Source organism: Hakea prostrata, chromosome 2 (assembly GCF_041222555.1).
Source record: "Hakea prostrata isolate BN-2017 chromosome 2, UWA_Hpros_2, whole genome shotgun sequence".
NCBI lineage: Eukaryota > Viridiplantae > Streptophyta > Magnoliopsida > Proteales > Proteaceae > Hakea > Hakea prostrata.
Window position 1 is genome coordinate 50,302,964 of NC_142601.1, and position 144,179 is coordinate 50,447,142.

Genomic DNA, 144,179 nt, shown 5'->3' on the forward strand with positions numbered 1-144,179 from the left:
ATACCAAACTTATTTTTCATTCCATTATTTATTGTCGACAAATGTCCTCAAACCATTTTTCATTCTTGACCAATAATGAATTCTTATGCTTATTTCTTTTAAATAGTCATAATAGAGAATGAGAATTGAGACAAAAAAAGAGCCTTAGAAGACTTGACGAAGTCCTTTATAAAGAAATAAAAAATTAAAACAAAAACTAAATTAAACTATTCTTTAGTCCCTAGATTATTCTTAAAATAAAATTACGTTTACCCAAAAAAAGAAAGAACAAATGGTGACCAAGCAACAATGTAGGTTTCATTTTCTTGGAAAATTAATACATAAAAAAGTGTGTATTGTAACTACATGGAAAGGCTTTGGAAGGTTTGTTCTTAGACAAGTTGGGATTTCTAAGATATGGTCTGAATTTTGGTTTTGAGTCAGACTATCCGTCCCAAACTGGACCAATTTGCTTCTCTTTCCTCATGTGATTGATTTTTTTCCCTTCATTTTCCCCTTTAATTTCATTTTCTGACAATATTTCATAATAATATACGTGGGCAAGGGAGAGATTTAGTGTTTGGAACATCTTTGTACAGTTCTCTACATCCCTGACAAAATGGATAAGGTGGCACCATTCACTTATTATAATATCAAATTTTAATTTTCACCAATGTTGTTTGGTGCTCTCATCTTAATCATCAACATATCTTTATGTATAAAGGAAGTCTTTCAATGCACAACTTTTTTCCATCAAATTTTTGGGTCTTCCTTAAAAAATTGGATGCTCACATTCACGAAAGTATAAGGACAAAGTCCGGATCAATGTCCCCGTTGGAGGAACATTGTACTCTATAGATAGAATAATAGAAATGGGGGGGGGGGGGTGTTGGAAAATTTTAACTCCTTGATTGCTACAAATAGAAAGCTTGCATGGTTCCATTGGTGTGTGACTAAGACAAAAAGAATTCGAAATTGGCAAGGAAGATGAGTAAAAATGGATCTCTTCATCCACCATTTAAATTACAAAGCACTTTATCAAAAAATTGTTTCTAAAATAAATTTGCATATAAATAATACTAAACCTATTTTTCATTTTTTTTTCTTTTTAGAACTACAACCTATTTCTTATTTTTTATATAGTTTTATTTAGTTAGAATTTTTTATTTTATTTTAATTTTTTATTTTGGGGTTTTCTAATTTGAACAGAGTGAGAATGCAAAATCATAACCAGGTGAAAACACAATTCCTCTCTTCCAATTGAAGATCTCAACCACTCAGCATTCAATCTTGGCGATTCACATTCCTTTCTTAATTGAAGATTACAGTGATTTCAACACGCAATGTTGGCAGTCAATATTTCCATTCTATGCACCTTCTATCTTGGGTGGCAATTTATCTTTCTATATTAAGAACATCTTATTGTGTGCAAGAATCATATATTGTATTTCTTTGTATACTCTGATATTTCCATATCATAATAGATGCTCCTTCTACTATAAATATGTAATGCACTCAACTGAATGGACTACTTCTGATTGATCTTGTTCTAATTTTCTTCTTTGTTTCTAATATATTATCTTTATTTTATAATAATTATTTATTTATTGTCTAATTTAATGCTAGTAATTTTAGGAAGTTCCTACTACTAATGAAGTGCTTTTTTATTCTTTTTTTGAATCCAAAATGATAAAAATACACGTGTAAATTATTTCATATGATTTTTTAATGAGGACAATATTATCTTTGGCCTTCTTAATTATAAAAGGGCAAAATAGACATTAAACATTCAACATTAACGGTCGCTTAACTTAACACTATTAGAACTAAGGGAGATAGCCAACGCAGATCTGATCTAGTGGTTGAAATCAACACCTCTTAGTGAAGAGGTCGTGGGTTCGAATCTCGCTGAGGCATATTAATATCCCCATCCCCTGGCTTAATAAAGCCCCTTTGTACCAAAAAAAAAAAAAAAAAAAGAACTAAGGGAGACAATATGATTTCATAAAGAATAGGGTGATTTTAGTAATAAAAAAATAATACAATGGGTCAACAATAACTATCTCAAATATAAATCATAACAAATCTAGCCTAAGCCGGCCATTTACCTATGAGGTTAAAGACTTTGTTAGCATGGTCAATAAAATAAACTCCGTCACGTCTAACAGCGATTATGCAGTCTGCACAATCGTAATTTTTTTTTGAAGAATAAACGTCGCATGAATATCTACGAAGACACCCTTCCTTTCATACCAGAAGTCACAATAGAAAAGAGTGGTCAACCAAAAGTCATCATTGAAGGTCCAGTGATATTCTTGATTGAAGTCCAATGCCTTCACTCCTAGATCATTATCCTTCGATGCACAATCGAAATGTAATTTCTTTCCTGGACCTAACTGGTTTTGTATTCTCATGATCACTATTCCTTTCTTACCAGAAACCGCACGCGATGAATACTCCATTGTCACAGCCATAATGATTAAAATGGGGATGAAACTAGTAAATGTAAAACCACCCATTTTTTGTTTTCTTCTATTTGTGTTGTTTCTGAGGCTTCTTTCTCTTTTCACCGAATATAATAGTTTTGATCTTTCGATCTCTTGGAAATTAATTTAAAGGAAATGATAAGCTTGTTTCGTTCCGAATGGTATGCTCATATATTTCTCGACCACCCATTCTAGAGGTAGAGAATCGAATACATGCTGTATTTGTTTTGCCTGTTTCCATTCTATGGTTAAAAAATTTATAGTTTCTTTAAATCATGAGCTTTGCATGCTTCGTGATAATGTTACTATTTCTATCCATGGAATTAAAACAGAAGAAAATAGTTTTTCTTCAACAACAACTGTGCAGTCCTGGCAACCAAAATAGTTTAAATATTTATTAAAACAGAAGAAAAAAGTTTTTGTCGATATAGAAATTAATCCGAAATTGAAAGAACATATATGAATCAAAAGCTACTACTAGCTTCTTCTGATTGTGATTTCTATCAATGAAATTGGCGCCATTAACTCCAACAACAACTGTGTAGTCTTGGCAACCAAAATCTCTTAGTGAGGAACAAGCGTCTGCATGAGTGGCTATATAGACACCCTTACTCCTTTGATACTATAAATCACAATAAAAAAGAGTAGTCAACCAAAAATTGTCACTGAAGCTCTAGTGATATTTTTTATTGAACTCTAATGTCCTCTCTCATTAGATCGTCGTCATTTGATTGGCATTGCAAGTGCAATTTCTTTCCAATATCTAATTGGTATCGCACTATTAAACAATGACACTACTTGACACCACAGGTAAGGAGTGCTCCATCATCTAGCAAGAAAGACTAGAATGGCAATGAAACCACTAGAGTAAAACCATAAATTATTCTAATCTTCTATTTGCATTATCCCCCTTCTTTTTCTTTTTTTCTTTTTTTTTTTGGGGGGGGGGGCGGGGGAGGGGAGGCATAATAAGGACCGTCTAATTCAAAATATGAAGGAAGTGCCCTATTTCAACCATTAGTTTATGTTAAAACATCTGGACATGGTTGAATAAAAAATGGGGAGAGAGAAATGAGGTTCACATTGGGTTTGTTGTCTACCTAATTGTGAAGTAACTTTTCATTCAAAACTTTGTCCCTTAAAAAGATTTGAATACCTTGTTTCTAATAACGAATTCTTTCTAAGTTCAAAATAGGAGAATTTGGTCTAACGAAAGATATGTTAAAAGAATGAACAGACAAATTTTCCCTTAAAAATTATCAATATACCTAATTTCTAACAATTAATGGGAAGTTTTCATCGGTAGGAAACTGGGCAATTAAGCCTAATGAAAGAATTTGCCACAACAGTACGTACTTCTATATATATACACATTTTCAAGATAAAATATTCTATCTTTTTTTCATGTACATGACAATGCATATGTTGTAAAACATTCAGTTTCATAATATATGTTCTGAAAATACTCATTTTCTTTCAATTTCTTTTTTTCCATTATAATTATAAGCCTAAACAGATTTATGGAGGGTGTACATCTCTTTAAACCACTTAAGTGACTATTCTACACTACTGAAGTGACTACCTCTTCACCACCGAAGTAGCTACACTATCGAAGCGATTTCATTCTTTGGGCACAAAGCCATGTACACCTCATATATATGCTACTATCATTAGCTTAAACCCAATTTTTTTCATTTTAATTTTGGCTACAACACCTAACTGGACTTATAAAGATAGTGGTCATCAACACTACATCTTTTATTCAATTCCAATCTTACATTTATTAAAATTTTCATTTAATCGTTAAAAATGTAAAAATAATGAATAATCCATAATTGAAGAAATCCATCAGATTATTGAATCATAACAAAAATTGTAAAACATTTGCATATATGCATATAAATCATGCATTGAGTAATCATATGCTCAATTAGTTGATTTTAAAAAACATTAAGAGAGTCATGCTATTTAAAATCCAATAACAAAGCACATAGTATGGATTGGATTATAATACTCACAAATAAGAAGATAACATATAGTTGTACATAACATGGATTGAGTATATTCACCAACACATCGGTCTAGTCCTATCTTTTAAATTGAATGCTCTCCTTCATTGAATTACCGTTCTAATACTCTCTTCCTCCTTTCTCAAACAAACTCCCCTCTTCTATCTTTAATTTTCTTTCTCTCTCCTATCTCTTTATGCTCATCTTTCTCTTTACAAATTTTTATCCATGCAACTCTTACTCTATGATCTATATAACTCTTTTTTAAATATAAAGAACTAAACTCTCTTGTTATGTTAAATGAAATAGGAGAAATAAGATTCAATTATCTAATACCCCTTATGATCCAAACACTAGTCTCCATGAAGTTCAGTATTAGATGGCAGTTTTCGAGTCCCTTTCTATCCATGTTATACAGGATGGCCTAGAAGATGCAGACCAAAAATGCTTTAGGAGACACATATTTCTCTAACTTATTTAATTGTTTTATTTCCACTCTCGTTACTACAGTGTCAGTAGCATAAAGGAACATGCCTGGGTGCTGATTTTTTGCATAATTGACGGAAGTCAATTTCCTTGTGCTAACAAAGAAAAGACTTCATTTAGGCTTTTTTTTGTATCAATTCTCATTCTCTATTATGAGATTTTTTTTCATTATTTTAAATTGTTTGGTATCTATTATCATTTTTATTTTTATTTAAAGTAATAGAAAAACCTCCAAAATCCACAATGGATTTTTTGTTCATTATGGATTATGGGTGAGAATTCATTCTCCTCATTTATGCGGGGGTATACTTGTAATTTTAAAATTAAAATGGGGAACAATAGGAAATACAAACTATTTTATAAAAACCCTTTCAAACTCTCTCAAACCCTAACGCAAGTCTCCATTCCTGCAAAAATTCTTCTCATCTTTGAACGGCAGCTTCTCAAACCTCCCTGTCTCAAGGCTTCTGACCCTACTCGCTAATGCTACTTCTCTCCCTTATTCATCTGATAAGGGACTCGAAATGATGGATAAGGAAGAAAAGTTGATTCCAGTGCCAGTGATCGAAGGAGCATTGATAGTGCAATTAGGAGATCAGATGGAGGTGTTGAGCAATGGAAGGTACAAGAGTGTTGTGCACTAGGTTCGAGCGAATGGAAGCTCAACGAGGCTTTCTTTGGCTAATCTTCATAGCTTAGCTATACAGAACGCGGTTAAACCTGCAACAGAGCTCGTGGATGAAGAACACCCAATGGCTTACAAGGGTTTTAGCTTTCAGGAATTCCTTGATTTTGTCTCTGTAAATGATATTTCCAAGGGGAGGTTTATTTGAGAAACTTAAGTTGAAGAACAAGCCAAGCCCAAGTCATGAATGAATGTAAATGATACAATCACCATACGACTGGGTGGGCAGACCATGGCGGCAAATGAAGCATTTGGTCATTTGAGGAGATCAGCCAGAAAGACAAGGACTCCCTCCTACCCTCAAGATCAAGGAGGAAAGGAATAATTGTAAAGGTTAGGATTGTGGTGGTCGTGAGTGTTAGCATCTATAACTCCGATCGGAAATTAGGTAGCAATGTACAGAATGACTTGTAAAGGACAGTGAGTTTTTTGAGTTTTTTTTTTTTTTTTTTTTTTTTTTGTATAAAGGACAGTGAGTTAGGATTTGTTGGAGGTGTGGGTGTTAACATCTGTAATTCCCAATTGGGGATAAATAGCAATGGAACGAGCTTAACAGGACATGAATGAAGTATTTTCTCCCTTCTCATCTTCATTCTAGGAGGAGCCATCCTCGAAAATAGCAAGAGATCCCTTCCCCGCAACTCGGTTGCTAACACTAAAACCTTATTTCTTTTTTCTTGCAAACTGCATCGAAATTGTCAAAAAAAAAAAAAAAAAAAAAAAAAAAGGAACCGAAGGGTGTCTTACTCGTGATCATCATTCCCTTCTTGCTCCAACCACATATGTTCTGACTTACAGCGTTATTGTCAAACTTTTTGTTGTAAATATGTTTAAAACTTATTAAAGTTATTTTATATAAATATTTGTTTAAATCGTGTCTTTTATCCATGGTTTTATTTAGTCCCACATCGGGTTGAGATGATTTGATTATATGGTTGATATATAGTAAGGTCCCATGTATTATTAATTTGTGCGACACGAATTGAGCCTGAATCTTGTTGTGACCCTACTATGGTTATATAGATATATATTAATATTAATAAATCTATATGACTTGGGCGTTGGTCGTGGTCGTGGGCTTTGGTCTGGAAGGCACATTTTGTCATGGGCCCTATTCTGGAAAGCCCACTTCTGGGTGAATACGTGGAGATGCCATTTGAGTGGCACTCTCCTGTAGGGAGGTCGCTGCAGGTACCTTCCTGAAGAGAAATGAGCTGAAAGGTACCCTCACAGCCTTACCCTTTCACCCACAGCCTTTGGGGCTCTATATAAACTCATTTTCGTGCTCATTCTTGACACACATAATTCCTCCTCCTCTTTCTCTCTTTCTCTCCCTGTTAAGCAGTGAACAGAACCTAATTATACCTTGAGTAAACCTTTTTGGGGTGCAACCTTAAAGGTTTGGGTTGATTGATCTTGGGGTGAAGACACTTTTAGAACCCGTATTGCACAAATCGGGGTGTCTAAATACCTTAAAGAAAGTACTTCATGTACATTAGCTCTAAAGGAGTATTGTGATTACAACAACAGTTCTAGTGTGCGTGCAGATTCTTCAATCGTTTACAACACTTTTTTGTGTCAATCGGGAAGAATGAAACAAGCCCATTCCGTGCTCGATCAAATGCCTCAAAGGGGTTGTATCCCAAGTGATGAAGAAATAGAGGTCATTTGGAGTGCTAAAAACACGCTTTCCTATTTTAAAGACAATGCCATCATATAAGTTCAAAACTCAAGTTTTGATTGTTATTGCTTATGCTACTTTACATAAATTTATTAGAAAACAAGTGGCTTCACACTAATTATTTGAGAAAGCTGAGAAGAGAGAGCTTGATGGTGAATTTGAAAGCAATGATAGCAATGATGATGAGGTTTTAGACATTGCCGATGTGGTAGGCCGCACAAAATAATTACGATAGGGAGCATATCAAAAGAAAATTGCAAAACAAATCATGGAATTTTATTAAGAAAAATGATGAATGTATGAATACTTATTTTCTTTATTAGTGTTTGATGTAGTTTTAATTTTAGTAGACATTACATTGATATTGTAGCAAACATGATTGTTTTCTTGTAAAACTTATAGTTTATATAAATATTGTAGAGCTAATATCTTGTTTGATGCATTTTTTGGTAATTAATTAATTGTTGATATTTAGATTAATAGGATTTTTTTGTATTAATTTTTATTATTATTTTCTACCAATTTTTTATTTTGACATACCAAACTTATTTTTCATTCCATAATTTATTGTCGACAAATGTCACCAAACCATTTTTCATTCTTGACCAATAATGAATTCTTATACTTATTTTTTTTTAAATAGTCATAATAGAGAATGAGAATTGAGAGAAAAAAGAGCCTTAGAAGACTTGACGAAGTCCTTTATAAAGAAATAAAAAAAAAAAAAAAAAAACTAAATTAAACTATTCTTTAGTCCCTAGATTATTCTTAAAATAAAATTATGCTTACCCAAAAAAGAAAGAACAAATGGTGACCAAGCAACAATGTAGGTTTCATTTTTCTTGGAATGAAAATTAATACATAAAAAAAATGTGTATTGTAACTACATGGAAAGGCTTTGGAAGCGTTTGTTCTTAGACAAGTTGGGATTTCTAAGATATGGTCTGAATTTTGGTTTTGAGTCAGACTATCAATCCCAAACTGGACCAATTTGCTCCTGGACCAATTTGCTCCTCTTTCCATGTGATTGATTTTTTTTCTTCTTTTTCCCCTTTAATTTCATTTTCAGACGATATTTCATAACAATATACGTGGGCAAGGGAGAGATTTAGTGCTTGGAACATCTTTGTACAGTTCTCTACATCCCTGACAAAATGGATAAGGTGCTACCATTCACTTATTTTAATATCAAATTTTAATTTTCACCAATGTTGTTTGGTGCTCTCAACTTAATCAACATATCTTTATGTATAAAGGGAGTCTTTTCAATGCACAACTTTTTTCCATCAAAATTTTGGGTCTTCTTTAAAAAATTGGATACTCACATTCACGAAGTTATATGGACAAAGTCTGGATCATGTCCCCGTTGGAGGAACACTAGACTCTATAGTTAGAATCATAGAAATGGAGGGGGGGGGGTTGGAAAATCTTAACTCCTTGATTCCTACAAATAGAAAGCTTGCATGGTTCCATTGGTGTGTGACTAAAACAAAAAGAATTCGAAATTGGCAAGGAAGATGAGTAAATAAAAGATCTCTTCATCCACCATTTAAACTACAAAGCACTTTATCAAAAAATTGTTTCTAAAATAAATTTGCGTATAAATAATACTAAACCTATTTTTCATTTTTGTTAGAACTACAACCTATTTCTTATTTTTATATAGTTTTATTTAGTTAGAATTTATTTATTTATTTTTAATTTTAATTTTTTTTGGGTTTTGTAATTAGCACAGAGTGAGAATGCAAAATCATAACCAGCCTGGTGAAAACACAATTCGCCTCTTCACTGACTTGCAAATTCTTCCACCGAAAAGAAGGCCGGTGAAGCTGAGACGTCGACTCAGGTTTAACGACGCTGACGCAGCAGCACTCATCAGAGGCCCAAGAATTTGAGAGTTACTCATTCTTCTTTTCTCCTCCTTCGTCAAAACAAATCGCAGGTGATTTCAGAATCTTTTGTGGATCCGTGATTTTATCCTCTCCTTTTCATTACCTTTTGTATTCGATTGAAGGAGGGATCTAATCCTGTAGGGCTTTGATTTTTGTCGGTTATTTGTTATTTCTTTGTTTCTTCTCTCTTGTGATTCTGGTGGTGATGCTCTGCAATTTTGATTTATTTTGTTGGTAGCTTTTGGGGAAACAAGATTTTGTGGAATTTGTAATCTTTGCTTTGATGAGAGAAGTTGGGAAGCGGCAGGAATAGAATAACGAGAAGGAAGGTGAGGTAGTAAAGGATGGGATCGAAGACGGGAGGTCCTTCGGTTCCGCCTGTCGTTCGTAGAGATCCTTATGAGGTGTTGAGCGTATCGAGGGATTCTTCTGATCAGGAGATCAAGACGGCATATAGAAAGCTTGCTCTCAAGTGAGTTCACTTCACCCTCGTCGACCTTTCAGAATCAAACCTAAAGCGTTTTGATGTACAGAGCTTTTGCGCTTGTGCTATTATTATTTAAAACTATTCAAAATGACCGTGAGGTCCTATAATAAAATTCTATTAATTTTAGCTGTTTTTTTTTTTTTGAAATTATTTGTTGATGCTGCAAATGTCCATGAGTCTGGGTTCCTATCCAAGGCATTTTCTTTAGTTCTAACCAATTGCTGGTGTTATGAAACATTGTCTGATTTAGATGAATTGCGGCTTAGTTGCAAGCCCGGTTCTGGTATGGTCAGATGGAACCAGTGACATACATATTGCCCAAACATTGGTTTCTACAGTGTTTCCTTCAAATGATGGAAATTTTTTTAAGCTTTATGATCTATAAATGAACAATTTCTGGTTATTTACCAGCTGACACTAATCACGTGTCCCTTAGTCATATAGTGAAAGTCGAAAAGTTTGGGACAATGTCCCAAGACAGCTTTTGTATGACCCATCTAGAGTTATAGACATATATACATATAGTGCAACGGACTGTTGCATTAATTGTGTATTTCATGTCGGTATACCCATTTTCTTTAAGTTCAAACAAGTTCCTTTTTTTGGGTGAATAAGTTCCTACGAGTTGTTTTACATTGAGAATTACATATGTGTGAAAAATGTCCTACCCAGCATCTTATGTATGAGTATGTATGTAATTGTTATTTTCCCCTTTAATTCCTGGGCAGATATCATCCTGACAAAAATGTCAGTAATCCTGAGGCTTCAGAACTTTTCAAAGAGGTTGCATATTCCTACAGTATACTGTCGGATCCAGAAAAGAGAAGGCAATATGACACTGCTGGATTTGAGGTGGATATCTTTCCTTTTCCTATCCTTGTTTATTTAATTCCCCCCCCCCCCCCCCCAACAAACAAAAAAAAAAGAGACCCTGAATACTGCTTTCTACTATGAAGCTTAGTGTGGAATAAAAAAAGGGATGCTATTTTGGCTGGGAGAGGTTAGTATGTGAAAAGATCGACGTAGCTATGTGCCTAACAACTTTTACTTCCCCCACCTCCAAGTCTGCTAGTCCCTTTAGGTGAGTAAGTTCTAGAACAAGGTGATCAATAAGGAAGCTGGCGTCCTAGTGTTTATGGAACAGTGACAAGATATTAAATATGAGCTGGTTGTGTCCACTGAACACTAGTTAATGAGTACCCTTTTAGGAAATCTTTGATGTAGTTACTAATCCTTACCAAGTGGGGGGTTTTGTTTACTTCAGATAAAGTTGTCAATATCTTTTGAATGGACTTATGACAAGACAACGATTAAGAAAACCATGTTGAAACAACAACTTACTGAAGGGATAAGTTATTCGTCATTTCTCATTTCCCAAGTGCATCAAATATCAGATATGTTTGGAAAAGATCAAAATATGACTAGTTCCTGTTTTGCATTTTACCTGGACCCCTAGCTGTGACCTGATAGGAGCAGTTGACAATTGAATCCCATTTTTCCCATTCTTTTCATATCCGTAACAGTGCAAAAAGAAGGCCCAGGCTCCAAGTTGTTCAGGAATTGTGGTGTTGAGTTTCTCGACCCTTTGCCTTAGGATTAGTCAGTTCTATTTCTCGATGGGGGCAGGGAAGGGGTATAACTCAGCAGTTGAGTGTCACCTTGACATGGTGGAAGTCATCAGTTCGAGCCTGATTATCCTAAACCCAATGTAAGTTTTTCTTTGTATGATTTCCTCATATATTGTGTTGTTGTCAACTGAAAATGTGTTAGAACTATGTCAGAACTCAGAACTATCATCCTTGACATGGCAGTTTGAGGAAATTGAGGAACCATATGCCTGTAGAATGAGTATAGCTAAATTAGAAGTAACTTGGGGTTATTAGATGATGTGAGTAAATTATGGACGGAAATAAATGGAAAAGACGTTCAAAAGAATCCAGGGAAATGCTTGGTAGTGGTTGTAATGTATTACTCTATTTGAATGATCAAAACAGTAGTCAATCAAGATCTTTTAATTGGGAATAAATTTCAAGTTTGACAGACTAAGTGTGACACAGAATTTAGATGTGACAGAAGACTGAAAACTAAACCGATATCACAGGGAAAATAACATAACAGGGGCAGAATAGCTCTACAAAGTAGGTTAGAACTATGAACCAGATTTGAGTTAGGCTGAAGTGTAGATTACCATTATGAAATGAGAAACATACCTTGAAACCTGATAACAAGTAGATGGCAGATTTGAATTATAACAAAAGAGAAAATGATCAGACTTATTAATAATGAAGAAAGTTAGGGAACATATGATAGGGATGAGAAAGCAATAAGGACAAGAAAATACCGCTGAGGCTTCACACTGCAAGGTGGATTGATTAGATCGAAAAGCAACCTACCTTGATCAAACACAAGGTTCTTGGGGGGGGGGGAAGAGTGACTTTAAAAGCAACTTTAATTTCAATTGATGAGTGAGTGATCCACCCTCTTACATATATCCCTTTATGTAGCCATTTTAAAGACATGAATATTATTATATTAAATGTGCCATCCAGCCAGTACCACCTATCAACCACTGCCTAACTCTTGACAAAGGGAAGTTCCTTTTAACAATGAAATCCTTATTTTCAAACTAAAGCCCCTTTTGTTGACTTTGATGAATTTCTTAAAGATTAGACTTGGGCTTAGGTCTAGCCCATGAAGATCATAACATATGGGCTAACTTAAGCCCACTGAAAAAGTCTTAGCTAATGAAAACCATGGGCTGATTTGAGTTACACCCTTGTGACCCATTGGCTTCTTGTTTCTAACATGTCTTCATCCTTGCATCAAGTTGGAAAGAAAAGGAAGACTATTGAAGTGATTGGTTTCATCAGACCAGTGGGAACTTTAGTGAGGATAGTGATGTGGTAAAAATCACACACTTTAAATGAAAGCAAAAACTTGTAGTGGTAAATGGTAATGACAACTTGTACTTAAAGACATAGCTTTGACTGAAGATAGTGTCCTAGATGGATCCTGCAAGATCAGGATTCATAATTATGAGACTGTCAGGAAAACTAGTTTCCTCTTGTAAAGCAATGATAGGAAAGCTCCTATGGTAGTCTACAATATTTGGAACTTGGCATTCTTTTCACTCATCTCCTTCCAAGACTGTGATGCCTTATTGCTTGTTCGGATTCTGGTTGAGAGTTTTGTATGAGAAAATGAAACCTCTTTACCAAGGGACCTTAGAGAAGTGGGAAGCTGAGGTCAAAGAGAATTTAGTGCCTCTAGAGATAGTAACTTCGAGCTACATGATGCACTTGTTCCAAGGGCATGCCTTGGTTGAGCTGTAAAGATTGCTTTATTTTGGCCAAGTGGTCATATCAAGTGGTCATTGGGTGTGTGGATGTTAGGTTTTAATGGAATTCTTAGGCAGAAGCTAGGATTGAATGAAGGTAATGAAGTATGGAGGCTTTGGGTAGATTTTGGATGAATCCCAATGGTGAAATAGGCATGGAGGTGAATTCTTGTGAAGAGGATTTACAAAAATGAATATAGAAAGGGGGAAAAAAGAGTGGATGGCTTAGATTAGATTCCCTTATTACGAGCTTCCCAAGCTTTACTCGTGGGACAGATCCTTGGAGTAGGCTGATTCTGCAGTCAAAGAACTGGACTAGGATTTTAAACATCTAACATCCACACTCTTCCTGAACTTTGAACTATTAGGGAGCAGCCCTTGAACTTTATACATGAAGCACAATCAGTTTTCTGGAGTTTAAATACCAGAGAACATTCTCTTACGGAGAAGGAAGGCAGCAACCAAGTTTGCTCAATGCAAAGTTTGATTCTTCGAACTCTTATATCTATTTCTCCATTATAGTACTTGTAAATCTAATTAAAACAGAAGTATAACTCTTACTAAATTAGAAAAACTCTCGCTGATTTAAACAATGCTAGGTATCCCTAACCATCTTCTAATCGACCCAACTAACCCAAGACATAATTTAACCAACTCTAATTAAATCATGTGGTTTTTAAGTGGTCAATATGACCTGTAAGACAAAATTAAATTAATTAGATACCCATTTTCGTACTCAACTCATCTACCCATGTGTTAGGTCCAATGAGTTGGCCAATTTCAATGCACACAGAATGGACCAAAGGTCCATGACTATGTAACCCATCTAGAAGCTATTCCCTAATAAGAAGCTCAATTTGGTGCTAGATCTGCACAACTCTTCCATCTTGGAAATAGTTTGTCCTCCAATGTGATAATGATGTGAGGGGAGTAACATCTGCAGCCGCCTTGACCACTCCCAAATGGTACTTTGGCAATGTGGGGATGCTGGGAATGAATTCTTCAACCCTGGGAGCTTTCTCTGTAAAGAACCATGGGTGCATGATGAATTCTGTGTCCAGTCTCAAAGCAGTAGCTATGTCTATGGGGTCTTCCTCAATTATGATGTCAGCTGTTGTTGTTTTCATCATGCGTTCATGAACCTCTGTAGTATAATCGTCAGCTTTGGTATCCTTCTCATTGACTTAAGTTGCTGGTGATGCTTCATTTCTCTCAGACTTAAATTTTGCAAGCTTGTAGTGGAGCTGTGGAGTACTTGTATTATGCCTTTCTTGCTAGGCTTTGTGGGTGATTTATCCTCCTAGTAGTATTTCCCTGGTTGGAGCTTCAAGAGCTACCTCTTTTTCTTCATCACATTTACCACAATCCCTTCAACTTTCTTCTCCATTAGTCTATCTAAAAGAGTTCAAATTCTGTTTCATTTTTAACAAAACTCTCCATGCTATCATCCATCTTCCTGTTGTCTTGAGCCTCTTGACTGCCATTGCCGTTTATAGGTGGAATTTGGGTCTAGAAAGTTAACTGATATTGATCTCCACTAATATGCTACCCCCGGATGGGAGGTATTCTTCCTCTGTTAGTGGCAAGTTGAGTGGATCCTGTGGTTTGAAATCACTGGTGTTTGATTCCCAATAATCCTCAGCCTGTGATTTGTATCTTAGTGATGGGGGCTTGATGGTGTCTTTAGCTTTGAAGGACCGTTGCCTGTACTGTTGTTGAAAAGGATTCAATTGATGCTGTCATTGGGGGTCAAAATACCCACCCATGAAAAAAAAGAAAAAACTTCTGCAGAAAACTTCTTTCACCTCTGTGAAGGTAATAGGAGCATTACGTTCATGCCCTTTTTGTAGTGCACCACTGTTCACTGGCAAAACTGGTTAGTTGGGCGTGTGTTAGTTTCATCTTTGTGTGATTGGACAAATCATACCAATGAAAATAGCCATCTAAATCATATAACTGTTAATAGAATACAAGGGATTATTGGTGTCATTATATTCCTTTAACTTGTACACCTCCGAGGTTGACAATGGAGGTTGACAATGTTCCCTTCCTCCTTTGTACCTACAATGATGAACTTGAGAATGTACTTGACATCTGTTATGTTCTGTAATTAGGTCATCCCTTTACTGATAGATCTGGGACAAGAGAAAACATTTGTCCCAAGACCTGCTCTGAACCAAGCAAAAGCGCATAGTTTGTTAAGATTCTATTTCTTTGAAGTACACTACTAGTGGAAACCGATCAGTAATAGCTGATAGATTGGTTAATTGTAGTGCGCTAGTGCACTTTCCCTCCTCCTCTCACTTTGGAAAAATTTAGCAGTATTTTTTTAAGATGACCTAGTCGGTCAACAAAAGTACAAGTCAATCAGTATATGAAGAAAACTGTATAATGGAGCCCCTGTAGAGTGTGTTTTGCTTATCTGCGCTGTTGTTCCCATGCTTAGTTGCAAAATCTCGTCTAACTTTCGTGTGTTGCTAGATGTTGCTTTCAGTTTTGTTGGTGTTCAGTGGACCAATCCAGCCTTTAGACTGCTTGTTATGATGTTAGTTTGCTGACTCGTTGAATCAAGAGGCGTCTGATCAACTAGGAGCCAGTTAACTAAGGTCTCTACAAAACCAGCCAATTCAAGCAGGGCCAAGATTGGGTGTGGGGCCTTCCTGAGGGTTCGTGTCATGTAAAGTTCTCATGAGGGAGAATATATGCTGAAGGTTACCACTAGAATCAGGTTGTTAAATTGGAGTTATGGAGGACTTCTAGTAGGAATGGTACTAAAGCCTGGTAAGATCCCTCATATCGAATATGAAATTCAATATCGAACAGAGAAATTAACAAGATGATTTGGTTTTAATGGTGCCAGTTGCCTCCTACACCGAATAGTGCCCTCAGCCAGAGGCTGCCCTACAGTTGCATCAAATGCCCAATGCCCTCTTCTCACAACTTCTCCCCTATTTATGACCTCCGGTCTCTCTCTCCCCTCCACATGGCCTACTTCCAGGGTCCTAACATTTTTGCCTCCTTTACTTTCACCTTGTCCTCAAGGTGAGGGAAGGTTTGAAACCTGATTTTCACATGCTTGCCACATAACCAAGCCATTTCTGCCCCGCTTGGGAAGACCAAATCCCTGACCCATTTCCCAAGATGCAATGGGAGACCTACGTGTAATGCACTCGAATCAGGTTTCCATATATCAAATGCTGAAACAACCCTTTCCAACAATTCATCAGTCTACATAACCACTTGCGCCAGAGACGAATGAATCACAGCTTTGACAAAAGCATAAGACATCCTGTCAGAAGGTGTTGGAACTTGGAAGCAGTAGGAAGGTGCAGAACAGTCCTCTGGCCTCCGACCTTTGCATAGACAAATCTCTTTTGGGGAGTCGAGAAAAGGTCTGAATAGTTCCAGTCTAGAGAGAATCACGATGTAGGAGGTTTCAGTCCCTTTCTTCTCAATCGTAGTCAAGGGACCAACAGGAACATCCAAGAGAACATTAGGGAAAATGCTCTACTACCTGTACCCCTTCGTGAAATCATGCCCCACATCTGATATGCCTTGCTCTTCCCCGCCTCCCGCAAACAAATTTCCCCCTCCAACCCACTAGGATCGATGCATTTCCTGCATATCTTACCCTTACCGATAAGTGATAACACAATGCCCTGAAGGACTTGAAGTATATGCCTAGCCAACGCCATTGAACCCTCCGGGGTCATTCTCAATAGCGAGATGCAGCACCACCACTGTCAGAGTCGAACCCACCACTGATTGCCCCACTCTTGGTCCATGCTGGACCTGGTTCGCAATCCAGGTAGGTGGTCTTTTCATCGTGCCAAGGCCTTCTTGAGTTCTGAAGGTTGTCAATTGAGCCGCTGCTGCTTTTCTCCCTGGGTCAAGCTATTTCCTGAGTTGGACCTTGGTCCATTTGAATTAGTTGGGCCTTGGTAAATTAAATGCTGGGCTGGTCCTTGAGTGAACGAAATGGGCTGGACCCATTTTATTCCCTTAGGATAACTAACGGCCCAACTATTAAATTGTCCAGATTGGGCCGAGTCATTCATTTGCCCACTGTAGTCGGCCCAAGTGACCCAACTGTTGCCCTATGCCCTTCGTGAGGACCCAGCCACCAAAGGCCCACTTGAGCCCTTCTTCCCCAGCTCTAGCAGCTGTTGCAAGCTTCCCAAATCTCCCTCTATCTTATGCAGTTGTGCAAACTTGCATCCACTGAGGTTCTTGAAGTCGCCTCTGCGAGTGTTCTCCGGTGAGATGAAGCCCATGGACTCCCTCATCTTCTCAATTCGATGAAGGCGGTAGTGTTTTCATCAATCTCTCCTCTGGCATTTCTGGTGCCGGCAAATAGACCTTGATGTCCTTCCTACGTCATAGGGAAGCCCTGATTTTTTCTCTGAACTTCTGATTCTTTTCTGATCTTCCTCCATGCGCTGGATTATGGATTCAATTTTGAATCGCATTGCAGATACTTGACTCTGCAAATTCTGCACTCATGGTTCCAGATCTTCAACCTTGGATTCTGTATGACCACTAGCCATCCTTGGATCATGTGCTCTGCTACCAGTTGATAAGATCCCTCAAATCGAATATGAAATTCAATATAAAGCAGAGAAATTAACAAGATGATTTGGTTTTAATGGTGCCAGTCACCCCCTACACCATATTTTTAAACCACAGCAGTAGCCCTCTCTCTTTCTCTCTTCTCCACATGGCCTAATTCCAGGGTCCTAACATTGTTGGCAAGACACTACTTTACTGTAGGAGGGTTGTAGGGAACGAAACCCACCCCAAACATGTGGGGGACAGGATCAAAGAATAGGGAGATTTGGCAGCAGCTACTTGCTGTTAGGAATATTCAGAAGGTATGGCTGAGGTGGAAAGCAGTTAGTTAGGCTCTGTTTGGGGGTATATTAGGCGAAAGGGAATAGAGATGGGGAGGAATTGAGCTGGTGTTGTTTGGCAAGTTTTCTTGCGGAGAGGGGAAGATCCTTGGTTAGGGATAGTTCAAGCGTGCATTCAAGTTAGGGAGGTCATGTAATCCAGCATGAGTTCAGTTTAATGGTCGTAATGCAGCTGAATTCATTCAATGAATGAAACTAGAAGGGATTCATTTACATTCTTCAGGAGCTCTGTTTGGCCTATGAATTGCAGGGTGTGTGTGAGTCGTGGCAGTTATTGCAGGTGGAGATTGCAGCAAGATTGCAGGGGGTTGCTTTAATCATTGAAGGGTTAACCAGGGTCTTATCAAAGCATAAAATAGTAATTTCAGGAATTTTGGTTGGATGGTAGCCAGATTTGAATGGTTTTCTTAGGAGGATATGGGGTTGATACAGTCCAAAGGGGATGAAGATCCAGTGTTTGGATTGGCTGGGGCAGAATTCTCTGTAAAAATTGAAAACACCTTGTGTACATTCTTCTAGAAGATAGTTGCAGGTTTTAAAGCCCAGCTTTTTTGGGCTTGAAAGTTGAATAAAATTGGGTATATGAATGTTGGGTTTTAATGGAACTTGCGCAGCAGCTAGGATCAAATGAAGGGGATGAAATATGGAGGCTTTGGGTAGAGCTTGGATGAACTTCAATGTGAAATAGGCTTGTGCGTGAATTTGAATTCCTATTAAAGAAGATATGCAATAAAAAAAAATAAAAATAGAAAGGGGTAAAGAAGATAAGGTGGGTCAGAATAGATCCCCTTATCTAGTACAAGCCTCGCGAGCTTTAGTAGTATGGGACAACCTTGTAGTAGACTGATTCCAAATAAAGGAACTAGGATTTTAAAGACCTAGTACCCGCACTCCTGGACTTTGAACCACCAGGGAAAATCACTTGGAGTTCAAATACAAGGAAAAACAGTTTTCTGGAGTTTAAACACCAAGTGGAAACCAGTTTTCCGGACTTTTAAATCCAGAGAACACTTCCCCACAGAAAAGCAGTGCAACAACATAGTTTGCTCAATGCATAATTCGATTCTTCAAGCCTTATTTCTATTTATCCACTATGGGTAATAAATATGGCGAATAAGCTTAAAATGCGGAAGTCCTAGTTCTATCAGGACTTTAAAATCTAATTAAGATAGAAGTATAACTCTAACTGACTTGACTGACTGAAGACCATCTTTTAACTCATTTGAACAGTACCGGGTATCTTAAGCTAACTTCTATCTGACCCAACTAATTCAAAACAGAATTTAGCTGATTCTAATTAAGTCATATGACTTTTTAGAGGTCACATGACCTCTAAGACAAAATTAAACTAATTAAATATTCATCTTCATACTTAACTCATCCACTGTAACTGAGGTCAATTAAGTTGCTTGATTACAATGTAAACCAAAAGGACCAAAGGCCCATAACATAACCCATCACTAGGCTATTTCCTAAGAAAAGAAGATCAATTTGGTGCTGGACCTGCATCAACAGGTTAATTTCAGCATAATGGATTTCCATCAACACCTCCTAGGCTTCCTAAGTTTGCTCATAGGCCACCATACAGGATTAGTGTCCAATATAATTGCATCAATTCTCTTTTGTGGAGGCTCTTATGACTTTTCCTTTAGAATATGCTTTCAAGGGTATTTCCCTCTCATCCAAAATAATTGTTCACTTTGATGGGTGTCGAATCCACCAAAGATAATCCTTCTCTCAACTGAATTTGTATTAGTAGTGAGTAGGGTCGAATCCACAGAGATTGGTGAAGATTTATTCCTTGATAAAAATTGGGGGGTTTTGAATCAATAAACTAAATAAAAATAAACGAATGCAGTAGTTAACAAGAAAATCAGAATAATAACAACTTTCAATCAAGATTTAATTTCAGTATTGATTCTCTCAATTGATCATTGACTTGAAAATAAAAACTTTAATTTCGGGTAGATTGGTTATGGTCATTGAGGATCAGTCCTCTAACAACCAATCTTTCCCTACTTTATCGATAATCTTCGGATCGGTCCTTTGAGTTATTCCGTAATTAATAAACATAACCTTCGGATCTGTCCTTTGAGTTTTGTCTATTAATCGCATAAAAAATTAAAAGACCCAATACCTAGTCAATAAACCCGGAAAAGCCTTGTTTATTTAAACTAGGATATACATTCTCATAGCAAACTCTCCAGGGCATTGATTACCCATTCGAGGATGCTATTTGTCACTTATATAAGAATAATAAATGATTATTCTAATTGACTAAGTATTGTATTAATCATAAAACAACAGACCTATTGTCTAAGGATTAATAAAATAACATAATAAACATGGAAAACGCATAAATATCTGAGAATTAAAGAAAACTAATAATCCGAAGCCTCACAATTGGTGAAAATCAAACTTCCATTAATCTTGATCGAAAGATGGAATTAGCTAGACATGGAAAAGAAAAATAAAGAAATGAAAATAGAAAACATTGTGCTGTTCTTCCTCAGAACTGCGGCTTCCTCTTGTTGTAGCTTGTGATGTCCAATCTCTGAAAATGCGTTCCTTCTTATAGAGTATTCCTGCCAATTCTGCATTCTTTCCAATTTTTTCATTTCCATTGCAATTCTTCCCAATTAAGTTGTTTCCTTTCTTTCTCCTTGCCCATTTGATTGTTTCCATCTTCCTCTTTGCCAATCTAATGGTTTCTAATTTAGTCACTTTCCAATTCAGCTTCTTCCGTAGATGTCTGATCGCAAGAGAGAACGAAATATTTGCTTGTTGAATTAAAGACATTTCACGAAAATCCTTCTGATTTGGACAAAATCAAATCTCTAGCTTTGGACATAATCAAATCCTCCAACTTAATTTGGGCATGATTCTTTGATTTGATTTAAAAATGTGCCAATGTGGTGGTTCTAACCATTCTTTTTATGGATTTGATATCCAAATGCTATAATCTGTCCATATCCAAATAAAACAACCAATTAGTCTCATTAAAATACAAAGGATTTGATATAATATTAATGCAATTAAGTGACCTATCACACTTCTGGCAGATTAGAAACCATCTTTGCCCCTCCTTTGAAAGGCCCACCTGAGACACATAACTACCCTTCTGGTTTCTTTGCTGGATGTAAATGGATTTCCCTTGAAGCCAAGTGCTTTTGGTTTCCAAGCCTTTTCTCCTTCGTGCAATTCCTAATCCAGATATTCCAATTTGGTTTTCCTTTTCTGAGACTGTAATGGTCATCCCTTCAAGTTGGGCTTTTGATTTCCTAGCGTTTTCTCCTTAATGAAATTTCTGTTCCAGATAATCAGTGCTCTTACCTTGGTTTCCGGCCTACACATGATACAACAAAAATCTCTGTTGGTTTTATTTGAGGAATTTTTTATAAATCTCTGCTTTCCTGATATTTAACATCTTCAATGTCAAACGTGTTGGTTTCCAGAGATAATCTCGTCTCCTGGGGCATTTCTTCTGTTTCCCACTTTTTCTTAGCAGTCTAGCCCCTCATCTAAATCCACAATTGAGGCCCTTGTAAAGAAGCTGCTGGACATGTTGTGCATGGTGTTGATGGTCATCGCTTAGTCTGAACCAATTCGTCCTAGTTCATATGTGTTATCTATTATGTTTTTTTGAGGGAAGCCATCTTTGTAAGTTTATTTTGAGGTGTTCAAAAAGCTTCTAATGTTTTTTATGTCTGATTTATCTAGGCTCTTGAAGCTGATGGCATGGATATGGAGATTGATCTATCTAACCTGGGAACTGTCAATACGATGTTTGCAGCACTATTTAGGTGACTTTCAGTTCAACAATGAAAAAATATCTTCTCTGCCTTGTTTTTTACTTGTCGGGGTTGGTACTCATGCCCTTATCTGTGTGTATGTGATTTTTAGCAAGCTGGGTGTCCCAATCAAGACTACGATTTCTGCTAATGTTCTAGAAGAGGCTTTAAGTGGCACAGTCACTGTTAGACCACTTCCAATAGGAACATCTGTGAGCGGAAAGGTGCTTGTTTTATTTACTTGAACAAGATCCACCTTCATTGAGTGTTCTTCTCTTGATTATTTGCTTTTCAGTGCAGGTTGAAAAACAGTGTGCCCACTTCTTTGGTGTAACAATCAATGATGAACAAGCTCAGGCAGGGATAGTAGTTAGAGTAACATCAGCTGCTCAAAGTAAATTTAAGGTATCATTTATGGTTGAATCTCCTTGTCGTTGTGATCTGCATTCTCATGGTTGTAATGACCTTTTCTTTCTCAACAAACTTATATTTGAACTACATTATTGCTGCAGCTACTGTATTTTGAACATGACGCCAATGGCGGTTATGGGTTGGCTTTACAGGTATCATACTATGAGTCAATTTTTCTTGAATTCCTTGCTAATGCCACTCCCCATTGATCATATATTACTAGTTTGTACCATGCGATGTTTTTGATAAATTTTCACTTGGGGACCAAGAAGTTGTTTTATTTGTTGATACAATGCTTTGGTTTGTAAAGGATATTTTCGTTTGTTAATGTCTATTTGGCTGATGGATATAAGGAAATATGAGTTCTTAAAATTTGCTTGACAGAAATTGTTTGAATGGTCTTGTTTTAGACTTCTTCAACTACTCTGTTAAGCATTAATGTCTTATCAATGACACATGATTTGTTCTTTGGACAGGCCCAAACAGCCAAACCCATTTGGGAGAACCCATGTTGCATGAACTTTGTCCAATTGTTTCTTGGTAGTTGATTCTAGTGTGATTTCTTTTTGGCTTGTTTATGTATTTAGGATTTTACTCCCTAATTATTTCCTCCTATCAGTCTCTCTATAGCAGAACAGAATACTCGTAGTCCCTTTTTGTTGGATTTATCTTGTAATCTTATTTTAGTAGGTAAATTCAGGTTTTTATTTAAGCTCTTAGTTGTCATGGCGCTAAGTGAATCAAAGTGTCAGAGGAGATTAAAATTCAAGGTGAAATAAGTCGCGCAAACAATCCAAGGATGCCCAGGTCAACTAAAGTGCATAGATGCCTAGGCGCCAAACAACAACAGAGTTTTAGTTTATGGATCCAAGTTAGTTTCATGTTTAATTTCAGTTTTAGATTACATTTTGAGTCGTTTAGGACCTGTTTGACAACAGTCCTGATTCCTGAAGGGTGAGATAAATGATTTAACATCAATTGATTGAGGGCCAGCAATCAGATATAGGGGAGAACCAGCTTTATGTTGGGTTAGATTAGGGTATTTTTGGTTAGCGCCTGTGCCTGTGGGTGTGTTCTTCACTAACTTACGTAGGAAGCCCAATTGATCTCATGTGGGGTGGTTAGGCTTTGGTTTCAAGGCAAATAGGTGGGTTCAAGGAATTTTAAAGGCATGGGGAGGGATGGGTAACATGGGGTAAATCCTTGAGATGGGTTTGGGGGCCTTTAGGGCTCACTGTTTGGGCTGAAACTTGGATTGAATCTAGGTAGGAATACCAATGAGATGCTCACCAGATGGTTAAATTCTGAAATATGAAAAATCTTGACTTTGAATCTTGGAAAGAGGTTTTCAAGTCAAGAACTTCACAATTAGGAGATGGCTTGTCAGAATCTGCTATACCTTGAATTTAAGGTTAATGACAATGTGGGGATTATGTGGCTGTAGTTTGGTGTGATTATGATGGTTGGTTATGGAATTCAAAATAGCCCTTACCCAGCTTAAATCAGTTGATTGGCCCAAACAAAAAACTGTACCTAGTATGGGTCAACTCAAGCACCCTGTTACGCTGATGGGCAGTGAGCCTAGGGTTTGTCTTGTACCTTGGCCTTCTTGGTGTAGGTTGTAGGACCTACATCAATTGATTAGTTGATTAAGTATTTTGATTTAGGACAAAAGGAGAGAATGTAGATAGAAGAGTGAAAAAAGCAACAGAGGAATTCTTTCCATTCCTGTATTTGATATCTAAATTGATGCTAAAATAGTAATTTAGGTTGAAGGGTAAAATAATAATTACCTACATCGTTTGTAATAGTCAGCCCTTGTTTGGGCATTGCATAATGAGAAAAGCACATATGCCATGCAGCTGATAGCAGAGTGGTGTTAATGGTAGGGGTTTTGATGCAGCCTTGACTAGGGGCAATCCGAGCAAGGTAGCAGTACACGAGGATTCTCTTAGAACTATCACTTTCACCCCAAATTCCAGCCATCAATCCACCACCATACCTGTTGCTTTCGATCCTAAATTCAGGCCAAATGGGCCTGACATTCTCTAGATGTGACCATTCTTGTTTTTATCACCCATTTTTCTCTCCAAAATTAAGATTCCTAATGTCTCCACTTTCCACCGTCCAAACCCATTGAACTTGGTGAGAAGATTCTAATGAATCTAATCAATCAGAGCTAGGCTCAAATCCAAGTTTCTCCCCATTTTAAGAACTTTTTATCACATATTTCAAGAACATCTCCTATCCCACCATGCATCCCATAACGTTAAGTCTCTGCATCACGTTAATACCATTCTAACACCAACTACCCAACTAGGGAATTCAGAGGCCACTTTTTCAAACCCAACTGGGGAACCCATTCAGAAAGCCATCCCATAGACCATACCTGAATTAGTTACTTGGGCCTGGAAATTAGTCTAGCCTTAGAGATCTTGGAAGGCTGAGCCTTATTCATGTAAGGCTGTATGAGTTGGCCTTTCCTTTTTGGTGTAGATTTCTGTTTTTGTCTCTTTTTCATAAGGTTGTAATAGAGACTGGTATTTGAAGACGAATTTGAATAATGAAATTGTTTCACAAGCTGTTGCTGCCTTCCTCCTTCACAGTGAGAGCTCAGTTTAGTGTGTCATCTAACTTTGGTGGGATTGGTGTGTATATCCAGTCTACTCCTTGTAGGTGTGAAGCCCGAAGGTTTGAATCAGAGCTCTCCTCCAACTAGTTTTAAGATCTTTTAGGTTTCCTAGTTCAAGGTTTTATTCAAGTTCTTTGAAAGTCGCCTTTAATTTCTTGATCAAATTTTGATTTTTATTCAAATTCAAGTAAGCTGATGCTTTGAAAAACCGTGACTTTTCTTTGTTTTTAGGTCATATTGAGGGTGTTTTCCACAAGAACTCTTCTCAGCCAAATCTAAGTGTAATCTGCAGAAATTTTGATTTTATATTCACCCAACCCTTGGGGAGGCTCAACCTAAATTCCACTCTCACCCACCAGCCGATTTTCTGAAATTGCTCCCCATTTCTGCTAAGAAGCCTTTCAACTAACTGAATATATATATTTTGATAACTTCCAACATATGTTCTACCCTGCAGCAACTTGATGTAACCCCGACATTGACCCTAGCCTTTGCCCTCAAGTAGACACCACACCCAGTTTTTTGACCTTGATCTTGGCTGGTTCTCATAAAATCCTGGTTTTTGGCCCTCAGTCGATACCTTTGAATCTATGGCTACATCATTTGGTGCCATGAAATTATGACTGTTATGGTGGTGGTTGTTGAATGCAACACCTTCTCTTTCCAATATTAATATTATTGGTTATTGCCCATCAATCATTGGTCTGCCTATTTGAGCCAATATTAACTGCATCGCAACCTTGTTCTGGTACAGTAGGATATTTAGAATTCATTTTGTGGGAAATATATGATGTAATTGTGGGTTCCATATTAGTTTTCTTGGGTGTCTTCTTTTTGAAATGGAAAAAAAAAAAAAAGACAATATATTAAGGTGCCGAGTGGAGAGAGAAAAAAATCAGTGTCTTTCTTTTGCTTTTATAGGCAATTTATCCAATACATTTGCCCATTGGTTGAGAATGAAGTTGAGTTTCGAAGAAGCCTGCATATTTGGTGAGCCCCTCTCCTCCCCCCCTCTGTCTTTCTCTCTCTCTCTCTCTCTCTCTCTCTCTCTCTCTCTCTCTCTCTCTCTATATATATATATCATCTCACTCTTCTTCTGTTCTTTTCCTTTCACCTGCAAGACCCCTCTTCTGCCCAGTTTGATTCCAGACTCCACGTGTGATTCTTCTTGCTCCCACCTTTATTCCCTCTTCTTGATGCTGTTTATTTTTGTTAGGATGAAGACCAGAAAATAACAAACAGAAATGCAAAAAGACCAAGGCAACACAGATTTTATGCAGTCACAACGCCAACATGATGTGCGAAGTCCACACGAGAAGAAGAATGAATGGAGTTCTTTCATAAATATCCAAAAGTTGCGTTACAAACGTTCACCTGAAACCCTAAGACGAGACCCTCCAAATCTCACAATGACTTTAAGAGTATAGTTAGGTATATAAATAATATTTCAAATGGTTAAATGGGTCAAGCCATTGCATCAGATTATACCCTATCCTGGGGGCCATGCACCCTTCCTCTCTGCTTCCATCACGAATCTCAGAAGATGGGTCATTCGGGTTACCACCATAATATGTTGAAGCCAGTCAATCTTTGAATCGGGTAAAATAATTTGAGGTGTGCACAACAATTTCTCTTCTGCCTATCCTCTTATTCTTTTCTACTGGCTGTACCCTGTTTCTGGTGACAACAGCATTGAGTTAATCTCTTTTCTTGCATTCCATTTCTTCCTGCTGCTCGGGGTGTTGGTATTTCTCCTGGAGACTACTCCCTAGAAACTGAAACCTATCCACAATTTAGAGAATCGCAATAAAAGGGGGACAGAAATTTCACACAACCATAAGGGTTTACATGGTTTGCCAGGTGTCTAATGTCCACAGAGAGAGGTGTGTAGGTTTTACATACAATGAAGAAAGCATAATATAGGGAAATCGAACAAAAAAAACCAATCATTGCATCTGTGGGGAGTAATATGGTGCTGGTTTAAGGTTTAATAGGAAGAAAGGTCTACCATTGCTTGGTTTAGTATGAATGGGGTCTTATGAAGATGGAAGATGTGGCCTTAGTGGTATAGAAGAATAACTTTGTCTTACTTGCATTATAGTTGAGACATCTTTCCTGAGCTTAATTTGATCATGGACCCATAACAAATGATGCAGATTGACTAATAGGAAGTTGGGCTGCTTGTTCAACACCCAAATTGTTGGCGGAAGAGAGTTCAATTCAATTTCAAACGCAAAATAGCTCTTTCTTTTCTTCATTCCATCTTGATGTGAACACAAAGACCCCTTGGCTGAAACCCAAGTGGGGCCCCCAGGATGGCTCTAATAAACCTCCATGAGTGGCCGAACCCATTATGAGTGGTATTTTGGGAATTTTAGCCCTTATTTACCTCTCAAATTAACTTAGGGCCTGTTTGGTTACATGAATCAAATCTCTGGATTCATGAATGCGAGATTTATACCCGTTTGGTTGTGAAAATCCCTGGATTTGTGAAATCCAGAGATTCATCTTTTTAGGCTAAAAGTGAATTTGTTGATTTATGGGTAATGGGGGTATTTCACCCCTACTATAAAAGCACTAAACATTTGCGCATTCACAAAATTCACATCAACCAAACAGTTTTTCATAATGAAATTTCCACAAATTCAGGTTAACCAAACAGGTTAATTTTATGAATTATGACTCCATAGTTTTAAAATCTCTGGATATTTGAAATCTCCAGACCTGTGTAACCAAACAGGCCCTTTGGAATTTTTCAGAATTTCGTTGAGTCAGGTTTGGATTTGGTTGGAGTATTTCATTGTGAGTTAAAGTTGTTTTTGAAAGAGTCTTAAGTTAGTTGTGATAAGATAACGTTCCTTATCTTGTATGTTAGGAGTTCTGGATAAGAGTCTAGTCCAATGTGCAATGGGACCCTATCAGTAAGGAGATCCCAGTTGGGGTCAGAGTCTGTTATTGTAGGCTGAAAATTAGCCTCTTCATGCATTATTATTTTCAGATTTGATGAATTAAAGAAATTGTTTGTGAATTGTCTTTGAGAGAGTTCTTAATTTGATTTCCAGCATTTAAGAAGCTTACATTCAAGTTCTGAAGATTAATCATCTAGTCCAGCAAGCTTTCTTCAAGTTTCCAGCAAACCAATTAAGTCACAGCCCATTCCCCACCTCCCTCCCCTCCGTGCAAGACCATCCTCTACCTCCCCTGCCTTGTGCAACCTTCCCCAAGCCCCCTGCCCTGCTGCTGCCTCAATTCAGCAGTATCCCCTAGGTACTGCGACTCCCTTACCCTTCCCCTAATCCCCACAACCTCCCCAGCCCCTTCCCTTACTTACCCTAGCACTCACAAGCTTCCCTCCCCCTCCTCCTTCCCTGCAGCTACCCTAGAATTCCCCAACCTGCAAATCCCAAACCCCAGCCCCAGTAAACCCCCTTTCCCTTCCCTTTTGGTTGCCCCTAGTACTAGTTTGGAGTCCTAACCTTAGTTTCCCCAAATTAACCCAATTTCTGGATTTTAAAAGTTCTTGCACTTCCATCTTCTTCAAGAGGATTTGCAGAATTTTTTTAATTTTCAGAAAAAAACCCTAAGAACCTCAGTTTCAAACCTGATTCACTGAATCAGTGTCTGAATTACAGAACAGCAGTATCATCAATCTGAACAGCAGAAACAGCAAAGGATAACCTACTCCTACGGTCCTACCTCCAGCCAAAGTCTCTAACCTTAAACCTGAACATGCAAATACCCTGAACCCTTTTCATGCTGTGAATGAACTTGAGAGTGAGAAGTTACCCTCTGAAATCCTAGAATTTTCATCTTTATTTGCTGGAATTTCCTGGGCAACCATAAATTTTGGGATTTTACCTCATTACCCTTAACCTAGATCCGTGGTTACATCACATCTGATATAGGAGTTTACAACCAGAATTATAATCAATCTATACATCCTGAACTAATAATTCTACTACGGGCACAAAAAATGTATCCTATGGTTGAATTGGGTCCCACGTATTGATTGAAAGCAATCAAATAAGATAACCTACTAGTAAATAGTGATTAAAATGGTACTTTTATATTCAGCGGTAAAACCTCATATACAAGCCTTATAAAAGGCTCATTACATCAATGTGCCCAAAAATTAATTCCCATCCAAAACTTATAAATTTCTGACCTCAATTCAAATTGGATCGCTGTAGAGAGTATACTGATATTGTTTTGATATTACTTTCAGAATTATATTGCCTTCTGGAAACTGAAAAATCTAGCTACTTCTGGTTGTTGCATTGTCATCAATTTTCTCATTTGCTGGAGAGGATGTTGTCGAATAATTGTTTGTTTAATCACAATTTTTTTGAGCACATGCTTAACATTCCAACTTCATGTGCATCTATTGCATTGGATGTTATCAGAATGTTCTAATACATTTTTATCAGAAATTACTTGGACTTAATTTGCTGGTTGCTGGTGACTGTTTGAACAGGAAGACAGTGAGAAGACTGGTAAGGCTACATCTGCGGGGATGTATTTCTTACATTTTCAAGTATACAGAATGGATTCAACTGTGAACGCGGTATGGCAGTACCATTGTCTTTTTATATCTTTGCTTAAATGAATCTTCCACAATGTGTTGTACAAGAATTATGTTGATTCTTGTGACACCACAGTTAGCTGTGGCTAAGGACCCAGAAGCTGCATTCTTCAAAAGACTGGAGGGCCTACAACCTTGTGAAGTCTCTGAACTAAGATCTGGAACTCACATATTTGCAGTTTACGGTCTGAAATATTTCCATTTATTATTTGGCTTCTCGTGATAATGAAGTTTGAGCAAAGCTGTTAATATCCATTTAAATTTCTGTAGGAGATAATTTTTTTAAGCCTGCTACCTATACCATTGAGGCGGTCTGTGCGAAGACATATGAAGATACCACTGAGAAGCTTAAAGAGATCGAAGCTCAAATATTAAGGAAAAGAAATGAGCTTCGCCAATTTGAGACAGAATACAGAAAGGCATGACATGACAGTTTTCAGTATTTTACTACATAGCAGTTATGCACCATTAGTTATTCCAAGGCTAACTTTTCTCATGGATTGCAGGCATTAGCCCGCTTTCAAGAAGTTACAAACAGATACACCCAAGAAAAGCAATCTGTATGTTCTGTCCCTCACATAGTATTCAGTTATATTTTTAATGTTGAACAGGGAATCTAGCATCCTTTCTTACTCAAGTTACAGTTTAGCGCTACAACTGCTACTAGAATCGGTCCTACATTACCTTTTGCTTAACGTGACTACCTGAAATTTGAAAATTTGTTGCTGATGATTCTATAAATTATGACCAATTATGCTATATGGGCTTGAATAGTGGATTCTTCATTTTGTACTAGCATTTTAAAATAATTTTGGCTTGGATGATTTTCTTAAAATGAACAATGGATATACCTAGGCTATATCTATTTTCAATTATCCTACCTAATTCAGTCAAAGTTGTGATTATTCTTTGTCTGCTTCAAGTGAACTCTCAACTACCTTCATGAACCCTTCACATGTTTTGCACAACTCCATGTTGAATGCCAGTGAACTTGTCCCGATGAAACTCCCTCTTTTCCATTACTTGTACAATTTCTCAAATAGAAGAAGTTAGAGGGCAGTCATTACAGGTTAAAGGAAATTCTCAACTTAACTGCATTTGGGGTTGGAACGTCATAATTTTGTTTTATTTTATTTTACTTTTTTAAATGTGGAACACAGGTGGACGAACTGCTTAAACAGAGAGATACTATACATTCTGCGTTTACCATTGCCAGGACAGTCAGTACTGTTAGTGGGAGTGTTGGCGGCAGCAGCAGCAGTAGCCAAGTTCCCGGGGATGAGCAGAAGGCGGAAAGCTCAGGAGACGATGGCACAGATGGGAAGGATAAACCATCAAAAAAGAAGTGGTTTAATCTCGGTTTGAAAGGTTCTGACAAAAAGGTTGGTTAAAATTAAGTATTGATGCAGATGTGTCCAATTCGATTGCTACATGTCAAGGTGCCCTCTGAGTTCGGGAATGGTATACAATTCCATCTTTGCAATTACAGAGAATCATGGAGTTGCTTCCTGCAAATTCCAGCCATATGTTCTTCCCAATAGATTTCTTTTGCTGTTTCACTTTTCAACTTTTTTTTTTTTTAGATCTCTTATTTTTCTGTTCTTTGGTTGCCCATTTACTTCTTTATGGGCATTATGAATTTGTCATGCAAGATGTCTGAAAAAATTGTATCCATATTTTATTTTCGTTAAAATGAGTTACTCTTCAACTCCTAGATTGTTTATGTAGCAATTTAAACAGAGTTGTGAATTAGTAAAAGCAATTATTTTTTAAAACTATTTTTATGGTAAGAAAGTAGGTAATTTGTTATTTCCCAGTGTCTGAAATGATGGTGGGGCTGGAGAAGGACGGAAAGAGTGAAATTGCTTCTTTTCCTGGTGTCTGCTTAGACGCTAGATGTGGTCGCCATGTTGCCAGCAGTTCGTTCCTCTGTTTCCTCAGTGGTCAATGAATTCCAAGATCCATGGGAAGAGAGCTGAAATCTGTACGTATTTTCAGAGTCCCGGTATCATTTAAGCTTTTAAAAAAAATCTAGGGTTGCTTAGCTTACTGCCTGACACTTCTTATTGAATGGGTTTTAAATTCGAAAATTAAAATAGCTTTGGTTGGAAGATTTACATTATCATGCGAAATCAACGGTACAGGAGTACACAATGGTGAACTAAGTAAAGATATCTGCACCTCGTTATCTAGCATGGAAATACAAAATATCAAATTTAATATTAGTAATGAAGATATAAGCTGTGTTTGGTATGCAGCCTTGGAATAGTACACTATGGGGTTTATAATACATTCTAGGCCCTGTTCTTCTTTATGTGCTTTTACATTGTCTTTTCGACCTTGATTCTCTTCTAAGAAGAAGTTTGTGCTTGGAGCATTGGTCAAGTGCCTGATTTATGATTTACTGATCATGGGTTTCATGTCTTAGAAACAAGAATAAATATATCTGACCCTCCCTAGATGCTGTTAACACAAAAGCCTGGTAAACTAGATACCACCTTTTTATGATGCATTCTGAAAAGATATACCAAACACAGCCTTGACATCGATCCACCTTGGTCAGATTAGGCACCAATCATAGGCAGCAGATCATAAGGATACGGTTGAGGTCAAATTGACAAAAGCCCTTCAGAAACTAGGCCTCTTATAGGCTATTTATAAGTATCCAATGTTTCATAGATTATGGTTTTTAAAATTTTGAAAGAACATATCAAATCTTGTCTTGTGTGGACAAACACCTTAAAGTAGTTTTACCAAAAAGAAGACAAACACCTTAAGTAGGTCCAAGAAGTATCTTATATTATGTTTCTCCATGATTTATAGTATATTTATTCAGAAAGAAGATTAAATAGTACCCATCAACACCATTGATTGTTTTAATATTTATCTAAAGTTAGGCCTTAAGACCACCTGTGAGATGAAAGAGCAAGCTATGAAGCTTTCCATTTAGCTCATGAAGTATCGGATTATGGTCCCCCACTATACTAATCATAGTTTCAGAAGCATTTCTCGTGGACTTGGCAGCTGTTTGCAGGTTTACTGGTCCCCCTAATCCCTGATTTTAAGTATCCACCTTATGCGTCCATGCATGGGAAATATTTTAATTTCATTGCTAAGTACAATTAGCACTGAAATCGCGCAACAAATTGAAGATAATGATACAATTAAGACACATTGCTCATAAGAAATAAATAAACTTTCTTGCAAGTAACTATGTTTCTAGTTGAGACAAAAGAGCTTCTTCTTAGGTTATCTGTTTAAGGACAAAATTAATTAGCCAAGACAACATCTGAGCAAAGCCCAATTTCAAAAACTTCATTTTTATATCCCAGAAGGTTCCTTCTTGTATCAGAATCAATCTTCAGCTTGCCAATAGAAGATGACCTAATGCAGTCACTTAAAGACTACAATATATAACAATGGAAAGAGTGAGAAAGAGAGTTTGTCTTTGAGTCTCTTGACCTCAGTCCATGTTGGGAAAATTTTCCAGTTTTCAATTTTTCTTTCTCCTTTTTTACATGTTAAAGCCTTGCAACTAACCAGAATCTCCAGGGGACACGCCTCCAAAATTCAAAGATAGTTTATCTAAGTCTCTTTGATAAAATAGACACCTTGATCATGTAGCTAGGTAGCTAGGTAGCTAGGGGGTATAAATACTCAAAACAATTAACTCCTTTTCCCAAATCCAAGTCCACATGTCTTTGAGTTCCAATGCCATGTTGTGTATGTGTATGCAGCCGTTGAAGTGTCTGACCTTGCAGATGACATATATCCTATTAATTGAACAAATCTCAAACCAATCTAATTCAGAAGTGGGAATTCATTGGAAGCAAATACAATCTAGGCACTCTAATCTAGGTTTGGTTTCATTTTAATTAATATAAAGTTTATAAATCTACTTCACTCACATGACTTAAAGCCAACTCCACCCAACCTCCATATTATTTTTATATTTGAAGTGGGTAGTGTCACTTTGAATACTTGAAAGGGAGTTTATCAAGTCATTCCACATTGCTTATATTGCTTAACATGCTTTCAACAAATCCATAAAAGGGATATCAACTTAAACCTCAAGTCAGAGAGAGAGAGAGAGAGAGAGAGAGAGAGAAAGGCCAAAAAAACTTTTGAGTACTTCCAAAAGCGATGGCTGCAATAAGAAACAAAGATGGTTAACTAGTTAGAAGGGCTGTATTATAGTAGGAACATGTATGTAATAATCATGTCTTAATTAAAATAATAAAATAATATTCCATTATATAGTTTTCACTTAATAAACACAACTTGGTGGGACACATGCAGGATTTGGGCAATCTCAAATGTTTACATCTGCATCAACTTCAATCAACTCCGAAGTAAGCATGATTAAGACCTCTTAATTAATATATTTTCATTCTTGATGGTAGGAAGCAAACAACTAGAGAGAAAAAAAGTTCATGTTTAAGAAGAAAGTTGTGTTTATCAATCCACAAGGTAGAAGTAAGTGATTAGAGAAAATTCCACGACGTCCCTACTAAATGAACTTGAAGAATTTGTGATTAGATTTCATTACCCTACATAAATTTCATAATGCATGAGAGCGTATGAGAGAGAGACAGATTTCGATAAATTTTCAATTTAGGATAATTATGTGATCAAAGTTTTCCTCAATAACTAAGTGTTTTGTCTGTATTTTTTTTATTGATATTGATATAGATCTCATTACATGATGAAGATCAACAATCTGATTGTATCATGTATGAATTCTTATAATCAATTGTGTGATTATTTGTTTATGATTTCTATTTTTTATGCTTTTCTTTTTTATAAGACAGAAATTTCCAACTTGGGTTTTAAATCAATAGTGCAGCTAGGTTAGGATTTATACATATGATGCCTACAATAGTCTAGCTAGGGTTATATATGGTTGTCTACTTGTGGGAACAATGAGGGAGCAAGTAAGATGCTGCACCACATGATTTTCCCTACATCAAAGGAAGAAATCATGTGCTACATTTCCATGACAATCCATGGCCCACATCTATATTGCCTAATTAACCTTTTTTTATCATCTTAAATTCTTAATGGTGTTCATCATCTTCATGTCCAACTACTATTTGGGTAGTGGATCCCACTCCATAGACCATGGAAGCTAGCCCTAGAGAGAAAGGATAGAGAAGATCCAACCAAAACACATGAAAAGACAAATAATGATAGTTAATTTTAAAAGCTACCCATGAGTCCCAACCCTCAACTTTATGTGCATATTAATCTTAAAATGTATTTGTTTACAAGCCTTCATGGAAGATCACCTGTCATACTTTTTTCCAGGGAGATCCAATTTTTCAATCACCTTTGATAGAGATAGTGTCCCTACCTAGTTTCTAACTGAAAAAAAATGGGCATTTGAAAAGGAAAAGGAAACAATAATCAAAACTAAAATTATACCATTGTGTAACTTGGATGATGTAACCCATGTAGATAGAGAGGTCAAAACCCACTTAGTGCACTACTAGTGGACGAGTTAAACACCATCATATAAGTAGATAAGCACTAAATATACTTGATTAGACAATTAAAACTTTCTTATATCTTACATGATCTTTATGAATTATTGGGTTTAGGGTTAAATGGAAAAGAACGTTCCTTCCAAGAAAGCAGATGTGGGTTTCTCATCTGCAAGTGGTTGGTATATACAGAACTGGCCAGATGCCATGATACATAAGGTAACAGGTATGGTGATTATCAAAATATCCATTATTTGATTAAGCCATGCACTATCATCTTAACTTTATATTGATGTATTTGAATTAATTACCAGATAAGTTTTAATTAAGTGGGGTCTTAGATAATGAAAGAATTGACTCAACTGTTGTTAATTATCATAACATAGAGTCTTTGAATAAAACCCACATGAGAGAAAGTGAAGAGGAGACAATGGTGGGTCAGGTATAGAGTTTTGGTGAAGACTGAAAAGACCTTATGGAGTCTCTGGGGAGGTTTTCGAATGATAAATGGTTTTGGATTTTATCTTCCAGTGGGGACTACAGGAGGATTTGCATCTCTCTGTCTCTGTCTCTCTCTCTCTCTCTCTCTCTCTCTCTCTCTCTTGTTGAAATGAAAAGATTGAGATCCGTTTTCGTCGTAGTTAGTAAGATTCTGAGAGATCTCTTCCTATTTCCAGTCCCACTCCCTGATGAGGGGGAGAAAGAAGCAGAAAGGAAATGGTACTTTAGTAAAAAGATTTTAAACTAAACAGTGAAGGAAAGTTATTAGAGGCCCAATCAACGTTAATCACGGAAACCCTGCACGCTAAGACGTTTATGAATCATCATCATCACGTCATGGTGGCTCACCACCCCAGCACGGTAGCACCTGAACTGAAACAGCTGAGATCCGATTCCCCCATAACCCATTCCAGCTTGGCTAGTTCTGCATGAAAATAACCCAGTAGGGAAGAAAGCCCAGAAAGCTCAGAAAGCTCATCTGGATTGATCTGGATCCCTGGGTTCCAGATTCCAAAGCTGATGCGACTCTTCAAGCTTTGGATGGATGGATGGATGATGGGCGAAGTAGGTAATGATTAGCAAGTGGTTTTGGGTTTAGGGTTTGACAGATTTGATGTTTTTTGAGTAGAAGGTGGGAAGATTAGTTTGCATGCATGGGATTTGCCTACTTAACTTCAAATCTCAAAGCCTTTCAAAGACTGTAACGTCTGACAGAGAGTGAGACACCGAGAGTGAGAGTGGGTGACTGTCGGCCCCATAGATCAAGCCACGACAAATCTGAAGTGTTCCTGCTTTGTGGAAAAGGGTTAGATTCAAATCGTAGTTGATGGAGATGGAGAGAGAAAGAGAGAGAGAGAGAGAGAGAGAGAGAGAGAAAGAGAGGGAGACAGATGATTTTTCTAGCATTGCTGGAGCAGAGGACATGGGCTTCACGGAGCCCATTTGGGTTTCATTCCATTAAAATAATTTCCCATTAACTTTTAATTGGCGATTACAAAATTGACACATAAGTCCTATAGGTCCCTTGGAATATCCAAATTGACTACATATATTTTAGTGTTTGGAGTGTAAAGGTATATGTATATGAGAAATAATCTTGCAATTAATAATCCCACTCAACAAGGCATAGATTTCAAGAAGATAGCCAATGATGAAATAACAACAATGCTTCAAGGATAAGATAATTTGGATTTGAAGAGGAGCTTTGTTAATTAGCCTATTCATGGTAACCCCCTAGCAATTTATAAGTACAGAACAACCTTAACCCTCCAATATCTTCTGCTTTAAGCCAGACTAAGCTTTATTAGCTGACAACCTCTTACCTAGCTATAGGGTAATCAATTTAAAATACTTCTAAACAAGGACTAGCTAGCTAGTCGCCGATGATCTATAATTAGGTTAAAAGAAACCCTAATGATTTATAGTAAATGTCTGTCCATTTTGGAGTTTGTAATGGGCCACACCATTTTCCATATGGTCTTATAAGTGTGGTCATGGAGGTGACCTACCCAAATTTTCAACAATGCTTAATTAGCTTCTACTTCAATATTACTTCACTTCTTATATTAGATCCACGATGAGAATACTGATATATACATTCATTGGTCATAACCCATAGGATGTATATTATAGGGTTAATCAATCAAATTTTTTTTAAGATATATTATCAAGATGTGTGTGACAGAGCCTAAGCATTTTCTTTTCCTTAAAGAAGTAAGTCAAATACCCTATAATCTAGTGTACGTAGAATAGTGCAAAGAAGAAGAGTGTCTACTCCATAATTAGGTAAGAGAAGGAAATCATGATCAAGTAGGTGTTTTAGTCAATGGGAACCAGCTTCCCTTCCTCCCTCCCAATCAGGATGTAAGAAATGGCGAGACATACGCGATCTGAAGCATAAGTAGAATTGCTGTAGTGTTTGTTTGTCGTTGGGTTATGTTCCCAATGACTCTTTCTTTTCTAGCTGCTCTGCTCTTTCACTTCATCTTTCTCCTTGGGATGTCCGCAACCAGCAACTCAATCTCTCTCCCTTTCTTTCTGGTTCTACTGTACATATTAGTAACCTTTTCAGGTATCTCCTTTATAAATAGCCCAACACATGCACCCACTCCCACTAACATAGAACCCAATCGCATATAGAAATCCCCATTCACTTCGATCTGTCTCTTTTCTCCTTTTATCTCTTCTTTCTTGTATCTCTGTGATCTTCCATAGAAAACAACAAAACCCACAAGTCTCATGCTGTTCTTGTAGCCAGCCAATCCTGCATTCTTCTCTCTCGTGTTGGTTTGAAGCTTTGCAGGGCAGCTGTAGTTGTTTTAGTTGAATATAATGGCTGAAGTTGATCACCAAACCAAGCCAAATGATGGTGCCCCCACCACCAACAACGTAGGGCTAAAGCTCTTTGGCTTCAATGTATCGGAAGAAGATCAAGAGGTAGATTCAATCAAACCCAGATCGAACTCACCGGAATCCGGCGTTTTTCCAACCGGTGACGGTAGAAAATACGAGTGCCAATACTGCTGTCGCGAATTCGCCAACTCCCAAGCATTGGGTGGCCACCAAAACGCTCACAAGAAAGAAAGGCAGCAGCTCAAACGTGCACAAATGCAAGCCGGTCGAAGCTCCGCCGCCTCTTACGTCCGTAACCCTATGATATCAGCCTTTGCACCACCACCACACCTCCTCGCTCCGCAGCCTCCGATGGTGGTTCCCTCGAGCGGTCACCAAAATCCTCCATGGGTATACGTGTCGAGGGCTGCGCCGCCCTTCCACCTTTCCCACGGCTGCGTTTTCCCTTCATCAGGTGGTGCCGGAAGAGCACCGGCAACGTTAACGTACGGCGGAGGAGAAGTGATTGGGTTTGGAGAAGCAAGGACTGGATCTCATCATTCGCCGGTGCAAGTTCGAGTTGGACATCATCATCATCATCATAATCATCGCCATCATGGTTCTGCTGCCGGGTTTGTCTCTTCTTCTTTGAGTTCTCCCTTCGGCAAGAGGAGGTGATGGTGGACCCGGCTTTGATGATTCCTTGAGCTTGGATTTACATCTCAGCCTTGCACCGGCTGCCCCTTGATCAGTTAAGAGCCGTCACCACTTTTTGATCCATAAATCTGCTTTCAAAGCTTGGTGTTTGTTGTTGAAATTGGATCATCATGTATATTTTTGTTTCTCAGGGAATGCTTTTCTACCTTACATTACAGACAAACTGCATTGCCATTTACTGTGGCCTCACATTTTTTTCTTCTTTTTTTTTTTGGTGAAATATAATGTAAATACACATTTTGTTTGTTTAAGTATTTTCAGAACTAGATTTTAGATCTACAATATATACCAAAAAGCTAATAATTAGGGATTCAGATTTCAAAATGCATTTTGAACTCTAATCTCTTACGATAATGCCTGTAAATAAGGCTAATCATTAGACCAAAAAATATGTAGAACATGGATCACTTTATATGGTAGGCAAAGGGCAAAGGGCAAAGGGCAAAGGGCAAAGGGTAAGCCTATGCTTGGTCTTTACTTCTCACATTTCTTTACTTTCCCTTGAGTTTTGGATTCATCATCACATTATCCATCATTAGTTGATACAAATACCCTTTTTAGGTACAATTGATTATAGAAATATAAGATTACCAACAACAATTATAGGAATTTAAGAATCCATTTGATAATTCAGCAAAAAAATAGTTTTGATGTTTCTTGCTGAGAAACAAAAAACATTGGCTAAAAAGTGATTGATAAAACTGTTTTCTTTCTAATGATTTGTGTAACATAAATTGAAGTTAACGAAAAATTTTGTTTTGAAAAACACTTTTGATGCAACAAAAAATTGTTGTCTTGTCTATTTTTCATAGCAAAAGTTAGGAACAAAATGGGTTTTTAAGCGAAATAGTTTTAGAGAGGAGTATTCATGGGGTTTGGCATTCGAAACATGAAAATTCTACTAAAACCATCTCATTTTGCCATAGATATTTCCATTCATTGGATCGTTTGATTCTTCATCTTCTTCATCTTGGGCAACCAAAGTTCTTTTTCATCTTCCTTATCTCCAGTGAAACCTTAGCCCTATCTTTACAAAAAGGATTTATATTCTTCATTTTCTCTATCATCAATTACTAATGATAAAACATTTAGTACATTTTATCCACCACCTATAAATGTAATTAAAGTCTGTTTGATTTCATGAATCCAAGGATTTGAAATAAAATGGGATTTCAAATTATATAGATTTCAAATTACAGATTTATTGTTCAAAAAATTAACTGTTTGGTTAGCCTAAAATCTATCGAAGTTCATAAAGTTCCGTTGAGTTACTCCGCGTGAATCCACAAATTTCATCAATTTTATACTTATAGTGGAATCCATGGGTTTATTGGTCCATGGTGAAACCCATGGATTTCACCCAATACTCAAGAAATCTCTAGACTTCATGAATCCAAAGATATTTTACAACCAAACAAGTATAAATCTCCTATTCATAAATCCAAGGATTTGAAATCTTTGGATTTAGATACAAACAGACCCTTATGCTTCTAGGAAGACTCATAACAGCTTTTAATGTTTTGTTGAAGCAAAATCATTTGGTGAGTTATAAACAGATCCTAACTCAAGAGATTTTCTGTATCATCAAATGCACATTAAAGTTATGATACACTTTCTTAAAACCCAAATAGAACTACGGCACTTATATACTTTATTAAAGTTCATATCGAGACATTCACATTTTCTATATGACCAAAAGAGAATGTCTGTGTATTCAAGAAAACACAACATGAAATTAAAGGGTGATGTTCCAATTGATTGTGATGCTTACACATCAGCAACTGAAGACAAAAACCACAGTTTATGACAAGGCTTACGTGTAGGCATAAATACAAGATAATGCATGTCGAGCACCTAATGCATCTTTCTATGGTCTCCCATAATTGACAATATGAAATGCTAGCTGAAGAGACAAGCCAGGCATAAAAAGTCTCTAATGGGCCACTGGGACCTCCCAAATGGTATCCTAATTCGGTGGAAATGGGATACATAAACAAATTATAAATAGATAAAAATCAGGGTTAACAGTATTAATTAGTGATTAGTGATTAGATTAGATTTGATTTGATTTGATTAGATTGGGGTGCTTTTGTTTCCTCTTTTCTATGGAATTTGACGGTTTGGTTTGAACTCTAAAAAGGAAGGGAGAAGTGGGTTTCTAAGTTGAAAAGCAAGTTTCTTCTTCCTTGAGCTTGTGACAAAATAAATATTTATAATATAAAACATAAAGAAGCGTTATCAAGTTTGTCTTGCAATAAAACTCAATTGGTTGAGAAGGCAAATCATCCAATCTCCTCAAAACCCTGCCAAAACAGCCCTTGCTGTAATTGGGACCCAATCTTTATTTTTCTTCCTTCACTGCTGCATCAAACTGATGTGGAAATCCACTTTGATGTATCATCTCTAGCCTAACCAAACCAAACCAATCTGAGAAAATGGGTGTCTCCTCTCTCTCTCTCTCAAATAGTCTCACATTGGTTATATATATGTCTATGATTTTCTGTCCTCTCATGCAGTCACAGAGAGAGTACATATATATAAGTGAGAGCTGGGATCAATCTCAGTTGGGGGTCCTCAACAGCAGCAAAAAGATGGAATTTAAAGAAGTTAGAACCACAAAATCCATTCTTCATGTGACACTGATTAAGGAGACGAGGGTTACTTCATAGGCCTTACATTACAAGGGATCTGAATGTGAAATTTCCGGCCCACACTGACAGCAATCTTAATCTTTTACTTTGTCACCATCTTCTGCGTTAAGATTTCAATATCTCTACTTTTACCAGTCTTTACCAGTCTTTATAGATTGCTTCCAGACCAAGTGGATGCATGGTTCCTTCCCCCCTCCCCCCCTTGTACTCTACAATCTATAACATCTCACCAAACGATTAGCCAATCTTTAGACGGCAGGCCTGCAGATTCTCTTAAATTGGTTCAAGTTAAAATTCCATTGAGAAAAGAAAGAAAGAAAGAAATGAAAAGAGAAGGTTCAATTTCAAAGAAAAGTTTCTGATTTATAGAGTTACTGCTCTGGGATATGCTAGATGGTGGCTGTTCTGATTAGTTCTACCATCTTATTTGATTTACATAATGATGTGAACAAGGAAAGAATGAATTTCAAGAAAAGATGTATAGAAACTGATAAAAAAAAACAATGTCAAACCGGGTTCGGTCTTGGTCGGGTTCAGTATGCCGGTCGGGACCAGTTCAATGACCGAACCAGTGAAGGACATAAAGCACAAGGAAAACCAACAGTTATAAAAGGATACGTGTTCCCGTCAAATTCAGGATGCACAACTGTGCCACTAAAGGTAGCTGCCATTAACTCAGAAATAGAGGTAAAAACCCTAGAATCGGGCAGCCACAAAAAAAGTGCATGGGTTGATCCAACGGTCAGTAATAAGAGGTAAATCCTAAATAAATTAAAGGATCGCATTGAGCAAAGGTAACTGAATCATTTTCCCTCCATTAATTCGTCCAATTCAAGCTTTGCAACTAGTCAGAGCTCTGTGATGTTCCAATTATTGACTCAACCTTCGGAGGTGGCTACCCAACCGCACGGTCGGCCATGTCTGATGTCCGTTTTGTAGGAATCTGAGGGCTGAATAGTTTTTGGATGCATCATAAACAAAAATGAAACAATAGAATATAGAAAGTTAACATGGTTTACACAACAATGCAGGGTGCTACTTCTATAGGTAAAAAAAAACTTTCACTATGTAAAAGAAAAAAAATAATAAAGATCTCTTAACCAATAGAGCCACATTATAAAAACTCTCACCTAAAATTTTGAGGTGAAAATCTCAAATATCGCTATGACTTAATAGAGGAATATAGGTACATATTTATAGATTTTGATCGGGTAATCAGGTTGGGTTGTAGTAAACCGTGGAGACAAGAAAGGAATTAAGACGCAATAGATTCTAATTATTTACACGAAGCATACGAAGGGATGAAAAGGTTTTGCCAAGTGTGAAATTAGATTGGAGAAGTTTCAACAAAACTGAGTATAATGTTGTGACCCAAAATCTTGTACCCGACTTTGAAGATAAAACCCGATTAAGATGTTTTAGTAAATGACTCAAATGATCCGACTCATGAGAACTGGGTAGGAATGTCAACAGTTCAAGTTGGGGTGGTTTCGTTTGGGTTTACCAATTGCAGGCTAAAAAATATCAAGCCCAAACAAGGCCCATTTGCAAAATAATGGTTTCAATTTGAGTTCAGGTTGACTAACAATTTGGGCTAATTGTTTAATCTCGTGTTGGGGCAGTTTAGCACCATTACCAACCCGTTATCAAACCATTATAGCCCATTTTGAATGAAAAATCATATGGGTCTTGAATCTTACCTCTTGGGCTTAAGGTCCAAACAAAACCCCCTTTTTTTTTTTTATGAAAATAATAATTCATTCGCATTAATAATAATGGGTAATATACCCTAGTCTGTCCTACATACAAGTTGTACTAGCATATCTCATTCAATTAAAGGTTGGATCATGTGTGCAAGGAGCCAGCCTTAGATCGCTGAATAGCCATCTGAAAACACTATGAGCAAATGTGAATTGCAGAGATGGAAGTAGCCAATCATGTTTTGCTACCCACTTCTTTTAATCATTCTTACTTTTTTAATTAGTTTAGTCAGCAAATATGATAATGGATATCAAGCTTATGATAATGATTAGTTCTTGGCATTTTTACCATATTTTCATTCATTTTTTGACATATAAGTATATAACTATAGGTCTCGCTTCAATCTTGACATGTATAGTATTATTTGCGACGATCAACCGAGATTTAGACAGATTTGGGAGTTTTGTAGAATTTTCATCTGAGAAGTGACCATTGTTCTCAAAACTATTTTTTTCAAAATGCATGTTATAATGTTATTGGATGGGTATGAAATTAATACTTGTTAAACATCGTAGACTGATTTACAAACTCACGGAGTCGGAATTTTTTTTGTTAAGTAATTTATTTATTTATTTCTAGGCGTAAAATTTTGTATTTTTCTACACGGTAATGCTTACTTTTTGCATGATATATGTATTGTATTGTAATCAAAAAAATATATGTTGGATCTCCATGGGCTGATTTACAAGCTCATGAAGCCGGAATATTTTTTCACCTAATAAATAATTATTCTATTTTCTGAAAATTATTAAAATATTAATATAAATTATAAATTATTATGGGAAAAAGAGAAAAAAATTATGAACAAATAAGGGAAATGATTTTGAAAATTATAGGAAATTATGGAATAACTATATAAGTATTTTCAAGTGTTGCTCATGTGGTTTCATTGTTAGTTTTGATATGATAGCCTTTTAATTTGTCAAAAAAAATTTAAATATTCATTTGGTAGAGAAGATTATTTTGATAGTATTTAATAGCTTATACAATCATTTTTTATGCAACAGTTATCATGTTTGGCAGTGGGAGAGCAGCAAGTTTCACAGGGAGGACTGGACAGCAAGGTCGGGTTTGGGCAGGGGACAAGGACAACCGCAGGGAGCACCAATGAGGGGGATGGTTGATCCAGCATGATAGTATTGTGTTGTTATTGATAGCAACAAGAGTAGGACAAGATGCAATTTTTGTAGTAAGGAGTTGAACTCATATGAAATTAGCAGGTTTAAAACTCACATCATTAGCAGTTCGAAGGATGTGGCCATGCGCACTGAGGTGCATGCTAATATAGTGAAGGCAGTAAGAGAGTTGGAGAAAGCAAAGGGGAAGAAGAAATAGGAGAAAAGGAGGGTGAATGTTGCATTGGATGAGGCAGTGCGGACACCATCATCTTATAGAGTTGATTCAAATTCTTATCGAGATGTTGATCCTGTTAATATCAGAGAGTAGAAAGAGAGGGATATCAGACGAGCAATGGCCAAGAGCAGGGAGATGCAGTACCAGGAGCACGAGAGGGTCAGAGCTAGATTTATAGGAGCTGGTCCCTCTAGGGCTGTAGGGGTTGGAGCATCTAGATATGGGGCTAGAGCATCTAAATCTAGGGACAAGGGTGATGTACATGGTATGTTCATCCGATCACAAAGTCAGAGGGCCACTTCTATAGTAGATCTACCGGCACCACGTGACTATCCACAAAGGAGTGATCCTATCCTAGAGTAAGATCTTGAAATTTTCAGAAAGAAGGGGATCAAGGAGCCCAAGATTACAGGTGCATGTAAAAGGATGGCTAAGAAGGTAAGGAAGGCAGTGGCGAAGTGGATGTACTATACTTCTATTCCAGCAAAACAACACAGGGTCCGTATCACAAGACTATGATTGACACTATTGTAGAGGCAAATTCTGGATATGTTGGTCCCACCCCTAAAGAGGTGATGACCACCTTACTGATTAAGGAGAATGAGGAGTTGCAGGAGTACATCAGTGGTTTGAAATCCATATAATGATCATATGGATGCACTATTATGTGTGATGGATGAACCAATCCGACAAGAAAAGTCTATCATCAATTTTATGGTGTATTGTGACAAGATGACCATTTTTTTTTTTAAATCTGTAGATGCTACTGGCCAAATAAAAAAAAACACATGTATATACTTGGACTCTTACTAGATGTTATTGCTAAGGTCGGGAAGAATTATGTGGTGCAGATTGTCATTGACAATGGCTTCAACTTCAATAAGGCAGATGAGGTACTAATGATACACCTAGATATAATCTCTATTGGACACCCTGCATAGCTCACTGTATCAACCTCATGTTAAAGGACATCGGTAAGATCAGTATTCTCAAACCATAGAGAAGAGGGTCAGGCAAGTAACTAATTTCATCTATAATTATAGCGATGTTCTAGATATGATGAGGCGAGCATGCGAGGGTGAGTTAGTGCAACTTAGTCCAACAAGGTTCGCCATAAATTTCATCGCTCTCAGAAGTATTCAAAAGAGGAAAGCGAGCCTCAGATCTATGTTTGCATCAGATGAGTAGTTTTCTTGGGTTGGATCTAAGTAAGATTCCCCCCCCCACTCTCTACTATATCATTTAACAAGTTCTTATACATTTATATTATGAATATCTAGTATATAGTATCTATTACTAACTTAATATGTTTGTGATAATTCAATACAATAGTGGGCGCATAGCACAGATGATGATCTCATCTGATGAGTTTTAGAGGAATGTGACTATTATGCTGGAGACATTGGATCCCATAATTAAGGTCTTGCGTATGGTTGACTCCTCTCTGAGGGGGCCCAGTATGCCCCACATATATGCAGCCCTTGAGCGCATGAAGATAGCCATACAAATAGCTAAACCCCAAATATTGTGCATGCTCGACGGACCGCTTATCTAATGCATATGATGCATAAGGTGGATAAGTAATTAGTGTGAGTTATTAATTTGTATTGTACACTTGTAATAAATATTAGTAATTCATTCAATGACAAATCTAAGTCTCTAATTGTGAATTTGTGAATTTTGCAGCCTATTATCTCATTCCCAAATATCAGTACAATGAAAATTTGGGGTTGAGGTCAGACCTATTCAATGACGTCATATAGGTTATCTCGAAGCTGGAGCCGAACCCAGTGGTTTCAGTCAAATTGCTACATGGAATTTTTTATTTTTATTTTTTTTTTTTTTTTGTGTGTGTGAAAGAATTTAGCTAACCATCAATAGAAAATATTATAGATAAAGATGTTTAGGGATGCACTTAGGGTCTTTGGTTTAGATGCTATTGTACATAATCTAGGCTAGATGCATGATTATTTTTATTATTATTACATTTTATATATAACTATATAAATACGATTTTTTTATTAAACATTAAAGTATTAACTTAATGTATTTATGATAATGCAGCTAAGTGGTGGGTTTTGTATGGAGGCGATACAGAGAACCTTTAGAGAGTGGCAGTGAAGATCCTTTCTAGACTTGCTCTGCCTCTGGGTGCGAGAGGAATGTAATATATTTGACATGATTCACTCCAAGAGGAGGAACAGGTTGGGAAGTCAACGCCTGAATGACATCGTGTATTACCACTACAATATGAGGTTGAAGATAGAGCATGCCATGACACATGTTAACTGTGACATAGACAGGGACATCCACCTCAACGATATCTTCAAGGTCACTACAGATGAGCAGCATCCCCTCATTGATTGATTGTTGGACAGGGGTGAGCGGGTATTAGACTAGCCTGGAGGTAGGCCAGACCCAGTCATTGCTCAAGTTGCAGGAGTTGATGTAGATGAGTACATGACATCACGAGAGGGGTAGGCACATGCACAAGCGGTTGCCACTACTACGGATGAAGTTTGGATGGTGGAGTCTGGCACACACGAAGATGATCCAGATGACACCCTTGCTCCCAGTCATAGTTAGACTCGGAGGGATGATGATGATGATGGTCTTGGAGGTGGTGGAGGAGTACAGGAGCAATTACATGTTCAATTATCAGAGACACAGCAACCCCTAGAGAGATACACCGGAAATGCTCAATACACTCGGCCAGGGAGGGGGAGGGTCATGGAGGGGAGCAGCAGCATGTGCATGGCTATGGATATAGTGACAATACTCGATCATATGACTCATGCAACCATTTCGATTCGACAGACAACTTGCCGGGAGCAATGGGGTCCATGAACTTAGAGGAATCCATAGGCTCCACATCTACTTATGGCTATGGGGCTTATGGTTATGGTGTCCCTCCCGCTTATGGACACGATGTTACATACCGGTCTTCTAGGAGTTTGCACTACTATGGGTATAATGATAGATCATCCATGAGCTTGGGTTCGCAAGATAACAACACATCTACTTATAGGGGTTATGATGGTTGGCATCATCATCATCAAAGTGTCTAGACTATCCCTCCCAGTGGCTCAAAGACAACTGCTATGTTGGAGGCAGTATACCAATATCATTTGGAAGTAATCCTACCATCATATGAACTAGCACTAGCACCACCACACACACCAGGGTTTCTTAACTCTCTTTCATATCATTATTCACATTACCCCCCTGATGGGAGTAGTTTTGCATCCATAGATGACGTCAATTACAAAGCTCTGGTTTTTCTGTGAGTCAATAACCATCAGCATGAAATGGCATAGAGTGACTTTAAAAAAATAATAGAGGAGAAACTCATAATTGTAGCCTTTGGGCCTTGTAGCACGGGATCACAAGATCCACCAATGCATAGTACTTGGTATTGACATAATACATTTGGTGCCAACACAAGTATATACTTAGTTGTATTTGTATACTAGTATTTTATATTGATGTTTGTTGTCTTTGTGCATATTTATTTTGGTTTGATTGTTCAAAATAATGTTATAGAATTCCAGTTTTACCGGTATACAGTCGAGTATATGCCAATCAAGAACACTAATTTGGATAATGTTTTAAGCAAAATCAACAATTTCAATGTGTTTATTGAAATCAAATTAAGGTAGACACCAAATTTTAATTTTTGTCCAAAATGACCAAAAATATCCCCCAAAATAGGGGGTCAAAGTCTTGACGAAACGAGGCAAAATATGGCGAAATTTCGCCGGTTTGCCTGGTTCTCCAGCCGGCGAACCAACTAAATTTTGAACCTTGTCTGAGCTCCGGCTCCGCTGCATGCGGAACTGTGTGATTTCACTTTGGGTTCATCTAAGTTAAGCCCATAAGGCTTAATCCAATGGCAGAACCGGCCACCGGTTCAGATGCGTTTTTGAAACCTTGATATAATCCAAATCCACAGACTTGAACCGTGAACCGTTGAAATCCTTCAGATATCTGAAAAGAAACATTGTAAATTCCGAGTCTGACCCTGGAGAAGGGAATCCAAAGAAACTTTCTATTTTCTGGGTGGGGACGACTTAGATGAAATTCAAAGTAATGGGCGACTCCTTAGTCCTTTGGATTCTATTCGTGCTTTTCAAAGCTTGATTAGATGGGTTTCTAAGTTTCAACCGTTGAAGGCTTTGTTTTGTTACCCTTTTTACTTTCCTTTTCTGTTAGACCCTTTTTTCCAAAGGTGGGGTAGGGTAGTATATTTATTCGACCGTTGGAGATCCTCCTCTGCTTTCAAATCTCTGCTTTCTTCCGTGACTACGAGAGAAACCAGCCATGGCAGAGACTTCCGTAGCTCTGCAACGCTCCAGGAATCATACTCTTCAATCTCTGTTTGCAGCCTTGGATCCAAAAGCATTTCTGTTTTCTCAGAATTCAACTTCAACATCAATCTCTTCCCAGATCTCAATTTCTGAAACCACGGGCGATTTCACTTCTCCCCTGCAACAAAACAATAGTTCGAGAAATCAAAACCTGGTCTCAATTTCAGAAACCATGGGCGATTTCACTTCTCCTCTGCAACAAAACAATCGCTCAAGAAATCAAAATCTTGAATCTCCTTTTGCAGCCCTCGAGCGGCTGGAATCTGATCTGTCTGATTTTTCTGTAGAAAGAGGCCCGAGATACAGAGCTTACTCGGAACTGAGAGAATCAAGGTTAAGGACCAAGTATAATATGATGGTGAAGCAACAACAATCCTCTGATGTACCAGAGTCGAAAGTGACGCCTTCCAAGAAAAGGGTCTCTTATCAAGGGCCAGCTCCAGGCGGTGCGAGAAACGGAAAGTCTGTAGTTACTCAATCGGTGCCGGATTTCTCAGCCCTTCTAAGGAAAGAGAACAGAAGGCCTCGATCGCCGACATTGCCGTCTATACTAGAGATGACACCACCACTTCCTTCTAAGAATTCGAAACTCAGCGTAGTTTCGTCGAAACTGGGTAGTAAATCTGCAAGTGCAATGGAGAAGAAGGGTGGGGGAGCAATGATGAGAAAGAGTTACGCCAACGTTGAGGAGCTGAAAGGACTGTCTTCTGCTGTTGCCTCTGCCATTAACGGAGAAAACAGAGGAAAGGGTAGCCGAGGGATCAATCGAACTGTTTTGGGCTACAGACATTGCTGATTTCATTCATCCCATACACAATGAATGGGTTTCTCTTTAGTATTTTGTACCTAATCATATGGTTGTTTCTTAGCGTCTCTTCTTTGTTGTTTAAGAGAATGCTTCTTAGCTTCTCTTTTTCCTTGTTTTGAGAGATTTGGTGTTTCTATTCTATTTTTCATTCTTTTTCACGCATTGATCTTGGATTTTTATCTTTCTCCTTTTTCTATAAACTGCTAAAGTATGTATCTACAAAAGCTGGAATGGATGATATATAAAACAGATCGAATTTCTTTAGCTACATGGGTCATTTTTTCAGCTTCTTTTTCTGTCAAGGCAGGCAGGATAAAGCCCCTCTCATGTTCACACAAAAGGAAAAGTCATTGACTCTCCTAGATACGTAGTGTCACCCAAATGAATAAATATTCATAAATGCAACTGTACATTGTAGTGACTTACGCATTCATCCTCTTACACATCTTACATCCATCTTCTGCTCCTTTTGAAGTACTGCTTCCACAGATAACAGAAGCTGTATCACGTTTCAAGGCCACACAGTAAGATTTCTGCCCCATTCTCAGAAGAAGCTCCTCCTCTTCTGGGGGAGGGAGGGGGGAGGGGTGAATAATTTCCTGAAGAACCTTTTGCTCCAAGAAAACCCAGACAGCTTTCGTTTGATCATTATCAGACAAACTTAATGCCAACTCCCAACCCGAAAGGAAGCAATACTTGGGTTCTCCACATCTACACCAGTTACATTTTTCCTGTAATTTTTTGGTTTGGATTGAGAGAGGAGGGTACGGTGCTGGCTAACAGATTAAAAAACCGAAGTTTCTACTGGACCACAAACTCAAGTGATAACCTAATGCGAAATTAACAAATGCTAACATTACAACAAGGAAGAAGAAGGAAAAAAAAGATCAAAGTATTTGGGTTAAAATTCAGCAATTCTATTTAATTACCCAGGAGCCATCCATTTTGTACAAAAAAATTCATCGTCTTCCAGGATTGACTGGTGTCAAGATAACATGCCAAGGTGGGTGCACAGTTGTTAAGATGGGCAGCTTCTACTAGTCAAAGTAGCAGTCCTGTGCCCAAGGCTCAGTAGGAAGCCACCAACAGCTGCATTGCAAGGGTCAGTCATCTGCTTTCTAACTCAATACACAGTAAATACCATTGTCTCCATAAGATCAGATTCAAAAGCTATCGGAAAAAACCCACCCATCTCCTAAATTGGAAAGGTCAGTCATCTGCCCTGTAAAGATGATTGTCTTCATATGTGAGATTCATAAGGAACTCCCTCTGTGTCGGAAAGTTCAATCACCATTTCATTGATAAGCAGTTTAAATATATGTTGCTCTATTTCAGCTCCTGTCTCAAATGGTTCAACCTCAAAATGCATCCATTTCCCTGAGGTATCACTCATTTCCCTTCCAATTATCTCATCTGAGTTCCTCCCAGCTAACTCTATCCACATTCTAATCTCCTCTCCAACCAACCTCCCTAAACTCTCTCTCCTCATCCCTGACTGCAATCTTTTCCAACCTTTGAACCCTATTTTACAGCATTGGCCATACTTCAAGTCCAAACACTCTATCACACAGTCAAAAAGAAACTTCCTCAGTTGGTTACCGTCTTTAGCTTGCATTAAACCAAGTCTGCAGTCTGAGCTTCTACACAGTGCATCAAAAAGGATTTCTAATTCAGCAACAAGAATAGGGCCTAGAATGAAGTCTTCATTTGGAGAAGCATTACCAAACAAAAATTCAGCATTCAGTAAAACCTCCCTGGCATGGTTGAATTTGTGCCCTTCTAGACCGGTTTCAGCAAGGCCTATACTGTCTAATAACTTGGCAATCGAGTTGAGGGAATTCCTCACCACCTTACTTCCAACACTTCCTTGGCTGAAGGAGGTTGCAGAGTCCAGAAGATCAGAATCAGTACCAGAAGTCCGGCATAGGTCATAGAAGCAATCCATGGGCTCTGGCTGCACCTTACATCCTGGAACAAGGACATGAGAAAAAATTTGTAGAAATTAAGATTTAAATTATTAGCAAAGGAGCTCTTTTAAGTATTTATCCATTAGTTGAAATTGCTTAAAACCTTAGTCTCAAAAATCTAACGAAGATTCTTACCTGAGCCACCATCAAGACTATCAGAGAGACAAGTATTATTTGAGAAAGAAGCTTCAAGAACTGACATGGGGCTAGGATATTCCCCATCTCCCAGACTAGGCAAGCCAACTGAAACTGTAACTGCTTTTGCTTCTGCCTGAAGAGATTAGGAATCAATAACTTAAAATTAGGTGGAGATGGTCAATAAAGTAGCATGCATCGGTTAAAGAGATACAAAATGAAAGAACCTGAATTTCAAACTCGCAGCATTTAAAATGTGTTCCTTAAAAACCATAAGTACAGGGAGCATGTATAATTTGCCATCTAAACAGCCATTTCTAGAAAAGGAAACTCTATCAGGCCTCTCACAAAAGGATTCGATCAAGTCTTACCCTTGAAACCTTTACAAATACATTAACTAGGTAGGAACATACAAATTCCTCAATGTCACAAGTTGTATACAGAAAATCCTTGACCCTTATGCCATAAATAATTAAATCAGTTAATGGTTCTTTACAGTGGCTTAATCCAAGGTGCTACTAATGAGGTATTTTCTTTTCAACAGTCTGGAATAAATAGCAACAATCAAAATCTCGAGAGTAGAAAAAATAGGCAGCAATGTTAATTGTAAACATACTCGTAATACCACAAACACTATGTCAGGTAAATGACAATTCCAGCCCCTGGCACCTCATAAAATGTGAACCTACCCCTCTTAATCTAGAAATGACACAAACATTTCATCTAATGCATCAAAAATAACAAAAACCTATTCCATGAAAAAACTGTCAAGTGATGGTATCACTGTAAACACTTTCACTTTAAAACCTGAAATGCCCACATCCTTAAACTCATAGAGGTGGCTCAAGAAATACCTCCTTCACTCATCCTTGCCTGATAGAGAGGAGTGAAGCAACACCCCACTCACTCATATTCCTTCTCTCACCACTACCCCTTCCCAGAGTAGCTAAAATGCACAAGTTATCAAGGGGTTCAGTCTCTGCCTTTCTGCACAACAGTAGTGCATGTCATGGGAACATAGTCGCTCTGCTCTGATGTTCGAATGGCTTATACAAGTTTGGGAAGTTCTCAAATTCAGAATCAGTTCTCGTCATCTTAGAATCCATGTTGAATCTGAATTTAATTGAGCTGGCCTGTGTTTGATCCAGATCACAAGAACACCTGTTACATTTTGTTTTTTGTTCTACTCTGTTGATGACAATTTCATCAAATTTGAGTGCTGCCAACGTTACTGTTTATTAATAGTTCCTCCATAATATCCTAGTATTAGAATAATTCTATTTCATGTGATAGTCTGCTAAAATACCTAAATGTCTCCTTTTGATAAGTCAAAACATATTCGATTTTCGGATCCATATGATGTCCGCAAGTATCATACCAACTCAGACATGATTCTTTCTTCTCTCTTTTCTTTCCATTTTTCTGGATTTGTGGTTATGCAAGGACTACACAAATCGCATGGGTGAGTAAACCAACTGTAGTTATACAAATACTACATCATAATGACATTTATCCAAAAAAGAAAACATTGTGACAAACATTTAGAAAGGAAATGTTAACGTTCCTCTATACCATCACATGAGTCTAACATGGTAAAGTTTGCCTCAGGCTAGATCTTTGAAATCTCACTGGTTAGGGCATATTTGGATTCTGTAATGGCTTAATTTATGAGATTGCATGTATATTTCTAATGCTGTTCTAGAACTTATGAGTTATGGTGTTTTGTCTGGGAAGGGCTTGTGGTGGTAGAAAGCAGCAGGGAGAAGGTGGAGTAGGGAAAGAATGATGGTGAGAGAAAGAAGATGAGTGAAGGGGTGTTTCTTCACCCCCACTCAATGAGGTTAGGTATGAAGACAATTCAGGGTTTAAATGAAAACGCCAACAATTATGTCATCATAAACAGCTTTATATGGAATGTTAGTCATATTTTCTCCATGAGGGGAGGTTTATGCGATTTTCAAATCAATAGGGGCAGTGGTTGCCATTTTTGTAAGGTACACAAGAGAAGTGTCATTTACCCTTCTTCTTTTTTTTTCCATTCTAAATTCAATATTCATCAACTTAAATAAGAATAAGCACGATTTTCATAAATTATGTGGAAAACAAAATTCATATTACGGTTGAGCCAAATATTTATTCATGAACTTCATTACATTCCAAGTTGTATAATTTATATTACTGCAACTTACATTATTTCTATGTTGCACATTGACATAAATAAATTCTTTTCAGCATACTAGTTACCAAATGATAAGCTTCAAACTCAATATCATGCTCCTGCATCAGCAAGCAAGAACATACTTTTGACACACCAACAAAAAGATGTACAAATAAAACCAACTGACCTGGGAATTTCTGATTGAATTGAGCGTCTCACTATGTGAACATACATGATCTGAGAGACCTGAATTTATGTTGCACAGACTCTTCTTGTGAGATCCAACCACATCATTATCTTCATCATGAGAAGCTGTCCTTTCTGCAGTTAGGGCAGTTATCAGTTCTTCAAGGATTGAAGCAGTAGATTTTTCTGAAATAGACAGCCCATCCCTATCTTGACTTGTCAGTTCCCTCAGCTTTTGTTCCAGCAATGCACCCAGGGCATCTCCACTTAATTGCCTTGCCTTATGAGAAGTACTTTCATTGTTTCCACCAGATAATTGATTTTTCCGGGAAGTACCCTTCCCCATGAACTCATGTTGACCCCTGTAATTTTCCTTCATGCATACAGGGGAGGAAGAGCCAGTCCCATGCCTCACTGGGGAACTAAACATGAAAGAAACTATACCAGTGCCATTATCTCCAATATTCATATTACCTTCATTGAGATTGCGACACACATTACTTATATGATTCTGGTTCACAAAGCATGAATTCAGATCCTCTCTTTTACTCCCATTTGCATTGCCACTAACGGTTCTCTGTTTTCCATATGATGACTTGTGGATGCCTCTACTTTCAACCTGACAACTAAAACTCGCAGGCCTTCGCTTTCGCAGTGGGGTCCTCAGCCTTAATGAGGAATCATCTTGTTTGTCATGAGCATACCTCCTTGAGTCACATTTTAGACCGTCCAGTACTTTAGGGTGCATCCTTGGCTGCACAAGACTACTTAAATTTCGATTTAAAGCAACAAAATCTTTGGTCCCATTAACACAATCACTGGCAGACATAGGTTTACGGCTCTGCACACTAGTGTATTTGGACCTCCGTGGTATCCTATCCTTAGGCCCCGGAGTCTGATTTTGTCCCTGTGAACTCTGCTTAAGATGGGTGGAAGAAGGTAAATCTTTGTGAGACCTGTGTTGATGAACTGAACCATGGCGATAAACTTGATCTTCTCGGATAGGAGGGTTTCTCTCTATTGCATTTGTCCTTCGGATATACATGTTGGCTTTGGCTGGGGAACTTGGCATACGCTGGGTCTGACCACGCAGTATATATCTTTCCTGCTCAGGAGATCGAGGATTCGCTTTTCTTTTGGTGATTGCTGACCCTTGACAAGCATCACTGAAAGCTGAATTAAGAGACGGAACGCCAGGTCTTTGTTCCTCAACATTTGACCCCAAATCATTTACATCTAGCATATTACCAGAGTCATTGGGCGGAGACTGCTCCTTCAAAGGCTTGGCAGCACAGAAATGCTGCTTCGAATGGTGCAGAGACAAGGTCGGATTTCCTTCTCGAATAATGTGATCCTCAGTATTAACAAGCGGAGAAGGAGAAGAAGAATAAGTGAGGGCACATTTTGCTCTACTGGTAGCTTGCAATCCAGGTTCCAAAATTTTTGTAGCAGCTTCCATCAGCCTGGCTGCATTTCTTGCAGAGAGTCTCCTTGGGCTCTTCACTGGGGACACAAGCTTCTGATGATGCTTCTTAGAACGAGATAAAACATTCTTGAATTGCAGTGCTTCAGCCCCAAACCTGGTGACAGGTCGTCTGTCGAATATTCCCGTCTTCTGAAGCTTCTGAGGCCTTGGTTCCAGCTTCGACCGACCCCTGTCGGTATTTATATCCTCCTGATCGCAACCCAAGTGTTCGGTAGTTCTTCCAAATACATTAGTTGACTTATCTTCTGAGTCGCAAACAGAATTATCAGAAAAAGAAAGTTTCTTCTTTGGCTTTTCTTTGCGCACTGCTGGCAGGGATTCCAGCCCCATTAGCCTGGCGATCAAACCTGGTGATCGCATTTCACTTTTCCGCTCAGCTTCAGTGCCATCAATCTCACATTTCTTCGAAGTAGGGAAACCCCCACGATTTTCATCAGCAATCTATCATTTTGTTCAGGACCAAAAAGAGTACAAAAAGAAAAGGGTGAAAAAACCCACACAAAAAGCAAGCACTCGAGAAAAAGAAAGATGCATACCAGTAAAAGCTTAGCCCTTGGCCGCTTCTCATCTCCACTAAATTTCTTGGAAACTCGGTTAGCACGATCTAACACAGAGAAAAAGAAAACTCCATCGTTCAAGGACAAGTACCAGCGACAATGCAGTTGATTAGAGTGAAAAAGAAAGAAAAAAAGAACCTGACGGAAGCAATTTCTTGGAGAATAACTTCTTCTTCGCGAGCTTGCGGTTCCAATCGAAGAGCTGAAAGAAGATACCAACACAACCACCGGGTCTCTGAGGCCGCTTCTCTACAATAGCTAGGCTGGACGACATATTCCCCAAAGTATCGTTCATTTCTCCGATGAAGGGAGTAAATTTCAAACACAGACGAAATGAAGTTCCTCCGCAAGGTTCTCCAGGTTAACCAGCTTCAGAAAATGTGTATAACGCCTTACCACAAAAGAAATCAGACTAGCAGAGTGACTCTTGTAGAAAAACACTTGCTTTTCTGAATGCCATGCCCTGTCCAATGCACCAAAGCAAAAAACCATTTCTCAGAGAATCTTCAATGAAACAAAATAGAGCATTACCCTTAAAACCCATTCCCACTCTTCTTCCGACAAAAAAGATAACGATAACCTAACCAGTCAAATCGCCGACGAGATGCAGTACCTCTCATTGCGCAAGCAACTTCGGCAGAAACAGAACCCTACGCCCTAAACAAACAACTAGAAATCCCCGGAGATTCTGGAAAGTCGAAGAAAATAAAGTCTAGAGGAGCCTGAAAGCCGACGATCGCAGTACGCAAGCATCCTTATACGCAACAGGAACTTTCTCCGTCCCATCACGCAATGCCCCGAGCGCCCCCACCCCATGTACCACTAGTTCAGGTTTCCAGCTGGCTCTGGGCTAAAACCCGATCAAAAATCAAAAAAAGAAAAAAACGCGAGCGAACAGCGTACGAGAAGGGTAGTCAAGTCACCAAGATTGATCTTTTTTCGAGCCCAAGAAGATTCCTGCCTTAGATTAGCCTTGTAACTTGACAATGCAGTTAAAAGAAAAAGGCTGACTCTGATCTGATGAAACTCTACTATTACTCTCTTCTGTCTGTCTGTCTCTCTCTCTCTCTCCCTTCTCTCTCCCTTCTCTGTGATGTTGTGTTGTTAATTTGTTATACAGAAGAAGCATCAGAAAGCGTGCATTACGTAGGAAGAAAGCGAGGAGGATGAGAGGGGAAGGAGCTAGGTTCTCAGTCAATGGAGACAGAGCTTCTTTTCTCTCTCTGTCTTTCTCTCTTGGAGGTCGGAGCAGAAACAGCTGAACGTGGGGACTGGGGTTGCTCTCGATCACGGGGTAGACGAATATAATAAAGAGAGTAAAGAAATTAGAATACGTACAAATAATGGATTTGGCGAGCAACAGAACACAACAGAAGCGGAGAGCGTCTCTACTATCGAGCTCTGTCAAAAAGACTGAGCCTTCTGACCCATGAGAACGACTTATGAATGCAGACGAAAACCATCGAAGCAGGAGAATTTGGCTTATTATTCCTCGAATCTCTTCGCAGTTAAACTCGCCCGGAGGTTTACCGAAAAAAAAAAAAAAACTCGCCGGGAGCGTATATCAAGTTTAACTTTCAAACCCCAGGTGTCAAGCGTTCGTGACCAATTTAACATAAAAAATAGACAAAATTTTGTCTTGTTTCAGATGTTCAATTTTGGGGTCTCCAGTCTCCCCTTGTGGGTTCAGGGGTATTCGTTCCGTTGGATTGGCATCGACCGGAAATGAACGTTATCAATTTTAAGTACACAAGAGGGGCGCGGGGCCTGCAGGACCTTAGGTAGGGAGGCGAATGGGGTTGGGTGGGGTGGTTCGGTGGGATCGGTTCGCCCCCGGGGGGACCGGTCGAGGCCCAGATTTCCATGAGAATGGACGTCATTGGGCCGTGTCACCAGTCTCCCCTTGTGGGTTCAGGGGTATTCGTTCCGTTGGATTGGCATCGACCGGAAATGAACGTTATCAATTTGAAGTACTACAATGTTAGATGGGTTCTATCCGATGTTCAGGAAGGTTCCCTGTCATTAAAGTGGTGAATCCAGTTTTTTAGTGTTATTTTTTTTTATCTGACCTTTTACGTTTTTGACTGGTAGATGGGGTTAGAGAGATGAGCAAAGAAAAGTGTAAGAAGCTCACACGTGACTCCTGAATCCTGATGATGCAGCAAGTAGCAAGTAGCAAGTACCGACGGGGCCTTGGCAACTCGAAGGAAAAGTTCTCTTTTCAGGTAAGTTTCGTACCCCATGCCTATGGTCTCATAGGTGGCTGGAGATCTTGGTGGAATCTGTCAAAAACCCTGCTGAAAATGGTCGGTTCAGCCACAGCCAGGGGTGGTCGCCGAATAATGAAAGTTCAGATAACCTTTCCATTGAATAAGCATTGATACTTTTTCGTCCCACATATTATATGAATCCATATGAATCCATATAAGACCCATTGAGGGTCTAACTTTTGAATTATTTTATTATATGAAGAAATATACTTACATATATTTTATGGGACCTATATATATTATATTTGGAGAAAAAAGATAAATTATTGATAATGATATTTTTTTCTTCATAAAATATAAATAAATTAAATACAATACAATATATATATATATATCAAAACGTGACTTCAACCATACAAAATTATATTCGAACCAAAATTTTATTTGGTAGGAGATGCAAAGCATTTTTTTTTAGGGATAATTATTATTATCTCTTTATATTTTGATTTTATTGCTAATCAAACCTCTTTCTTTATGAAATTATTGTTGCCCCCTCATTTCTAACAATGTCAAGTGGCCGTCAACATTACATATGTAATGTTTATTTTGCCCTTCATTAAAATTAAGAAGTTAAAAATATGACATTACACTCATTTATAAAAACTATATTGAATATTAATTATATCCTTAAGATCTTATATTTCAAAATAATTTTTGGTTTTGGTGGGACCACACACCTATGGTTGTTGAAACTCTCATGTTTGAAAAAACATCCTCTGCTGTGTACATCTCTCTGCTAATGTGCACAACAGTGCACCACCACAAAGTGACATGTGTAATATACAAATAGAAGGCTAAGATTAAAAGATTGAATTCAAGTGGGAAAAACCTAGATTTGAGACCCATTAGCATATATCCGCCCGTTTCTAAAAAACCCAATCCAAAAACTCCCAACACCTCCCACCGATTTTTGACTCAACTCTTCCACCTAGGGGCTTGGGGTTTTTTCTTTGGTTTAGATTTCTCAAAAGGAAGATGGATTATCTCTCCTTTTTGTATTAAATTTCAAGTTTTAAAGAATTGTTGTTTAATTTTCAATAGCAGTATGATCTACTCTTAACCGTTTCGTCTCTTAGACTTGATCAGGCGATGCTTTACCCAACCCTCGGATTTCAGTAGCAACAGCTTCAGCAAACGATGGACCTGAAAAGAGGCCATCACTGAGATCTAAGATGTCTCAGCAGACATCATGAAAGAAGCTGGTGATGGGAGGGAAAATGAGGGTTTGATTTTTTACACTATATGGGTCAATAATTGGTTTTTGAAGAGATTTTATGTTCTTGAGCTTTAGAAGCAGGGGAGTTTTCCCGATGAAGCGGACAATAAAGATAACCGAAAGGGCTGTCAATCGCCAGTGATTCTTATGGGTGGTGCGAAGTCCTCCGCCAGAAAGTGACAAATGGTCTTCGTATCCGCGACGGATGATTTCGATCTCGAAGCTTTGATGACGGATGGGTTTCTTGATCGGACTAGAAACAAAGGACTGGTGGTGAAATCGTGGCGCCGCAGGTGGAAGTGTTGAGTTGAGAATTGGTGGGAGGAGTTGAAGAGTTTTGGACTAGGTTTTTAAGAAATGGGCGGATCTATGGTAAACGGGTCTCAAATCTGGGTTTTTCCCACTTAAAGTCAGTCTTTTAATCTTAGCCTTCCATTCGGTATATAATATGTGTCACTTCGTGGTAGTGCATTGCTGTGCACAGCAAATGGTGTTTTTCCCTCATGTTCAACTTAAAATTTTCACAATCACAATGCTGGAAGTTTTACAAACAAATTAGTATATAAGATATTAATTGATAGGAAATTTGGTAACATGTATAATGAATAGCATATATTAGGTGATTTTCAATTTCTTTCTTTGAATTATATTTGATATTTTATAATATTTTAGTTTCTATTTTAAGTTTATTTAATCACACATTTTTTTTATTTGGCTATTTCTTTTTAGAGAAGAAAAATCAAATATTTTCTTTAAAAAAAAATTAAGGGTAATTTTCATGGCCCCGGGGTGTTGGTGTCTCTTTGTCTGTTTTCTTTTACATCAAGAAATGATTAAAAGGACGCCCATACTTAACGTTAGTTTAATAATTCTGGTGACGAAAATACCATTTTATATCTTTGTTTGTTTTAGTTTTTGTCTCTCTGTCTGTCTTCTCTGTCATCAACCAAGAACTCGGCAGTGCTCAGCCAGGAGAAAACTCACCGAGTTGTGCAGGAGCAGCCCTGCTTCAATACCACAAGGGCTCTCTCATTTCCGGCCAAATCTCTGTGAACCTCATTTGGTACGGCGTACAAAAGCAAAAGGCAAAAATCAAAAACCCCAAGCAGAGTTCATGTAGGCGGAGGAGGAGCTGTGCAAGGCGGTGAAGTCTGGTGACCTACCCAAAGTTGATTCTCTGATAGATGGTCGCGTCGATGTATCGTACTTTGACGTAGAAGGCCTTAATCCACTAATGCATGCGGGGAAGCATGGTCACGCCGACATAGTGAAGGCCCTGCTTGCAGCAGCCGCACCCTGGAATGTGCTCGCTCCGTCAAACCTCACAGCTGGTGACTTCGCCATGGATTCTGGTCATCCGACGCTCTTCTAAATGCAGGTTTTTTCTCCCCTTTTCTATGCCATTTTCTTAGATATTGAACTCAAAGTATCCCTATCTTAGCTATTAAAGTTATGACACTTGGAGGATTTCTCGTAGATATATTGCTTTCTGAAGAATTACCCTCTTTGTAGTGGTCTATAATTTGAGAATCGTTAACCATCAAATTTCGGTTCGTTATATTGCTCTGCTATTGACTCATGAAAGTGGAAATCAGCAAGGCCTTTCTGCCTTGCACTGTAGTGAATCCCATTCAACTGGCTTTGCATTTCATTTGGAACCCAAGTTTACTGGTTCAATGGATGGTACCTAAAGGTACAATTGCTGTGCCACACTTTCGTCACCATAGTATATTACTAGTTTGCATCATACTGGGAACTATCTTAGCTTCTCATTGCAAAACTGAAGGGTAAGATAATTAAAAGTTATTTGTTTCAAGAAGAAGTAATGCTGAAAATGGCATGTATTTGTTGGCAGTTGAATACAATTTCAGATCTGTTATTTGACATAGTTTAGCAAGCAGGGTTCATGGCCGACGTCGGAGAGAGCGACAGTTAAATATCAAAGTTCTCACCTCGTGGTGTTAAAGAGATTCCTTTCACCATCAAAAAATGAGATTTTTATATTTATTATTTGAATAAAATAAATAAACTTATTAAAATAATTAAAATAAATAAATCAGAAAAGGGTATATTCGTCACAAAAATTATTAAACTAACAGTTCTGTTAAACTTGTCCTTATTTAATAGTTTATTGAAACCACAGGGGAGCCATACGCAAAAGAAAACTTAAACTGGAATAAAAGTGACTTGGACCATACCTCGGGAGGTCCAGATGAAAGATAGTATCATAACTTGACAAAAGAGTAAATAAGTAAAGAGATAATTCTAGGGTTATTTTTAAAATTTTGAAAAAATATATAGATGTCACATCATCGGTAAACTAACAGAGCTCAACTGTAGGGATATTAGTAATTTTAGATAAAGTTAAAAGTTGGATTAGAAATTTTGAAAAATATAGGGGATAAAGTAGTAATAAAATTAGAATACAAGGAGTCAACAGTAATTATCCTTTCTTTTTATTAAGATAGGAGATAAAAACCAATGGTAGTTAGTTACCTTATTAACTATAGACATTTTATTCATAATATAAAATAAAATAACAAAAATTGTAGAAGAAATGAAACCAAGAATATAAAATCAAATAAAAAGAATAGTAAAAAGTGAGAAAAAGATAAACGATAAATAAATTGAAAAATAGAAAGAATACATAATTGTTGAGAATATGAGAGAATAAATAGGGATTGATAGATTAATTTCTTGTGACATTTTGAATACTTAATAAGATTTTTTTTTTCCGGGCCAGCTTGCGCGCATCTTGATTACATCCTCAGGGGAGACGCTGTCTGCAAGGATCGAATCCGGATCGAACCCATGACATCTCCACTGAGAAGTATGGATCTCTACCACTCTACCAATCCAAGATGAAAGAGAAGTGAGGGAAGAATAAATAAGGATTAAGGAGTTAGTTTTTAATTATGAATGTCATTTTTACCTTTAAAAATTGTTCACATAGTGATATTTCACATATGAGAAGAAGAAAAACTGGAAAAATAACAGAATTAATATAAAAATTAAAAAAATTATAGGAGTTCATATAATTTTTTGGGTAATTTTCATCTGGACCCCCTGAGGTTTGGTCTGTCATTTTTAATCCAAAAAAACTTAGACTTTGCATATGCCTCCCCTGTACTATGAAAAAAATCAATTTAAGGACAAATTATCACTTCTATGACAAATTTGCCCTTATTCTATTTTTTTAATTTAAATTTTTTATTTTTACATTTGAAGGAGTTAAAGTTTATTAAATTTACAAAATCAGAACCCTCCTTCATTACCCAATTTCCAAATCCCTAGTTCTACCAATTCTAAATCCTTATTTGCTACTCACATTTAAATTTATTTTACCAATAATTTTCTGATTTTCCATTGCTTCTGTCATAGGAGTCAAACTCAAAGAAAGAGAAGAGAGAAGGGAGAGAGAGAGAAAGGGCCAGCGAGAGAAGAGTGGGCTAGTGAGAGAAGGGGCTTGGAAACAAAGAAAAAAAAAACTGTTTTCAGTTTCCTAGAAGAAAAAAAAAGAAAAGTACACACGAAACAGATTCCACTTCTTCTCCTCCACAATCTTATTTCTTTTGTGTTTTGGTTTTTAGATACTTGTAAAACCCTAGATTTTGGTTTTGGATTTCTTTGTTCGTAGTGTTCTTTTAATATGTGAAGCCCTAGCAGGGAGTTTTTGCTGTTTGTTTTTTCTTTTTGGTTTCTAGGATTTAGAATCGGGTAATGGAGGGTCTCATTTTGTGAATTAATAAACTTTAACCCTTTAAAGTGTAAAAATTTAAAAAAAAAGACAAATTCTTCATAGATGTGATAATTTGTTCTTAAATTGATTTTTTCTATAGTACAGGAGAGGTAGATGCAAAGTCTCAATTTTTTTGGACTGAAAATGACATAGGCCAAACCTCAGGGGGTCCAGATGAAAATTACCTTAATTTTTTGTGTGGTTCCGCCTCTGGTTGAGATTACGTTCAGTGTTCAGAAACCAATCAAATGTTGTCTAAGTAAAAAGCAAGAATTGTTTTTAAAATACGATTTATTATTATTATTTTTTTTACATTAAAGGTTTAATATTTTGTAAATTTGACGATCCAACATCCCAAGCCAAGTTATGGAAATCTGGAACATTTGCTTCCAACTGAAAAGATATTCCCAAGTTGACTTGAAGATGGAACTTGCTACTTCTATTAAACAAAACAATGAAAAACATCTCAAAAATCTCAAAACCGCAAAAAAAAAAAAAAAAATTCAAAATCCTGACATCTCAAAAATTTTCAGGCCTAACAAACGATAGCAGCTTCAAACTAGAAGCATCAGATAAGGATTCAGCCAAAAAGCAACTCCATCAATACTACGAACAGAGAGAATACAGATCTAGCAAGAAACAAGACACTTCACACAGACTGTAAGACAAATCTAACAAATAAGAACCTCTGAAAATTGAGGAAGAAGAATAATAATAAGATCATGAAAACAAATCTTTAAGACAAAAGACCTGTAAATCGATAGGTAGCAAATCACACAAAAGAATAATAAATATGTGCCATCGCAGATTTGTTCTAGTGGTTGAAACTTGAAACCAACACTTCTCGTTGAAGATGTCGTGGTTCGAATTTTGCTGAGGCATATTAATATTTTCATCTTTTGGCTTAATAAAGCCCTTTGTACGGAAAAAAAGAAAGAAAAGAACAAATCTGTGACATCACAGATCTTAGAAAAACAGCGCACAAAGACTATCATCTCAAAGACCCAAACTGAAGAAAATGCAAAGAAGGAAGCACAAAAGAATTCCAATAACCCTAGATTAGAGAAAAGGGAAGACATAATCGCAGATGGAGAAAGAGAGAATGAACCCTAATAGCTTTCTGGGTGAGTTACTAGCTATGGCTTAGTATTGGTGTGAGAATCCATCTCCCACTATGATTAAGTTGCAAAAGATACTATGATTAAGTTGCAAAAGATGGAACAACGTTGACAATGGTAATTTAGGTCTTGCAAAATATGGATTTTTTTTTTCTTTCGGTAAAATTGCAAAATACGGGTTTAATTACAATCAAGTAAAGCGAAGGGTTTCTTTTTGTAAACTCTTTTTGTAAACTTACAAAACACTGAACACTCTAATATAAAATAAATAAATAAAATCAAGTTGGCAACATCACTAGCGCTATTTAATTTTACACCGTTGGATTACTTTTTCTATACGTGACAAAATCTCCACAATTAGCTGCAGCGAATACTTTTGAGTTTTTCTATCGATGGCTCTTTAAGTGGACATAAAACTGAAGGCACCTCCTTTAAGTGTCAAGCATTACTGGTGGCTCACTTTTTTATTACTAATTACACACACTTAACTGAATGAATAAGATTCTCTTAGGGTCTGTTTGGTTACATGAATCCAGAGATTTCAAATCTCTGGATTCATGAATTTGAGAATTATACCCGTTTGGTTGTAAAAATCTCTAGATTCATGAAATCTAGAGATTCACATTTTTACACTAAAAACGTGAATCTGTAGATTTATGGGTAAGGGGTGAAATCCAGAGATTTCAAAAAAGTTATACGTATGCACATTCACAAAAATCACGTCGATCAAATAGATTTTTAGGATAAATCCACTGATTTCATTCCACAACCAAACATCTAATTTTATAAATTATAATTCCACTGATTTGAAATATCTAGATATTTGAAATCTCTGGATTCATGAATCTGAGAATTATACCCGTTTGGTTGTAAAAATCTCTAGATTCATGAAATCTAGAGATTCACATTTTTACACTAAAAACGTAAATCTATAAATTTATAGGTAAATGGTGAAATCCAAATATTTCAAAAAAGCTATATATTTGCACATTCACAAAAATATTGATCAAATAATTTTTTAAGATGAATCTATAGATTTCATTCCACAACCAAACATTTAATTTTATAAATTATGACTCCATAGATTTGAAATCTCCAGACTCATGTAACCAAACAGGCCCTAACTAATTCAAATTTTGAAAATCAAGTGAGCAAAATACCGTTGTCTCATCTTATGCCCAACCCTTAGGTGAGTGAAGGGATTTTTGCTTCACCCATTTTCTTCTTATACTTTGCAGGAAACCACCCACTACTGCTAAAAACCACCACACCTCATCCCCTTGCCAGCCACCACCGCTCTCACATTCCCCCTATTGGAAATCACCCACCTCTGAGTAGTGATTTCTATAGGTTGGAGGGTTCTTCCAACTTGTTCGACACTATTGTGTTAAAGGAGGCTCTGAGTAAAGCGTTGGTGTTGTTGTACCCCATGGCTATGAGGTTGAGAAGGGATGAAGATGGTCGAATAGAGATCAATTGCAATGGAGAGGGCATGTTGGTTATGGAAGATGAGGCTAGTTTAGTTATTGATGATTTTGGAGATTTTGCGCCGAGGATGGAACTCAACAACTTATACCTGCGGGGGGAAAGTGGTGGATGATTTCCAACAAGGAAGAACACGGGGCGGTGGTGGCCAGCAAAAGGAGAGGGTGTGGTGGTTTTAAGATGTGGTGAGTGGTTTCTAGCAAAGTGTAGGACAAATATTGGTGACCTAAAGGTTGGATATGAAATAAGATGAAGGTTATTTAGTCATTTGACTTTTAAAGTTTGAATTAATTAACAGAATCATACTCACTCTGTTAAACCAATAATAAAAGGATGAGCCATCAGGAAAAACTCTTTTCTTCTTCTTGAATAAAAAGAATATTAACCCCACAAAAAAGGGAAAGAAAGCAGGATAGAAGAATCACGTAACTAGGCCAGGGTAAAAATGAAATCAATGAATGATGTAAGTCTTATCAATTGCTTAAAAAAAAAAAAGAAAAAAAAGAAAAAGGTGAGCCTTATCAAATATCGAAATACATTAAATGATAGTGAATGAATATATTAGGTAATTTTCACATGGACCCCCTGAGGTTTGTCTTAGGTCAAATTTAGTCAAAAAAAAGCCATACTTTGCATATGCCTCCCCTGTGGTATTCAAAAAGGTCGGTTAAGGACGGATAATCACTTTTGTGACTTAAATACCCTTACATCATTTAACCGTTAAGATTGCGCCACACATGGAACAAAAATCAATGGCCGTGAATGAACATGTGGGGTTAAAGTGCAAATATTAATATTTTAATTTACATCATGAGATGTTCTAATTTTTCAAATTTACGATTTCAAACCCGAGTCGACCTTTCGGTTCTCTGTCTCTTTCTTCTATTTTACTGTTTTTAATGTCTCTCTGCAAAACCCTTATTCTTTTTCCAGTTTCATTTTGAATCTTTTGGTTTTTCAAATCTGAGATTTTCTGTCAAAAGAAAAAAATTTGAGATTTCTCGGCTTTCAGATGCGTAACCTTCAAGTTATTTGCAGTGAATCGTAGGATCTTGTCCCGCTTCCTTCTTGTTCTGGAACCGTAAATGTGGAGAATTTGTTCTTATCTCATTTTAAGGCTTCTTGTTTCTTCTTCAAATTCATAACCGTTTGTTTGGTTTGATTACTTTCAGTTTGCACACAGAGAATGCATATACAAAAGCTCCCAACTTCTTCGTCGTGACTGATTCAACACTGAGAAATTGAAGAAAAGGAGATACCACTCCTCCCATTTCAGTTTCCTTGTCTCCCTTTCTCTGTCTCTCTTTTTATCTGGTGAGCGGTTCACAAGTTGATTTCCAAGAAAGCAAAGGAGATCGAGTTCTAGAATTCAGAATTCTAAATTCACAGCAAGCTATCAGATTATGGGTTCTAGATTGGGAAATACATCATGAGAACTTCTAATTTTTCAAATTTATTTTTCAAACTCAAGAAGAAGGAACAGGTGGAATCTAAGAAATAAAGCAATGGAGGAGAAATTTTGGGAAATCAGGAAGCGGGACAAGATCCTAGGATTCACTGCAAATAGCTCGAAGGTTGCGCATCTGAAACCGAGAAATCTCAAATTTTTTTCTTTTGACAGAAAATCTCAGATCTGAACAACCAAAAGATTCAAGATGAAACAAGAAAAAGAATAAGGGTTTTGCAGAGAGATTAAAAACAGTAAAACAGAAGAAAGAGACAGAGAGAACGAAAGGACGACTTGGGTTTGAAATCGTAAATTTAAAAAATTAGAACATCTCATGATGTAAATTAAAATATTAATATTTGCACTTTAACCCCACATGTTCATTCACAGCCACTGGTTTTTGTTGCATGTGTCGCGGAATCTTAACGGTTAAATGATGTAAGGGTATTTAAGTCACAAAAGTGATTATCCGTCCTTAATTGACCTTTTTGAATACTACAGGGGAGGCATATGCAAAGTATGACTTTTTTTGGACTAAATTTGACCTGAGTCAAACCTCAGGGGGTCCAAGTGAAAATTACCTGAATATATTTTAAATAGGAAAAATTGCATATAGACCCCCTCAATTTTCAAATCATTTACATATACTACCCTTGAAAAATTTTCAATGACAAATATTCCCTGCTGTTAAGTGTTGGGGTTAAATGATGATGTCATCGGTTCACAGTAACACATTTTGACGAAATTTCCCCTAGTTCAGTGAGTAGCTAATTAAAATATTAATCGAAAAACGAGGTTAAACAAGTCGCCGAAAAATTTGATTAATATTGCCAAAAAGAGGTTGAACCTACAAAATGTAGCTGGAAATGGATTTGATTGCCACCTAGATCTGCTGCTACTAATATAATATTTGTAGTTGTTGGGCAAAAAAAGGTCTGCTGCTACTATATACTATGTTCATGTCATGTGTTATGTTGATAATTTGCTGAGGAATCTCCACGAACACTTGAAAGATTGTTGTAATCACAAAACTTCGTCAGAGCTAAAACGTATCAGAGATACTTTCTTTAAAGTATTTAGACACCCCGATTTCTGTAATACGGGTACCAGATGTGTCTTCATCTCCAAGATCAATCAGCCCAAACCTTTAAGGTTGGACCCCAAAAAGGTTACCTAAGGTGTAATCAAGTTATGTTCACTACTTAATAGAATAACAACAGGGTGAAAAATAAGAGGAAATTCATAGTAAAAATGAGCTCAAAAATGAGTTTATATAGAACCCCAAAGGCTGTGGGTGAAATGGTAAGATCACCTCCCTTTCTGAATATACTTATTCAACTCAACTCCCTACAGGAAGGTACCTATTCAGCTAACCTCCCTAAGTGAAAGTGCCTCTCTAATTAGAGACCACACTTCCACCCAACAGTGGGCATTCCGAATTAGAGCCCAAGTCCGAAGTCATATAGAATTATTAATACTAATTAATATATATCTATATAACTATAGTTGGGTCACACCAGGGTTCAAGCTTGATTTGCATCGCACATGGGTTTGATCCTTAACCCAAAAGATACATTACATAGGTCCTTACTGTATATAAACAAAATAATCAGTTCATTTCTGCCTGATGTGGGTTTAAAGTTTTCATTATAGAAATCATACAATAAAATACAAAATTAAAACACATATTTAAATAGAAAATAGGGATAATTATTGTTGCCCCCTATAGTTTGATTTTATTACTAATAAAACCCTGTTCTTTATAAAATTACTGTTGCCACCTTCCTTATAACAGTGTTAAGTAGCCGTTAAGTTTGAATATGTAATGTCTAATTTGTCCTTCATTAAAATTAAGAAATTAATCAAAAGACGATGATACCCCATTTATAAAAATCAGATTAAATGTCATTTTTACCATAAACTTCATTTATTTTGAATTAATGAAACGGGCAAAATCCAAATTTGATTTGGTTTCCCACCTACACTAAACTTTATTTATTTTGAATTCATTTATTCTAAATTAAAGAAATGAGCAAAATCCAAATCCGATTTGGTTTCCGCTTTCACTAAGCTTCATTTATTTTGAATTAATGAAACAGGCAAAATCCAAATCCGATTTGGTTTTCCGCCTTCACTAAGCTTCATTTATTTTGAATTGATGAAACAGGCAAAATCCAAATCCGATTTGGTTTCCCACATTCACTAAACTTTATTTATTTTGAATTAAAGGAATGAGCAAAAATCCAAATCCAATTTGGTTTCCACCTTCACTAAACTTCATTTATTTTGAAAATATTTTAGGTGATATATAGTTTTCAATTTGAGTTGAATTCGATTTTCTTTCCTCTTCGATTTTTATTTGAGTTTTATTCAATCATTCTTTCTTTATTTGGTGGTTTTTTTTTTTTTTTTTTTTAGAATAAAAGAGGATTATAGTTACTTTTTTTTTTCCACAGTTAATTAAGGGTATTACTGTAACTTGATAAAAGGATAAACAAATAAAGAGATAAGTATAAGGGTATTTTGGGGGGTTTTTGAGAAAATATAAAGACGCCACATCATCAATAAATTAACGAAACTTAATGGTAGGGGGCAATAGTAATTGTAGACAAAGTTAAATGTTGGATTAATAATTTTGAAAAGTACAGAGGATACAATAGTAACAAAATCAAAGTACAGGGGAACAATAGTAATTATCCCTAGAAAATAATATACATAAAGTTTTAAACATTTTTCCAACGTGTTATTCTTTGCCTCTTTGATTCGATTGACCAAGGAAAGCTTTTGTGTTCCTGAAGCAACTCATTTTCGTATTGAGCTTGATGTTCCAAATCCTTGATTTGATGAAGAAGAAATGAAGGCATGAAAAAAAAGACGAGTGCTTGTGCCATAAATTTGTAATTAGAAGAGATAAAAGCTCATCTTGTCTTTTTTGAGTCTTCCATCACCATGATAAAAAGTTGAGTCTTTTTTGTTAAGTCATTGACGGTTAGCATTTCTAGCCATACACGTAAGAGTGGAGCAAAAGTGACTTGACATTTTGTGTTTTTTTTTTTCTTAATAGAAAATGACTTGACATTTAATTCTAGCCTCTTTATTTTGTCAAAAAAAGAGGGGATGTAGTAGCGGCGACCTAGCGCCCCCGCTACGCAATGTTCGAATTTTTTATCAAGTGTGATCAATGCAAGTATTAGCCCTGTGCACTACTAGCGCAAGCACTGGTCCAGTCAGCGGAGCCCCACTGGAGGCCTAGTATAGTCCACAGAATCCGGTATGACTCATGCCCAGGCCAAAGAGCACACAACTGTCCAATGCAAGAAGACAGAAGAGCAGAGGGGATTTGAACCTAGGACATGAGATTTACCAAACCATTTGGGAGTGAGCTCGGGACCACTAGACCACCCCCGGTGGTACATTTAAGTCTAGCCACACACTTGAGTCTTTGGCTTACCATTTTTATCATATTGTATGAATATGATGTGAGGTGATACACACTTACACCTTATTATGCATCATATATCGGCACTGAGATTTGAAAGATATCTTGCCGAGACTCCAAACCTTGCATTAGTTAATGAATATATTAAATACCTATTTTACCATTTTTTCTTCTGGTGCCCTTTAAAAGATAAATTACATATAGACCCCCAACATTTAACAACAGAGAAACATTTGTAATTGACCTTTTTTTAGAGATAGTAGATGTAATTGATTCAAAATCTAGGGTGTCTATATGTAATTTACCCTTTAATGGACACAAAATAAGTTTTTAATATATTTGTTAATCGATAGCATCATCATTTAAGCCCAACATTTAATAGCAGGGGATATTTGTAATTGATTTTTTTTAAGGGATAGTAAATGTATTGATTCGAATTTGGGGGGGGGTCAATATGTAATTGCCCTTATAAATATAATGAGTAATAACTAATAACTAATAAGTTTACACCAAAGAAAAAGCTGGAATAACAAATAAATATAAAATTAAAGCTAAGAAATAAGCACATTAATGAGCAAGTAAAATATGAAATTGCCAATACAGAGTTGGTAGAGTGGTAAGATTTATACTTCCCAATGGAGAGGTTATGAGTTTGACCCTTGCAGATAGCAGTCTCCTCCCCTAAGAATTTAGTTGAAGTGTGCGCAAGCTGGCCAGATGAACCTCATATACCAAAAGAAAAAATATAAGGTCATGTGCCATTTGTAAATCAATAATTGTCTATTTTGGTCAAATGTATTTCATTAATTGTCTCTATTTTTGGTCTAAAATTCAATGCTTGTCAATGAATTAAAATACCAACAATGGCCTTGTGACGACCATTTCTAGCCTTGGAGAAGACCTAAGAAGGATATTTGAACTAAAGGTCACTTCATCTTATATATATAATATACTAATAGATACGGAGGATGGAGCTTCCTTAGAGGTGAACTCTGCTTCGTGGAATCTAGGTGGTGGATGTGTTCATGGAATATCCTTGACCACTTACTACTCTAAAAATCTTGACCACCTTCCCATGGACCCTTGCTCGGCCAAAAGCGATCGGGTTGTATGGAGTTGACTCGTTAGGCGAGAGTCAAGGTGGATGTGTTTTGGTCTAGCCCCCCAGTCTATTACATGGGCCAACCATGGTTAAACCGTATTGAATTGTAACGTTTCAAAATTCGATACGGTATGATACATAACTGAACTTTTTAATTCGGTATGGTACGGTATCGATTTCAAGTATCATACCATCGGTATGTACTGAAACCACGTTGGTTTCACTTATCGAATTTAGAACTAAGATTATTTTTGTAATTTCCCATATTTTAAGCCTTATCCCTAAATCTTGTTTGCTAAATGGCTGAAACCTTTCATCGTCTTCTGAGAGATTGAGTATTCATCTTCGGTTCTTCCTAATCCTAATTGAATCACTACAAATACCTGAGAATCTGAGATCGGTGTGATTAGGTCTTGGCTTTCTTCCTGTTTCCATCTGGTATTGTAGATAATCGTATGAAAGGTTCCAAGAGTTGAACTAGTAGGTGGGTTTTTAGTTCTGATTCACAGGAAGCTTTTGGGTGAATTTCATGCTTCTGAACTCTCGATGTGACATAACTTCCTCTTCTATTGATAACTTCAATCTATACCATTCGAATTCTTCTACTTGAATCTCTTCCAAGTTCTAAGACAAAGATCTTTGTAAATCGTTTGAGCTTTTTGGTTTTTCCTTCTCTAGCGTTTACGAGATGGGCCATCATGCAGCAGTCTGGGACTACAGAGTTGCAATTGAAGTCACAAAGGATTGGAATGGAGCCATTCAAGTTATCTTCCATTCCCCAAGAGGAGCTTATGCTCGGGTTAGACCCTACTCACAAATTTTTGTTCATAGAGTTGGCTTCCCCCCCCCCCCCCCCCCTTGCAAGCACATAGATTCATTTAGAGTTTCTCTTGTAGTATGAAAAATCAAAATGTTTATTTTTGGACTCATTACAGAAGACACCGTGTGATAACCCTCAAGGTACTAACTCAAAAACACTAATTGCAGGTTAGAGAACTCGAGCATTAGGTGGGAAGAAGTTGTGGGCCAATCAAGTTGAAACACGTGGTTTGGTACCAAGACCCATGCACCTGGATGATATTGATGGTGACTTTCCTCCTTTCTTTATTTGACGTGGTATGTTGGAATGTGTGACTTTGTCTTGGGGAATGCATGGTTTGTATACCCAACATCTTACATCAAGGGTTGTGGTCTAGGTTATTGCCCTAGTGCTGCATCATATATTTGTTGTTTATGCATGTTAGAATGTCTGGATGCATGGTTAGTTCATCTGTATATGTACAATTTTCCCTTTAGCATGGGAATTAAAGTTGAGTAACTCGTGATATCAGTAAGGCGCTAGTGGGCGCCTGACAGTCGGTAACCATCTTGTGAAGAGACATAGGCCTATTGGACATATCATTCAAGGTAGGGTTGCATATGTTGAGACTTATGCTCATGGGCATCCAACAGTCGATAACCATCTCATGAGGAGACATAAGAAGCATTTGCCCTATCATATGTGGATGGCCATAGGGTTCTAAAGTGCTAAATCCAACAATTAGTACCCATCCCATGAGGAATTAGCTAACTCCTAAGTGGATAAGGAAACTAAGACCAAAATGGCGATAGGCATGAAAAAAGATATTTGGACCACATGTAATATGTTGCATTTATGACCTTACATTGGGTTAAAATACCCCCAACATGTGCTAGACTCATACAAATGGTGGTGGTAAGAGAGTGTGGCCTTATATCCCTTTACCATGGTTAGATTAGACTTGTATCCCACACCTTGGTCATAGTATATGTGAATTATTTGCCTTATTGAGTTTTGTGGAACTCACATTGATGGATTCATTGTTTTTTTCTCAGATGACTATGCAAGTATAGAAGAAACCCTATTTTCTAGGGAATACTCCACTGAAGTTGTATTAGAGGTGCCAATGGGAGTTGGCTACAATGCACACGACCTTTGGTGTGGGTCCTTGGAGTGCTCTTTTGGCACCTATCAATAAGGATAGAATCATCATAGTTCGATGCTGGGATATGAGATGCAAAAAGTGGCAGAGCCACATTGGGGCCGGAGGGGGCCATGCCCCCCTTGGATTTTTTTTAAATTTGGTTTAGTCCTATATTTTTCCTTGTTTCTCTCACTTCACATGTGAAACACTACTATTTGCCCCCCTAAAGTTAAAATTAAAAGTTTAAGATAAAGATGATGGGTATAAATATCATTCTTAATCATTATCTGATGATTACCATTAAACCCCTAGTTTTAAAGAATAAAAGTTAAATCCTAATTAAAAACTAACTCACATCCATGAATTTCTCCCTATTTATTCTCTCATATTATCATTCCTATTTATTTTCTCCTGAATCTCCTCTTTTATTCCTTATTTTTTCTCTATTTTTTATCTCACATCTCTCACAAAACATTAAGGGCTTGTTTTGTTACATGAATCTAGAGATTTCAAATCTATGGAGTCATAATTCATAAATTAACTGTTTGGTTAGTTTGAATCTATGGAATGAAATTCGTTGATTCATTTGTGATTTTTGTAAATGTGCAAATATTTAGTGCTTTTATAGTTAAGGTGAAATCTCTGGATTTCATCCCATACCCATAAATCTACATATTCATGTTTTTAGTGTAAAAAGATGAATCCCTAGATTTCATGAATCCATAAATTTTCACAACCAAATGGGTATAAATTTTGCATTCATGAATCTAGAGATTTGAAATCTCAAGATTCATGTAACTAAATATGAATCCGTGGATTCATTTGTGATTTTTATAATTGTGCAAATATTTAGTGCTTTTATAGTAGATGTGAAATCTCTGTGGATTTCGTGCCATACCTATAAATCTACATATTCACGTTCTAGTGTAAAAAAATGAATCCCTGGATTTCATAAATCCATAAATTTTCACAACCATTAAATTTTGCATTCATGAATCTAGAGATTTTAAAATCTAGAGATTTAAAATCTCTAGATTCATGTAACTAAACAGCCCTAAAGTAGTTAGTAGACAATGGAGACTTCCTAAATCTTCTCCATAATTATCAGGTATTCACTCTCTCTCTCTCACTCAAGATTTTTCTGATATTTTTTTCATAAAGCATAATTGAAGTTTTCTTTTATTTCGTTGTTCTTTTTTTTTCAGAATTTCGATTATACTAATAGCAATTTAAATCTCGTTAGAATTCACCCATTGATTTTATTCGATCTAATCATAATCATTGATTTTTTTTTAATCCTTAAACTTTTTCCTAAAATTTCAATTCCTATTAATAGAAATTTAAATCTCGTTTAGAATTTCAGCCATAAATTTTATTAGATCTAATCGTAATCATTTAATTTTATTTTTGAGTCTCTAAACTTTGGATTCCTACTAATAGCAATTTAAATTTTATTGTCAATTTGTCATCCTTGCGTGGGGGGCCATGCTAATCTCCTTTGTATTGTTCCAATTTTATCAGTTATCTCCCAAGAGACCAATTTAAATTTTATTAGTTGGATGTTTAGAATTTTAGCCATTGATATTATTATATCTAATCATAGTCTTTTAATTTTTCTCTCTCACAATTTTAGCCCTTGTCCTTTATTTTAATATATATTTTTATAATTTACTTATAATTGTGTTATCTATATTTTAGTCCTCCTATTAATTTACTACCTAAGTTGTTAATGTGGACCCCATGTCCTAATATAATAAAATGATTCAGATTTACCACATAACATATATATATATATATATATGGTAAAAACACATTACTATTTGGATTATCCTTCGCACCCCCCGTGGTCAATCCTGGCTCCGCCTTGGATGCAAAATAATACAAATGATGCCATATATAAAACGTTTTGACAAAAGACATATGAGCCACTTAAAAATAATCGTAAACTTTAGTTGGATTATCCTTCGCTTCTGCTTGCCTTGGATGCAAAATAATACAATGATGCCATATATAAAACATTTTGAACAAAAGACCATCTGAGCCACTTAAAAATAATTGTAAACTTTAGTTGGATTATCCCTTCGCTTCTGCTTACAGATTTCCTTTGAAATTCATTTGGGATTTGATATTTATTACTTTCATATATTGATATATTTATTATTAGAGAGAAACAAAACCACGGGGGGGCCAAGGGAGCCGGGCAAGCAAGGCCGACGAACCGGGAGCAAAAACCCCACGGGAGGCCACCCACACAGGCAGGGAACCACCAAAGCGGGGGCAAACCCAAAAAAAAAACAAAAAACCAAAACCCCGCCCCCGCACCAAAACAACAACAAACCAGAGCAAAGAGAGAACAAGAGAGAGCCGATGCACAAAGCGGGAGCGGGAGGAAGAACGACGAAAAAAAGCCCGAGAAAGCAACAAAAAGGAAAAAAGCAAAGAGGAGAAAGACGGGGGAAGAACGAGAACCACGACAACAATTGCGGCCCGGAGAACCAGGGATTGACGACTCATCCGTGATATGACAATTTGTCCCAAACTAAGGGATATAAATGAAAAAAAAACACACACCCCAGAACCAACAAACAACAAGCGACCGCGGAAAGGGAAAAGCGACAGACGTACTCACCGTTGATATGTCCGAATTTGTACCGTACCAAATTAAGGGATATAAATGTAATAAAAAAACACACACCCGGAACCCAAAAACAACAATGGGACCCGGGGAAGAACCCGCGACGAAAGGGAAAAAATGAGTATGGTGAAGACGATTTATTCCATTCGGAAAAATGCACGCCTAAAATCGCATCGTCAAAATTGATACGAAGACAGTCCACGACTCATCCGTTGATATGCGAAGACCGACCAAATAAGGGATAAAAGTAATTAAAAAAACACCCACCCGGACCCATGACCAAGGGCCGGGCGAGAACCCCACGAAGGGAAAATGCAAGAAGCGTTCCGGGAAAATCGCACGTCTAAAATCGATCGTTCAAAATGGATGCAGTTTCACGTACTCATCCGTTGATATGTACTGAAACTGTACCGAATTTGTACCGTACCAAATTAAGGGATATAAATGTAATTTTATAATTAAAACACTTTACCTTTACCCTAGTCCCTAATTCCCTATTTCAGTCTTTCGTTTTGTCATTAACTCCTCTTCTTATAATTACATATTTTGTCTTTGTTTATTAGATTTACTTGCTTTGGCTCTGTTAATATCAGATTCTATCGATTGTTTGATTGCAATTTCATTTGGATCTTAATGAACTAATAATAAAAGTGGCATGGGTTCGTGTGTACCAAAATTGAACCGCATTACATACCATGTTTAAACCGTTTTCCCACATCGATTTAATACCAAAATCATATCGAACCTGTTTTTGCAAATACCAAAATCGTATCATACCGTGTAAATTCAGTGCCAATACGTTCTAGTTTTCAGTATTCAAAGTTGGTACCATATCAAAACCATATAGAACTACCAAACCGTATTGATTGATACCCTCAGTTGTAACATGATTTTGTAACTGTGGATCACAACCATGGGTAGTCAGGGCAGATTTGACATTGTCGAGTGGGGTGTGATACACCAAAATTAGACTCCTTGGTACTTGAGATTGCCTTTCAATCTCCTACATTAAAAAGGAGAAAGATGTAAACAAATCAGCAATCAATTTCTTCCTAGTAACGTATGTGACTTTAGGTGTTCTTCACACCCGCAATATATTAAGTTAAAGAACCATGAACCAAAACATTTTTGTCATTTTTATATTTTTATGGGCTGCACGCCGTGTTGTTTGGCTGGCTGCTACTGCCTGTGGGATTCAGTCTTGCGGCCAACCTGCTGCTCAGCAAATGTGTTCGCGCAGAGAAGAATGGGGCAGCATGGGTTTTGCCTGTCATTGGCCTGCAAGCACAATGAAGAGCCATCCTCCTCTGCCCAAATCTCCTTCCCCATGACTGAATTCGCTTTGAGATAATCGTCAATGGAGTATTTCCCGGTGGAAATTTTCAGATAAATGCCAGAGACAGACGTAATGAAAATGAAAATCCGATGTAAATGAACAACAAGAGAGAGCTTCCGATGTAAATGTCAACAAAAATTGCCAGAAAAAAATTGCAAATGTAGGAGATTTATAGACGTTGGAGGAATGATACTCGATGTTCTATTACTGAAATAAATTAAGCTCCTGTTTTCTGGTAATGGAAACAGTGAACTCCCATACTGATACAACTAATTTGCTTGTGACCCAGAAGAACTTTCACGCAGCGAAAGGGGAAAAATAGACAGAAACAGAAGACGATTTCCACAGTATCAGGAAAAACAATCCTGTGGATAAAAAAATGAAAACCCAGAAAAGAAAAGGGGGGAAAACAATTCAAACATACAAAAATTCTTCAGGAACTGATCCTTGACTCTGCAATCTCATCTCTGCATAGAACCTTTGAATGAACAGCTCTGCTTTCTGATCAACAGAGTCATCATCTTCCTCATCCGAATCCAATGATGGCTCAGGCAACTCTTTTGCAATACTATCAGGAATGACGGGCGGCGGCTCTAATGCGAAATCTTTTATTGGATCCTCTTCATATTCCCCGTCAATCCGCAAGCCACCAGAACAACTGCAGAGGAATAATAGTGAATGGATATCTAGGCTACGGCTTCTCTTCTTGTACGGCTTCCTGTAGTAATGGGACAGAGGAGTGTTTGAAGGTGAAAACTGGTACTCTTCAATGTAGGCGTAGCTATAGTGCTTGAGAAGCTTGAGCTTCTTGAGCTTCCTGGTTTTCTTCAGCAAAATGAGCTTTGCGCATATGGGTTTTCTCATTTTCGCCATAAACATTGGGATGTTTAAGAGATTCAATGCTCTTACAAAGATAGGTGATCTTTGCTTGGGCATTTTTTATGATTTCCTCTTTTCACTTGCAGAAAGAGGTTTAGGGGGGGAGGGGAAAGGGGGTTAAGATTTCTTGGGTGAAGCAATGCAGACTCTTTTCTTGCAAGTGTTTTTATGGAGGAGAAAAGTGTTTGAAAATGGTTTGGTAGATTCGAATGGTGGTGGGGAGCTGTAAAAGCGAAGGTCGGTGTTGCTTTGGACTTATTTTAAAATTTTAATCGATTCTAAGCAGGTAGCCGTTGCACTACGCCCCTGTCGTGTGGCTGTTGCCTCATTTTGTTGGAGCCAAAATTTCAAATTCAGATGCTAATGGACACTTTTACCCCTTAGGCGTACCAAATTTGAGGTCTATAAGCTGTATGATTCTGATTAGTACCTATGGTTTTTTTTTTTTGGGTAATGAAAAAGAGGGGATGCAAGAACGGCGATCTAGCGCCCCCAGCTACGCAATGTTCGGACTTTTTATCGTGTGCGACCTATGCAAGCATTAGCCCTGTGCACTACTAGCGCAAGCACTGGCCCCGTCAGCGGAGCCCCACCGGAGGCCTAGTATAGTCCACAGAAGCCGGTAGCACTCATGCCCAGGCCAAAGAGCACACAACTCTCCAATGCAAGAAACGAGGGAGCAGAGGGGATTCGAACTTGGGACATGAGGTTTACCAAACCACTTGGGAGTGAACTTGGGACCACTAGACCACCACCCCCGGTGGTGGACCTATGGTTTTGAAGGTTCTCTCTTTTTGGTGAGAGTTATGGTCTTGAAGTTAAATATTTAAGATTAAATGATGAAAAACAGTAAAAAAAAAAAAAAAAAAAAAAGGGTCAAAACAGTAAATATTTCAGTTGAAAAATCATCCATTGGGTGCCATCATACTACCACTTATGCATGGGATCCTAAAATGGTTTTAATGGTATTGAAACGGGGTATTATTGGCACAAAAACGATATAGACATATAGTATTAGATTTGGTATTGGACATATCATACACATTAAAGCAGAACAAGAGAGAGGCACATTCTTCTCTAAATGCCATCATCAATCCTTGACCAAAAACTTAATAAGAACGACCAAACTGATTGACATAATAATAAATAGTTATCTTTAAGAAACAACGGTCATATTCCAGGTTAGTATTCCAAGAGAATGGCCTCTCCCAAACGTCATAAAGAAACCATCTACTGGAACTGACTTCCATCTAGCCCAAACCCCTCATCTCCCCTCCAAGACTACCCAAGAGAAGATTCCAACTCTCTCCCTCTCACCGAAGAGGGGGGGGAAAAAGGGGGGGGAAAAGGGGGAAAAGAAAAGGAAAACCCAAACCAAAGGAGAGGGGCGGGGGGGAAGGGAAGGGAATAGGGGAGACCACAATAAACCCCGGGGGATTGGGGAAAGGGGAAAGAAAAAGGGGAACCGATCACTTCCACAAACCTCCCCTTTTCTTCCCTCACCCCACTACGGGACCACTTTTCCCCCCACCCTGCAAACAAGCGCAGCCTTACGAAAAAAGAAAGAGGATTCTACGAGTTTCTCTTGGAAGGAGGGGGAGCAGTTCAACAGGTTTGAGTTTATTTTCTCTTCCGTTAGCTTGCGTTGTTGATTAGTGAATAGTGATTTAAAGTAACTATTACTCCAGGTTTGAATAGTGATTTCTAAAGTAAATATTACTTGCAGGTTGCTAAAGTTTTCTCTTCTAATCCACCTACGAAATCAAAAGAAAGGTATTAGCTTTTACACTTAATAAGCAGTTTCGTTGTTCTTGAGGCGTTTATGGTGATCAATTAATGTTTGGGTGGTTTTCTTTTATTTCGTTTTAGGGAAGAGGAATGCCAAGGAGAGCTTGGAGAAATTGGTGAGGGCCAAGAAGCAGAAAATAGCGAGCAAGAGCTTTGAAGAAACAGAACATAATGGAGTCGACATCACAGAAACAACTGATGGTGGTGGGAATCGACGAGAGCGAGAACAGTTTCTACGCTCTCAAGTGGGTTCTCGATCACTTCTTTGTGCCCTACCCTACCAATCCCCCTTTAAGCTTCTTGTTCTTCATGCCAAGCCTTTTCCTACTTCGGTTGTCAAAATCTCCGGACCTGGTAAGCCTCCGCCCTTCTTACCTGCATTTTTCAACTTCTCTCGGTTAAATTCTACTTGTTTGCGTTTCTTGGATAACTGAGGTTCCCTTCTGATGTTACTTCGATTTGCAGGACTTGCCGAAGTTTTGCCTATTGTCCAATCAGATCTCAAGAGGAAAGCAGTTAAAATTGTAGCGAAGGCCAAGGAGCTCTGCCAAAGGAAATCTGTAAGAATCATCCTAATAATGATTTTACTCATGAATCCTACCCAATACCCACGAAGAAAAACGGGGAAATTTTAATCCGGCGTTTGAAATTACTCTCGCTATTAAGTTTTTGGATTTCTGAAAAAGGTTAGATTCATATAAGTTGTGATAAAATTCTTATGGCCGTATTTGTTCCCTGTAGAAGATCGTAAGTGGTAAAACACCTTCTCAACAACCAAACTATCTTTCTGTGCCCTAGCCAAAAATTTGTTGTTCTAAACTGAATCTTGCAATTGTAAAGTCATTGGGAATATCTTCTCTGATTACAGTAGAGAAAATTTGAATAAAGTTGTGATAATTAAGTGTTTTAACCTGGTCATTTTACCATCATACGAAGCTCTACTGAGCAATTTGATAAATATGCAAGTGGATGATGTAATAGTAGAGGTGGTGGAGGGAGATGCTAGGAATGTTCTCTGTGAGACTGTAGAAAAACGCCATGCTTCCATGTTGGTGGTAGGGAGTCATGGTTATGGAGCTATGGAAAGGTGAGCTTATGATCCTCGAGTATCATTGATTGATACATGGTAGGAGCAAAGAAACAAATTTAGGGGAATCCAATTTCATCGTCTGTTTATTACTTTGAATATCATTTTCTTTTTCATTATCTTGTCTTCATTGTGCATTTCCAACATTTTGAATAGTGCTACTGAATTTGATTTCATGGCTACCGCAGAACCATCATTAAAACCCTGATATTTAAAGTTGAAATATTATATAAATACTTCTAGAACATGAAGCATATTGCCAAATTTTCTTCTTATACTATAAACTGTGGCCAAATGATACTGTATTGAATAGAGAATTTGGGTAACGAATTCTCTGGGCGAAATTTCGTCATTATACTATAGACTTTGGACAAATGATATGTATTGAATAGGGAATTTGATAAAAGAGCTGAAAACTTCAGTTTTGCTCCAGGGTATGCTTTTGTGTCCCAAAATGAGTATGCTTACACACTTGAAGTGGGTGGCATAATATATACAATAACTGATGTGGAAGAGCTCGGAGTGTGGATGAAGGCTGTTTGGAGGATCACCCTCTCTTTGAAGCAGTCACAGAAGAAGAGCAAAGCGGACCCAGTTGTGAAGCTCTTGACTTCTGCTACTGAGGAAGGGCAGAAAGTGGCTCGAAATGAAGGTCAAACATTTCAGGCAGTTTATAGAACGCATTGCAGCCCCTGAGGAGAAAGCAGATTAATTAAAGAAGCTGGTGAATTTTGGTCCTCCGTAAGAACTTAGAGATGGCATGCTGGACAGTTCCAGATTGATTCGGATTGCTTAGCATACGATAGCTACACTAGGGTACTAATATTGCAACATATCCTGCTATGTGCACTATATTGTAGTCTAGATATGCATCTATCTGCAGTGTCTACATTTCCGTCCCCTGTTACATATTGCTAATTTGGTTTGATCAGTTAGAATTGTAATGGATAGATAATTCATATTTATCTCTCTCAATCTGGGCTGCCACATTTCATCTTGTGTTTACATATTTTGAATTTGATCAACTGGAACTGTTAGGAATGGGATATTCATATCTATGGTGTTTTTCCTTACTATCTTTGTGATAAAGCTTTGTGAGAATGCCAATCCCTCTAAACCATTAGCTGAGTGGAAACCTAAGAGTTGTAGAAAGTATGCAGCACAGAAATTGTAGACATGAACAGCAAAGAGGGAGAGGAGGAAGAAGCAATGGTAGATGATTTGAGAGTCTCATCAAGGATCTCATGATCAGTTCCTGTTGCCTGCTGGGGCTTAGTCATAAGCTATATCATGCCTAACCTCCTCTGTCATTGAACTGTGGTTGAGAAAATCAGTGGTACTCCGAGATGAGAGAACGATTCCTATATCAAGATAGAATGATACAGTGAAAAACCAATTCATTGGTATTTGAATAGAATAGAAGTGTAGATCATAATGGTTCTTCTTCCCTTGAGATGATGGTTGTCCCAACTGACTGGACTCTAGGGTGGAATTTGCTAGTGTAAACCTAAGAATAAACGTGCAGCTAAAACTGAAAATGAAAGCCTAGCTGGAAAGGGTTGCTGTCACGTGGATCCTCTGTTGATAGGCCAGACCTGCTTCCTATATTACCTCCTCTGATATTTACCTCACTCTTCAGTAGAATTAGCTGATCCTCAGGGGTTACTGACCCATGGGCATGTCTTGAAAGTGCTATGTTCCCTGTGCTTAACATGGTTCTTGGGTATTTTGAAAATGAATAAAAATATTAAATCAGCCAAAAAGACCTTTGACACATCTTAACAGACGGGGGTGCTTCTTTTCTTCTTATTTCTGGGGAAGGAAAAGAACCCGGGGGGTGTTTGTGTGGGTGTTAGGGAGGAGTGGTGTACTGGAGAGGTGGCCAATGCTCAACCTGAGAATGACAGCCCTAGCCTGTGCCACCCAGCATGGCCTGAGCTGCCCAGCCCAAGCACGGCAGCAGTAAAGCTGGCTTTTGGCTGGAAGTTTCTGGATTGTACTTGGGCAGGTTATTCTGTCATGCACTATTCATTGTTGTTTAGTTCAAAAGCTTCTAAAATTGTTGAATCGATAGAAGTGTTAATAAGTAATTAGTGGATAAGATTCAAAGTGCAGTCATATGAAACTTAGAACAGCTGACATGAAGCAACCTGATAATTGAGAACCATAACGAAAACATTCTTCTTTCTTTTGGTAGAAAGAACGAAAGCATGACGAACTATAATTATCTTTTAGAGTGTTATAACAATGTCGATCATGCACAACATATCTATCTAATACAACTCAGCATATTATTCCAGAGGAATGTTGTTAGGTGCTTTTTTTGGGATTTCAATTAGCCTCCTCAACTGTTGTAGTTTCAAGGGTTGCATGAAGTCTGGTTCCAGTCACACCTGTTGTTGCTCTAAGTTCATCCCCTGTTTGACTCAGATTTTCTACTATTGCTGCTATACCTTCTCTGTTGCATCAAATGCAGTTCGACCCTCTCCTTCATCAGCCACCCCAATCGACTGTTTCAGGGGTATTGTGGTCCTGTTGTCGTGGATAATGTTGCCACTCCTACAATGTATTTTCCTTTCAAGATATATCTGTCATCTGTGTTTGTTTGTTTTCAAGATAATTTTGTTATCACCTTCTTATGTTGACACTTGCAGGACCAAGTTCGAGAATGCATCTCAAGGTGGTGCAACATCCATGATGGGGCCGCTCAGGGATCGTGAAGATCTTTTTGAAAACGACGTTGTGGAATTGCAGAAAAATGTGGGTAAACATAACGGGGAGCATGCATATGCCTTTTATTGGAATGTAGAGAACATCTATCTAATACAGCTCAGCATATATTCCTATAGGAATGTCTGAATTTTATAGTTGTTGGAAAAAATAGTGAATTTTCCTGAATTTTATTTGAGGATTACCAAATATTAGTTTGAAGAGCTTGAAATTTCTGTCTTAGTAGTTGATGATGTTTGACCTCATAATTAATATATGGTGCCTACCACTAAATACTAATAAGTTATTAATTGTGGTGGCTTGGATCATGTTATAGGTTTTGCAGGTTACTCATCCCATTGTATTTGGTAAGTAATCAGAACATTAATGGATATCGACAGATATAGCCCCACCTCACTGAAGGTCAGAATTCAGGAAATTTTTTTTTTATTTATTTATTCTGCATAACATTTTACATATTAGAAAAAAATTACATTATTTCAAACAAAAGTTTAACATTGTCTCAGATTTTCAGAATTAAAGAAATTCACTATAAATCAATTATTCAAGCATAAATCGACATGAATAAACCACACGTGCATCTGCACGTGCGTCCTTACTAGTTTATTTAAAAATAAATATTTAGATTTTATTACCCCTTATTCAAACTGTGCAAATATCGATACGATATTGGCCTGATATAGATATCATCAAGGTGCAAAACTAGCACATATTGCCCGATATGGACAATATGATACCCATGCCTAAAATCATAATTACAAATCAATTGAACTATTAAACTTAAACTATTTCTTACGAAAAAAAAAAAAACCTATTAAACTAGTAAAACAGTAACAAAATTCTTGGGGCAAATTTCATGTATCCTTCGAATACGGATTTTGATCCTCTATACACTATTATTCTTTTTTTCTTTGGTAAAGCTGATACCACTATTGGTGACTGTTGAGATCAGGTTATGTTTGTGTTATTGCCATGAGACTTTCTGGTCCATATAGAGTCTACACTGACCCGGTTATGGACTAGTGAGAGGGACTGGACCCACTAGTCCACATCAGAAGCCTTATATGGCAGTTGGCCCACGTGCCCAGCGGGGATATCCAGACGAGACTCCTATTGATCACGATCTATGATCTCCTCGAGCCCAGGGCCGACAAGATCTCTGCTAGCTCCTGCTCGTCAAGCCACTGGGGTGGCTGAAGAGACTTCTGTCTCGCTCTATGGCCAGGAAGCCACTAAAAGAGGTATGGACCCGGTTTATAAGGAGGGGAGGAGGCCAAGACAGGGGTAAGCTTTACACTCTCCAGCCTCCATTATCTTCAGCCTTCGACCCTTCAAGAGGATGATCTTCATCATCTCTTGGGGTCTTCTCTCTTCTATGGAGTCTCTTACTTGTGGCCTGAGCTAATTAGATAGTCGGAGGTGGCTTCCCATCCTTAGAGGTGGCCCACTTTCACATTTCTTTGGTCTCGAAACAAGGGCTGGAGCTGGAGCTGAACCTAGAAGCCAAGATGACATTTCTTGCATCGACATTTTGTTATATTTTCCCTTAGTAAACTAGTGACAATTTTGATTTAACTATAGGATATGTTTTACTGCTTATGGGGTATGGCCTCAATGGTCGAGAAGGGTAGCATGATATCCATGTGAATGTCATAACATCCCATGATTTTCAATAAGAAAAACTACATGCACCAATCACTAGTACAAAATAATATATGTTGATTCACTTTATTCGCTATTCCCTAATATACGGTGATAACATCATGTTAAATTTTAGAAGTTTTTGCATGAGCCTCGTTATTTCAAGTTCAAATCTTCTATCCATATGAAGAGGAAAATTTTTAACCCACATGATTTGATTTTTAATACTTGTCCAATCTGAAAGTAAGATAATTTGTTTTTAGTAAATTAACTAAACCAAGAAGGTAAAGAAGTTCTTATTAAGACACAATGTTTTATTTCCTTTTTCCTAAAGAAGTTACCCAAAAGATTACATTCATGATTAGAAAGTTTAGTGGAGGAATGCCGTGGAATCCAGAAGACATTGGATGAAATGGAAACAGCAATGCCAACACAAAAGAGTACGTGAGCTAGGGTTTAGCAATTTACATTATTTTAACAATGCCTTACTTACAAAACAGAGTTGGAAGCTTCTCTCCTAATTGGATTCCTTGGGGGGCCCAGGTCATGGAAGTCAATAATAGGGGTGCAAGTTTGGCCCTGGCGGCCCTGACCCGCCCTAAGCCCGCCCTGAGCCCGAATAGGGCTTGGGCTAAAGATTTTGGCCCTAAGGGCGGGTTAGGGCCAAAATATTCTGGCCCTGAACTAGGGCCAAGGGCGGGCCTGGGATTACTCTCTGGCCCGCCCAGCCCATCCCGGCCCGTCCCTGATTTTTAGCCCTGATTTTGGCCTTGATCTTGGCCCTGATTTTGGCCCTGATCTTGACCCTGACCAAGGCCCGATTTTGGCCCCGACCGCCCCGATTTTGGCCCCGATCCTAGCCCCGATTTTGGCCCCGATTCCGCCCCGATATTAACCATGACCCCGATCCTGGCCCCGATTTGAGTCTAAAGACTCGGACCCTCCACCCACATGGAGAGGAATTAATTGTAATACATATAGGTGGATACTTAACACGTGTCAAATTTTAAAACATGATCATGTTTTGTAGAAAATTAATAAAAATAAATTATAACCTCATTACCAATGTAATAAGCATCTATTTGATGGCCCGATCGACCATAATTTTGGCTCTAATCTTAATAATAATTTGACGATGATCATGAACTACAAGACTAGATTACCCCGATCTTCATACTAACATTGATATGAGTCTTGATTTTGATATTTAGTCACTTTGATCATATTAGACTATAAATTCACTTTTATATTATTTTTAAGGTAATTTTAATTTCCAACAAAGTCATTTTAGTTTAATAAAATATGGATTTTGTTTTTGACTAAGGCGAGATAATATATTATAAATAATAAAAACTATTACATAAAGAATAATATCTAACAAATCTATACCCTAACCTCATCATGAATATCTAACAAATCATGTGATATTTCAAAAAAATTATTAAAAACATATAGCATGTGTAACTAAAACATCATTCTTTAACTATGAAAAAAATACTTTGTTGAATACTAAATTATTGTCGATTACGTTAACAAGGTTTTGAATATGATTTTTTGTATTGAATAAAGATATCAATTATTGAACAGTGTGAATGAAAACATACATACCTATGGCTAAATTCTTGACTTTGAAGATAAAATTTCATTATCAGATTCCTTTTGAATTATGAATCTCGATGTCTAAGTTTACAAAAAGAGTTTGTGTGACATCTCTATAATTGATTTGACTTTCAAATATGCCTAAATTTAATTACAATTATTCTCTCTACTTATTCTATCATGAATAATTTTAACTCTGTCACTGGAGAAAAACCAAAGGAAAAAACAGAATGGGTATAAATAGTTAAGTACATATTGAATCTAAGTTGGATTATTTGTCGACATCTTTAATAATTTCAGAATTGAGTTTGGAATTTAAGTATAATTACAAAGAAATTACAACGTCTTACATTGATATACGACCAAAGAAGGCCAAAAAGTAGGGACAAGGCCAAAGGGCGGGCCAACAGCCAAGAATAGGGCCAACAGGCAAGGCCAACGGGGCCGAGGGAGGCCAAAGGGCCGGGGACAGGCCAAAGGCCAACCCACCGACCCGGCTCAAAGGGCCAAAGGGCGGGAATGGGCGGCGGCCCCGAGGGCAGGGTCGGGGACAATAATTGCCCCGAACTAGGGCCAGGCGGGAATGGGCTCAAATTATACCATATAGGGTGGGCTGGGATTGCAAAGCCCGGCCCGCGCGCCCTAGTCAATAATTCCAATACTCTCTTCATGTTCCCATACCTAGGGGAGTTTCTTGGGATATCTTGACTAGGAAGGACTTTCTAATTATGATTCGTGAGAAAAGTTGATAGTAGATTGCATACACATATATACACTCTACCTTCCCCTTCCACCCCCCCCCCCTCGCTTCCCCTTTCTTCTGGACCCTATAACCTATTGGGTCCATGACCTTGTAAATTGGAACTCATGTCAATGAAAAGTTCCTTTTCTCAGAACTTTGTTCTTAGAGTGTAATAACCCTCATAATCCTAACTCGAAATTAGATTTTCAAGTCTGAGTACTTAAAGCTCTAGTCGGAAAAAGTTGTGGGCCATCCGGATTGAAGTCCATATTTCGGCCCCAGAGCCCGTGGATCTGGATATCATTGATAAATAACCTGCCTTATTGAGAACCAAAAGAAAATCTAGCCGAAACCTGAACAGGTTGAGTAGAGAGTAATTATTCATTCCCTAGATTTGTTGTGGTGGTTTGGATGAATTTATTTCTTTCCATCAATGATATTGATTGGATTATGCCAAGAGGAATGGATTTTATATCTTATTCAATGGCGGCTATTATCGAAGAAAACGAAGTAGATCTAAATTTCTCCCTTCTGAGATTTGTAATTTAAGTGATCTCTCTGGAGTTTTAAGAATATAGTTTAGACTTGGATTAATCCAAAATCAGATCGAGAATGGGTGATCAAAAGTCTAAATTTCGGACTTAAATTTTACTTGAACTAGAGAGGTTGCTTAGGGATGGGTCGATCAACTTAATCAACAGCCTTAACCAACCGATTAGTTTCCAGAATCTATGTTGAAGCTGTCTTTTCCTAGTTTGAATCTTGGACTTCAATGTAATTCTATGATCTTAATCAAGGATTTCTTGGGATTTGTTTGGGTATTTGCTTGGGAGATTTATCACTTTTTTCAATACTTTTTTTGCTAAGACAGATAAAGACACAATTGCATATATAATTGAATTGATGTTATGATGAACTGTTTATTTTACTAAACATGACAATAAGTTTATATCCTACTGTAATTATTGTTATGCATTTTTACTTGTAAAAGATGTGTGATGAATGATGATTGACGCATTTTACTTCTTTGATTATTGTGGAGTGATGTGTTTGGTACAGCTATGATTGGGGAATACCTAGCTTGGGATATCAGGGGTTATGGTATGAGACACTGTCCTCTGATGCCTTTGACACTATCATAGTTGTTGTCCTTTATGACTAAGAGGTCTAGATTGCATGGTTAGATTATCTATACATGCTACTACCTTTTCGGCAAGGGTATTGAAGCCAAATGACTTGTGATGGCAGTGATGTGACTTTATGTCACCCAAAAGAGGTAACCAGTCCATGAGGAGACTCAGTGGTCCATTGTTTATCATACAACGATAGGGTTGCATATGTTAGGGTTGGGCATTCAAAAGACAGCTTGGGTGTCGTGAGGGGACATGAGAGCTTCCACCCCAACGATATGTAGATGACAATAGGGTTAAGGAATGAGGTCCAATAGAGGTTTACATTCCTAGGTGGAGAAGAATACTAGACCATCAATGCACTAGGCATGAAGAAAGGTATCTGGACCACATGTAATGTGTTACGTACTATCGAACATTGCATTGGGTTTAGAATCCTTGATATGTTCCAGTACTCAAAGCAATGTTTGTGGTGAGAGAGTGTAGACTTATACCTTACCCATGGTTGATGATGAGGACTGTACCCTTTACTCAAGATCCTAATAGAGGTAGCTAGTCCATGAGGGATAAAAGTGACGAGACCTACCCAAAGAAGAGTTGATGTTATATCTTAAAGCATGTTTGCCTAGATAGAGACTTGTATAGTTAGTTTATTAGATGCATCCATAACTCAACATTTCATTATTTCATCTGTTTCTTATGATGTGATTGTGGTATGTATATGGAATTGTTGCCTTACTGAGTTTGTTAGAACACATCTTTGTGGATTATCTTTGTTTTCTTTAGATACCTTTGAGAAGTTCCTTGTGTGGGAGAACACCTCTAAAGAGGTATTGGAGACGCCAATGGAACCTAATCTTGATCAACATGAAGCTTCTTGTGGGTGTATGGAGTGCTCTTATGGTGCCTATTGATGGGAAGAGAGACTAGGTAGTCGGCAACTTAGATAAAGCGATGAAGAAGAGTCTCATGACTCCTTTCATTGAGAGATATGAGATAGAATACCTTAAACTAATGAAAGACAATAACAAGACATGATGAAACATAACTTTTGATAGTTTTTGCCTCTACTAATACATTCATTTGATACATTTTTGTTGGATTCATTTAGTATTATTCCCTTACATTTTGGAACCATTTATTCCGCTAATATGGATGATTTGGACTTCATCAAAATTTAGAACCTTTCTTTGGAAGGCAACACATGAAGCTTTTCCAACAAATAAAAAACTATTTTTTACAAATAGCACCCCAACCCCTTTGCGTTTTGTGTGTCCTTCTGATACTAAAACAGTTTTATACTCTATTTCATTGTGTTTATCCTTAGATGTGTTGGAAACTTTGTATTTTAAGACTTGATGTAAATGACTTCATAGGTACATCATTAATGGACTATTTAGAACTTATTGAGCTTATATTAAAAAATCCTTAACAATTTAGAGTTGGTTAACACCATTTGGAGTACACTTCGATGGCTGATATGGGAATCTAGAAACACTTGCTTTTCATAGGTTTCACTCCTTCTCTCATAGACTATGGCATATATTTCTAAAACAATTAAGGAAATCCATGCATTTCCCTTGCAACACTCAGAGGGGGTTGTAGCTGTTGATTTAGAGTCTTTCAAATATCAACCTTGTGTATCTAATGGTTTGTTTTGTATATTTACATATGCGGCTTATGGTAGCAAGTTTCGGCTGAAAGTTGGCAAAATCGCCCGGTTCAGAAGGTAGCGAAATAGGGGGCTAAAACGATATTATCAATAAATTGCCAAAATATAATGAGAAATTGTCAATTTATCGTTGAATTGACGATGTATTGCCACTTCATTGTTGAATTGGCGATATATTGCCAATATATTGATTTCTCGTGATTTTTTTGGTGATTTTTTTAAAAAAAATTTTTAGGGTTTTTTTTTTCTCTTATATTTTTTGCATTCTTCCTCTATTTTCCTTTGATTGATGCAGCGTGGATGAAGAAAAAAGCTAAAACGACTCAAAATACGAAAACCCATTGAGCGATGGGATTTGGTAGTCAAAACACCTATTGGGTTATTATAAATAAATAAATAAATAACAAAAAATAAAACACCTATTGGGTATGTGCTGATCTCAGTTTAAGAACAAAAACCATTGCCAACCCTAAGAATATAAGTAAACAAAACCCTACACTAAACGAAGAACAAAATCTCAAAATATCTCTAACTTAATTGAAACTCATCCAATCTAAAGAGGATTGGAGACCTTAGAGAGCAAAAATCACAGGTAAACAATCCGAAGGGATATGCAAATTGACAGTTCCTAATGAAGAGCCAAGAAGAATGTCATCTTGAATGGCTTCAAGTTCAACTATAGTTGCCAAAGAATTATGTCAAGCCGCCACAAAACCGTCATTTTAGTCCCACATAATGCAATCTCTACCTCCTTTGTGAGAAGTGCTATGTCATGATCCATTTACAAAAATTTGAAAGAAAGTAAGTTCCTCAATTTGATATGACTTGGCATTGAATAAAGTTTTCCACGAGCCCTTTGAGACTCCATAATTTGAAGTTGTATATCTGTATATAGATATGAGATAGATATGAGAATGTAGTCATTGTATATATTATGGAAGTATCAGCCCCTCTAAATAGAACTGCATTCCTAGTATTCCATATGGACCAAATTAAAGCACTCTACATCTAATTCACCAAGTTTGAGTTGGGAATCACAATCAAAGAGGCGAGCTCAAAGTTGTGTAATTTGGGACCCCAACGGTCAATTCTTGGTAGCAAAAGCATCCACTAGCAGTGGCATATCAACAGCCGTATTAGAAATCGAGGCCATAAGAGGTGTTGTTCAATTGGCTGCAAAATTTCATTTGCACTGTAAACAAGTTGTTTTAGATTGTAAATCTGCCATCTTTGCCATCAGTAGGCAGCCAAATTCTTTGACAAAGTGTCTGCCATTGCAACTTCTTTTAAAACTTTTTCTTGTGTTTATGTTAATAGATTTGATAATAGATTTGCAGACTTTGTTCTTAGAGGGGCACTTAAAATTTCTCTTAATAGGTTTTGGAGGCTTAGACCACCTCCTTTCTTTGTAGAAACCTTTGATTTTGCTTCTAGGATTTTGATGCTAAAAGCTTAATATAAGTTGTAGTTTGAAAGAAGAAAAAAAAAAAAAATTCTTTTGTTGTTTTAAATAATGTTGATTATAGATGTTCATGTCAAAGATTTTTTTATACGAAAATGTGTAACTTTTAATTGAAGATCTTAGCCATGTCAACGTGCAATCTTAGGCAAATAATATTTTCTTTTTGAACACTTCTTGTCATGAGCAACAATTAATTTTTCCATATCAAGAGTATCATATTGTGTACAAAAATTATATATGTTGCATTCTAGTAGAGTTTGATACATATCTGAGAATATTATGTAATATCTTTACTTCCACTATAAGTGAATGATGAACACAACCCAACGTAATGGAGAAATTATGTTTATCTTGTCTTAAACTTTTTTCTTCATATTTTTACTATATTTATTCTAGTTATCCTTCAATTTTATAATACTTTCTATTAATTAGTGGGTGGTTGATTTTAATTCTTAAAAAAGTCCATAAAAAAAATTGCTTCTACATCATACATTCATCGACATTTTGGAAAGACAAGTTTTAATCACATAAAATATAAAATTCTACCAAGGGTGGTGGCCTAGTGGTCTTAAGCTCACTCCCAAGCAGTTTGGTAACTCCCATGCCCCAGGTTCGAATACCTTCTACTTATGGGGCCAGTACTTACACTAGTAGTTCCAAGGGTTAATGTTTGCATAGAGAACTCGAAAGTCCAAACATTGCATAGCGGGGGGAGGGGGGAAGGTTGCCACCATGGTTTAAAGTATCTCACGATCCTATATGTTACTGGTCGATATGTATCCATATTTGACCATACCGATATGATACAACTCGATACGTCTCTACATTGAATTACACTAAAATACATTAGCTAGAGCGATATAATATTTGATACAAGATGATACATCTTTTAAAATTACCTGACCGATATGATACTTGATACCGCTACTTTAAACCATGGTTGCCACTACTGCATCCCCTCTTTTCTTACCAACTGTTTCTTACCCTTCAAAGAATAGTCCATACTACCTTTTTTCTCCTTTTTTATTTTAAGGTAAAACCTATTTCGTTTCAGGTATATACTTAATTTAGCATTTTTAAAGTTAGGTCAAACATTTAGTAAAATAAAAAAGATGGCATGAGTCAAAATTGAAGGAGTCAAAATTAAGGTTTTACGTTGAACTTTATGAGGTAAAACCTATTTTTTTGGTGTCTGGTACATTTTTAATTTAGCATTTTTTAAAGTAGACTTCTAAATTAAGTCAATTATTAAGTAAAATAAAACAAAAACACAAGTGGTATTAATTAAAATTGAAGGGCTAAAAATTAAGGGTTTCCCTTCAACTTTCATGACATTGAATCTTAAGCATTATATACTACATGAGGGTAGAAATTACCAAGAAAATGTTGTGTTTTGGGACATCAAACTTAGTTTTTCGTCATTGTGACAACCTCCCATATATGGATAGTAAGACTAAAAAGATCTTGAGTCCAAACTTTTTCCTTCCACACCTTTTCCTCTCCATTCAATTTATAGACCCCTAGCTTTGTGACTAATTTAATGATGGCAAAAACGACTAGCCTTCATTAAAAAGGAGCTCGATGCCTTCTACAATGATTAGGGGTGAAAGAAAGCTGAGTCTATTTGGGATTTTGAAAACATATCTTAACTTTGGCACTTATTGTTCAACCTATGCCCACTCTTTAATTTTAGGGTTTTGAAACCTCAACTTTGTCCTAACTCCTAACCTTATTAGGTCATCTTAGCCTAAGCTTTCCCTAATTGATCCTAATCGGTTTGGGTTGGAGTGATATTAGCTTTGATTAGGGGTGTCAATGGTTCGTTCTGTGGCAGTTTTGATTTGGCCTGAACCAAAAGCACCAAGTCCAAACATAGATAATTAGCAGCATTATATTTTCTGTTTGGTGATGTTTGAGTTTGGGTTGACTAACGATTTAGAGTATGATTGGATCACGTTTGGGACCATTTAACCAATTAGTTATCAGAAAGTCATGCCTTGTTTCAAATTAATGGATTTTGTCTCTTGGGCTTAAGGTCGAAACAAAAAAAATTCTTTAATTTCTTTGAAATTTTTAAATAGTAAAATAAACTTAGAATTCCATTATAAAGCACACACGAGATGTTTATATAAACATAATAGCTATCATTGTTATATAATTAATAGTTCCATTGTATCTGAGTTCTTTAACCTATTTAGAAGTTCCATTTAAAAAAAAAGAACGTTGCACAATACTTCTTCTAAAAAAAAATAAAAATAATGATAATATAAACAAATACTTATGAATAATAATAGTCCATTGTGTCCTTCATCACTTATGAAAATAGATAAATAGTCATGTTAATTCAAATTATTATAGAAACCAAAAACCCTACTCCCTAGGTAATCATAGGGGTGTCAATGGTGCGGTTTGGAGCAGTTTTGGGCTGAAAAACACATAGGCCAAACACGGCCCATTAGCAAAATAACGGTTTCGGGCCGGTTTTGATTTGGGCTAACTAACGGTTTGGGTTAACGGTTTAGGCTCGGGTTGATTAACGGTTTATGATGTGTAAGAAAAAGAACAAGAATCAACAATTGAGTATCCTACAACAAAAGCGAAGATTATATGAAAAACAAAGTTGCTATTGGTCAATTTCAATTAAAAAAAACCCACCCATTCTATAGAAATCAAGAACTTAGATATTAAGTAGTAAAATGACTATTTGAATTCATGCTTAATTTTTTTAGTTGTCTATACCAACTATCTAATGGTAATATAATGATTCAAATACTATTTAATATAAAATTACAAAATGGGTTATAGCGGGTTGTAGTTCGGTTTTGGATTGGTGCGGGCTCCACAACCCTCAGCCCAATTACGGCCCATTAAGGTTCGGTTCGGGTTATAACGGACCGGTGTGGTTCGGTTTAACGATTCGGGCTATAAATTGACACCCCTACTAAAACCCTACTCCCAAGGTAATCATTACAGGTTATAAGTATTTGAATATTCTATTCAAGTCGTTCTAACGGACTACTAATCTGGAATCAAACAATTTTTTAACCCTAAGCTCATATCCTGTGTAATAAGCCTTAGTTTAGTTTGGTTTGAACCTTAAGATTGCATTTGTTTGCTGGAATAAAGGTGGGGGTGGGAGAATTCTTAAAAAAACAAACTTTTCCTTTAAATCATAAAAAAATACTTTATTTGGTTGCTTGGGGTAAAAAAAAAGTTAGAGAGATAAATTTTCTTAAATTAAAAAAAATTGTATGGTGAATGGCAAATCAATTTTTCCACCTTAAACCTTTTTAAAACCCACAAAACGTGTGCAATTTTGTGAAAAAAGTGTGAAAAAGTAAAAAAAAAACCCATAATTAACACGTTCTTTTATTTTCCTTTTTTTGGTTGCCAAACCCGGTTCCAAGGCTTTGCCCTGACTAATCCGGTGTTCGATTTTTTGCATCTACAAGGTTTCAATACCGGAACCTTGCTTAAGCGAACCAAGTTGCTTACCACTTGGACCAACCCCGTTGGTTTTTCCATTTCTTCTCTCTCACTTCATTATATATAGGGCCCACATATTATTTTTTTCTGCGTTATCTTTACAAACAAATGCAGCCTAATAGGCTACTTCAGTTTAGTGTTAAAGGATAAATACTGAGAATTGAGGTAAAAAAATTAGAAACCTTTTATTTTTTGTTTTTTAGTTTTTCCCTCTTGATCTTTAGATAATTTTGTTACAATCCACAAGCAAGAATGTGTGGGCGGAAGGGAAGATACACATAACAAAAATAATAATAATACAAACAGAGAAAACTCAGTAGAATTTAAGGTTGGTCTGGAAAGTTCGACAGATGACACATTGGTTAACAGGTGGGCCCCCAAAACTCTTATGGCCATATATATGCGACGCTTGCGGACCCGCCTTAAATCTTCCCGCCATTTTGTTTGTATTACTAATAGGTTTACAAGTTCAACCCTGTACTTGGGTTGGGCCCATGGTCAATGGCCCAGGTCCAGGCCCAAATAAATGAAGGAAGTTGCGCACGATACACCGGCGTATTGCGTAGGACTACTATGCCTTGCGACTTGCGAGTTGTCGAAGGCATATTAAAACTCAAAGCACTCCAAAACAACAGAAAGGATTCCCGAACGTTAAAAACCGCTTTCAGCTTCCCCTACCATTCTCATATTTTCAATTTCGCGGCCAAGTCTTCCTCTCTTCCTCTCTTCCTCTCTTTCTCTCTCGTGTTTGAGGATCAATCCTTCCTCAACTCGAAGTCTTCAAATCTCATTTTATTGGGTTTCCCAAAATTGATCTCCCACAGTTCTTGGGTGAAAGGCAGGAAAAAAAAAAAACTTTGATTTTTGAGCTCTTCCCGTTTCCTGATTAATGGTGTTTTCTGCAGCTTCCGGAAGAGGAAGAACAGAGAATTCTATGGCGATGACTCCTGAAAGATCGAGGCCTCTCCACAATTTCACCATGCCTTGTTTGAAATGGGGTAATCAGAAACACCTTCGATGTATGAAAGTGAATTCCAATGGCGAAATTCCTTCCTTGAACCGCAGATCATCATCGGCTAATGAAATCGATACCAACGGTCTCCTAGGTAAGAGAAGAGACATCGACTTCACTAAGCGGAGATCTTCTAACGCTTCCGATGGTTTCAAGAAACTGATATTGCCGCAGATACAAGTTCGCGGTGATAAAGCTGAGTTTGAGGGGTATGTAGACGACGGGATTGCAGAGGTTAGGGCAAAACTCATGTCTGAACTCCGTACGGCTGCTCAAAAGATTAACGTTGCGATTCCTGAAGTGGGCGAAGAAGATGAGTCGGCGGCGGCTGCGGCCAGGCCGTGGAATCTTAGAACGCGGAGAGCTGCTTGTAAGGCTCCCAATGAGGGTGCAGGAGGAGGTGCTGGATGTTCAAACTCAAAGAATGAAGACTGCCAGCCGGAGTCGTCTCCTCCGCGGACTGACATTCCGACCATCAAATCGCTTCGCCTGAGAGGTTTGTCTCCTGCGCAAGGTAACGTCCAGAAGAAGGAAATTCCAAAGTTGGAAACTCCGGAGCTCTCGATCCCTCTTTGCCGAGAAGAGATCGAGGAGGATTTTCTGTCAATGACAGGGACGAGGCCATCTCGGAGGCCAAAGAAGAGGGCTAGGATCGTACAGAAGCAACTGGATGTAAGAAAGCGTTTTGGTTTCTTACTGAATTTTAAATCTATGTTTCCTTTCAACAAATTCTAATACTTGTCTGATCAATTTTGCAGACAATATTTCCTGGCTTATGGTTGTCAGAAATAACGCCTGATTCATACAAAGTGCCTGATAGTGCTGAACCTGGAAAGGTAGTTGCTTAGCTTCCCGTCCTGCCTTTTCGTTTTCAGCTAATATGTATTTGTTCTTGGATTCTTTACTTCCTGATTCCCCCACCCTTTCTATATTGATGCTTAGTGCACTAAGTTAATACATTTTCTTGTCATGGTTTTCTGCAGAGATAGGCATTTTATAACAATGGTTCCACTAGCTGACAACTTGATGCTTGTGACCTCAAGATATGCAACTTTCTGTTATAGATTGGGATTTCACAGCAATAGCTTTGTAAATTGGGGTTTCCAGGTAACCGGTGGGTGTTGTTTGATGTTCTGTTGGGCAAAAAGCTAAAAGGCAAAATGCTATTGATGTAGATGTGCTGAATTACCTGCTTATGGAATTTCTCAGTAATGTGGAGAATTTGGATTTCTGAGTGGGCTATGTACTGAGTTACTTGCTAACATATTTTTGTGGTACTGAATGTAATTCTCAATTTCATAATTGTGAAATTAGTCTTTGGCATATCAACAAAGAGAGAGAAAGAAGGTGAAAACATTTCAATTTATTTTATATAATAATATGTGAATAATGATTGCATTTTTCCATGAGATTTGGAGATGCAGGTATATAATTTTTACAGATTGGTAACTTTGATGAAATAGTAGAATTTCCTTGTAAGCAGCTTGCAATGTCAGTTGTTTTTATCTGTCCACTAATTTACAACCTTGGTCATTCTTGATTGTGTATATTGTTAGTTTAGGCAAGAATATGTAGCTGGTTTTTTATGCAAAGGTGGGTGGTGGAGACTATTGCTTAATATATTTTGACATGATTATCAGAATCATGATCATCATTAGATTAGTTGTTTGCACTTAAGAGCTTGGAATAGTAAAATGGAAAAAATTACACTTGGGTACTTAGTGTTTTATAAATGTTATGTTTAAAATGCCTTCCATACTCTGTTTCTCTACTCCAGTCTATCTGTTAATGCTCCTAAATGTTCTTCATGAACAACTTGCAGTGGAAAGCTTATCCTCTTAATTGTTTGAGCATGGGGCACCAACTGTGATTTACCAGCTCAAAGCTACTAACATGGTACAAGGAAATTCTCCTCTTTTTTTGTTTTTGTTTTTGTTTTTAGTCCCAATCTCCTGTATCTTTGAAGCTGCATATCTGTTCATATTTTATTAATATAAAGGGAATATATACTTTCCTCGTTGTTCCTACCCAAATCTTGAATCTTCACACAAAATATATTTACTCTCCCAAACACCAAAAAGGAAGAAAAACTCTTTAACTGGGAAAAATAATTGTTTAGACCACCAAATAAATTTGTGGGTTCTTATTTTTCTGCTTTATGCATAAGTAGCTGTTGTCAATGGAAAGGTGGGTAGGATGGGAAATGTGAAGTTTTATGTGTTGAGTTTACGTCTTACTTGTATTACACATAAATATTAGGTTCATGATCATCATGAGATTGGTTGTTGGAACTTAGAGCAAGGAATAATAATGGGGTGTATTACACCTAGTGTACCTCATGTTTTATAAATTTTTAGAGCAAATTGCTTGGGCACCCCAAAACAAGGGCTTTTAAACACTAACACCTCACTTTATCTTTGAAAAGCACTTTGTACCAATTCCGTTAATATGGTTAGTTGTACAGTTGTAAAGACCACCCTTATGTATAATGTAGTGAAAAGACCTCATCTACCCTTCTCTAGACTTAATGTCCAACAATTCTTCAGGATTTCCCTCTCACCCCAACCTCTTTATTTATTTATTTCTATTTTTCATAAGGATATTTAGGCAATCTCATATAATTTAAACTGGATTTTTGGGATTTTAAAAGAATAACATTCGTTTAACAACCTTCAGTAATGTATTTGATTAATGTGTCCAATGAAAGTCCAACTTTGGGGTATCTTTGCTTTCTAGATGTAAAGTGGGGTGTCGGTGTTTAAAGGCCTTTGTTTTGGGGTGCAGAAACAGTTTGCTCTAAATTTTATGTTTGGAATTGTTGCAGCCGAATCTGACTCCACTGAACTAAGGTCGAGCCTTGATAGACCAGGCTGAACCTGTTCAAAAGAGTAAACTGTCAGGCTGATTTCTCTGCTTTTGTTGGTTCTCCTTTGAATGCATAAATGATTTAGCTATTGGTTTGTACTATACTGAAATGGGTTGTGAGTGAAACTAGTCAGAAGTGTAGACTCAGGGAGTAAGTGTCATTCTGTTATGTAGTTCCTGTTTTTGAGTATTCTATGGGGAGCTCATTTCCCCCCACTATAGATTGCAGAAACAGGGGATCTCTTGTTGTTTTTTTTTCTTTTTAATTCTTTTTGGTTAGAAGAAACAGGGAACTTAAAGTTTGCAGTTTGGGGATTTCTTTGATTATGCACCCTCTGTTGGCAACGTTGGCATTTGGATGCATGCATAAATCTGCAATCTTTGAGTTCCCCTGTTTTGGTTATTCTATTTGAATGTTTTGAAGGTCCTGCTGATAATTTGACCGAGGATCTGATGACATTTTCTTACTTCATGGTTATTGCTCATCAACACCAGAGCTTGTTCTTCTGTAGTGAATGTCAAGCTCACCAAAAGGTTTTCATTAAGTAGTTAGGGAGACATGTTTAAACTGAACTTATGAACCTTAGGCACCCGCGCCCACAACAGAAGTCCAGCTCCTGCACCCTCTGCCATATGGAATGCCAACTAGAAAAATCTGACCCAAGGAGGAAGACATCATAGAATTTTCTTGTATCAATGAGTTGTCCGGCTTATATTTTCTTGTTTCCTCAGGCATCGTATAGAAGTTAGTCATCATAGAATAGCTTTTGGAATTTCAAAACATTCTAAACGCCGTCAGAAGAACAAGAGGTTTAGGGTGTCATGTTTTGAGAGACCACTTTATTTTCCCCTCATCTTCTAAGCAAATAGGCTACTTCCATAGATATGTAATTTTGACTAGAAATTCCTTTATATCAATTCAAAAACCCCAGTATCTAAAGCTTTCTTGGAAACAAACCATATGAACTAGTCAAAAGAGGAGACAGACACAGAGAATGTCATTGCCCATATGGTCAATACATGAGAACGCTTAGATATTTCTTTTCTCCATGAAACTTCTTAATCACCAAGTTGAAAATGACCTCCAAAATGTATTGCAAAAGTTCACCTGTGGCACACACAATCTCATCAAAATAGCATAAAAGATAGATTTACGCAAGGGAATCCAAGGAGTTCCAAAAGTAATGTTTCCAAAAGTAATGTTAATGCGACCAATTCTTGTGTTATTCTTTAAAGCTGCCATGTCTTCCATGGTTTTAAAACACACGTGTGAAATAAGTATAAGAATATTTTATTGTTTTGAAAGAAATAGTTTATTACAAAAATACAAAAAACAATAAGGCTCCAAATTATTTGACTCCTTGAGAAGATATCAATGAGAAAATATTAAGGTAATGGGGGAGGAAAATATGAATTAAGAGGTTTGGTGCTATAATTCCATCACGGCATCATTCATGACATTGTTTGACGCCAAGCACTTTTGATTTTTGTTCTTTTATTTGTATTCCTAAGGCCTACCAACTCGATGGTGGATGCCTTGTCTCAGTTGGTCTTCTTCATAGAACTGCCATTTGTTAGCCTAAAATTGGGATTTACATTTGCTGCAATGTGTAGCCAACCTTTGAGATTTTGCCATGTGTATAAAAAACAATCGGATGGTGTGAAATCAATGACAGATGTATTATAAATATGAATTTTTTTATATTCTACATTCAAAGGTTAATAGTTTACAAATTTACAAACGAAACCCCTAACTCTACTGACTCTAATCCCCATTTTGCATGAATCAATCTAGGAACTCTTCCCCCTTCACCCACCAGGACCCCATTGTCGAGAACGAAGCACATTAAAAAACTAGGAACTCCCCCTTCCCCTTCACCCGTTTTCATTTTAAAGACTATTCAAAGTAAATCGATTTTCCCAAATGACTAGGATTTCCCCAACCCATTTACTAGTTTGCTATATTTTTTTAGGAAAATAAAAGAAAAACCCCAATATGAAGAGCAAAAAGTAAATATAACAAATTGGCTCAGATGTCCAAAATATCTCTTAAATTTGCATAATGGTACAAATTTTGTCAAATCATACCATCATGGCTAGATTGTCTCATAATTCCTAAATTACTCTTAATGTCTTGTGAATTTATAGTATTGCCCTTAATCTTTTGCCTACATTTTGACAAGTTATTGTTTTTTGCGGTAGAATTCATTGGAAAATTTCTAGATTTAATCATATCCATTCTTAATATGGTCTATTTCAATTTATTTCTTTCAAGATTTGAGACACACGTCCAAATAAAAATCTAATGGATATAAAAATTTCAAATTAAAAAAAAAATACTGTACTCTTAATTGATTCTCTCTCTCCTCTTCCTCTCTTTAGCATTTTCCTTCTCTCTCTCCAAACAAAGGATAGGAGTCACACCAAAGGATAGGAGATGCATTTGAAAACCTTTAGGCTGTAGTTGTGCGAAGCTTTAACTAGATGTTGAGAAACTTCTAATTCGTAATCGACCAAAAATACATGTTTACAAGGAAATTGTCAAAAGTATTTGTGAATTGAAGACCATCAGTTGCCAATGGAATGAAAAGCCCCAAAACTGATAAAACTACATTCTCAAGAGCCAGAAATCAAGACAAATGAAAAGTGAGTACATAATAAATCTTGAGAGAAATGATGGAAATGGACCAAGTTAGAAATGAAAGATAAAAATTCAAAATTAAATATAAACAAGGGATTAAAGATAATATTGTAAAATCAGAAGATATTAACAATAATTTATTTATATCATTATCCAAAGGTTTTTTTATTTTTTTTATTTTTTATTTTTTATTTTACATTTGACCTATTTATATTGGGCCTAAAATCTTATTCGCCCACTTAAGTGAATTTAATTTTTCCAAAATAAATTACTTAAGTGGATTTTATATTGATTGGCCTAATTTTATGAATTTTACATATTACAAAAAACTCAACGTCCAGTTTCTAACTTTTACTGTTAAGTTTTCATGTGCTAAGACATAAATACCCCTCATCCATAAGAATGACCAAAATACCCTCTCACTCAATGTCTATATAACCCCTAGGTGGGTGAAGGAAGAATCCACCTTTTTCTTACACCACCCCTTCCCCTGATTTGCTTTTGTAAATTTATAAAATAAATTACCCATTTTTATAAATAATAAATCTTTTAAATGTAAGAAAAGAAAGATTATTTACATCTATACCTCCCTCTTTGATTTAACACTCTTGGATGGTTTATTGTACTCTACCAAAAAAAAAAGGATGGTTTATTGTACAATGTGACACCATATCCACGGTTGGTTGGTGGCAGAAATAAAAATCTGCGGACTACAGCAATGAATTTTGGGAAAATTACGTGATTAGCTACTTTTAGGTTTCGCCTTACAAAAAAGCCACTCGATGTTTCACTTTACAAAACTAGTAAAAATAGTGTTTTTTCACCTCTTTGGACATTTTTCTCCTAAAATTGACCATACAGACATAGGGGTGAAAATGTCTAAAGGGTATGAAAAAATAATGACTTTTCCCTTTTGGACAAAACAGTGATTTTCCCACTCGATGCAGTTTTATGGGTAAAAAAATATCCAAAAAGGTGAAAAATCAATATTTTGGCTAGTTTTGTAAATGCAAACTCAGCATTTTGGCTAATTTTGTACAGTGAAACATTGAGTGACTAATTTTGTAATGGAAAACTTAAAAGTAACTAATCACATAATTTTCCTTGCATCAGATCCTTGAAGCTTGCGAAGCGCTTGCCTTTTTTTTTAAGTTAAATAGGCTGCTCAAATAATTGTTTAATATCCACAATGTATACTCCAATAATTTTGAGCAAAATATTTATAGAATTTTTTTTCTTTCTTTTCCGTAAAGTATGTATAGACTTCAATGGAAGTTGTTTTAAGTTTTAACCATCTTTAACTTGAATTGTCGTAGCAGTGTGGCGATCAGCATTTCAACCCATACAAATGAAGAATGGAACTCTGAACCGGTTTCCGGAATTTGTATATGATGTGTTTTCTCTCTCCTTTTAGTGTCCAATGCATGGTTCTAATTTCTTTAATTCTCTTTTACAAAAAAAAAAAAATCTTTAATTATCTTTAACAAATATCAGAAGATTATTATTATTTTTTTAATGAAGTTATCTAACTAAATATTGGAAATAAACTTAAATATTAGAGTCAATGGTGGATTAGTAGAGTGGTTAAAAGCCCACCCTCCCACGGAGAGGTCCTGGGTTTTGCACCCATCCAGCTGCATCTATATCAGTAATATTCGTCTTATATTAAAACTCTTGGACTTAAAAATAAAATAAAGTAAAATAAAATATAAAAAAAAACGTTAGAAACTACATTTGAAGGCATCTCTGGTGATTTTTAAGGCTTTCGCCATCCAGTGAACAGCATAATTCAATTAAATTCTCTGTAGTCTTTACACATGAGAGATCAAGATCCTTGTTCCGCTTCCAGAATGCTATTCCCCTGTAAGCATTGAACAAATCTTCCTTTAAAAATTACTTCCGGGTTTCTAAAAACTCCACCAACCTACAAAATCCCACCTGGAATTGAGCTTGAGCAGCATCAACATTGCATATATTTATACCAACCCATATAAGTTGAGACACAGAAGGGATCAGTTGGGGCCAAATACCTCTAGCAAACGAATAGCCACTAAAAATGTGGATTGAATCTTCAGTCCTATGCATGCATACATACATAAATTGCAAAGTTCATGTCGACCGGCCTAGGAGATGAAGCCTACGCATTCGTGTATTTGTTAAGAGTCAGTCTGCACTCAATAGCCTTCTCTCTGTTAGGCACCTTCAGGCTCCAAATCGTCTTCCAGTATTTTTCACTGTCCGTTGCACAGTGAGGAATTATATAGTTGTTTTCAGAGTTAAAAATCAAGCCCAGGAAAAGGTAAATAAGGCTGATTTGGAGGATGAACATGAAGCTGTAAGGAGAGAGAAGGTCAGCAAAAATAGGTGCTTGGGTTTTTCACGTCTTCTATTTCGCGCTTGATCATGGCAGTGGTTGCCAATGGCCGCCCACCAGATCCAACAGCTGAAGGTGCCATTTCTTATGTTGGAGAAGTGAGGGCCGGGGGAGTTCCAAGGTTTCCATGGAAGTTTTGCTTGAACTGATTCAGGTAGGGAGGTTTACTCACGTGATTATGTTATTAATATATTACCACAGGGCAATCATATAAGACAAATAAAGCAGAATTAGAAAACTTATCTTGATTCAAATGGCATGAACAAGACCCTTTTCAAAAGCTTTATTACGTACATCCATCTACCATCTTGATAAACGAAAATTGACGGAGTTGAAACGTGCCGGTAACGGCACTTTCTTTAAGGTATTTAAACGCCCCGAATAGTGCACACGGGTCTGAATGCGTTTTCACCTCCAAGATCAGTCAACCCCTCCATCATAGACGGTGCACCCCGTATTGATGGACTAAGGGATCCGTAAAGCTACATTCACCAATTGACACAATTTAAACGAAAGTAAAGCTTCTCAAAAACATGTTTTGCGCGATCATAAACAAAACGTCTCCCACCTTTATATAGAAGAGTTAGAGACACCACCAAAGGTTGTCTCTCAAAGAACAAACCTCTTCCCTTAAGGCGTGTTTGTTAGCAAAGACACCTATTGGCCATTTAGGTGTCTTTTAGAAAAAGACCTAATCTTTAGAAAAATAAATTGTTTGAATTTTCAAATAAAACTACGAAAATTACAACAATCCCCCACAAAATTCAAAAATTTTGGGAAAACAAACACTAAACTGGTGAACATATTAGACACAATAGGACACGTCGTTATAGGTGTCTTTCGGACTTGAACCTATACTAGGTCTAATGAACTTCGCTACAGAGTGTGGGTGAAGTCAGACTTCTTGAACCTTTCCTCAGTGCGTAGCTGACAAGCTCATCAGCCATATCCTATTAGTCGACTTTACATGATAAACCCTTTTATCAAATTTATTCTTTTGGACATTTTTCCTCTAATAAAAGAGAATAGGCCATGTCCCAGATCTCAGTCTCATGGATGTCTAGAGAATTCGCCTATATAATTCTCATTGGAAAGCGACCTTATTTCCTACATCCACTTAGGTTAGCCAGTGCGCACCACAATTAACACACCCCCACATTTCGTAGGTTTCGACTAATTAAGAACCTCTTGCTCAACCTCTTTCCTTGTGGTGGTACTACTTTACCTTAATATTAGAATAAACATAGTAGTACTCCTCAAGTCATCCCGTGACTTCGTTGTTTACCCTTTGAACCTAATTCAGGATTAAAACCTCTTCACATAGGTTGGGTGTCCATCACATGACCTTAGATAGGCTTTTATAGTTTATTCCTCCAAGTGACATCACATTAGTGATTTGAGGCTTGACACAACTTCTAGTCAAACTATTTCATTGACTACATAGTGACAGCACTATCTTATCAGCCTCAATAGACATATGTCCCTTTCACTTGTAGATACATACTTCTAAGACTCAATGTCTTACTTTCTCTATTGATCACTTCATTTACCTTCAACGTAAATGCTTATTCCAATGATCATCATCATGTATCTTTCATGTTTTCCTGTAGCCTTGTGGTTTTGGATTTGTTAAACTTATAAGCCACACACTAAGTAGGAGCTTATATAATCACTTATCAACACATGTTTTCACATGCTAGCTATTTGGAATTTCCAACCTTCTTACAAAGGCATATCTAATTGATGATATTTGGTAGAACTTATATTTTTAACTCAAAAATCATTTCCCACCATAAGTCTCTACATATCATCTTCAATTCAAGATTATTCCCAAATGCACATGAAACATGTCATTTTTCTTTTTTCAAGTAAAACCAATTACTATACTTGTCTCTTAAGAAGAGACACAACATGTAAAATATACATGTATTTTCATAATAAACATAAACCCCCACAATTTAGGTTTATCACAAGTAAAAATTCAATGGTCATATACCATTATTATGTCATTTGAGGGTAAATCATAACTACATGATACATATAGAACTACATGTGTTGTACTCTGACATTATAGCCACTTTAGGCCTTGCCAACTTTGGGTTTAGTAATTTCAATTAACCCTTCATGTTTTAGTACATACATAGAAACATGGCTCTGCTGATCCCTGTTGCCTTTGGAATTGGAAACAAACAACAAGCATACATGCTTGATAGACAAAGTTGCAGAGTACTTGTTATTGTCACATACCTCCTTGTCTATTAAGACGTGTTAAGGTAAAGTCATAACATGTTTCTATGTTTCTCACTCTTTTCTCCTTGCTGAAACTGAGTCACTAAGACTTCACATTTGAATGGCACCACCAGCATCAGGATCTATCATTGAAACTATTGAGACGTGCTATAATAGGTTTCCCTAAAGCAGTCTTTTCCCTTAATGCTTCATGGTCCTTTGGAGAGGCCAAAACCTTCTTGAAGTTAGCAGATCCAATTCTGCTACACTTCCATTTTTTCTCGTACAGGTCCACAAATTTGATACAGTAAATTAACCCCTGGTTAATAAACCACTTCAACGCACCAGCATAATGTGCTTCATTTTTTTTACAAGAACATCAAAGCTCTATAGGTGCATTCTGATGACAGTAGTAGCCTGCTTCCAAATCATTGATACATATGAGAACCTCCCCACCATTTATGAATTCAAGCATTCGTTCAACAACCCCAGTTTCCACTCATTACTACTTTAGAGTTCATTGGTCCACTAGACCTCTTTAATCCCTGTAATGGAAGGGAAATAGGAGAGGTGCTGCCTGAGAATCTCAGTTCAGCCTCCCCTCTTCTATATGATTTCAATACATCGGCAGACGCAACAAGTTTTTTAGGCTTGCATCCTTATCCGTACTTTGAAGTGAAGAGGTACAACTACTTAAATTGTTAACCTCAGCAGCTAGTACAAGTCTTCATTTTTTGTTACAACAGCACTTGTTTCACATCCTTGAGGTACATCACATTCAAATTCCTATGGGATAAAGATGCTATGCTTTTCCTCTCACGAAATCATTTAGTTTTTGACTTGTAGAAGATCAACCAACATGAGGCCAGTTCCACCAATACAAGATTGATTAAAAACATAATTTCTACAAGATCTTTGATCAAAAGATCCAATATGCTCCATGCTGTCAAATATAGTAATATATGCTAAACCAGTGAATACACCTTTCACTATAGATTGCCAATTCAATAGATAAAAGACACATCTAATAGAATGGGTAATATGGTCTGATTTTAACTAGTAGAATCAAAATAAGAAGCCCAACATATTAGTACCACAAACTATACATTCCCTCAAATTACATGCCCCTCACTGTCTCATTTTTTATTCTAGCCAAGACCTGATGGTAAGGGCTTTCAGGAAAACCCATGTTTTCCTCATTTTAATAGTGATCTCTAATTGAGCATTAGGATTGGAGGTGGTGAATCCCTCTCTCATTTTTGGTCTTCATAACCTCCAAATAACTTGTGAAACAGTTGATTAGGTTATTCCAACTGATTCACCAATTGTTACCAGCAATTATAATCATCCCAATTTTGACTTCCAATCTCATTCTGATGCATTAACTGCTCTTGGTTGCCCTTCATTACCTGTGCAATTACAACCACCATGTGCAACAAGAAACATATGATGAAAGACTTAAGAGGTTCATTGCAGATCCTCTTCCGACATTACCTTCCCTCTTTGTAAAAATCCAATGAAGAAAGTCAAAGACGCAGAAAGCGCCACAAGTAGCCCAAAGACCCCCTCGAGGATTCCACCACTATGATTATATTGAATCATGTAAAAGGCCCGACTAACTGAAACTCCATTAATTTCCATTAGTGTCGACTCTCGAGTCTCGAGACTTCACTATCAATTATGTCCAAATTCTCCTTTACCGTTCCTCTGTTTTCCCTTTCATTTACTTCAAAACTGGCATGAATAAAGGTATAAAAAAAAAAAAAAAAAAAAAAAAAAAAAAACAGGAAAAATATAGGGGAAAGTAATGATGTAAGTAACACTATCTTCCGTCTTTTATTTTAGAGATGCAGTAATGTTTCCACGGTATGCAATCCCATTTCTAACTCCTACAAATGTTCGATCTTACTTCAAAAGGAAATAATAATAATAAGTAGGAACCATTTAGAAGTACGTTCCATTGAATATGCATTAAACTAGGTCCAACGATTTCAACTTTCTTTAACTAGTAGCAATAACCCAAGTTCTTACGATGGCTACAATAATTGCTACGAATTGAAACCAAGGTACTTCAGTTCAAAATCATTAAAGATCATATCAAAATCTTAGTCATAGAAAGAGCAGCATAAACATCTAAACAAAAAGCTTTAGATTTACCAAATATGCCAAACCCAGAAAGCCGATTATCCCAGTAAATCCAAATTCAACACCCATAAAACCATGTAATTCAGAGAGGATTCCAACTTCCATGTGGGAGAATCATGAAACGTACGGAAGATAATACAAAGCTGTGTTCATTAAATAAATATTCTCTCTCTTCACTGGCTATTCATGTAGAAAAGCTTTGAACTTGGATACTAGAATAAGACGCAGACCAGCAACCGATACAGCATAATATACAACTATAGTTTTGTACAAAACATAGTCAGTGCGAAGTTGCAAAAACACACATTGTGAATCCGTTGAACAACATGGAACCCAAAAACGTTCAAATAGTCAAAGCTCCATATCTTATACGACTTTAAATACCTTAAAATTGTTGTTAATATATTACCACAGGGCAATCATATAAGACAAATAAAGCAGAATTAGAAAACTTATCTTGATTCAAATGGCATGAACAAGACCCTTTTCAAAAGCTTTATTACGTACATCCATCTACCATCTTGATAAACGAAAATTGACGGAGTTGAAACGTGCCGGTAACGGCACTTTCTTTAAGGTATTTAAACGCCCCGAATAGTGCACACGGGTCTGAATGCGTTTTCACCTCCAAGATCAGTCAACCCCTCCATCATAGACGGTGCACCCCGAATTGATGGACTAAGGGATTCGTAAAGCTACATTCACCAATTGACACAATTTAAACGAAAGTAAAGCTTCTCAAAAACATATTTTGCGCGATCATAAACAAAACGTCTCCCACCTTTATATAGAAGAGTTAGAGACACCACCAAAGGTTGTCTCTCAAAGAACAAACCTCTTCCCTTAAGGCGTGTTTGTTAGCAAAGACACCTATTGGCCATTTAGGTGTCTTTTAGAAAAAGACCTAATCTTTAGAAAAATAAATTGTTTGAATTTTCAAATAAAACTACGAAAATTACAACAGATTATTCCACAAATTGATTATGAGCATCAACATCATTGTACGGATATTTCTTGATTAGACGGTTTGATTTTCGGAAATCCACCATGGATGCTATAAAAAAGGACGTGAGGATGACTTGGAAATCAGATGCTCAAGTGAGTTTCCACACTATTGGATAGAGGTTTAGTTATTTTTCAATTTGGTTTTGAGAAGGACATGTCTAAAGTATGGAGATGCAGCCCAGTTATATTGGAGGCCATATTTTAACGTGAATACAACCCAGCTATCAACTAAATTAGTTTGGATTCATTGCCCAAATCTTCCTTTGGAGTATTGGCATGTTCGAGTAATTTTCTCAATAGCCAAGGCAGTGGGGCGCCTCATTGCTCTTGATAACAAAACTAAGCAAGATTTCTTTGTAGTTATGATTGTATCCTAATTGCAGTGGACAAGGGGTTTGCAGTGAGTGGTTGAAGTTCAAAGTCAACTAAACCTAACACTGGGAAGGTTTTCAGCTTTTCCATTTGTTGTGTATGATGATGAAGGAAATATGTGTGCCTCTTACAAATGTTTTGAGCATGTAGCAGAGCTATGCTCGTTTCTAAGAATTCTGTGATAGAGGAGAGGTTGCCAGCACCGAAAGACAACGTACGACATGGTTTAGGAGGTCTCCTTAGGCATGGGTAGGAGTCCTCTTCAAATAAAACTCTAGATTTTTCTAAGGAGAATCTGGTGGAGACTCCAATTATTTCAAAATCTTTTGATGCATAGTTGCCATCCGATTTGTTCGAGTCCCACGACGAAGAATTTGAGGATGAAGCAATTCAGGTGAGTCAAATTTTAAAATTTGTCAAGAGGTGAGTCAGTCATTGTCTACTAAGGGGGCCCACAGTCCTCAATATAAGGGGAGTTAGAGTTCTTTCTCCATAGAAACTTTGATTCCCTTTTCACCTAATCCAAGAGAGAATGTTAATTTTAGATATTATGGATTCTAATAATTCACAGGAAGGGAGGAAGAGATGGATGATGAAGTAGACGGTAGAATTTAAGTTTTGAAAATGATAGTAACAAACATGTTGCCAAAAGAGGGGGCCAAACAAAACAATTTGCATGAGAGGGGATTCTCAAAATTTAATTTGTGGCGAGAAATTGGAGTTTACCTTTCATTCAATTGAAGGGACCCAGGGTGAGTTGGCCATTGATAAAGTGTCTCATGTTTCAAAATTGATCCAATGGTTTGGTTGGGTGTTGTGGCTAGACCAAGACAAAGAAAAGTCATCTGCTGTGCACAACAGTGCACCACGACAACTTGACACATGTATTATTCAAAATAAAAGACTGAGATTAAAACACTAATTTTAACTGAAATTAATCTAGTTCTAAAACCCGTTTAACTAATATCCTCCCAAAGGACCTAATTAAACAAAAACTTACACCCTTTTCTCCTTTTATTGGGGAAGACTTTGTCTTTCTCTCCTAATTTTTCTTTTCCACTTCTGCAACTTAATATGCTACAATATTTCTTGACAATTTATTCGGAATTTTACTCTTCTAGGTTTAAAGCACTAATCCAGATGGGAAGAGTCAAAGAAAGAGAAGAAGAGGAATTCCACTTTTAGGGCTTTTGTTTGTTTGTCTGCAATTAACGTACACCAGATCAGGAGTTAACCTAGATGGAGAAACTGTTACACGAATGCTGAAACCAGTTCAGATCTAGAAATGAAAACTCCTAAGTTGTTCTAAATGGGATCAAAATTTAGCAGAACAATGGGAGATATGACTAAGATTTGGTTCTAGAGGAAGGTTTATACGGAAAATAGAGAAGCAAGTATGCACCTCACCTTTAAAAAGATGGGCAGAAATAGAGAAATGCGAAGACCCCAGGCTTGGATTGCAGGAAGATATAGCCTAAAAAGATGGTTTTTCTTTTCACTTAAACGGGTTAATTCTCAAATGGCTTGGGTTTTTTTTTTTTTTTTTTGGATTTATCCAAGCTAGTTTGGGCGCACCACAACTACATCTCGGGGGAGCTTTTATATAATTAATATAGAAAGGGGTTTCGCCCTTGGTCCCGAGAGGATTCGAACTCTGACCTCCCATGGCTTGGGTTTTTTTTTAAGGTCACCATCTAATTTCAGCCTTTTGTTTAGAATAATACACTTGTCAAGTTGTGATGGTGCATTGCTGTATGCAACATAAATATATATACAACATAGGATGTTTTTTCGGCCAAGACATTTTAGTAAGAATTATGGGATTAGTGAGTGGGCGAAACAAAATGTACAACTTGGTGGGCAAAGGGGAAAGAAGCAGTCTCGCTTAATGTCTGTAGGTCTAGATAAAGAAGAAGAGATCTCAAAAAGTAGACTAAAGGAGACTGGTTTTGAAGAATTTGCAAGAATTGGTCGACTCTTGTTGAAAAGAGAACAATGAGATGAACAATCAAACGCAGATCATTAGCTCTTTTGATAAGAAAGAAGTTTTCCTACATTAAAATGTTTTAAGATGAGATTCTTTTAGAATATCAAGGGTGTAAGGTAGAAGGGAGGGGTCATGCCCTGCAAATGTAATATTTTACTGATGTCCCCCCTCTTTTCTTGTATTTTTTTTTTCATTCTTATTTTTTTTAAAATGACCTTTTAGTAAAAAAAATAAATAAAAATAAAGGTAAGTCAGGGTTAACCCGATTCTATTAAGTAAATCAAGGCAGGTTGGGCTTAGGAAGACCATGGCAGGGCAGAGTTTAGGTTTCGAGTTTTCAAACCGTAGTAGGCCCAGCCCAACCCGGCCCATTGACACACCTACAAAAGGCAAAGCAATGTTTTTTTCTCAAAATAATATTTACCATTTGGGAAGGTGGTGACTGAACGGCCATGTAAATTGCTTGGCTGAACAGTTCTAGAAATCCTACCATTAAATTTGGTGGAATTACATCTAAGTCGTCCATCATAAACAGTTCAAATTTAATTCAATACATTTAATGGTAAGATTTATTTATAGGCCTCCTTACTATGATGATACAACCCAAAGGACAAGTATGTAATATTATTTTTGGAACCATGCTTTAATGAGTTTCCCTACTAGTTAAATGAGTATCAGGTTCTCTTTCTCTCTGTCCTATCCAACCAACAAACTAGGGAACCCATAACTAATCAAACCTGACACTATAAAATAAACCTAGTGGGACAACTTCTCTTTTGAGCTACGCACATTAGATAGTTTTACACTTTTACCTCTACAGAGAAGCAAGCGCGCGTGGTCAGCATTGTAGAGAAAGCAAAGTGACACATTTCATCACACAACTGTGTCGATGGATGGATAGCTACCCATGAAAGCGTGCTTGTGGATGAGACAGAGAACCTTGGCGGCCGTGAGTTATTGAAGGCCCACAGTGAGAATTGCAGATTGTACTCATTCTCTTCCATAATGAAGTTACATTCCACTGCAGCTGAAGCTACCCACTGCTACTCATTCTTGCTGCTTTTGTCTATTTGGGTTCTATTGAACTCTCTCATCTTTCACAACTCTGAAAAGTAACCCAGATGCAAAAATGTGCAAAATCCCGTGAATGAAAAGATATCTCATTACTTGAAGTTACTCAGAGGTCTCCCGTGTCCAGATTGCCAAACCTGTAGAGTTGAAATCTTTTATCATTTGAACCTCCTCTCTGGAGACTCTCACTTGTTGTGCACTCACTACTACCCAGATTATGAAATATGAATACAGAGTGATAATGGTTCACCAATTGGTTTGGGTCCTTGCACGGTTCACCATGGGCCATTTGTTTTGCTACATAATTTGCTTTTTACATGATCAAGCCACATGGTTGTCATTTTCTTGTCTCTCAATAATAGCTGAGAAGAATATAAGATGAAATGGATGATTGAATTGAAAAAAAAGAAGAAAAAAAAATCTGAAATTGAGCTTTTCTTTAATGAAATCAAACAAGATCATGGGTCCCTGATCATATGCAGACACCACCACTGTTTACATCTATGTACACCTAATTGAAGTTAAATAAACAAAGGTGAGAAGAATCCTGCAGAAATTATCCTTAATTTGATTAGTGGGGTATTATGCTAATACAAACAACCAGCTTAATGCAGAAAAATGGGGGAAAAGAAGAGCCATCTGCCATTGATTTCACTTCCTTTTAGAATCTGAACTACTCTAGCTTCACTGTCAGAACAACTCCTTTGTCTTTAACCTCACAACAAACAAAAAACAACCAAATTTAATCCTGCAATTAATCTCCAATTAGAGTACACATGGCCATTAAATTAATAAAAACACCCAAAATTTCTACATGTAAAAGTTTCATCCAAATGACAAACCATGAATGATGGATGGAAATCTGCTGTTCTGTCCCCTAAACCTTTGACATCTTGATATGTTTTTTTCTTTCTTCTTCTTCTTCTTCTTCTTGCCTGTTTAGTCTACTTGACTCCAAAGCTCACTCTTCAGAAAACCCCATAATCAAATTAATCACAATTGTTAACCAGTAGGAATGATTGACAAAAAAAATGGGGCAAGATATGATTGCTCAAACTCTATAATACTACTGGACATAATTCCATTCAAGTTCGTAGCTTGATCAAACTGTAAATCAAGAACAAATCTTGGTGACCCAGTAAAATATGCAGACATTAAACCAACTGATCATCAGCTAATATTTCTTCTTGATCTTATCCTTCCCAATGCCAAACAAGGAACCCAAACCAAATAAGTTTGCAGTACCTTTGGCAATATATGGAGATGGAACATTAAGAACAGGACTAATTCGAACCCCACTGCCATAATACCCAGCGACATTCTTTTTCAGTGGAGGCTTCAAAGATGATGAGGAAGAAGGAGATTTTGCTGGCATCGAAGGAAGTCTATGGGAGTGGTTTTGACTGTCTTTCAACAGTGGTTGTCGTTTGGAATTTGTTATTGAACCTGTTGAATTGCTTCGGGATAAAAGTGGTAGAGCACAGATTCCCCCATTCCAGCAATTGCAACTATTGCTTCTTCCGAACAACCAGAAAGATTTGGAAGGTACCTTTTCTTCAGCTTCGGAAGTCGCCTCCAAGATTTTTTTCAAGCTCTCTCTCTTAGAATCACCATTCGTAGTATCAGTAAGGTTAGATTTAGGAGGCGAAGGCGGAGGCAGAGGACACAAAGCTTGATCGATTTGTTTCTCTGCAGAAGCATTCTCTGTTTTTTCCTTGATTTCACAAGGTAGCATCTTTCCATCGAGGAAGAGCTCATCGGCCGAAAGTGGTTCTTGTTGGAAGCTTTCGCTGACGCCGAAATCAAAATTGAAACTTGAATCCAAGAGTGACGAATCTGATCGGTGGCAATGTTGTTCCACAGGCACCACATCTGAATGACGCAGATCATGAGAAAAAGAAATTCTTGGACTCATTCCGAGCCCAGAACCGTCCGAAGCCGAGCAGAGATCGACCGCCATCTCAAACGGAAGTACTCCTTCAGCCTTCTTCCTCACAAAACCGATTCAGAGTTGATAGCTTCAGAAATTACATCACTCGAACTCTGTCTATTTCTTGAGAATTCAAGTAAAAGAGGAAAAACAGAGAAATGTAAAACAAAACAAGAACCCAAAAGCAACAAAGAGAAGCACTACTTAGTATTTTCTTTTGTAGTTGCAGAAGAGAACGAGAAACTAATATAATGATGCTAGCGGTGAAAAGAGAGAAAAGGAGAAGGTTCTTCTGTCACGGGAGAATCGAGAAGGGGAGATTAATGGAGAAGAAGAAACTAAAATAATGAAGCTGGCGGTAGCATCACATACCCCACCCACCTCCCCAGTTCACTCTGGTTTTGATCACCAGCAGAAAACTCTTGACATGACTCATGGCTGTTACGGAAATTATATAATTTTTGTTCAAGCTATGTATCCATATGATATTAAATAATGATATTAATATAATATATATTTGTTAGATTGACATTGTCCAAAAATTTTGCCCACGTTAATGAAAAAAACCCAAAAAAATATTTTAAAATAATTACTTTTATAATACCACAATTTCCAATTATGGTCATGCAATTCCATAAAGATTTAACTTTTTTATTGTTTAAATAGATTTTATTTATTTCTTCAATTTTTATAAAGAATAATATTTTTTATAAATAAATAAATTAATTAATGTGGAGAAGTCTTAATTCAAATGTAAAATTTAGTGGACCATCCTAATATGATATATCATTACCATTATTTTATCTTTCGATAGGTTTGAGATTTGTTGAACAAATAGTTCAAAAGTCTCTAGCTTACGTTTTTAGTGATATCTTGGACGTTAACGGATATTGATTTTGGCATTCTATAATTGTCATAGAATAAATGTATTTGGTAAATTAGGTCATTTTATCTTTCTTAGAAAATAAGTTGATCCGACTTTTGAGCTTAAAAAACGTTCTTTTGTAAGTAAAGGAAAAACAATAAGTTTAGAAAAAAGGAAAGGAAAACAAGACTTTTCTTGACAAAGCACCACTCAATTCTCTTTCTCAATGAGAGAGTAGATGAAAAATGTTATTTCTCAACACTTTTTATTTTGGGTTAAAGAAAGAGAGAGAGAAAAACGAGTAGCGGTGACTTGAGGCTAGGTCGGGGTTGTGTATTTGATTGGCATTAACCCAGCTCAACCAAAGCTCTTTCTACCGCTTTTGTAGGTCATTTTTCTTAAAAGTAGGGCGATAGTATGGAGTTATGTTCTTGTATTGTTTTGTAGTTAAAGTTCAGGATCAATGTTAAGTGTCAAGTCTAATCCAACCTTACACAACTATATATAGGGTCATGATTAAAATTACGATTAAGGTCAAGAATAGGGTCTACGTTTACAAAGTCCGCCCCTAGCTCAACCCTATTGCAACTCTTAATATAGATTAGAGCAAATTGCACTGGCACTCCAAAATGGAGGCCTTAAAGCACTGACACCTCACTTTATGTTTAAAAAACATAGAAACCCCAAAATTAGATTTTCATTGGATATATTTGTCAAATTTATCACTGAAAACAGTTAAATCATTCATATTTTCAAAAATATCACTATAATAAACAGTATCTGAAAGGCTTTCATTGACAAATTGAACAAATATACCCAAGAAAATCAAATTTTGGAGTCTCTATGTTTTTTAAACATAAAGTGGGTTGTCAGTGCTTTAAGGTCTCCATTTGGGAGTGCCAGTGCAATTTGCTCAATAGATTATGTTTTTTTTTGCTCTATAGATTATATTGCAACACAAGCATGTGGTTTTTCATTTTCTTTAATAAAACAAGATTCATTAGGATAGAAAGCCCAGAGTTGGACAAAATTTAAAATCCAAAATATCCAACATGCACCACTTGTGTTATATGTTGCCAATAAGCATTAAGATGGCTAGGTATAGCCCATCAATCACTTTGCTTCACCTAGCAAGTTTGGCTAAAAGATACTTTCATCAAAGATTTTGGTCTGGAACATGGCTGTATCTTTGCTCTTAACCTTTTAACTCTCAACACCTCCATTCCTTTATTTTGCCACTGATTAAGTTCTTCTCCATGTCTCTCTGCTTTCAAAGAAGCGTGAAAGTTCACATTATTGTAGCTTTTACACCTAAGCAATGAGTAAAGGAAAAGAAACCTAAAAGTGTGGGTGGTGTGTTTGATTGGAAGCTCTATAATCCACATCAACATTCTGAGTTTGTTCACTGATGGTAGCATATATATTAGTTGCGACCATATGTATCTTGGTAGTTGGTGCCATGGGTACTATAGACAACAAGGTCATGATGAACAGAAAAAAACATTGATGTTCTAACAAAGAAGTGTTTCGTAAGGGGTCCATTCATATCGTGACCATTTACGCCATGCCATACCATAATGAATAAAATGCTATGATGCATGACATAGTTGTACCATTTGATGAATGATGAAAATGGTATGGATAGAATGATACAAATAAATCATACCAAATACAATATTGTATAATAATAATATATTGTATTCATATTCCATATGATAATAGTTGTAGTAAATTTATTTGGTGGTACCAATCTATACCGAATTGATACCTTTTTCCTGATGCTCCAACAAGATAATGTGGAAAAAGGAAGTGATGATCTACCAAAAAGAGGGGAAAAAAAAATGGAAAAGAAAGTGATGTTAACATTTGACTTCTGAGAATGGTTTCTAGAAGCTAAGTGGAAGGTATCATGTGGTTCCTGTTTAGATAATTTCTTATTTAACACTTTATGAAGTTAAATTTTTAACACTTTGTTTTCAAGATACTTTTTTCTTTTCAAGATACTTTTTTCAGGCCTAACAAGTTAAATTTTTAGCTTTGGCAGATGGGAAGAATTCATTTGGAAAGTAATTTTATTTCTAAATGTTTGCCCAAAAGGCATTGTTATTTTAGGAGAATTCTCCAACTTTGCATGACCAATAGAGCTTGGTTTTGGAAGGAAAAGTAATTCTCAAGGAATTTGTTTTGAAAAAGTTTATCTCAATTAGTCTAACAAGTCTTGGATTTGTTGGCCTAGTATGTCTGACGTGCTGTATTACCTAATGTTGGATGGATGTTACGTGAATTACATTAAATCTCAACCACGCCTCTTTAATGGTTTGATTTGATTCAAAGAAAAATCAATTTATTTCACTTATGCTTTTTTGTGTGATTGAGATTTAATAAAATTCATATGACATCCATCCAACGTTAGGGGTCAAGTCACTACCACGACAAATGCATTAGTCTAGTAAATTTCACACATCCCCTTACCTAAGTTGTTATTCCACCAGAATTTTCTTGTAAGCTTTGTGAATTTCTTTCCAAGATTTTCTTTAAAACTTGTGAATTTGGATTGACTTTTTCAATGATACGAGAACATAAGTCTCTTTTGACTTATAAAAAAAAAAGGAAAAAGGAAGATAAGTCTCTTTTTGTTCTATTGAAATCTATGGGAAGATCTCATGACCCCGATCTTTCATAAAATAAAAAGAATAAAAAAATTCTATTGGAAGATCTAGATATTTCCCAGCTCGCTATCTATTAACAAAAGGAAGAAAAAAAAATTTAATCGTGAATTCGTGACTACAAAAATATCTTTTTGTAAAAACATTCTGTCAAATAAGTTTAAAAAAAAAAAAATCAACTTCTAGAATAGTTTGATAATTTACCAAGTATTTTAGCTTTAAGAAACACTAAAAACAGCTTTGAGTATTCAAAGAAAAAAACATTGTTTCAGGCATTTGATCAAATTTGCTTCTGCAAGCAAAAGTAATACATAGGCATTTGATAGAATCTATTTCTTAAAATAAATTTAGAAATTATAATAAAATTTGTCATTATTAATTTTTTATATTTAGAATATTAAACTTCATAAATACCATTTCTTTTTGCTTCGAGAAGCACATGGGTTGAAAGTATTTCTAGAAGCAAAAAGTTTCATAAACTTCAATTTATGCTGCAGAAATTATGTGAACCAACGGTTTTTGGATGATTTTTCTGCTTCACAAAGTAAGAAACACCAGAAATTGTTGCATAAAAAATGTTTCTTGAGACAAAAAATTTCAATTTATGCTGCAAAAATCATGTGAAACAAAATGATTTTTAACTAATTTTTCTACATCTCATACCAATAAACACCAAAACTGTTTTTCAGTGGGTTATCAAACAGGACCCTAGGGTGTTAGTGTTACCAAAAGGAAAAAAAAAAATTCTAGTTCCTGGTTGATCCACCAAACCCGGTGGCCGGTACTATAGTATTAAATGGGTTTTACTCTGGCATCTGTCTTGGAGTAATAAGGGGGGGCCGTATAAAGTATAAATTTAACATTAATCCATTTAAACTTGAGCAAGAAGCCGTTGGAACCCATTGTGATTAGCCAAGTTTCATATACCCAACAAACTCACCTAATCAGCCCAAGCCCATCTGATTTCTACCCAGTAGTTGTGGAGGGATGGTTAGTGGGTCAGATTCAATATAAAATAGTTTGGGCATGAATCACTTTGTTCATTTCTACTAATTCTGAACCCTGTAGATGCCACATTAATTTTATGAGAATGAATGTCTACTTTACCTGGTGAAGTGATCAAAGCTAAATTTATGGTAATGGTGAAGATCTTGAGCTTGTGCTGACCAATTCATCAGGTATGTTATTTGTTCTTCATTCTATCATGGAACATAAACTTAATGACAACTATACAGCATTAACTTAATCTCTTCAATTATATGTTGGATGTTCATGGTGGTCAATGAATTCTTATTAATGGCTTCTTAATTTTGGTTTCATTGGCAGGTTCTGGAATTCAATCTGATCATGCATACCTTTTTGGCAGCATTGAAATGCTAATCAAATTAGTACCTGGAAATTCTGCTGGCACCGTTAAAGCCTAGCTACTATGTAAATTAAATGGAACCTTACCCAGTTTGAGATTTTCCTCTCATGCACACGTGAAATTAATATACTAAATCCCTATCTGAATTTTGTGTTGCAGTTATCTTCAACTGGTGACAGACATACCTGAATACCCATAATCCAAAGAGCAAAGGAATAAAAAAGTACTAATTATCAAAGTTATTACAGTTGATTCGAAATGATAAAAAAAGTTATAATCAGGGTTAAAAGAAAAGTTAATGTCAAAAAGAGCGAAAGTCTCAAAATTACCAAGAAAAGTTTAAGAGAATTTAGTTTGTTCAATCGACCAAATCTATGGAGTTATAATTCCCAAAATGAGATTTTGTGAATATACAATTGTATAGCTTTTTGAAACTCAGGCACCTCTACCATAAATGTCTCTAAAATAATCAAACAACAATCAGAATCCAGATTGAAATCTCAGACATGTAACCAAACAGGCCCTAAGAGAATTTAGTTTAATTCTTTGATTTCCCAAAAGAGAGACAATCCCAGTCAGGCTCTACCATGTCTCTAAAATAATCAAACAACAATCAAAAGGAGTGGCTCTTATGGGCGCAGCATAGAAAGGGTCTCCACATCTCCACCCGCCAAGATGTCATGTCTTAATTGGCAACGTATACTTTGGAATGATGGAGTTCTCATAACCTACAAAAGAGTTTAGAAGAAATATATTTTCGAGGAATGAGTTCCATAGAACTTAGTGAGGTCAACAAAATCACATAGCATGCATCCAATAAACATACAAAGTATGGATATGAATGTAGATGAAATGGAGTGATGTATTTATACAAGTATGCCCCTGTACTCTCACAAGTGCTAGTCTCTATGGCGGATACACATTAAGTTGTAACACCAGCCTCCTTTGGGAAGTCTCGTCTTTCTTATCCCTCATGGGACGGCTACCTCTGTTGAGATTCTGCAGTATAGTGGTTAGATTACATCACACCATGCATGGTGGATTAGGTCATCACTTTCTCACCACACCATTGGTATGGGTACTGGCGCGTGTCAAGGATAAGTCTAGTCCAATGTAAGGTCAACTACGTTTCATATTATATGTGGTCCAGATACATTTCTTCATGCCTAGGGCCATGTTGATCCACGTATCCTTCTCCACCTAGGAATGTTATTCCTCAAGAACTGGCTACCCCTATTAGATTAACATTTTATAGCCCTATGGTCGTACACATATGCTTTGGTGGATGTTCTCATGTATCCTCACGGATTGACTACTTCTTTTGACAACTATGAGCCCAGACCCTCCACATATGCAACCTTACCATTGCACGATAACAATGGGTTTGTGTCTCCTCATGGATTGGATACCTCTGTTGGAGGCTTATAGGACCCAACCACTGTTATCACGGGCCACTTAGCTTCAATACTCATGCCGAATGGGTAGTAGCATGTTAAAAGGTGATATAGCCATGCATCTAGACACCTACATGTAATGCACATAAATGACTATGTAAATTTATGGCACTAGGGGCAATGGGTGAACCAACAACCCCAGGTTGGTATACATGCAATGCATTATCACCCAACCCGGTCCCAACGCATCACATTCACAATCATTATTTGAATGAATTGAATAATGACATAAATATAAACATCCAATTATCTTTTATCCATGCGGAGTCTCACGCAATTCATAAGATGATAATTGACATTTATAATAATAAAATATATAATCAAATCGAATACACAATACATGAAATATTTCCCTCACTTGTCAATGACAAAACAATCTCCAAGAGTCCAAAAATCCACAATTCAAAGATATTAACAAGCTACAAGAACCCTAGAAAATATATAGATTAAATTAGGTTTAAACTGGGGAACAAGATTAAGCCTCAAAAGACCAAAAACACAACACTTGAGCAGGGGCCAATTAGTCAGTTGACGGTCGGTTACGTGACCGCCCTCGTCAACCGCCCTCTGAGCTGTGAACCAAAAAGGCATATTTTTACGCTATTTCAAAACCCAAACTTTTGGGGGCTTTTGGGGCTTCAATAAGATGGAATCAATGTCCTAAAAACACCTTTCAAACATCCACAATTAATCTCAAACACAAAAACCCCAATTTGGTTCTCAGAGAGTCGCCCACGGGCATCTTAGAGAGGGTTGATTGATTTCAAATGGGCGAAATGAAACCCATCAACACTCAAAGAGGTTTGGAAACACAATGGGGAATCTAAACAAGTATTCAAATCCAACCAACTATCTCAACCACCACCATCATTGCTTACAATTATCTTAAATACTTCAATAGAATTTGCAAAGAGGGTTTTTAGAGAGTTCTTACCTCAACACACGATTATCCTTGTGAATTGTTCTTTGGTACTGACAAATGAGCAAGGATTCTTCAAATCTCATAGCTTTTCTCTTCTCCCACTTTCTCAGCCTCCTTCTAGTATGAACAAATCATTTATGAGATGAGAAAAACATAAAATAGGGTTTCTTGGCTGAAAATCCCAAAATTACCATTTTCTCTAGGTGGGGTTAGTCAAATTGACTTGCTGCCCCAATCAACCGCCTCTATAACTTTCACATGTGAAAGCCGTTATCGATGGGCTTCGAAAGTACTCCTAAACATTTCCCAATCAGTAGTATAATTTACTTTAGCATTTGAGTCATCTAGCATCGATTTCATGCATGTAAAAATCTCCTTTTTATGCCTTCCGGACTGATTTTCTCTCTCCTCTTGAAATCAAATAAAGTGGCCGGGTTTTCTTCTAGTTCATCAAAGTCCATAGGTTCAGTTTTTGAACTTTCAGTGTCAACTTGGAGGGTCCGAAGCTGCCTTCTATTAGCACTCCGAGTTCGTGGTCCCGAAATGTAAGTTTATCGATATAGAATTTTAGGGATTTTACAACATATGCTAGTAACAATGGATGACAGTTCTAATTATGATCAAATCCAATATCAAGAACATATTCTTTCTACTATTTTATGCCAAACTGTATGAGCATTGGAGATTGCAATATCCATATGACTATAATCTCACACCAAAGTAAAAACTAAAATTGGTGTTAATCATATAAATCATGCAATTATTGTTTAGCCATAGGTTTATGCAATTCATCCAACCCATAATACAGTTATGGAGCCATTACCTCCAAAACATGTGAACCAAGCCAAGACACTCAGTCATGAAAATTATAACCCAGATGAACTGTTATAATTTCAAAAGAACCATGCCTTTACTAATTGTTATGAACCAATGTGCTCAAAGGCTACTTTCTTAGATCATTTTGAGTTTCTACATCCAAGCCAACCATTTAACAATAAAAACAAATGACACAATCATCTAGAATTCATAACCTCCTACTTGTTTTTTTTTTTAAGTGTCATGAACTCCAACACCATAGTAGTATTCAAGTGAGAAACAAAGTTGTAAATTTATTGCAAGCTTCAAGGGAAAGGTGAAAAGCTTGTGAAGAATAGTTCTTAAAGCAAACAAATTACTGCAAATCACATTAAGTAAAAACATGACAATGTTGGGTGAGCATCCTGAACAAAGTATCTCCCAGAAAAGTATTATGGGGAAGATGAACTTTAAAAATTTTCTTGTGCCTAGACTCGTTAAAGGATTTAGGCCATCACGAATCAAAGTCCACTAGATGAAATAATTGAACAAATAAATTCAAAGCATCTAGTATATCAAACTGATAAAAACCAATATAATGGTTAAATCAAAGTAATGATGGCTTGAGCTTGAGTAAATAATTCTTTGAAACCTTTAACTTACCCACTTTGAGCGTATGAAAATAAAAAAAACATATAAACAATACATAACATCATCTTTCTCTTCCTTTCCACTTTCTTTCTCCTTATATTAAATACTTTGAGAAAGTTAAGTAAATAAAACTACAATTTATAATGACAGGTTAACACTTCAAATAACCAAGTAGTGAGATGAAAAGTTAATGGTAGTCAGCCTTATATATCCATTCACGGAATCTAATGATGAAGGTTTTCATGCTAAAGTAAATAACCACTATGTAATATCTCAATGATGATTACCATTTTGAATTAAAATTACATATAACTATATATGCAATATATAATAGTTTTATACTAATGTTTCAAATATCTTAAATTGATGGAAATATCATATAGTCCATCTTCACTAGATCTTGAGGGTCCTCCATAATTCCTCATTTACGTATCAAGCATTCAACAAGAGTTCATAATCAAGAATAGGAGCATTAAGCAATTTTGATAGTAGGTCATGGAGTTTATTAACAACTAAAATGTCAAAGAATCTCTCATCCCTCACCATGATGTCTGATAGATCAATGGATGATGATACCCTCTCAACAATGAAATTAAGGAGGCTTTTATTGTGCTTGCATCAATCAATAAGTATTTCAACCAATGCTAACTTTCACTCATTTACACCACTTAAAGGTTCGAAATTGTCGAGACTTCGAGACTTGCACCATCTACAATAAGTAGCTTTTTTTTTTTAGAAATTTAAAAGAGTATCAAGAACAGGACCCTCAAAAGTTTCCATCTTCTTAGGCAGAAGTTGAATTCGTTCTATTCCTTTACGCTTAGAACAAGAACCCATGTCTTATACCTTAAAGAATTTGTTTTAAGATGATTAGCCAAATTGTAGATATAATTAGGAGAATAAAGAATTAACTTAAATTTGGAAAGAAATGTAAATGGAACTTGAACCAATAGGAGAAGAGTAAAGAAAAACCATTGAAGCATGTTAGATGCTTTCTTTAAAACAGATTTGTCCCCTCCAGAGTGTGCTTGAGGATTTAATGGATGTCTATCTCCCAGGATATAACGACGAACAATGGTTTACCAGTACAATGTAAACCGCTACGGCGAACTTGAATTATACATTCCTTTTATCACCAGAATACCAACAATGACAATACTCTCAAAATACTAACATGACTCTCAAAAGAACTTTAGCATGATTCTAAAACTAAAAGAGAGAATGGTCCCAATACCTTGAGCTCATTATGGGGGGAGGAGGACTAGAATTTATAGTGGAGATCTATGGTAGGTACAATGAACATACCATATAACCATAAATGCCTCCTTAACAACTTCAGGGAAACGAGAAGCTTTTGTCATTTACGAAACCAAACTTGGAAAATGAAAAGCTTTAGTTATTAATGAATCAAGTTTGGGAAACAAAAAGCTTCGATCATTTATTAACCAAGCTCAAGAAGTGAGAGGTTCCTTGGGAAATAAAAGTTCCATAACACTCCATTTATGAACCTTGCTTGGAAAATTTAAAACTCAAACGATCATTAACATTTCATGCATGAACCATCCTTGGGATCTGAAACACCCAATCATCCATGATTATTTTATGCACTCATTTCCATAAAATCTCTTCTTGATGAACGATTGTCATTCACTTATGCTCATTTTTCACAACTGCATGATCTATAATTACTGAATTAATTATCAAATATTGAATTGGAATATGCCACCCGATTGCCATTATTCCCAATATTAAAAGCAAGCCCGAAAATTGATTCTCTAATGTATGAACCATTATGCCAAGATTCAGAAGAGATGAATCACTTTTTGATATCCCCTATTGTTTGAATCGCTTTTATATAAGCTTACAAATATGAGGAATAAATAAAATAATTTTCTATTTGTCTAGTACAACATATGTTTGCAAAACTATATCAGTTTGTGAGTCGATTGATATCCTTCAGACATTGTGCACTAAACCCGGGATAGCTAGGGGCGTCATTCTTCAAGATGACGAGTACTTCATCAAGGCTACAGATAAATGACTCTTTGAGGTTCCAATCAAACTCAAATATGAGCAAAATGATTATTCTATTACATTTCGTTGAATAAGACAACCAAAGGTTGGAAACAGTTTTTAATCCACATTATTTTGAATTAGGATTTGAAATGGAGATCTAATCTAGAGCATTGGTGTTGGCAGTCGATTGATCAAATAAGTGGTTGTTTCAAAAACTACTGGCTAAAAGAAAAGGGGGACTCATGCTTTGGTCATTAATGATAAACTTGTCTACACAACATGATGATTCTTCTGTTCCACTCTCTTGTTTTATTACGAAGTGTGAGGACATGAAATCTAACGTGGGATAACTTCGCCTTTGAAGAAATGATGAAAGAGCTCATATTCTTCACTAGGCTAAAACTCTGGACTGAAATTTGGATTATTTTTTTCTTCAGCCAAACACAGAAAAAGAAATACATTCAAAGAAACAACTATGGGGAAATCCTCCTAGCAGGAACTGAGTACAACGGATCAAGTCCTCGAGGGGGTTGTATCCACCAAACTTTAGACAGACCCAAACATCGGGGCCCCCTAGCTAAAATATCTGTTGTAGTATTTTCAGCTCTAGAAATATGAAATACAACATAGTTATCAACCCCAACAAAGAGTGCTTAATAAGCTAAAGTAAGTTGGAACAATGCCAATCTAGAGCACTAGAATGTTCATATAGACTGGAAACCACTGCCTTACAATCAGAAAAGAGCTTGATATTCTTGATCCCTAAAGTAGAAGCCACTTGAAGGATGTCATACATCGCTTCTAGCTCCACTTGCTGTTCAGACAAAGCCCAACCTCCAAAGAACCATTTGAGAAAGTATGAAAGAAAGTGGTGTCAGAAAAATCGATCGTTTGCGTATGCAAAGGAGTAAATAAAAGACTTGAAGCATGCAACATATGAGAGTCAATCACTTCAGTTGTGGCTGATGTCGAAGTTGTCTCGAAAAAACGACTATGAATATCCTGCAACAAACTATTTAGGGACCATAGAAATGTACTTAAACTAGGTGCAAGCCCTTCAAACCAATAAATGTTCTTTACTTTCCAAATTAACCAAGCTACTACACTCCAAATAGTATGCATCCAGTCTAAATTACCAATAGTCCGATAGAAGGATTCAATGAAGTTTCATCCGTCCACAACATCATGGCCTTGAAAAATATATGTATCCAATCGAAGGGGAGAGACCTTCCAACAAATTGTTAACAAAAGGACAGTGAAATAAAAGAAGAACAAGCGATTTATGAGCACATTTACAATAAAAACAAGAGCAAATTGCACAGGCACCCCAAAATGGCAGCTTTAAAGCATTGACACCCCACTTTTTGTTTGAAAAACATAAACACCCAATTCATTAAACATGGTAGTCCATTCTATTATTCAAACCATTAGTCCACTGTTTATTTTTTTTAAATTCCAAAAATGTCCTTATGGAGAAAAAAATGGCCAAATGTATTCTCTCTCTTCACTCGGGTCTCCACCTTCGGCTCCGGCCGCAACACCGCCGACACCCTCTTCAATAGAGAGATTTGGCGAGATTGGAATCTTCCGAGAAGAAATATCACAGAAGAAGAAACCCATCAGGCAACACGAGGGCAAGATCAAAATCTTCCATCGAGGATTACGAAGATCCTTTGGCACTCTCCGGTGGAGGATTTCGCACCACTATTCTCAAACTCATCAGCTCTCTCTGTTATCTGTTCCATCGAAAAAAAACTCTCCTGCTTCCAAAGCTCAAAAACACAACGCTTCGATTCATTGTTGATCTAGCCGCTTCAAACATTCTGACTCAGATTTATCACTGGGTTCAGCAACTTATCACCCAATACAGAAAAACCCAAGCAGTTCCATAGGTTTTCTTGGGCACTTGAGATGGCCAAGGCCAGAGTTGGCATCTCCTTTAATTCTTGCAAAGGGTATGTATTTATCAAATAATGTCTTCATGTTCTCTAACTGCATATGATTTCTTCAAGCTTCGAAATGTTCATCACTCTAATGAGTCTTCTAGGGATTGGCCCGAGCCCGATTTGCTGAAAACAGTCTCCGACAGGGTTGTAGAAATCTTAAAGGAATAAAGATTGCAGCAATGGCTTCTGCAGTTGGGCCTAGGAGAGCCTGGAGCCGTGTCATGCTTGGAAGCTTCGGAACCGTACAAGATAAAGATCTTTGATCTGGTCTCTAGAGTGAATGGTTTGAAGAGAAAGAAGATCAGAAATGATCATCATCATATGGGTAATAAACAAGAAGGTTCAGAATTGAGCCGTGCCGATCGACTCCGGCAACTAGTCCCTGGTGGTGGAGCCATGGATTTCTGCAATTTGCTTGATGAAACTGCTCATTAATGGTCATGCGAAATATCGCTGATCTCTACTCTCCCTGAGCCTGACTTTGCTGATTTAGGTACATAAAGATATCAAGAAAGAGAGGCCTAGAATGGAAAAATATCGAATAAACTCACGACTTAGCCATGAAATTTTTGGCCAGAGTTGAAGAGGGTGTTGGCGGTGTTGTTGCCGGAGTCGAAGGTGGAGAGCCGAGTGAATAGAGAGAATACATTTGGCCATTTTTTTTCTCCATAAGGGCATTTTTGGAATTTCAGAAAAATAAATAGTGGACTAATGGTTTCAATAACAGAATGGACTACCATGTTTAATGAATTGGGTGTCTGTGTTTTTCAAACATAAAGTGGGGTGTCAATGCTTTAAAGCCGCCATTTTGGGGTGCCTGTGCAATTTGCTCTAAAAACAAAGGAGTATAGGAACCACTTCTTTGAAACAAAGGACTAGAATTTGTATTTGATTGTGAAGTTTCAAAACCTAGCTAATTGTTGATGCAATGCTTGCATAGACAGAGTGACTAGTTAACAAGAATAACGTGGGTGTGGTCTAGTGAAAGGGATAAATCATGAGGTTAGTTTTGTTCTCAAGAAACACCGCATTTCTTTTTTCTTCTTTCGTTTTTTGGTAGAAAAGAATAAATACGGCATTGTCTTGTATTCAAAATCTACAAAATAGATAGTGACGGGGAGTGTGAGGAAGAAATTTTCATCCATTCAACATGGTGATGGGACACGCATCCAGGCAGTCAATTCCAAACATGTTATTCATGAAAAGGGGAAGATCAACTAACCCATACGTTATATAAGTATATAACCAAAAAAAAAAAAAAAAAACTCTGGTAGGTACCAGAAACAAAAAGGCAAAACAAAAACATTTCTGTCCAAAGGGGGTGGAACTTTAGTTTTGCACAATAATTGTCCTGAAAAAAAAAAAAAAAAAAAAACTGACACAAGATAAGTAGGATAGCCACAAAAACCCAACGAAATGGTAATATGTTTCTGGTAATATTGATTTGAATTTAGAGGCTATTTGTCTGTTCCTGATAATATTGATTTGAATCCAACGTTTTTGATCTCTTTCGTAAATGATAATAATGCCAATGGCTTCATTGTCACTTTCAAGGGAAAATTTTCATGTTTTTCCACGTCAACCAAATATTAAATGTGAAAGAGAAAGTTGTGCGTGAAAATTGGTTTCACATCTCTATAATTTTCAATCCTTGCAATTTATGCATGGCAATTAATTATCCAACTACCACAATTAGAATTCAATTAAAAATTAAATATAATATATCCCTAAAATTAGGTGACGGAGATTGAGAGAATTTTAGGAATTTATTAAATTTAACTTTTAGTTATATGAGTTCAAATAAAATTTAAATTTATTTTAAATTAAATAACCGTTATTACATAAATGCCACATTGCCACAATCCTGTGAGGGAATTACTAGAAAATGAATTACAGAGATGAATCCTGAGAGTTGTAGTGGATGTTAACCCGTGAAAATTCTACTCAGCAGCGAAGTGGAAATAAAAAGCATAATCGAAGTGTTGTTGTTTTTCTTGGTAATTCTTCTTTGCTTCACGTTGCGAGGATTCCATTTGGAGCCTGAAGACGTTCGACTAGGGTAATCGGAACCGGCTCGTTAAATACTGATGGTCGATGGAGTCGATGATGGAATGGGCGTTGTGTTCGTGTTTGTGGAGGAGACAGAAGAAGAAAGGGCAAGGAGACGAAGCAGGTGAAGAAGAACATGGGGACGGTTCTTGGGATTTGTTCTTCGAGCTTCGAACTCTACAAATCGCTACTAATTTCTTCTCTGACTTGAATCAGCTCGGCCATGGTGGCTTCGGCCCCGTTTTCAAGGTACGCTCTCTCTCTCTCTCTCTCTGTATAGTTCAATTAATTCTCTTCAGTGGTACTCCAGAATATCATTTTGATTAAATCATCTGCTCAACTGCTTCGATTATCTCCATTGTGCTTATTCCACCTCCTTTCGTTTCGCAAAACCAAGTTTTCCGAGTTAAATTGACGCAGGGTTCTTATTCATTTGTGATTGAATTGATGATTCGAACTTCATTATGCTCCTGGGTTTGGCGATTCGGGATTATTGATTACTGAAAATGAAATTTTAGTCCTTAAAGTTGATTTTCTGTTCATCAGAAGATTTAGTTTTCTTCGGTCAAGTTTGGTTCAACTCTTCATCAGAAGATTAAACTAGTTGCAGAAAGGTGTTCTTGTTTTAGTAGAACTCCCCAAAATTTCCAACTGCCTCTTTTAGACCTTTATGCTTGCGTCAAGTCCTTGTTGCTGCCACAGGAAAAGTGGTGATGTCGAACCCGGAAGTGGAATAACCATTTAGTGATACAATATGCAATATGGGCTGTTGGATCAAAATTTTGATTGAGATCTTGATCTGACAGTCAAAAATTTTTAATTTAAGAAATTTCTCTTAATAGTTCACTGGATTTATGGCACCGAAGCCAGTCATGGGACCAATTAACACGTTGAGCAAGTGTTTACCAATTCTGCTTGCAGTATCGGTCGTATCGAATAATTCGGTATCTCAATACCCATTCAAATTTTTTTTGTTGTTGTGCATTTATTGTGTTGTTAATTGTCCTGATCAAAATCTTGATCAAGATTTTCAATTTGCGGCATTCATGTCTTACTCATTTTTTTATTCAATTGGTTGACCTGATCCAAAAGGTCAAAGTCTATACTAGTTCCGTAGAAGTTTCGTCTTCCATGACCATGGATGCCTTACCCAGCACGACGAACGAGTGGAGATGGAGTTGACCACGTGGGAGGCAAACCCTAGGGAAACGAATGGATCCATTTAAACCGGTTCAAGCCAAACTAAATTCTTAACGGTCTGACTTTAGTCTCTGGTTTAGAGTGAAGTATTTTGTTGGTTCAGGTTACATCGAAACCCGAACCGAACCGAACGCGTGAAAACGTAGCTAAACGTTCGTGCCTGATTCCAAACTGAATGAAATTGACCGACAACGCAATTCGAACCAAAACTGACATTGAAAATCCGTTAATACCCCTTGACGTCTAATTTAGTCCGAGTAATTTGACGTGTTCGCTATCTAGTGGATTTCGCTTCCGCCTTTTTTTTTTTTTTCTTTCTCTGTTGGGTCTTGATACAAAGCGTGTTTCCAACCAATCGGGTAACTGTCCTTGACGACTGGAGCCTAGGCGCCGTGGAGTTCAGAGGAGTTGGTCGTCGGAAATAGTCGTTGCGACCGCCGTCCCTGTCGTAAAGACCAAAACGAAGACGCTTTCCTTTTAAATAGTTTTGTCATTTGACTGTTGACACGACACCTTATCTTAATATTTTGGACAAAGTCGACACCGCCTTTAAAAAAATTGTGAAAATTCAATTCGAGAAGCGAGGGACCCACTTCATGAACGCCAACTGGTGGGTCCATGGACGTTGTGGGTGGGTAACATGTTTTTTTTTCTTTCTGGTAAACGGTGGGTAGGAGTTGAGCTTTCGGCTAATTTAATACAAATAAGGTATTATTGCCATATATATATATATATATATATATATATATATATATAAATAAGGTTTTTTTTTTTTTAATTTTAGTTTTTATATTTACACGGTCGACGCCCCCACTTAACTATTCCAATGGTCCATAGGCACTGAGACCCCCCCTTTTTTTTTTTTTTTTTTCTTCTTTTTTTCTTTTTAAAATAATTTCAGACCAGTCACAAGGACTGGGGCCCACAGGCACGGACGGAGGGATTTTTTTTGGGGTGCAGATTGGATGAGGATCTTTCAGCTTTCACCGAAAACCCTGAAAAGAGCTATGAATGGTACAAAGGCATGAGATTCTAGTCATGAATTATACAAGTCATTTCCTGTAGTCATATTTTTATACAAAGGCACTTTCATACAAGTGGGTCTCTATTCATAGATCAGGAGTCTATTGCAAGTTTAAATCTTTGATCGTTGAAGTCCTTATGTGCTCTTCTTCATGGGGTTACTTTAGAAAATGTTGTCCCACTCTTACAATTACTAAGTGGCAAACAATTCTCTAACTGATCTATCTATTTGAACTGATCTCTCTACGCCAGAGTTGTTATTCTTATTTTTGCGTAACATTGCTCTATAGCAGTTCCTTGTTGCTGAAGTCAGGCAAAACCAAAGGTTTCTAGAAAACCCCAATGGGTAGTTGAGTTAGCAAGGGACCTTCGCCAAGGAAGTGTATAGTCTTGAGCTCAACTCATTTGGGCCTCTCACAGCCGTTGCTGAGTGCACCTCTGTTTTTTATGAAGGTTGAATAGTTCTCATTCAATCTCAATAACACCAATTTTGGGATATGGACCCATTGCACTAGTCAAACCAAAGGCTGGGATGTCCATCCTTGCATTTGAAAAAATAAATGAGAGTGAAGTAAGGCTTTCTTGATAAAGCCTAGCAAGCAAGTGCACAATCATTATAGAGCTAATAAAGGTTGTTCTGTCTTAGAAAACTAGTTCATACATAATCAAATTGTGCTAGCAAGAGTGAACTAATGACTCAATGAGAGATGACCTGACCCCTATTTTTGTTCTTTTAACCTTAATTGGGTTTTTGTGGTTGGGAACCTGGTATATAGAAGTGAAGGACATGGCTAACATTACAATGCTTCATGAAGATTGAACATCAATGGCATTCATCAACAAGCTAAGTTTATTATCTCTTTGAATTTCATTAATACAGTTCTTAAGACTTTAGTTGTGACTCTTGTGAGTACAAAGTTGCATCATGGCTAGTGGAGAAGACTTACATCTGAGAATTGATGCGAACAAAATTCTAGGGTTTTGACTAGATTTATGCCCAAGAATTGGGTTCATTCCAGGATGCTTTCTTAGGGAACCAGCAGTCTTCTAAGGCTGTATATGTTTGTAACTGAAGATTTCTTGGAGGAATTAGGTTTTATAGGATAAGGTAGTGGTGCCCTAGAAGTGTTTGGCCTGGTTTAGAAATAGGGAATTCTGGGTTTTGAAGCTTGGAATCTTGATGTGAAGTAATTTCCAGAATTGAATTTCAGTTCTAGGGTTTGGGAAATTAGGGTTTCTAGGGTTTGGATCAGGCTTGGGTTAAGGTCAAATGTCACTTTGGTTTGATGTATCTAATTCTGGACAGGTTTAAGGTCAGATGAAGGGCTGGAGAGATCTAAGAACTTGAAAATTCTAGGGTTAGGGTATCTAATGGAGAAGATGTGATTTGCAGAATTTCTAGGGTTTACTTTAAGGAAGGAGGGTGGGGTTAGGATTGAGTGTAAGGTAATGGGGAAGCTAATCCTAAAAGGGTGAAGGGATTGGAATTAGGGTTTGGAAGATATGGGTGTTCTAGGGGTTAGGAATAATTCTGTTTTTCTTGTTTTCTGGGTTTACTAAGCAGCCTCAGGTTTAAGGAGAGGAAAAGAAGAAGAAAGTGCAAAAAAGGAAAAGGTGGGGGGGGGGGGGGGGCTTCTGTAACTAAGGCTTAGGGTTATGGGAGGGTAGAGATTTAACTAGACTTGAAGGGGGAGGGATCCTAATGGTGCTGCAGGGTTGGGGAAAGTCTGCGATGGGGGATGATTTTCTGAAATTAGGTTAGGGAGGTGAAAAGAGGCTTGCAGATGGACTAGAAGAAGGGGAGAGGGTTATGGAGGGGATGGGGTTTCTGTTCACTTACTTGGAGATGGTATGCTGCTGCTGGAACTGAAGAACAATGGCTGGAATTTGAAGAAGACACTCAAGGGCTGCTGCAGTCCTCCCAAGGAAGCCAACTACTTATTTCCTCCAAACTCAATTTTTTTGATCAATTCAACTTGTGTTTACAGCGAATGGAATCTTTATTTATAGCCTCTAAAAGAAATAAAGTAAGACTCAGACTAGGAAACCTACTGGACTTCAAATTAGAACTCTAATTCTAAGTAAGACTTTGATTTAACCAATGACTCTCACATTAACAAGGACTCTTTCATATCTTACTTTGGAGAGATCCAATTTGGATTTTGAGAGTAGATATGGAGTCCTAACAAAAAGTAGACAAGGGGATTCCAACACAAACTAGGAATCCAACACTGACAAGGACTCTTCAATAAGTTGCAAAAGAATGACTGAATTGCTTAAATAAAAATAGATCTAGGGTCCTACTGACATGCTGAACCCAACTAGGCCCTAAGTGACTCAACCCAAAAGTGGCAAAATTACCCCTAAACTTGGATGAACTCACTGGTGTTGCTGGTAGGGTCGTAGGGTGCTGGTAAGCCCTTTGGGCCCTCACTGGAGCTCCTGGATTTGGTTTACATCAAGAATACACCATAAAGTACTCCTCTAACTGCCATGAAGAATATGAGTTGCACAATGTTTACATCAAATACCCTTCTGCCTGCTATGAAGAGTTTGAGTGTAAATGTTTACGCACTCTCTGAGTATGTGTGTTCAATGTCATTAAATTAGCAGAAATGTTTATTCTTGATGCTGAAAGCAACAAGTATGAGAACTTGCCAAAATTCTTGAGTTTTGTGATGAAGATGAAGTGGGTTAACCTTGGCACAATGGTAGATTGCTCTATTGCAATCTCTTGTTGGAGGTTCATAGCTTGGAAACAACCTCTTCTATGTAGCAAGGGGTAAGGCTGTTTACGTTACCCCTTACTATCCCTGCAGCAGCAGGAGCCTCTTGCATTGGCACAATTTCTAAGAGATTGTTCTACACAAGTCAATGAATTTCAAGTTCTTGTACTCAAACTGGTGACAGAAGCATGATATTACCCGAAAATCTTTTGGCAAGTTCCGTCCTTAATAACTGCTGCAATCCTGAAATGGATTTAAACTGAATATGAAACATGTGAGAAATGATTGGATTTTTCATTAAATAATTGTTTGAGGGAAAATGGAGAAGAGAATTAGGAAAAAGATAAAGCAGTTTAAAACGATGGCGAATTTGGTCAAACCCGGTAGATACAAGCAGTCAAAGAAATTGATTTGGATTAGGAAAGGGAGAAGTTTAAATTGAAGAAAGGAAATTGCTATGCATGCAGAAAGCACAGTTACTTTGAGTATGAGCTGGAAATTCAGGAACCCAGGTTATAGCAAGGTAAAGTTGAAATTAGTTGAGCAGGATGTGTTTGCAGCAATTGTAATTGAAGTAAATTCTATTGAACAATCAAAGGCATAGGTCATAAACACTGATGAAACCAAGTATATCTATGGTGACCGGAATACTTTCTTCTATTGAAAAGTTATATCCAGAGATCTAGTATATAGCTCAGAAATTCTCATACATCTTGGGATCGTCATCAAATCTCTGTGACATCTTGAGTCTTATATTCCCATTGGTATTTTGTTTGTATCCGGATATGGAGGGCTGTTTAACAGTGCTTCCAATGAGTTTTGGTAAATTGGTGTTCACTGTTTATATCATTTCTCTTGCTGCCTTATTTGGTGGTTTGGACTTGATCCTGTTTGTGTTATTGTCTCTGTACATGATAGCTGATCCAAACCTACTATACACAATGTTAATGTCCTGATTACTACTGTCAAACTCCATGGAGTGTTAAATTATTTGTTACAGGTTCAGACAGTTAAGGTCCATATTAATGTTAACAGCAAGATGAAGCATCTCAAATCTGGTCCAATTCCTATTGATTCCGGAGAATGAAGAGGAGTGGTTGTGTGAAAATGACACTTATTTGAACAAGATATAGCATGTAGCCAACCCTTGCCACAAATATTGATGCAAAGCTAAAGACGTTTAATAGAAAGAAAAAGCCCAATGGGTCAAGCCAATAATGGCCTAAGGATATAACCTAAATCAGTCCGTGGTTTTCATGGGCCAAGATTGCTCTACTTAGAGTCAACCCACATATAATGATCTTCATGGGCTAGACCTAGGCCCAAGACTTGTGTAATATAAATGGAAACTTGAGAGATATCAAAGTCAAGAAAAGGGGTTGTAGTCTGAATATAAGAAACTCCGGTGTCAAAGGAGTTTTCCTTTGTCAAGACTTAGCTAGTGGTTGGGTCAATGCTAGGTGGGTGTTAGCTAGTAGTTGTTTGATGTATTTAACACCTGTGTGACTTTGTCTTTAGATTGCCTATAATTGATCAAAATAGTAGCCAAATAAGACCTTTCACAGGGAATCAAGTTCAGATTTGATAGACTTAAGATGAGGCAAAATTTAGGTGTGAAAGAGGGCTAAAACTAGAGAGATATTATAAGGATAATAACATAACAATAGGGCTTAATAGATCTTCAAAATAGGGGCAGAACTATGATGAAGAAATTGAAAGGACAATATGAGGGAATTGAGAATAACAATGTAACACTAGGGCTTCACACCGCAAGGTGGAGCGATTGGATCGAACACCAACCTACCTTGATCAAACACAAGGAGTCTCCATAGAGAAGGAATGCTAACAAAGCAATTTGATTTCAATAGATGAGTTGTGTCTTCACCTCTTACATAGGTCTCTTTATATAGCATTCTAAAGAGACATAAACATTAATGGTAACATCCAACCACTAGCTAACACCACCTACCTATTAATAACTCAACTACTACCTATCTCTTTGACAAAGGAAAACTCCTTTAACAATGAGTTCTTTTATTTTCAAACCATAGCCCCTTTTATTGACTTTTCAAAAACTAGACTTGGGCTTAGGTCTAGACTATGAAGTTCAACATATGTGGGCTAACGTTAACCCACTAAAACAGTCCTAGCCCATGAAAGCCATGGGCTGATTTGGGTGATAGCTTTAGGCATTTGATGGGCCTAACCCAATGGGCTTCTTCTTTCTTAAATATGTCTTCAATTCTGCATCAGAGGGCTGATCAACTCACTTATCAATCTTTCTTAAATAATTTATTTGCAAGCCATTCTTCTCTATGGAGACTCCTTGTGTTTGATCAAGGTAGGTTGGTGTTCAATCCAACCAATCTACCTTGTGGTGTGAAGTCTAGTTGTTACTTTGTTTTTCTTATTGTTCCTTCAAATTCTTCATCTATTAACAAGTCGAGTTGGTGGTCTATTTTCTGTTTTTAGTAGCTAACCAGATCAGGCCATCCATTTTACATCAAAATTCCAGGGTACCTTTGCTCATCTCTACTTGATAATCTTTAGTTCGTCTTATTTGAATTATGGTCTACAGATCCGCCTCCACCGTGCGTTTGCAATTCTGTCCTTATTATCATAATGTTATTTTAAATTCACCCCTAAGGTTTTACTCTAGGTCTTTGTTTGTCTTTGTGCTATAGATAACCTTTCATGTATGAAATTCATTCTCTGTGAAAAGATCTTGTTTGGTTACTGTTTTGATCCTTCAAATACAATACTACACTAGTTATGTTCCACACCCTGCCAGCAGAGTTTACGGTGACTTGAAGGAATGCTTCTTCCAAGAAAAAAAATTCTGTGGGAAATTTGTTGTCTTTATGATAAATTGTAACTTCAAGCAGGGGGATAAATCTCTGAATGAGTACTGAAGTGCCTTTGAGATGATGTGGGAGGAGCTCAATATTTATCATCCACTTAAATTTCAGTTTCCTGTCAGTAAAGAGTTAGTTGCTTGCAGGAGAGAAGGTGCATTCCCTGATTGATATATCCTCTCGTCTCTAGTGCCTTTCTTCTCCCTTCAGAATTGATATCTCATCTGCTTTCAATGACAGTTCTGCCTTTGTTGCCGGATGCGGTCGTGGTTCTAACTTTCCTCGGGAAGGTTATGGCTCATGGTGGGCCATGAACATGGTGCAGGTGGGTGTTGGTGGACAATAGACAGAAGGACCATTTAGACAGTGTATACTATTGAGACGTGCTCGGCCACTTGGTAAACCATAATGGGGTTAGCAATTAGCTAATGTTGATGGATGGTTAATGCTGAAAAGAAGTCATTTAGTGACAGTAGTAACTTTCTTCTTCATTAGGATTTCTGTCTTAGGGTGTTACACTGTGGTCCATGCCATTCTCTCTCTGCCCATTTTATGACATTGGTGCTGCGCTTCTCTAGATGATACCATTTCGCCACTTGCTCAGAGAATCCTCTTACTCTTCCTTATAACTTAGATATATCTGCTTAGCCTTAATTAGGTATAGTTATACAACATAGACACAAGACTACCAATTCAGTTGGCTGCGTCAACTGCCAAATCCCTGAATTAGCAGTTCTTCCACCTTTTAATACATCTTTTCCCTTTCTTAATGGATTAACTTAGCAAGAACATTCTCGCTCATTATGAAAAAACAACTTTTTCTTACGTATATTTTGCAATATTCCTTTGCTTGCAGGGCTTAATGCCAAATGGTCAAGAAGTAGCCGTGAAGAAGCTGTCCTTGAATTCAAGACAAGGGCAACAGGAATTCATAAATGAAGTGAAGCTGTTGTTGAAAATTCAGCACAAAAGCTTAGTGACACTGTTGGGATGTTGTGCGGAAGGTCCTGAGAAGATGCTTGTCTACGAGTATCTGCCCAATAGAAGTCTTGATTATTTCCTTTTTGGTATTTGTACTACATAAGAAATACTACTTACATTTGAACCAAAGCTACAAGTAGATCATGTGCTAAAACTAGAAACCTATATTGAGGAAGAAAACTCACTGGGTAGTTGATGTGGTGCAATTGTCCAGATAAGAGCATGTCATCATCCTTGAATTGGACAAAGCGGTATGAGATAATTTATGGTGTGGCAAAAGGTCTTCTCTACCTACATGAGCAGGCCCCAGAGAGAATCATTCATAGAGACATCAAAGCAAGCAATATTTTGCTCGATGAGCAGCTGAACCCAAAGATTTCAGACTTTGGCCTGGCAAGACTCTTTCCTGGCGAAGACACTCATATGGAGACATTTAGGATTTCGGGTACTCAGTGAGTAGCTTCTTCACCATGCATTTTCACTCTTATACAAGCTATGTTAGTAAACAGCTGCAGATTGTCTCTAGTTGATCCATATTACGCTTGGTATTGATCTATAGTTGTTTTTGGGTGAAAATTTCAGGTTACTGAAACTAAGATTTTTTTTTTTAATTGAATCCAGTGGCTATATGGCTCCTGAGTATGCAATGCATGGGTACTTATCAGTGAAAACTGATGTCTTTAGCTTTGGAATATTGGTGTTAGAGATCGTGAGTGGGAGAAAGAATCATGACTCAAAGTTGGATGAAGAAGAGGTGGATCTTTTGAGTTATGTAAGTTACACAAAGTTTGCAGGTTATTACAAAGTTATGAAGTAGCTTATATATACATATATTGGACAATAATTGGAGCATATCGTACCTTCTCAATCCAAACTTTCCGTTGACTGCTTCCTCTTTATATGATTCTGACCAAAGTGAACTCACCGTTGTCAGTTGAATTGTTGTTGCACCATCCAGCTTTCAGTCAGGCATAGCACTAATTAGTAATCCTTGGATTAGAGGTGATATGTCGGGAAAGGTACCATTATCAGGTGGTCTAGATTTATCTGTTAAGTATTGTGGATTCCAGTAGTTACTTGATTAATGGGCACAAGAACCGAGGGGGAGAACTAAGTTTTTACTTTAAGAAACTTAGAAGTAATTTCTTTCCATGTACCTACATAAACTACAAAGTATGGATGGATGACCATACTACCATTGAGCAGTTTTTATTCTTTCTTCTTCGTTGAAAATGTGAATATATGTATATATACATCTTGAATAGCTATTATTTGCTCCAATTGCTCAGGTTTGGTTTCTTCCTTTCATAGGCCTGGAAGCTCTATCAAGAAGGAAATGTGCTGGAATTAGTGGATCCTAATCTTGCGGAGTTCAATCATGATGAGACAGCAATCTGCGTTCAGCTGGGATTATTATGCTGTCAAGCAACTGTTGCTGAGAGACCGGACATGGGTTCTATTCATCTCATGCTTTCAAGTGATTCATTTACATTGCCTAAACCTGGAAAACCAGGAATTCATGGCCGTGGAGGGCGTTGGTCCACCACCTATTCGTATGCTACTACTGCTACTGCTACTACTGCTGCTGCTGCTACTACTACTACTAATACTACTAATACTACTAGTACTGGCATTACCATAGCTTCTTCAATTGATGGTGGTTTAGTTGAGGATTCTTCGACCAATACTATATCCTTTTCTTCCATAGACGAAGGTCGATGACCTCCATTAGTTTTTTTCTGTATAGCATTTTTTGATTCTGTGTCCATAACATATTATTTTATTTCTACAATTTAATCTGAAGTTGTCTTCATTGGTAATATGTATACATGAGTAGGATGTGTTGAGAATATATTATTTTGTTGACTATTGTCAATTTGTCAACACTCTTCCAGCAAGACATAAGAGGGTTCTCTGAGCAAGCAGCATAGAAGAGTCAGTACACGAATGAATAACTGGGACAGAATAATTTGAAGACATGAGGACAGATTGACTGACAGAGAAAGGACTACGTACCCTTCCCAATGCCTGCCTTCCCAGTAGCTCTGGGAATTTACTTTCATCGATATTATTATGCTCAAATCACCTAACTGCTATGATGTAGTGCATAGTGTTTAAGCAGGGGAAGAGAACACCAAGAAAACTAAATAGTTTGTCACAGAACAGAGGACAAATGAACTACTTTTACATTAGTTGATTGATGGTATGTTAATAGGGCCTCAGACCTCTTAGATTCTCTGAGAGCTATATGATTATATTTTCACTATAATATGTCATATAAAGATTATGTTGAAGCAAAATGTTATGCCAGTAACGTTACATTTTTTTTCTTCCTTTGTTACTAATTTTTAGAGATTTTACCAAGTTTCAAAATGTTGGCAACATTTGCAGGTTTCAGTTAACTTTCTTTTTTTATAAATAGCAATTATATTAGAAGGATACAAATATTCCCTTTTAGTTTGATTTCTAATTATGAATTTATAAACTTAGTCAACCTTACTTTATAATTTCAATTACGTCTTTGTTTCCAATTATAATTTCAATCAATCTTATAATTTCAATTACATCTTTGTTTCTAATTATAATTTTAATTAACCTTACATAATTTCAATTATATTTTTGTTTCGAATTATAATTTCAATTAAATTTACTTTACAATTTAGTTTCCAATTATAAATTTTTCAATCAATCTTATCGGTTTTTAATTATGCATTTCAAAGTTTCAATCAATCTTACCTTGCTTTATCTATTTTGGTCAATCAGCCTTACCTATCGCCTTAATTCATATATAAATGACAAAAAAATATTCGAAAACATTGTTTGACAAAAAGAAATACGATTGAATTTTCAACCATTAGTGATATATCGTTGATTTTTGGGAATTCGTATGTTGCTTGCAGGTTTGGTGTCAGACACCATCGACAAGGCAAATTGTTGCTGATATATTGTACCATGGATTTCACACCTTTTGAAACGTTTTTCACAAGTTCTTTTTTGTAGAAAATCCCACAAATTAATCGATACAAAAATGAGAGGGGTTCAAAAGTTGAACTTCATTTAATATATTTTCTAAATGAAAAATATATAAGAAACACTTTGCTAAATAGTTTTGAAAGTAAAAGATGGCCGAAGATGAAAAAGTGTAAAGTTACACTTGAAGTTAGAGCCATCCCTTCCACTCCCCCCACCCAAAAAAAAAAAAAAAAAGAGTTTTCCTCCCCTTTCCAATTTTTTGAAATTTCCTCTCAAACTTTATTTTCATGTGTAAAACATCAACATTTAGCTTCCCCTTTTTTTTTTTTTTTTTTTTTTTAATTTCCTCTCTTTACTATTCAATTTTTTGAAATTTCTCTTCTAGTCATTTTTTCATGTGTGAAATATCAATACTTGATCCCTTTTGATGTAGGGGAAATATGTATAAGGACGGAGAGTCAAATCTAAGATCTCCTTGGTCCTACTACCTCTATATAAGAGACTGCCACCATTGTGCTAAAAGGACGACCAATTTACAAAACCTCTGCTAACAAAGGAGTTGAGACAGGCCAGACAGTTTTCAAAGTAAGAAAATGAGCAAAGAATGAAGGGTTACACTTTATAGCAGAACTACTCTAAGGTCATGCCCCCCCCCCCCCCCCATTTTTTTGGAAATTTTCCTCCCCACCATTTTTTTGAAATTTTCTCTCTAACCTTGTTTCCATGTGTGAAATATCAACATTTGATTCCCCTTGATTTTTTGAAATTTCGTCCCTTTCTTTCTCAACTTTTTGAAATTTTCCCTTTAGTCCTTTTTCCATGCGTGAAATATTAATATTTGGTTCTCCTCCATGTAGGGGGAAGATGTGTAAAGTTCAAGAGAGGGTAGAAGAAAGCAGCAGAAAGTAAAATAAATCTGAAAATATTATATGTTTGCCCCTTGTAGTATATTAGATATACCAATCCCCCCCCCCCTTTTTGTGGATGGTTCTGACTTCTAACTGAGTTGGAAGATCTAGAGACAATGTCGATACAGGTGATACTTTCCGGGCTTTTTCCTTGAAGTGCCCTCATAGGGAAGACCAATATTGGAAAGGAACTAAAAGATAAAGCTATGGATGAAGAACCCAAAAGTGGTGGGAAGTATGAATGGCTTTGGAGTTGACAGCAACATGGCTTTAATAGAGTTGCAGAGTTGCATGGCTGAACATGATTTAACTGTACAGTTGGTTGTTAGGAGTTCAGTTAGTGCTAAGATTTGTGAGGATGGAACTTAAAAGGATAGATATAGGAGAAAGCAGGAGAAAGTAAATAAATCTGAAAATATTATCTGTTTGCTCCTTGTAGTGTATTAGAGATTATCACACTTGTAAATATTATACATATGACATATTTTTGTTGGCTTTTCAATCATTTATTTGGCAGAATAAATGATGAAAAACGAAGTACAAAAAAAAAAATCAAGATATATATTGAAAGGGAGAGAAGGATATCAAGGATTTATGTTAGTGAATGAGAATTGTGATGAACCAGAGAGATAAATACAAACTCTAAACAGAGGTTTCAGTTTCTTTATGATCCGAAGTTCCACGCATGTTTGTTAAGAAATGAAGCATTGGGTGTTTAAGTTGGCTTGAAAAAAAAGAATGAATCTTTTGACTGGTTGGAAGATGGGAAGGGAACAGAAAATAACAGGGGGCTTAAGGTGTCTGAGTTATGCTCATTGCCAAGTAACTCCATTTCCTGTACTAAGTGTGATATAGAAGTGTTCTTTTAGAAGTGGGATCATTTATTAGTATAAAAACTCTAATGGACTACTATGTAGATTGGAATGCTCATTCGTTTCTGAAACATTTGCACAAAGAAAAGACTCACAAAAATCTTAAGCTTTCTTCGAGAGGGGGTTTGGTATGATTGTATTGCTGAGTTTCATAAACAAGATAACATGGATGGTCATAGATGACATCCTTCCTAAAAATCAAAGAGAAACTTTTACTATTATGTATACCCTTCCTCAAGTTTGATATTAATGAAACAAATTAGTTTTCTATTTATGTTTATAATTGAGGTACGTGATCTTCAATAACAAACATCTTATCTTTTTGAGGTATCATATTTTGTATTTACTCTTACTCCTCTACCAAAAGTTTTACCTCTCCTTTTCTTGAAAATGAGAATTATTACGTTTTTTTATTCGTGATATTTCAAAATGGGCAAACTACCATTTGTTTTTATAGGGATTCATTATACATGACTTACATGAAAAGATTTTGCAAACACCATAG

General features: G+C 36.9%; 8 protein-coding genes and 1 non-coding gene across 14 annotated transcripts; 5 read left to right on the plus strand and 4 right to left on the minus strand.

Annotated features, from left to right (window-relative positions):
- Positions 1-9,058: 9,058 nt before the first annotated feature.
- On the plus strand, positions 9,059-31,076 carry ARG1 (Chaperone DnaJ-domain superfamily protein). Of its 2 annotated transcripts, none has more exons than XM_089144900.1 (12): positions 9,059-9,268; positions 9,457-9,690; positions 10,434-10,557; positions 21,673-21,755; positions 21,856-21,967; positions 22,044-22,148; positions 22,256-22,306; positions 29,261-29,350; positions 29,445-29,553; positions 29,639-29,787; positions 29,875-29,928; positions 30,529-31,076. In XM_089144900.1, exons 2-12 carry the CDS (start codon positions 9,563-9,565, stop codon positions 30,757-30,759), a joined length of 1,236 nt encoding a protein of 411 aa, XP_089001026.1. In that variant the 5' UTR covers positions 9,059-9,268; positions 9,457-9,562; the 3' UTR covers positions 30,760-31,076. The 2 variants fall into 2 exon arrangements, with proteins under 2 accessions (XP_089001026.1, XP_089001027.1); XM_089144901.1 differs by lacking the exon at positions 9,059-9,268 and adding an exon at positions 9,282-9,355.
- Positions 31,077-37,486: 6,410 nt separating this feature from the next.
- On the plus strand, positions 37,487-38,839 carry LOC149024702 (zinc finger protein GIS3-like). Its single transcript, XM_089142982.1, is given in 2 exon segments — positions 37,487-38,339; positions 38,341-38,839. Coding segments are annotated over 2 exon segments (747 nt in total). The 5' UTR covers positions 37,487-37,683; the 3' UTR covers positions 38,432-38,839.
- Positions 38,840-48,455: 9,616 nt separating this feature from the next.
- Positions 48,456-49,600, plus strand: LOC149024703 (homeobox Hox-B3-like protein). The gene has a single exon (XM_089144907.1). It carries the CDS (start codon positions 48,486-48,488, stop codon positions 49,326-49,328), a length of 843 nt encoding a protein of 280 aa, XP_089001033.1. The 5' UTR covers positions 48,456-48,485; the 3' UTR covers positions 49,329-49,600.
- A 451-nt stretch (positions 49,601-50,051) lies between these two features.
- TRM22 (DnaA initiator-associating protein) lies at positions 50,052-57,119 on the minus strand. Of its 4 annotated transcripts, none has more exons than XM_089144906.1 (6): positions 56,753-57,119; positions 55,968-56,292; positions 55,809-55,876; positions 53,788-55,713; positions 51,443-51,578; positions 50,052-51,308 (listed from the first exon to the last, which is right to left on the minus strand). In XM_089144906.1, the coding sequence occupies exons 2-6, from the start codon at positions 56,122-56,124 to the stop codon at positions 50,581-50,583; spliced, it is 3,015 nt and encodes a 1,004-aa protein (XP_089001032.1). In that variant the 5' UTR covers positions 56,125-56,292; positions 56,753-57,119; the 3' UTR covers positions 50,052-50,580. The 4 variants fall into 4 exon arrangements, with proteins under 4 accessions (XP_089001032.1, XP_089001028.1, XP_089001029.1 ...); XM_089144902.1 differs by having other exon boundaries at positions 56,443-57,119; XM_089144903.1 differs by having other exon boundaries at positions 56,415-57,119.
- Positions 57,120-75,023: 17,904 nt separating this feature from the next.
- LOC149024705 (U6 spliceosomal RNA) lies at positions 75,024-75,125 on the minus strand. Its single transcript, XR_016171884.1, has one exon. It is a non-coding gene; the product is annotated as a U6 spliceosomal RNA (small nuclear RNA).
- Positions 75,126-77,728: 2,603 nt separating this feature from the next.
- LOC149024706 (cotton fiber protein) lies at positions 77,729-78,607 on the minus strand. The gene has a single exon (XM_089142983.1). It carries the CDS (start codon positions 78,493-78,495, stop codon positions 77,974-77,976), a length of 522 nt encoding a protein of 173 aa, XP_088999109.1. The 5' UTR covers positions 78,496-78,607; the 3' UTR covers positions 77,729-77,973.
- Positions 78,608-96,505: 17,898 nt separating this feature from the next.
- LOC149024707 (uncharacterized) lies at positions 96,506-99,444 on the plus strand. 2 transcript variants are annotated; one of them, XR_016171438.1, is made up of 4 exons: positions 96,506-97,459; positions 97,546-97,623; positions 97,771-97,894; positions 98,610-99,444. XR_016171438.1 is itself a non-coding variant. In XM_089142984.1 (3 exons), exons 1-3 carry the CDS (start codon positions 96,665-96,667, stop codon positions 97,774-97,776), a joined length of 879 nt encoding a protein of 292 aa, XP_088999110.1. In that variant the 5' UTR covers positions 96,506-96,664; the 3' UTR covers positions 97,777-98,591. The 2 variants fall into 2 exon arrangements, 1 of the variants encoding a protein (XP_088999110.1); XM_089142984.1 differs by lacking the exon at positions 98,610-99,444 and having other exon boundaries at positions 97,771-98,591.
- A 15,206-nt stretch (positions 99,445-114,650) lies between these two features.
- Positions 114,651-115,436, minus strand: LOC149024708 (membrane-associated kinase regulator). The gene has a single exon (XM_089143526.1). The coding sequence runs from the start codon at positions 115,434-115,436 to the stop codon at positions 114,651-114,653; it is 786 nt and encodes a 261-aa protein (XP_088999652.1).
- Positions 115,437-129,990: 14,554 nt separating this feature from the next.
- LOC149024709 (cysteine-rich receptor-like protein kinase 44) lies at positions 129,991-141,013 on the plus strand. The gene is made up of 5 exons (XM_089144908.1): positions 129,991-130,385; positions 138,797-139,007; positions 139,136-139,373; positions 139,543-139,693; positions 140,233-141,013. The coding sequence occupies exons 1-5, from the start codon at positions 130,182-130,184 to the stop codon at positions 140,641-140,643; spliced, it is 1,215 nt and encodes a 404-aa protein (XP_089001034.1). The 5' UTR covers positions 129,991-130,181; the 3' UTR covers positions 140,644-141,013.
- The last annotated feature ends 3,166 nt before the right edge of the window (positions 141,014-144,179 follow it).

Bases quoted from the DNA above. Each gene is read 5' to 3' on its own strand.
- LOC149024709 (XM_089144908.1), top strand. From the start codon at position 130,182: ATGGAGTCGATGATGGAATGGGCGTTGTGTTCGTGTTTGTGGAGGAGA. The intron at 139,374-139,542 runs GTGAGTAGCTTC...AATTGAATCCAG, and splicing joins TTTAGGATTTCGGGTACTCA to TGGCTATATGGCTCCTGAGT. The intron at 139,694-140,232 runs GTAAGTTACACA...TTCCTTTCATAG, and splicing joins AGGTGGATCTTTTGAGTTAT to GCCTGGAAGCTCTATCAAGA.
- LOC149024707 (XM_089142984.1), top strand. From the start codon at position 96,665: ATGGTGTTTTCTGCAGCTTCCGGAAGAGGAAGAACAGAGAATTCTATG. The intron at 97,460-97,545 runs GTAAGAAAGCGT...TCAATTTTGCAG, and splicing joins TCGTACAGAAGCAACTGGAT to ACAATATTTCCTGGCTTATG.
- ARG1 (XM_089144900.1), top strand. From the start codon at position 9,563: ATGGGATCGAAGACGGGAGGTCCTTCGGTTCCGCCTGTCGTTCGTAGA. The intron at 9,691-10,433 runs GTGAGTTCACTT...ATTCCTGGGCAG, and splicing joins TATAGAAAGCTTGCTCTCAA to ATATCATCCTGACAAAAATG. The intron at 22,307-29,260 runs GTATCATACTAT...CTGTTTGAACAG, and splicing joins GTTATGGGTTGGCTTTACAG to GAAGACAGTGAGAAGACTGG.
- LOC149024706 (XM_089142983.1), bottom strand. From the start codon at position 78,495: ATGCCCAAGCAAAGATCACCTATCTTTGTAAGAGCATTGAATCTCTTA.
- LOC149024708 (XM_089143526.1), bottom strand. From the start codon at position 115,436: ATGGCGGTCGATCTCTGCTCGGCTTCGGACGGTTCTGGGCTCGGAATG.
- TRM22 (XM_089144906.1), bottom strand. From the start codon at position 56,124: ATGAACGATACTTTGGGGAATATGTCGTCCAGCCTAGCTATTGTAGAG. The intron at 55,877-55,967 runs GTTCTTTTTTTC...TCTCTGTGTTAG, and splicing joins CAAGAAATTGCTTCCGTCAG to ATCGTGCTAACCGAGTTTCC. The intron at 55,714-55,808 runs GTATGCATCTTT...ACAAAATGATAG, and splicing joins CAAGGGCTAAGCTTTTACTG to ATTGCTGATGAAAATCGTGG.
- LOC149024703 (XM_089144907.1), top strand. From the start codon at position 48,486: ATGGCAGAGACTTCCGTAGCTCTGCAACGCTCCAGGAATCATACTCTT.